At 44.8% G+C, this 131922-nt stretch overlaps 2 protein-coding genes and 1 pseudogene across 2 annotated transcripts; all 3 read left to right on the top strand.

Annotated features, from left to right (window-relative positions):
• Positions 1-10288: 10288 nt before the first annotated feature.
• On the top strand, positions 10289-36416 carry LOC131744444 (ATP-binding cassette sub-family C member 12-like). The gene is given in 11 exon segments (XM_059043901.1): positions 10289-10407; positions 13416-13571; positions 15874-16021; positions 16309-16542; positions 17843-18016; positions 18426-18573; positions 21987-22135; positions 24541-24648; positions 29443-29718; positions 33510-33588; positions 36295-36416. Coding segments are annotated over 11 exon segments (1713 nt in total).
• Positions 36417-42418: 6002 nt separating this feature from the next.
• LOC136792984 (ATP-binding cassette sub-family C member 12-like) lies at positions 42419-59722 on the top strand (annotated as a pseudogene).
• A 4284-nt stretch (positions 59723-64006) lies between these two features.
• On the top strand, positions 64007-68914 carry LOC131744445 (ATP-binding cassette sub-family C member 12). Its single transcript, XM_059043902.2, is given in 7 exon segments — positions 64007-64103; positions 64543-64702; positions 65743-65821; positions 66787-66900; positions 68437-68485; positions 68488-68600; positions 68703-68914. Coding segments are annotated over 7 exon segments (705 nt in total). The 3' UTR covers positions 68796-68914.
• Positions 68915-131922: the final 63008 nt, after the last annotated feature.

The raw sequence follows: 131922 nt of genomic DNA, 5'->3' as shown, positions 1-131922 counted from the left end.
TTTTACGCGGCCCTCTCACTGCTGTGGCCTCTCCTGTTGTGGAGCACAGGCTCCAGACGCACAGGCTCAGCGGCCATGGCTCCCGGGCCCAGCCGCTCCGTGGCATGTGGGATCTTCCCGGACCGGGGCACGAACCCGTGTGCCCTGCATTAGCAGGCGGACTCTCAACCACTGCGCCACCAGGGAAGCCCCTGTTGTCTTTTTTATGATGGCCATTCTGACAGGTGTGAGGTGATATCACACTGTGGTTTGGACTTGCATTTCCCTGATGGTTAGTGATGTTGAGCATCTTTCCATGTGCCTGTTGGCCATCTGTATGTCTTCTTTGGAAAAATGTCTATTCAGGTCCTCTGCCCATTTTTTAATTGAGTTGTTGGATTGTTTGATGTTGAGTTGTAAGAATTCTTTGTTTATTTTAGATATAGACCCCCTTACCAGATATATTGTTTGCAAATATCTTCTTCCATTCAGTAGACGGCCTTTTCATTTTGTTGATAGTTTCTTTTGTTGTGCAAAAGATTTAGTTTGATGTGGTCCCACTTGTTTATTTTTTATTTTGTTTCTCTTGCCTGAGGAGACATAACCAAAAAAAACATTGCTAAGGCCAGTGTCAAAGAGAATACTGCCTTTGTTTTCATCTAGGAGTTTTATGGTTTCAGGTCTTATATTTATGTAAGTCTTTAATCCATTCTGAATTTATTTTTATATATGGTGTGAGAAAGTAGTCCAGTTTGATTCTTTTGCATGTTGCAGGCCAGTTTTCCAACCCTATTTATTGAAGAGACTGTCTTTCCCCCATTGTATGTTCTTGCCTCCTTTGTTGTGGATTAATTGACCATATACGTGTGGGTTTATTTCTAGGCTCTCTATTCTGTTCCACTGATCTATGCATCTGTTTCTGTGCCGGTATCATACTATTTTGATTCCTGTCTCTTTGTGGTATAGCATGAAATCTGAAAGTGTGATGCTTCCAACTTTGTTCTTCTTTCTCAAGATTGTTTTGACTATTTGGGGTGTTTTGTGTTTCCATACAAATTTTATAATTCTTTACTCTAGTTCTGTGAAAAATGTCTTTGGTATTTCGATAAGGATTCTGTTGAATCTGCAGATTGCCTTGGATAGTATGGTCATTTTAATAATGGTAATTCTTCCAATCCATAAGCAGGTATATCTATCCATTTGTTTGTGTCATCTTTCATTTCTTTCATTAATGTCTTCTAGTTTTCTGAGTACAGGTCTTTTAGCTCCTTGGTTAGATTTATTCCTAGGTATTTTATTCTTTTTGATGTAATTGTGAATGGGACTGTTTTCCTAATTTCACTTTCCGATAGTTTGTAGTTAGTGTATAGACGTGCAACAGATTTCTGTATATTAATTTTGTATCCTGCAACTTTACTAAATTCATCGATGAGTTCTAATAGTTTCTTAGTGGCACCTTTAGGAGTCTCTGTATATAGTATCATGTCATCTGCAAAGTGACAGTTTTACTTCTTCCTTTCCAGTTTGGATTCCTTTTATTTCTTTGTCTGATCTGATTACTGTAGCTAGGACTTCCAAGACTATAATGAATAAAAGTGGCAAGAGTGGGCATCCTTGTCTTGCTCCTGTTGTTACTGGAAATGCTTTCAGTTTTACGCCATTGAGTATGATGTTAGCTGTGGGCTTTTCACATATGGCCTTTATTATATTGAGGTATGTTTCCTCACTTTGTTGAAAGTTTTTATCATAAATGAATGTTGAATTTTGTCAAAAGCTTTTTCTGTATCCATTGAGATGATCGTATGATTTTTATTTTTAAATTTGTTAATGTGGTGTATCACATTGATTGATATGTGGATATTGAACCACACTTGCATCCCTGAGATTAAATCCCACTTGATCATGGTGTATGATTCTTTTAATGTATTGTTGAATTCGGTTTGCTAATATGTTGTTGAGGATTTTTGCATCTATATTCATTAGTAATATTGATCTATAATTTTCTTTTTTTATGGTGTTTGTCTTGTTTTGGTATCAAGGTGATCCTGGCCTCATAAAGCATGCCTCCCTCTTCAATTTTTTAGAAGAGATTGAGATAGTTGTTAACTCTTCTTCAAATGTTTGGTAGAATTCACCTGTAAAGTCATCTGGTCCTGGACTTTTGTTTGTTGGGAGTTTTTTGATTACTGATTCAATTTCATTACTGGCAACTGGTCTGTTCATATTGTCTATTTCTTCCTGATTCAGTCTTGGGGGATTATACATTTCTAAGAATTTGTCAATTTCTTCTAGGTTGTCCATTTTATTGGTGGATATTTGCTCATAGTAGTCTCTTATGATTGTTTGTATTTCTGTGTTATCAGTAGTAACTTCTCCCTTTTCATTTCTGATTTTATTTATTTGGGCCCCCTGTTTTTCTTGATGAGTTTGGCTCAAGGTTTATCAATTTGTTTATCTTTTCAAAGAACCAGCTTTTAGTTTCACTGATCTTTTTTTCTGTTCTGATCTTTATTATTTCTTTCCCTTCACTAACTTTGGGTTTGTTTGTTCCTCTTTTTCTAGTTCCTCTGGGTGTAAGGTTAGGTTGTTTATTTGTGATTTTTCTTGTTTCCTGAGGTAGGCTTTTATTGTTATAAACTTCCTTCTTAGAACTGCTTTTGCTGTGTACCATACATTTCGGATCATTTCATTTTCATTTGTTTCCAGGTATTTTTAATTTCCTCTCTGATTTCTTCAGTGGTCCATTGGTTGTTTAGTAGCATATTGTTTAGCCTCCCAGGGTTTGTGTTTTTTGCAGGTTTTTTCTTGTAGTTGATATCTAGTCTCATAACTTGTGGTCAGAAAAGATGCTTGATATGACGTCAATCTTCTAAATTTATTTGGACTTATTTTGAGACCTAGCATGTGATCTATCCAGAGAATGTTCTATATGCACTTCAGAAAAATGTGTTCTGCTGCTTTTGAATGAAATTTTCTGTATGTATACCTATTAAGTCCCTCTGGTGTAATGTATTATTTAAGGCCAGTGTTTCCTTGTTGATTTTCTGTCTGTATGATCTGTCCATTGTAGGTGGAGTGTTAAAGTCCCCTAATGTTATTGTGTTACTGTCAATTTTCCCTTTTATGTTTGTTAAGATTTACTTTATGTATTTAGGTGCTCCTATGTTGCTTGCATATATGTTTACAATTTTTATATCTTCTTGTTGGATTGACCCCTTGATCCCATGTATTGTCTTTCTTTGTCTCTTATTACAGTCTTTGTTTTAAAGTCTATTTTTCTGATATAAGTATTTCTACTCCAGCTTTCTTTTCATTTCTATTTGTGTGGAATACCTTTCCCCCCTCACCTTCAGTCACCTTGCGTGTGTGTAGATCTGAATTAGGCAGCATGCATATAGGCCTTATTTAGGTATCCACACTCTATGTCTCTTGATTGGAGCATTTAGCCCATTTATATTTAAAGTAATTATGGGTAGGTATGTACTTACTGCCATTTTGTTAACTGTTTAGGGGTTGTTTTTGTAGTTCAGTTTTATTCCCTTCTTCTTTTGCTCTCCTCCATTGTGATTTGATGGCTATTTTAGTATTATGTTTGGATTCCTTTCTCTTTTTTTGTGTGTGTATCTATTACAGGTTTTTGTTCTGTGTTCCCATAGGGTTTATATATAACAGTCTGTATATATAGGTGATTATTTTAAGTTGATCATCTCTTAAGTTTGACTACATTTTGACCCTGCATTTTACTCCCCCATCCCTCATGTTTAATGTTTTTGACATCATATTTTACATCCTTTTTTTTTTTTTTTTGCTTATCTCTTAACTACTTCTTATGGATATAGTTGATTTCACCACTTTTGTCTTTTAACCTTCCTATTAGCCTTGTAAGTGATTGATATATTACCTTTACTGTATATTTGCCTTTACCAATAAATTTTTTTGGTAATTTTCATATTTCTAGTAGTAACTTTTTTCTCACCTTAGAAAAGTCCCTTTTACATTTTTTGTAATGCTGGTTTAGTGGTGCTGAACTCTTTTAGCTTTTGCTTGTCTGTAAAACTCTGTCTCTACATCAAATCTGAATGATAGCCTTGCTCAGTAGAGTATTCTTGGCTTTAGGTTTTTTCCTTGCATCACTCTAAATATAGTGTGACACTCTCTTTTGGCCTGCAAAGCTTTTGCTGAAAATTCATCTGACCGTCTTATGGGAATTCCCTTGCATGTAACTCATTGCTTTTACCCTGCTGCTTTTAAGATTCTCTCTTTATCTTATTTTTAGCCATTTTAATGACAATGTTTCTTGCTGTGGGTCTCTTTGGATGGATCTTGTTTGGAACTCTTTGTGGTTCCTGGACCTGGATGTCTGTTTCCTTTCCCAGGTTAGGGAAGTTTTCAGCTATTATGTCTTTAAATATGTTCTCCACAACTTTCTCTCTCTCTCTCCTTCTGGGACCCTTATAATATGAATGTTAATATTCTTGATGTTGTTCCAGAAGTCTCTTAAACTGTCCTCATTATTTAAAACTTTTTTTTGTTGGCGGGGGCAGCTTGGGTGTTTTCACTACTCTGTTTTCCAGTTCACTGATCCATTCCTCTCTATCATCTAAACTATTGTTGATTCTTTCTAGTCTGTTTTTAATTTCAGTTATTGTATTCTTCAGCTCTGTTTGGTTCTTCTTTCTATTTTCTAACTCTTTGTTAAACTTCTCACTGTGTTCATCCATTCTTCTCCACAGTTCATTGAGCATCCCTATAATCATTACCTTGAATTCTTTATTGGGGTAACTTGTTTATCTCCACCTCACTTAGCCCTTTTTCAGGGGTTTTATCTTGTTCCTTCATTTGGAACATATTCTTCTGTCACCTCTTTTTGTCTAATTTTCTGTTTTTATTTCTGTATACTAGGTAGGTGGGTTAGTTTCCTGATCTTGAAGAAGTAGGCTTATGTAGGAGACATCCTATGGGGCCAGCAGCACACTGTCCTCTGGTGACCACATCTATATGCTCTAAGGGTACACCATCTGCAGGCTGCATGCTCCCTTCTGTTGAGGTGGGGCCAACCACTGTGGGTGTGCTGGTGGTGGGGCATGCCCCCAGCCCCATCAGCTTCTAGGCTCTGCCTCGTGTGTGAGCCCACTCCACTGGTGGGCAGGTTCAGGTCTCAAAGCAGCTGGCTGCAGGTCCCAGAAGGTCTTGAGGCTGGTGCTGGCCCACTGGTGGGTGGGGCCCAGAAGGTCCTTGAGCTGGTGCTGGCCTTCTGGTGGGTTAGGCAGGTCCTTGGGTGGCCAGCTGTGGGGCTCAGGTGGGCCTGGGGCTGGAATCTTAATTTTTTTTCAGTTTACATTTTTTAAAAAAATTACATCTTTTGATTAATGACTTGTCGCTGTTGATGTTTACCTTGATCAGTTGGTTGGAGGTAATGCTTATCAGGTTTCTTCATTGTAAAGTGACTCTTTTATTTCCCTTTTCCATATTTACTGTACTCTTGGAAGCACTGTATTCCACTGGATAAAGCTGTTTCTCAAAATGCTATGGGTTGATAATTCTGATACTGTTAGCATGTCTTTTTTTCCATCCTTTTATTTTTCAACCCATTTATGTCTTTATATGGAATGGATCTCTCATAAGCAGCATATCACTGGGTATTGCTTTTATATCCAATCTGATAATCTCTGCTTTTTAATTGAAGTGTTTACTCCATTTAAATTTAATATAATTATTGATTTAATTGTGTTTATGTCTGTCAGCTTGTTATTTGTCTTCTATTTGCTCTTTCTCTATTCCTCTTTGCCTATATTTTTTGGGGGCTAATCTACAATTTATTGCTCCATTTTATTTCCTAGACTGACTTTTTAGCTTTAAGTCTTTATTTGTGTGTGTGTGTGTTTTCTAGGGCTAACACTATGCTATGGCTTTGTATTTTCATGTGTGTTATTGTGTGCTTATTTCTCCCTCTCTGAGGAGAGGAGTTGTCTTAGACTTCTCTCATATCATCATTATTCATTTATTCATTTGACATATTGTTATCAAACATCTACTATGTGCCAGGGACTTCTAAGTGTTAGAAATATAGCTGTGAGTCAGACAGATAGGAAGCTCACAGTTTGCTTGGGGAAATAGATAAGCAAGTAGGAAGGTTTTCCCAAAGGAGTAAATGTCTGAACTGAGCCTTGAAGGCTGAGCAGTGAAGTGCAAGTTTCTTCAAGTGAAGGGAGTAATGTTAGGTCCTTTCAGGTTGTGGCAGTGGTGACTGCAAAGACCTAGAGCCGGGAGCAACTGGCAATTTGCTCAGGGAGCAGTAAGACATGCAGCAAGGCCGGAGTATAGTGTTAGGTGAAGCAAATGGGGGTGGAATGTGGAGTGTGGTGCAGGTTGGCAAGAAGTTTAGGGAGTACCTACCTATTTGATAACTTCTAATTTTTTCAGGAATATAAAGCTGCATCCATGATATTCATGTCTTTAATATTCACTAATCAAATGATTGAAGAGATTTTGAACAGAATTATTGCCTATAAAACATGTGCCTTGTCCAGTTGTCTATAATGCCTCAGTTTCCACTTTGGGGGATTTGTCTTTTTGAGGTGAAGATATTTTGATTTTCAAATTCTATTATAAAAAAGAATATATTATTCCAGAGGAGTGCTTTTTGGAATATAATATAAGCAAGGGATTTTCTAAGGTTATTGGAGAAGAGAGTGTGCATCAGTTTACCTATATTTAGACTGCCTCAGATAAGAAAGTGCTACTCATTTTACATACACTGTCCCCCAAATCCAGCTTTATTGAGATATAATTGATATATAACATTGTGTAATTTTAAGGTATACAATGTGTTAATTTGATACATGTATATATTACAAAGTGATTACCACAGTAGCATTAGTTAACTCCTCTATCTACTCACATAATTACTATTTCTTTTTTTACGGTGAGAACATTTCATATTTACTGTTTTAGCAACTTTCAAGTGTATAATACAGTATTATTAACTATAATCACCAAAATGTACATTAGACCCCCCAGATCTTATTCATCTTATAACTGGAAGTTTGTATCCTTTGACCAATGTTTCCCTATTTCTCCCCCCACCCCCAGCCCCAAGCCCTGACAAACACTATTCTACTCTTTGTTTCTATGAATTAGGCATTTTTAGCTTTTCCATATAAGTGATACCAAACAGTATTTGTCTTTCTCTGTCTGACTTATTTCACTTCGCAAAATGTCCTCAAGGTCTATCCATGTTGTTGCATATGGCAGGATTTTATTCTTTCTCATGGTTGAATAATATTCCATTGTATACACAGTTAACCCTCGAACAAAGCAGGGGTGGGTGGCACTGACACCCAATGCAGTGTAAACTCATGTACAGTTGTCCGTTGGTATCCAAGGGACATTGGTTCCAGGACTTGGCACAAATATCCAAATCTTCAGATGCTCAAATCCCATAGTCAGCCCTCTGTATCTGTGGTTCTGCATCAGTGGATTCAACTAACCCTGGATCATGTAATACTGTAGTTATTGAAAAGAACTGTATATAAGTGGGCCCACACAGTTCAAACTGATGTTGTTCAAGGGTAAACCATATATACACTGCATCTTCTTTATCCATTCATCCATAGATAGATATTTAGGTTGTTTCCATATCTTCATTATTGTAAAGAAAGCGGCCATGAACGTGAGGGTGCGGATATTTCTTTGAGATCCTGATTTCATTTCCTTTGGATATATACCCAGAAGTGGGATTGCTGGATCATACGGTAGTTCTATTTTTAATTTATTGAGGAACCTCCATACTGTTTTTATAGTGGCTGTACAAATTTACATTCCCACTAACCATGCTCAAAGTTCTCTTTTTTGTATATCTTTGCCAACACTTGTTATGTCTTGTCTTTTGGGGTTTTTTTTTTTTTTTTTTTTTTGCGGTACACGGGCCTCTTACTGTTGTGGCCTCTCCCGTTGTGGAGCACAGGCTCCGGATGCGCAGGCTCAGCGGCCATGGATCACGGGCCTAGCCGCTCCATGGCATGTGGGATCTTCCCGAACTGGGGCACGAACCCATGTCCCCTGCATCTGCAGGTGGACTCTCAACCACTGTGCCACCAGGGAAGCCCTTACCTCTTTTTTATATTGTGTATTCATTAACAAATTATTTCAGCTATAGTGTTTTTTTTAATATTCTTGTCCTTTAGCTTTTATGCTAGAATTGAATGGTTAACACATTACCATTTTATATTAGTAGCATATTCTGAATTTGATTATATACTTTTTACCAGTATGCTGTATATTTTCATATGTTTTCAGAATACTAATTGGTATCCTTTAATTTTAGCCTGAAGAACTCCTTTTAACATTTCTTGTAAGATAGGTCTAGTGGTGATGAAGTCCTTCAGCTTTTGTCTGGAAAATATTTATCTCTCCTTTATATGTGAATAGTATCTTTGCCAGATAGAGTATTCTTGGTTGGCATTTTTTTCTTTCAGTGCTTTGAATATACCATCCCACCCTCTCCTGACCTATAAGGTTTCTGCTGAGAAATCTGCTCATACCTTTATGGGGGTTTCCTTGTATGTAACAAGCTTCTTTTCTCTTGCTGCTTTTTAGATTCTCTCCTTATTTGATTTTTGACAGTTTTATTAAAATGTGTCCTGGAGAAGATCGCTTTAAATTCAGTTTGTTTGGTGACCTATTAGCTTCATGAAATGAGATATCAAAATCTCTAGGATTTGAGAAGTTCTCAGTCATTATTTCTTTAAATTAGTTTTCTAGCCCCTTTTCCTTCTCTTCTCCTTCTGGAACTCCAATAATTTGCAAATTGTTTCCTTTGGTGGTATTCCATAGATTATGTGTGCTTTCTTCACTCTTTTTCCTTTGTTCTGCTCTGTCTGCATAATTTCAAAATTCTTGTCTTCTAACATACAGGTTCTTCCTCCTGTTGATACTCTCTATTACAGTTTTCATTTTATTTGTTGTATTCTTCAGATCCAGCATGATTTTTTGGTTCTTTTTAATGATTCCTATCTCTTTTTTAGACTTCTCATATGCATTTGAAGTAGTAGTCACCTCCTCCAGTCTTTACTAACTGCCTTTGGGAGAGAAATACCTTCTGTCAGCCCTGCTAGGGACACTGAAGTTTTCTCAGATGTTCTGTGGGTTCCCCTGCAAAATTGCTCTTGTTGGACAGGGGTCCGGGAAGCACAAATGAGGTATGTCTTAGCCATGAATCTGATGTCACTACTACATATACTCTTGAGTAAGTCCCTTTGCCTCTCTGGGTCTTTGTTTCCTCTTCTGTTCAATGAGGAGTTTATAAAAGATTGCATTTGAGGATACTTCTAATTCTGACATGCCATAGGTTTATCAGCCATTGAAACCTAGATGGAAATTGGTTTATTTTATGTTTATAGCCATGAAAAATTCCAGAGAGAATTAATAAGATTGGGACCCATGTATTTATAATAGTGAGGCTTCTGGTTGCAAGTGACAGAAACCAACTTGGTATATTTCGGTTAAAAAAGAGAATTTATTGATAGGATATGGGGAGCAGAATGTCATAGAACTCTAGGGCAAGAATAGAGCTGTGTATCAGGGAAGAACTGGAACTAGAAATAGAAAACCTTTGGGAATCATTCTCTTTTCTCTTCATTTAGGTGATTGGTGAATGGGGTGGTTGGTTTGTGGACTGGATGGGCACTCCCAAAAGTGTCCTCTCTACTTGGATTGTTGGTTTCCCTTTGGGGCAGTAGTCACAGAAGTGGGGGGAATGTGGGCTTGTTCAGATATGCCTGGTCCTGAGAGGTGGTCTTGTTGAAGTTCTCTGATCCTTGGGTGTGGGGACATGGGAACGTGGATGCACAAGCTTCGGTATCTGAAAGAATCAGAGAGAAAAAAAGGTTTGTGTGTGTGACAAACTTCATTCTGGGTCACAATAAGGCAGAAAATCCACCTTCTTGGGGTTCTTTTGCCAGGCTGGAACTCAGTCTTGGTCATGGGCTGACTCCTGGTAGAAAACCTGTAATAGGCTTTTCTGCTCCCAGTCAACCCAAAATGGTAAAGAAGAGGAACAGAATGTCTTTGCTAATAAGGAAGGCTCTTAGTGGAGTTGAGGGAGTGGTGGGGTCTCTGGCCATGCTCTCCCATGAATGTGGAGGGTTGATTGGTGAAACCAGATCTGAGTGGTCAGAGAAAGGGAGGTGGTCTGGGTGGAGTAGGGGCTGCCTGATCTCACTCCAGAGTATCTTCTCATCTCCTCATCTCTCTGCTACAGAGTGAAGATCCCAAAGTCAGGAGCCCAGGGCTCTAGACTGCCATAAAGATGGTGGGTGATGGCTCCTGCCTTATCTCTGATCTGGACTGGTGAGGCCAGCAGAGATCATTTTCAGAGAGATATGACCCCAGCTTGAAGACCATGATCCCAGTGAGACTCTATGCAAGGTAAGCCAGGAGGAGGATTGGAGGGAGGTCCTGGGCAGAACTTCTAGGAATCATTTCCAGCCCATCAGGAGAGTGGACCCTGACCCTGTTCGCCATGCTGCTGCTCTATATGCTTGTCCTTTTGTCTTTCCACCCACCCATCCATCCATCCATCCATCCATCCATCCATTTTTTTCATTTATTGACCATTCACTCCATGAATCCTCCTGTCCTTTGGTGAAAGGGAGACAATAGCAAATGTTTAAGAGAGCTTTCCATGTGTCAAGACCTGTTCAGGTGCTTTATAAACAACTTCTTATTCACTCTTCACAACCACCCTGGAAGTGTTGTGATTATCTTTATCTGATGGGTGAGTAAGTGAGGCACAGCAAGGTTAAATAACTTGCACAAATTTAATCAAGTAGATTTTGCTTTGTAACAAACTTCCTCTACATTTAGTAGCCTGAAACAATTGCCATTTATTTAGCTTACAATTTTATGGGTGAGTCAGCAACTTGGGCTAAGCCTAGTTGGGTGATTCATCTGGTCTTGGCCAGGCTTTCTTATGCATCTGCTGGTCAACAAGATGGTTGTGCTTCTGGGGGTTGACTGGCTGGGAGAAGGTGGGCCACGTGGGCTATGAACCTCGAGCAAGCTAACCTGCACTCAATCACATAGTAATGCAATAGGTGGCCAAGAGGATGAGTTGAAGCATATAGGCCTTCTTGAGACTCAGGCTCAGAGTCGGTACACCATTTCTTTCACTGCATTCTATTGGCCAAAGCAAGTCACAAGTCAGCACAGATTCAAGGTGTGGAGAAATGTCTTGAAGGAAGGAGCTCCAAGGGTCTGGGATACAGGTGAGGAGAGAGAATTGGGTCAGTTTTGAACCACAGAATAAGAACTCAGGCAGCCTGATTTCCAAGCTCACATGCTTAATTATAATGTCATATTATAATATTATATATGTATTCTTAACATTACATTAACTATAACATTATAGAAAGCTGCCTTTTCTACATGAGAAGTGCCCTATAGCCTGCCCTCTGGGCAGCAAAAGGCCAAGTGGCATCTTTATAATGAGGTGATACAGCACTGCTCTCTCCTAGAATCCATAGACCAAAGATACACCTGTGAGCCCTCTAAGGTGAGAGGTGAAGGTTGAAAGGTGAGGGCATGGTATACCATCCTTAGCCCCATGCAGAAGAGCTCTAACTACCCACCGTTTTGTCTCAATTTACAATTTCTTTGTGGAGAGGAAATGTGGGATAGCGCTTAAGAGAATGATGGGACCCTGGAGTCAGCAAGCATTGGGTTTGAATCCCTACTTCACAACTGACCAGCTATAAGATTTTGGGCAAGTACCCTAACCTCTTTATACCTTGACGTTCTTGTCTATGAAATGGGATCATAATATTTCTCAAATGTGAGGTAATGCATGACTTCATCATTAAAGTTACCCTTTAGGAAACATTTACTATGCACCAGGCACATAGTACCTTATTAATATTATCTTAGCTCGGGTTCTCCCAAAAGCAGAGCCTGAATCAAAAACCTGGATGCAGGTAGCTTATTTGGGAGGTGATTTCAAGAAGCAGGAGGGAAGATTTAGGGAGACTGAGGCAGGGAAGGAGAACATGGGGTGTGTCATCAGCTTCACTGCTGTAGACATAGGGACTGGATTCTTCTAGGTCCCCCCGAGAAGTGAACAATTTTCCACCCATAAGATGGGCGGTGGGGGCATTTGTCCATGGGCTCCTGTACTCCATTAGTTAGATTTTCTTCTTGGGGACATTAGCCCCTTGCAATTCGGGGCTGCATTTATGCTCTGAGAAGACCCCAAACCCAGTAGTGAAAAGAGGCACAGGATAGCTGTGAGATGGAATGCTGTCAGCATGAGCCTGAGCTGCACAGCACTGTCCTCCACGTCTGAGATCGGAGGTGGATGTGACAAAGATTCTTAACCACTGCGCCACCAGGGACTGAGACTCGGGGCATCTTGACAGCATCTGCTACAAATACCAAGCTCTTTCAGGGCCTGGGATATAACAAACACTCAGCAATTAGTAGATAACACTGTGTCTCTGACTCTTATTCCATCTTAGATGGTTAGTTCCTCAAGGGCAGAAACATATCTCTTCCTCCTTCTTCATTGTTTCTTCCTTTTCTTCTTCCTCCTCTACTTCCCGTTCTCCCTTCTCCCTCCTTTTACCTCCCCCGTCCTCCTTATTTATCTGCTAGCTAATATTTATGTAGCACGTTACATGTATTACTCCTCACAATAAACCATGAGTTTGCCTCTAGCTCTTGCCTCCTTGGGCAGCCTCACCTCTACTTTGGCACACTCTGCTCTGACCCTCCCCATCCCCCTGAGAGCAAAAGCCAGGCGTCCAACTCCTCTGATGATCAGCTACTGGGTCTCCATTTCCTCATGCCAAATGGAGCCGGTACCCTCTTTCCCATGGGGTGGTCACTGGTAAATATTCAACAACTGGCTCACTAAAAACTTCCCTGGTTCATAGCATTTATCACTTTTTTGGTGTAAATTCTCCTACCATGGCTGATTTCAACGTGTTGTCACTGAGCGCAAAGTTGGGAACAGATGCACGGTAATAGAGCCCTACGCTGTATGGTATTTCCACCACAGACACCATAGACTTATATAAGCTAAAGAACAAATATGAGTAAAATCTAGTAAAATAATCTTGGAAGCTATGAGTTTTGAGTATTGATTGCCTTCGTCTTTAAGATAATTCACTTACATTTATGTAATTTAATTTTTAATATAGGCTGTGTTTAAGAGCTCACTTGCAGAATTCCTAAAAATCGAACAATCAGCTCTTGCAAGGTGGTAGGAGCTGGCCCAGCACACCGCTGCTCACGGGGCTGCTCATGGGGCTCATGGGGCTGATGATGTGAGTCACAGGTCTGAGCATGGCTGTGGTTATCACTGTAGTTAAGAATTCCAGCCAGGGACTCAACGCAATGACCCCAACAACCTGGAACACCCAGTGTTTCGCTTGTTTTAGGCTGGCACCCAACCCTGTGGATGACGCATGGCTGCTCTCCTTTGCCACATTCTCTTGACTCACGCCAGTGATGGTGAAAGGCTACAAGCACACGCTGACCGTGGACACCCTGCCCCTACTGTCACCGTATGAATCATTCGACACCAATGCCAGAAGGTACCAGGATTTGTCTGGGTCACATCTAGAGAGGAGCCCACTTTGGAAAGTGACCTGTGAGTCTTTGTGTGTGCTCCCATTTCCCTCTGCGGAAATCAACGCCCACTGGTTTGGTGGCTGTTCTCATGGCTTATCTCTGAGATGAGGGCTGGGCTGACTGACCTTCCTGGCCTAGTCTCTGGGGAGGTGAGTATTGGGGAAGGTTTGGTAGGGAGAATGAATTTCTTGAGAGCCTGAGGCTTCAGGACCATTCTGGCAGGGCTGTCAGCTGTTCTGTAGGAGCACCGCATCAGGACAAGAGTGGCCGGAATCTCACTTTGCTCTGCGCTGGCTGGACACCACCTGGGCTGCTTCCAGGCATGGTGTTGTATTTCACTTTAAAAATCGTCATTGGACTTTAAAATAAATTTTTTATTTTATATTGGAGTATAGTTGATTAACAATGTTGTGTTAGTTTCAGGTGTTACAGCAAAGTGATTCAGTTATACATATACATGTATCTATTCTTTTTCAAATTCGTTTCCCATTTAGGTTATTACGGAATATTGTGAGCTTTTATATTACAAAATATGTTTAGGTTGAACCAAATGAAAACTTCCCATATTTGACAATTTTGACTTGCAAAAACATGTATGTCATTGATTCAACCTAATTCAGATTCGTTATAGAAATGTTAAAGTAACAGAAGTTTAAGCAGTGGAAATATCCCCACCGTACTGCAGCCCCACTCCCCGGAGGTCAGCACTGTTAAATGCTGGTGTGCATCTGTCCTGGATTTTTTTTCTACTCAGATTAAACACACGCTGTGCCACCATCTTCTGCAGATCGATACCACTTCTTCTTCCTCCTTACTCACAGGTCATCTTTTTTTCTTTGAAAAAAAAAAATGACGCATACTATCTCACGGTTAACGATTTTGCTATTTTCAGTGAAGAGTTTGTAAAGATTTTTTCCACAGCCCAAAACCTCAACTTCATTCTTTCTAACGGCTGCATTGAACTTCAAGGTTCATGTCTTAAACAATGGGGAAGATCTCATAGCCCTCTCTCTGTGTTTGTTTCTTCTGGACTTCTCCTTCTCTTTGGCCTCATATAGATCCTCTTCCCTTCTGTGCTAATGTTCTCCTCCAAAGGCTGACCCACCAAGCACATGTTGACAACCTTAATAACACGCGATCTTCAGTCCATGCCTCTCTTCCAGACTCTGAGTTCATACACTCGGCATCCGACTGGACTTGGATGCTTCACAAGCATCCTATATCTAAAGCTGCATTCTTTTTTTTTAAACATCTTTATTGGAGTACAATTGCTTTACAATTGTGTGTTAGTTTCTGCTTTATAACAAAGTGAATCAGCTATACATATACTTATGTTCCCATATCCCCTCCCTCTTGCGTCTCCCTCCCACCCTCCCTATCCCCCTCCAGGTGGTCACAGAGCACCGAGCTGATCTCCCTGTTAAAGCTGCATTCTTGAACTTCAGCCCCACCTGACGATGTTCTGTCTTCCCCCTTTCCCCATCTCTGTGAACTCTATTCCCACAGTTGGTCAAGCCAGAAAACTGGGGCCCCTGGTCCCCCTTATCCTTTTCTCCCACATCTAATTCATCAGTAAGTCCTGTTGTCTCCCCTGACCACCTTTCCCTAAATCCAGTGTCAAGCCACTGCCACCTCCCACCTGGATGCCGATGGTCTCCCACTGTGGTCTCCCTGCTTCCGTCTTTGCTTCCCACACCCATAACCCACTACTCTCACAGCAGCCAGATGTTCTATTAGATATGTGAAATGATCTTGTCACGGCGGCTTAAAAGCCTGCAGTGGCTTCCTTTGCAATCTAATCTCTTTCGTGAGGACTGTGAGATCCCGCGAGATCTGGCCCTGCCTTGCCTCCCGGTGGCCCCACATGCCTGTCACACTGCCGGCCTCCTTTCAGATCTTTGAAATGGACAAACTCCTCCCTGCCCTGGAGAAGATTTTTTTCTTGGTTTCTCTGTTGCCTCAATGTTTTCTTCAGTCACAACTGGTATTGTGCCAGAGACAGGCTGGAGGAGGAAATCAAGGCCCAGAAAGAGCCCGAATGCCAGATACCAGCTTGTGCTGTGTCAGGCCTCTGCCCGCTGCCTCGCTCGTGTCCCATCCACCCTCCAAAAGAAGAAGGGAGAACAAATGCTGTTCTTCTGAAGCCACCACTGCCAGGGATGGGGGTTGTGCTAAGAATTCTTGCGAAGTTTTTTCCATCAGAGTAGCTTTGAACAGCAAGTGGGAATGTAAATCCTTTTCCTTCTTCATGTTCTTTCATCACAGATTTCGAATCCTTTGGGATGAAGAGATAGAAAGAATGGGTCCCGAGAAAGCCTCTCTGGGCCGAGTGATCTGGAAATTCCAGAGGACGCATGTTTTGATGGATATCGTGGCCAATATCCTGTGCATTATCACGGCAGCCATAGGGTCGGTGAGCGCACTGGCCCTTCTTCTGCCTTGTCTCCCAGGTCCCCAGACTGGCAAAGAATGTCATTAGTTACTTTCTCTACGATCTGGTGGGTTTAGTACGTTGTTGTTATCTTTTGCTCCTTGGGGGCGAATTTTCATAAAGCTAATCCTTGTAAAGCACAGCAGCAGCCACTGAAATTAATTAAAAAGTTTGCCTCATAAAGTCAGCTTGCTGACATTATCTGAGGCCTCTTGTACCCACCTTGACCCCCAGCAGCACTCTTCTCTCTCCACCGCGCTGTTTTACAGATGGTTCTCATTCACCAAATCCTCCAGCAGACGGAGAGCATCTCCAGGAAGGTCTCGGTTGGCGTCAGCCTGTGCACAGCCCTTTTCACCACCGAGTTTACCAAAGTTCTCTTTTGGGCCCTTGCCTGGGCCATAAATTACTGCATGGCGATCCAGTTGAAGGTGGCCATCTCCACCCTGGTTTTCGAAAACCTGGTGTCATTCAAGACGCTGACACACATCTCTGTTGATGAGGTAAGTTGGTCCAGAAGGAGTTTAACTTTAGGAAACTAAATTCCGAGTTTTCTGAATATGTGTGAGATGTGCTTCCTGGATGGAATATCTGGCCCCCTTTTGGCTGTCAATATCCTGCCCATCATGTCCCATCTCTTTGCTAAGTGAAGTGGTGGAGACTCAAAACACCAGAAGAATTCAGAGCAAGGAGAGCTCCATTCAAGCTGGAGAATGTGGAAAGGCTTCCCTGTTCCAGTTGGAACAGGGCTTAGGGGTGACCTCATCCAATCCCTTTGATCGTCAGTGAGGACACTGAAGCAGCACAGAGAACACCACAGCATTTAATAACATTGATTGACTAATGGATCTGATGATTCCAACTGTGTAGTATTTGGGATGCCAAGTCCCAACAAAGACCATGCCTGTTGGACTTCAGAGTTGACATTTTCTTAAGCCCTTAATCCTTAGCAATAAAATCTTCACCCTTTACACAAGAACATTTCCCTGGCCAAGGGAAACCTGGGTGGTGTGAGGTAAGGGAAAAGACTTGTTTCTTTCTTACACTTGCTCTTTCAGTTTGTTCAAATTATCCTGTATCAATTATGATTAGATTCAGTTGCATATAACAGAAACCCCCCAAAACAGTGGATTAAACAGGATGGATTTACTTCACTCTGTGTAAAAGGAGTCTGGAAGAGGATGATCTGGGGCTGGAGTGGGGACTTCCAGGCTTTTCTATTTTTCTTCATCACTACCTTAGCACATGGCTTCCAAAATGGTTCAGGATGGAAGCTGCAGGTCCAGCCATCCCAACCATGTTTCAGAGAGCTGGTAGGAGGAAGGAGACTTCCAAGCTGAGTTGGCTCCCTATAAGAATTCATCCCCAAAGTTCCATTCAGCACTTTGGCTTATACCTCATTGCCCTTAACATAATCACATGGTCACCATGCTTCCACAAATGAGGCTGGGAAATGTGGTCCTTTTGCTGGGCCCATGGATGCCCTGATTAAGCAGGGTTGTGCTAATAAGGATGAAGGAGATAGGTAGGCAGGTAGGCAGCTGGCAACCTTGCCAGCATGTTCCCAGGTTGTATTTAAGCCTTTCTTCACTGGGATTCTTAGTTCTAAAAGACAGGCCTCTCCAAAGTCATACTAAAATGAGACCCACGAAACTCACCCTGTTGGTCCTCTGACAATTCTCTCCCCCTATAAGTCAGTTTTTCTCTTCCTTCCTCAGACGCCTCAGCCATTCTGAAAGCCTTCAGTTGAGGAAATGTTTATGTGGCCCTTCCAAAGGCTGAACCCATGTGCTTTCTTTCCAGGTGCTCAATATACTATCAAGTGATAGTTATTCTTTGTTTGAAGCTGCCTTGTTTTGTCCCTTGCCAGCCACCATCCTTATCCTAATGGCTGTCTGTGTAGTGTACGCCTTTTTCACTCTGGGGCCCACAGCCCTCATCGGGATATCCGTGTATGTGCTATTCATCCTCATCCAGGTAATGGCAGGTCTTTGCCGTTGTACTTCACACACACTCTCACTGAAGTGGACTTTGTGTCCAGAGCCTGGCCCTGAAGCCTGGGCCCTTACTTTGAGCTCACAAACAGTACAGTTTTTTTTAAACTTGAATTTGAATACCCTGGGGAAGGGGAGCATGCTTCTTCAGTTTGTCAAAGTCCCCAGCACTTTCCTTGTATCCTGGCAATTCATGCATTTGCACCATCTGCCCTGACCCCAGTCGTGTCCCCCAGAGCACATCAGCCACAACTCAAGGGAAGGATTCAGCTGAGAATCTCGGGCCAACTTCCTTTAGAACTTTTCCTGACACTTACACTCCAATCCCTGGATTTTTAGGCCAACTGCAACTCAGCAATTCTCTGAACACACTGTTTGTACCTCGATTTCAGATGTTTATGGCTAAGCTCAGTTCAGCTTTTCGATGATCAGCAATTTCAGTGACAGATAAGCAAGTTCAGACAATGAATGAGTTTCTGACCTGCATCAAGCTGATTAAAATGTACCCCTGGGAGAAATCTTTTACGAACGCCATCCGAGGCAGGATGAGCAGTTGCTGAAAGAACCACTTACCCTGTAGAATGTGCTCTTCTAAGGGGTTCTTAAGGGTCCTGGGGCCGGGCATTATGGAAGTTGGCTGAAGCGACCCCCGAGCTGATCTGTAGGCTTTTCAAAAAGTTACAGAGATTTTAGAATAGACCCAGGCATCTCTTCTGCTGAACCCAAGGGCTCAGCAGGTGAGTGACATATGGTTTAGCTGTACTGAGGTCAGCGAATTCTTGTACTGGCCAGTTACCTTTCACAAAAATAGTCCACTAAAACATTATGAGCAGGAGAAGAGCTGGCTCAGGCTATTTCCTTGACTTGGAAGATGTCCACACGGACACACGCACACACTAACACTTACACACATGTCCCCTCCTCGCCGGCAGCAGCCTCATCAGGGTCGGATGTCTCACTGACTTGACATGCTTTGGGCAGATAAGAGAATGCATATATAGCTGTTTTGTTTTCAAGACGATATGAAGACTATATCAATCAAATAAAAATGCAAATCTAATTGCAGGAATATTTACATAATTGCTGACATAGACTCAGGTGGTTGACCAGTTAATGATTTGAACCACCGTTACAACTAACTCTCTGGATCCACAATTACACTTTTAGACTAGCATGTAATTGGCCCGGAAGCTGTGTATCCACATTTTAGGAAGTGGCTTTAGAAAAATCTGCTTTTGAGACTGCCAGAGGAAGTGCCCCAGGTTGGATGCTGGCAGCCCTCTTGTACCCTCTTTGAAGACACAGAAATACTTCCTCACACATTGAACTCACTTTAATACAATTTATTTGATGTGATTAAATTTGATTCCATTTGACATAATTCAATTTAAAACTCAATTTAATTCAAGTCAGTTTAACTCAATAAATATGTATCAAGTTCCTACTATGTGCAAGGCCATGGGAGTCACACAAAATAATTAGGAAAATGGCCCCTAGTTTTAAAATTGAGGGAGGATGAGTTAACTAAGCTCAAAAATAGCTATGAGTTCGTTGGCTCTACTTCTAGAATATATCTGGAATCTTTCTGCTTCTCTTCATTCTACTGTCACCCTTGTCCAAGCAATATCCTCTCCCTTCTAGACTATGGCAAGAACTTCTAGATGCAACCCCTGCTTTCCTCCTTCCCCCTAAAACCCATGGTGCTCTCAGTAGCCAGAGTGACCTTTTAAAACTGTCAATCAGATCTTGTCTCTCCCCTGCCGAAAAAGCTTTAGTGGCCTCTTATCACACTTAGGTTTTTTCAAATTTAGGTCTTTTGGATGAAGTCCAGATTCCTTCCAATGGGCTACTAGATCCAGCACAGTCTGGCCCCTATTGACCTCCTGACCTCATCACATCTTATCCCAGGCCTTGATACCTCTGCTTGAGCCACACAAACCTTCTGTTTGTAGAACAACATCCACACCCATTCATGCCTCAGGATCTCTGCCGTTGCTGTTCCTTCTGCCTGGAATATCTCCTGCTAGATGTTCATGCTGAATTTGTCTTGACTTTGGGTCTCCTGAAGTCAATGTCACTGACTCAAGAGGCCTTCTTGGCCACAGTCCCAAGCAGGTCCACTCCCCATTCACCTCTTAATCACTTCATCCTGTTCATTTCTCTCATATCATCCAACACAGTTTGTAATTATCTTATTTACTTGTTTGTTTGTTTCTTTATTGTCTATCGCCCCTACTGGAAGAGCCGAGACCCTGTTTGTCCCTATATTCCCCAGCACCCAGCACAGCCCCTGGCATATAGTAGACATCAGATTAAAATGTGCTGAATGAGTGAACATGTGAATTAATTGTGGGATAAAATGGGTAAAAGGCTACAAAAGAAACTGAGAGGAGCTCCATGGGTGTGAGAGATGAGGAAAAGCCTCCTGGCAGAGGTGGCGTTTTAGACAGGCCCTGAAGGATAGCAGGGATGTGGACACAGATGGAACTGGGGAAGCCCCCTGGGCAGGAGCAAAGGCCTAGAGGCTTTGCATGGGGAGAAGGAGGTGGCTGGTGTTCTTGAGGGGAAGGGCGTGTGGACAGCATGTTTTGGATCTCAACCTCTTAAGAGGCAAGTCACTTAACCTGCTAAGCCTTTCCTCTACTGTCAGAAGGGCAAAATGATGGCTTCTGCTGTGTCACACTGTGGTGAGAGCAGCCTAGGGAGAGCGTGCCTGTGCAGGGTTCAGCCCAACACCTGGTCCGTAGGCAGCACTCAGCGAGAAGGGCTGTGACACCATGTTGCTCATGTGAAAGGGTTTTTGCAGAGGATGCTGGAATTGCCATTAAGGACTCTTTAAACAGCAGGGGAGAGAAGCTTAAATTTTATGTGTGAGTGGTGCAGAGTCATGGCCTCATCTGGACTTATGGAAGGGAGATGTGCTCTTGGGTTTTTGTAGCTGTTCCTGAGACAAAGGGCAGGGGCCTCAGTCTGGCAGTCTTCAGGCTGGCATGTGTGTTCTGTTTGACCCCTACAGTACTTTAGCTTTTTCAATTAGTTCCCAACATTTAAGAGTAAGGAGATGTCTCATAAAATTCCAGATCTCAGACTTCAAAACAGTCTGGTGAGCCTGGGACATGCTTGCTCTGGTCTTGCTCTCTGCCCACTCCCTTCATTTACCTTACTTGCCTGACCCCTGTAGGCATCTGAGTGTATGACTCCTGACACACAGAGAGTCAGATCAGAAGGGACCTTGGAAACCATCCAGCAATGGCAGCTGACATGCACTGAACTCCCAGTACATGCTGGCATTGTGCTCCGGGCTGTCTGTGCTTCCTCCCATTTAAACTTCACAACAAGAGTCCTTAACACTCATTTGCAGGAGAATAGGGCAGGAGTAATATGCTTCTTTTTTTAAAAAATTGAAGTATAGTTGGTTTACAATGTTGTATTAGTTTCAGGTGTACAATAAAGAGATTCAGTTATACATATATATATTATATATGTATATATATAATATATATATTATTTTTCAGATTATTTTCCATTACAGGTTGCAAGGTATTGAGAATAGTTCCCTGTGCTCTACAGTAAATCCTTGTTGTTTATCTATTTTATATACAGTAGTGTGTATCTGTTAATCCTAGACTCTTAATTTATCCCTCCTCCTGGCCCTTCCCCTTCGGTATCCATACTCTGTTCTCTATGTCTGTGAGTCTCTTTCTATTTCCTAGATAAGTTCATTTGTATTACTTTTTTAGATTCCACATATAAGTGCTATCATATGATATTTGTCTTTCTCTGTCTGACTTACTTCACTTAATAAGACAATCTCTAAGTCCACCTTTGTTGCTGCAAATGGCAATATTTCATTCATTTTTATGGCTGAGGAGTATTCCATTGAGTAATATGTTTCTTAATGCTGGTGCTTGACAAGCAAAATAAGACCACCGTGGACTGTTTCTATTTCACAGATATAAGGAAGAGGGAAAGGAGATTACTGGAAAAAGCTGGAGTTGTCCAACGTGGAAACTCAGCACTGGCTCCCATTGCATCCACCATAGCCATTGTACTGACATTCACCTGCCACATCCTCCTGAGATGAAAGCTCACTGCCCCAGTGGTAAGCACCTCTTTAGAGCTGGCCTCTTCTGTACCCAACTCTGCAAGTGCCAGGTGGGTAGCTCCTCTGGCACTGGCATTAGAACACCCAATCACGGTGAGCCAGAAAACAGCAGAATTCCACCCTGACTTCTAAAACAAGTATTTGAGCTGACTGGGAGCCGAGGAGAGCTTAGTAGCAATTCTTATTCAGTCTACAGCAGGGCAGGCGTAATAGTTAATGCTGGAACACAATTTTACATTTGGACATTGAAACCAAAGGAGCCCTTGGCTATTTTATTCTTATTTAACCATATATATGCCAAGAGAGTTGGTGAAAGTTCTTCGGGTGGGAGGGGTGTCAGTATTGGGAGAGGCAGTTGTGGTGTCCGGATCAGGGTCCCCCTTGTTTAAAGCCAGACTCCACACTTGCTAGCTATGACTTGCAGCAATTCATGGAACCTCTCTTGTCTCGGTTTTATTACCTGTAAATGGGGTGATGACAGTCCCTATCGTTGTGAGGATGGAAGTTGCCTTACACAAAACACTCAGTCAGCACCTCGAATGCGGTAAATGCTGTATAAGTTGTTGCTGTTCTCATTAGCCTTATGTTCACCCAGACCAGGCATATTCAGGTTGAAAGCCTCAGAAGGAGAATTAGAGTGAACGTGAGGGGCTCAAGACCTGAGCTAGAGAGCAAATGGCCCCTGACTGAAATAAAGAAACAAACATTTCAGATATTAAACCAGCGTCTGAAGGGCAAGTGGTTGGAAGAAAGAACACAAAGGCAAGAAAAAAAGAGAGAGAGAATGAAATAAAAAAGGAAAGGTATGCTCACCAGGGAAGAATTGCACCAAAAATCAGGGATCTGGAGGGGAGGGTGGGGGGACGTTTGAGAAGGCAGGATGCTCTTCTGGGGCATTCGTTGTGGCGCTGTCAATCCAATTGCTGCCCCGTGTTTCTTTGGGAGATACCTTAATTTTCTTAGTTTCTTCACACACATTTTTCTCTCACACACTCTGGGGACTTGAACATAGCCACAAAACGAAAGCTAAAACGAAAAGCAATGGCTGATGTACAGAACGAATGCTACCGGATTATTGTGGCCTCTGTCTACCATCCCAAACCAAAAAAAATTTTTTTTTCCCAGAACACACCAAGCAAATTAATTTGAAACCAAATTGAGTGCACATAGTTCATATTTTTTAAAACGATGATTTAGAAGAAATCTAGACCAAGAACAAATTCCCTGAATGCGAGGCTCATATTTCTTTGGACTAAGAATACCTTTCAGTCTCCTCCTCTGCCAGAGCCACATGAGTAGGCGGTCAGCCCTGAGGAGCTGTCACATCAGACAGCTCCGCCAGGGCTCCCGGGGGCTCCAGCCAGGGCTCCCGGGGGCTCCACCAGCCAGGGCCTGGGTTTCCTGAGACAAGATAGTGCTCTAGGACCTGGGGCAGCTGAATTCTCTTTGGGGATATATTTAGAACCAGATGTGATGAAGGGAGCATCCTTCATCATCCTTTTAATGAACTAACTAGGATTAGTTGAAGGCTGGGGGCCTGTCCATGGGGCCCATTCAACAGCAGGAAGGATCACTCCAGATTTGTCGATGGAAGTTGCGTTTTTAATTTCTTAGATGGGTGGTTAGGGAGAGGCTAATTACAAGTCAGACAGATGAGAAGATGAAAGCTGAGAGATGAGATCATGCCCCCTGTGGGGTACCCACAGAGCAAGGAAACTTGTCTTCATTGAGGCTATATGATATTATCCACCCACCAGGCAGGGCTCAGTGGGGAAGGCCCTAGTGAAAGGGGGTCATTGTTCATTGTTTTGGAAATGACAGTGGAACCAAGGCTCTCAAATTGGTCCCTTATGTGTGTGTGGAAGCAGGGCATGGAGACCAGACCCTGAGGGCAGGAGAACCAGCAACCAGCCTGGGCCAGGCACATCATTCTAGGGAGCTTCCACCTTCAACACTGGTCTCTGTGTGGTATGTAAAAGGATGCTCTATCTCTGAAGGGTCAGATGCCTCTGAAGCAACTGAGAGAAGGGGATAATTTAGGAAAAATCTGCATAGGTTTGTGAGCGAATGGTCTAGGTCAAATAAGGATATGGTATGGATGGAGATTTCCAAAGGCACTCAATTAGAGGCCCTTTTCAGACCTTATCCTCTGGAGTGACAGAGATAAGGGGATACGTTTCCCACCATTTTGGTGAAAATCCAAACACTTAATAGTTTAAGATGTTAATATCTTTAATTTGCCAACCCATGATTTCTGAGCCATGAAATGAGAAAATTTTTCCTCTGAGAATCCCAACTGTGCTACTGTTTCTCATCTCAGGAAGTTTAATCCCCATGGACTTAATGGTTCAAAGCCAAGGCAACATCCCATCCTGAATTCTATATTCTCATTTGTTCTTCAGGCATTTAGTGTGATTGCCATGTTTAATGTAATGAAGTTTTCAATGGCAATCTTACCTTTCTCCATCAAAGCAGTAGCTGAAGCCAATGTCTCTCTAAGGAGAATGAAGGTATAACTAACACTGGGTAAGCAGAGAAGAAAGATCTCATTTTGGGGCAGGAAAATTCCCAGATAAGGGGAGGCTATGTCAACCCATTGGAGGGCTGGGTCACTGGTTTGGTGGGTGTTGGGAGAACACCCTCCATTCAGTGTTGGATACACAAACATGCATCAAGCAGGATACAGGCGGAGTATTATAGGTGGCCTGCCCTTTTAGTAAAAATGAGATGGAGTCTCCACCCAGGGAGATGATGTTCCTGACCCTCTACTCTTTCTCCAAGCCATAAATCTTAACTTGTTCTGGGAGTGGAGTTCAGTTTGCACTGAGCCATCTCCCCTTTGCCTACCTAGTTTGTCCTAGGATGTGTGTGGTGACAGAAGTGATGAAGGCAGTGTGTGTGGGGGGGTGGTACCATATTTATACACTCATTTAGTCATTTTATTTATTAATTTATTCATTCATCAAAGATTTACTGGTGAGTCCCAAACAGGATCAACACAAAGAGAACCACACAAAGACACATTGTAATTAAAATGGAAAAAATTCAAGATAAAGAGAGACTATTAAAAGCAGCAAGGGGAAAGCAACAAGTTACATACAAGGAAACTCTCATAAGGCTATCAGCTGACTTCAGCAGAAACTCTGCAGGTCAGAAGGGAGTGGCACGATATATTTAAAGTGATGAAAGGGGAAAAACTACAACCAAGAATACTCTACACAGCAAGACTCTCATTCAGATTTGATGGAGAGTTCAAAAGTTTACAGACAAGCAAAAGCTAAAAGAGTTCAGAACCATCAAACCAGCTTTACAAGAAATGTTAAAGGGACTTCTCTAAGCTAGAAAGAAAAGACCACAACTAGAAACATGAAAATCACAAAAGGAAAAACTTATCAGTAAGGGCAAATATACAGTAAAGGTAGTTAATCAATTATGTATAAAATTGGTAGGAAGGTTAAAAGACAGAAGTAGTAAAATCATCTAAATCCACAATATATAGTTAAGGGATAACAAAACAAATTGATGTAAAATATGGAAAAACAGTACTTGTGAGGGGAAGAGAGTAAAAATGCAGGGTTGTTAAAATGCATTTGAAATTAGGAGATCAGCAACTTAAAATAATCGTGTATATATATATATATATATATATAGATAGATAGATAGATAGATAGATAGATAGATAGATAGATTGCTATATATAAACCTCATGGTAACCACAAACCATACATTTATAATAGATAAACACACACACAAAAAAGAAAGGAATCCAAACATAACACTAAAGACTGTCATCAGATCACAAAGGAAGAGAGCAAAAGAAGAAAAGAACAAAAAAGAACTACAAAACAACCCCAAGACAATTAACAAAATGACAGTAACTACCCATTATTACTTCAAATGTAAATGGACTAAATGCTCCAACCAAAAGACATAGAGTGGCTGAATGGATATGAAAACAAAACCCATATACATGCTGCCTGCAAGAGACTCACTTCAGATCTAAAGACACACAGATTGAAAGAGAGGGGATGGAAAAGGCATTCCATGCAGATGGAAATCGAAAGAAAGCTGGAGTAGCAATACTTATATCAGAAAAAATAGATTTTAAAACAAAGACTGTTACAAGAAACAAAGGCATTACATAATGATCAAAGGATCAATCCAAGAAGAAAATATAACAATTATAAATACATATGCACTCAACATAAGACCCAGTTAAATACATAAAGCAAATATTAACAGATATAAAGGGAGAAATTGACAGTAGCACAGCAAAGGAAAGCATTGACAAAACGAAAAGACAACCTACTGAATGGGAGAAAATATTTGCAAATGATATGACTGATAAGGGGTTAATATCCAACAGCTCATACAACTCAACATCAAAAACCCAAACAACCCAATTAGAAATGGGCAGAAGAACTGAATAGAAATTTTTCCAAAGAGGAAATGCAGATGCCAACAGGCACATGAAAAGATGCTCAACATCGCTAATCATCAGGAAAATACAAATCAAAACCACAATGAGATATCACCTCACACCTGTCAGAGTGTCTATCAACAAAAACACAAATTACAAATGTCAGGGAGGATGTGGAAAAAAGAGAACCCTCGTGTACTGTTGGTAGAAGGTAAATTTGTGCAGTCACTATGGAAAACAACAGTGTTGAGGTTCCTCAAAAAACTAAAAATAGAACTACCATATGACCCAGCACTTCCACTCTGGGGTATATATCTGAAGAAAACAGAACACTAATTTGAAAAGATACATGCACCACAATGTTCATAGCAGCATTATTTACAAAAGCCAAGATACGGAAGGAACCTAAGTGTCCATTGAGAGATGGATGGATAAGGAGGATAGTGGTACATATACCCAATAGAATATTACTCAGCCATAAAAAGAATGAAATTTTGCCATTTGTTGCAACATGGATGAACTTGGAGGGAATTATGCTAAGTGAAATAAGTCAGACAAAATACTGAATGATATCATGTATATGTGAAGTCTAAAAAAGTAAAGCAAAAAACCCTGAATATAACAAAAAGGAAACAAACTCACAGATGTAGAGAACAAACTAGTGGTTACCAATGGGGAGAGGGAAGGGGAAGGGGCATGATAGGAACAGGGGATTAAGCGGTACAAACTGTTATGTATAAAATAAATAAGCTACAAGGATATATTGTACAGCACAGGAATATAGCCAATATTTTATAATAACTTTAAATGGAGTATAATCTATAAAAACTTTGAATCACTATGTTGTGCACGTGAGACTAATATTGTAAATCAACTATAACTCGATTAAAAAAAAAGATTTACTGTATGCTTCCTATATGCAAGGCACTGTGGAAAATGCAAATACAAGGAAGAGAGTGTTTACTCTTAAGAGCCTCCAGTCTAGTACAGGACCAGGTATCCCAGTAATTGTTATATATAGTAAGGGTGAAAGTGATGTGTAGAAATGGCAGATAAAGTGGTTTTGAAGTTGAGGCAAGGAAAGGAAAAGAAAGAGGCATTTCAGTCAAAAGAGCAATGCGTTCAGACCTCTGTGAATTGACAGGAAGATCTTATTCACTCAAGTCTGAAATGTGGATGTCATTTTAAGCATCCTAGGTGCCTGTATCCCTCTTCTCCCTAACCATCCACATTTAACCAATCAAGAATCCCGTTGGGACTTCCCTGGTGGTGCAGTGGTTAAGAATCCTCCTGCCAATGCAGGGGACAAGGGTTCGAGCCCTGGTCAGGGAAGATCCCATATGCCGCAGAGCAACTAAGCCTGTGCACCACAACTACTGAGCCTGAGCTCTAGAGCCCATGAGCCACAACTTCTGAGCCCATGTGCCACAACTACTGAAGCCCATGCACCTAGAGCCTGTGCTCCGCAACAAGAGAAGCCACTACAGTGAGAAGCCTGCACACTTCAATGAAGAGTGGCCCCCGCTCGACACAACTAGAGAAAGCCTGCACACAGCAATGAAGACCCAACGTGGCCAAAATTAAAAAAAAAAAAAGAATGACACAATAGTTAAAAAAAAAAAGAATCCTGTTGACTCACCTGATCACTGTGTTCCTTCAATTTTAAGAGGCACCATTTATGAGATTGGATTGGAAGGTGCACTGTTGAGTTATTACATTTTGAACAAAACACAGTTAACCTCATCACATTAATTGTATAATGATATCCAATATCTTAGACTAGAGGAACGATGCTGTTTCTTGACTCTGCGACCTCCACTCTGTCCCTAGTGTCATCACCTTCATTCAAGACTTCATAGTCTCTCATCTGAACTATCACAGTGATTGAAGAACCAGTTGTCTTTTTCCAATGTTGTCCTTTTCAAATCCATATTGCACTGTTAACTGAGCTTTAAAATATTTGTCTGATCACTGACATTAACCTGCTTGAAATCCTTGTCCTTTGCTCTCCAGGACTGAGCCTGAGTCCTCCATCAGCAGGTCCTCAGTTATGTCTCCACTTCATTTCTTATCCCCTTCCTACCTTGAGCTCTGGCCCTCCGTTATACTGAATTTCTTGTCTTATACCTCTCATCCCCCCAAACCATGCTATTGCCTGTTTTTGCTCATGCTGTGCCCTTTACTAGAAAGCTCTCCTCCGCTAACCCCTCCCTCATCTTTGCCTGTACAGCACCGTACAGACTCAGCTCAAGCATCAATTACATGGGCCTCAGGACGTGGAGCCAAGTGTCCCATCTCTGGCAGTTACAGGGCTTTGTCCCTGTGACATTTCACTGAAATGATCTGTGCATGTTCCCATCTCCACCTGGACCGCAGTCTCTTCAAGGACAGGAAGCATGCCTTATTATTGATATTTGCATTTCTGCTGTTTACCCCAGAAGCTGGCACAGAGTAGGCACTTGGCAGGTGTTTTGTTGAACTGAGCTGAGTGGGGACTTAGGAAGAAGACACAGCAGAGACTGAGCATGTGACCTTAGTTTCATAAGCATTAGTGTCAAGCAATAAAGCCAACCAACCACCCAAAGACTGGCAAAAGCTGGCCATCCTGGGCATAAGGGTAAATTGTAGCTGGTATCAGCATTCTCCAATGTGGGTGACCCAGATAGGCCTTGTGGTTAAAAAGGCATCCATTCTAGATAGTATGAGCTAATAGACTATTTTTGCTGCAGCTTCTCCTGGGGGAATAGCTTCAGAATACCTTTCCTGGATGTCCCAGGTAGAATTCCCAAGATTATGATTTGGGGTCAGTCATTAGAAGATATACTGGGATGATTCTTGCAAATGGATGATGTCTGCCAAGTTAATTTTGTTTCTTTAATCTTAGAAAATTCTCATAGCTAAAAGCCCCCCATCTTACATCACCCATCCAGAAGACCCAGATACAGTCTTGCTTTTAGCAAATGCCACCTTGACATGGGAGCAAGAAACCAGGGGGAAAAGTGACCTAAAGAAATTGCAGAACCAGAAAAAGCATTTTCTTAAGAAACAGAGGCTAGAGGCATACAGTTTGGGTCCATCAGGTTGGGGAGTCACCAGGGCCAAGGAGCAACGTGGCAGCCCCAAATCAGTTCTGCACAATATAAGCTTTGTGGTGAGAAAGGTGGGTATGTGTTCCAAAGGTGTGGCCTCCATCCTTCTTCCTTGTGTCACATGACCATGGCCTTCTCAAGGCTGAATATAATTCAGTTTGAGCAGGAGGTCATGGTGGGATGTCTCTATTTCTCCCCAAATTTTAAAGCTATGCAAATTAACCCCGGAGACATCTCTTCAAGCTGAGAGAATATGTCTTAGTGGTTGTATTAGAGCCGATCTTCAAATTCCACAGGAGTTGAGAGCCAGTTGCAGTATTTAATGGACAATCCATTTCAGGTGGCTAGACTCAAACTGACTAGCTTTCATAAGTCTTTTCAGATTTGTTCTTAATTTCACGTTGGAGTCCAATAATAGATTATAATAGCTGACAGTTATGAGCAATTTCTATTTACGAGGCACATAATTAACTCATTTAGCTACCCCAATAACCTTATGAGGTGGGTGTATAGCTGCCCCACTTTATGACTGAGGAACCAGAGACACAGCAGGTTAAATAACTTGTCCAAGTCCTACAGCTCGAAAGTGGCAGAAGAGGGCTTCACACCCAGGGTGCCTGGTGCCACCGTCTGCTCTTAACCACCAAGCGACACTGCTCTTGTAAAAAGCAAAATGAGTGCCACAAGCAGCCTAGGAACAGAAGCCAGCCACGTTCTGCTGGCTGCTCCCCTCCCCTCGGGATTGGGGGGTAGAGTCCTTAGAGCAGCTCTGCATTTGGGAAATGTTTGACCTTCTCTTGCATGTGGTTTTCTTGCCCTGGGTACTTGTCAGCCGTGCTTCCCAGATGGCAGTGCTGATTTTGCTGCAAAGGGCTCAGCATTAATCTTGTGCCTAATATTTTAATCTCCCATCTTGTTGACTCACCCTTTCCCCATGTGAGCCCTATAGAGGGAGAGGTTCTTATGTATTATGTGACGCTAGGCTCAATAGCTGGTGTAGAGTGGTACCTCTTGTAGCTAACAAGGCTCTCGGCACATATTCATTGGAAATGATATTCGGTTGGCTGAGTGCAATTTTTTTTTTTTTTTTTTTTTTTTTTCGGTATGCGGGCCTCTCACTGTTGTGGCCTCTCCCGTTGCGGAGCACAGGCTCCGGACGCGCAGGCCTAGCGGCCATGGCTCACGGGCTTAGCTGCTCCGCGGCATGTGGGATCTTCCCGGACCAGGGCACAAACCCGTGTCTCCTGCATCGGCAGGCAGATTCTCAACCACTGCGCCACCAGGGAAGCCCTGGCTGAGTGCAATTGAGCTTGGCTCTCAGTGAAGTCCTGCTGTGTGTAGCCCACTTGCTTTCGCTTCACTTTTCCCTGCCTATGACATGCAGCCCCCAGATTACTTCAACCGTGCCTTCAGCGTTGCTCCAGAGAGGCCTCAGCGAACTGCTCTCGTGTTGTGAAGAAGCCTCCTCTTAGCCCTTGAATTGCTTTCTTCCTTTTCAGTATGTTGGTGGCTCATGACTTGTCATCAAGGACATGGTCAAATATTTTGTGAAATAAGGTGAAGACAAAGGGTGCAGCACAATATCTTGGGGACTGGGGCTATGCCTCTCTAGCCTGGGGGACCCGGGTTCCAGTCCCAGCCACTCGCCAGCTGCATGGCCTTGGGCATATTGTCTAACCTCTTCAAGCCAGTTTCTTTACCTGCTCCATGGGTATTTTAATAATAGTACCCACTTCACAAGGTGGATGTGAGGACGGAAAGACACATCACACACAAATGCTAAGTCCCCACAGACGGGAGCTATTGCTGTTGCCTTTTTCCTCTAACAATCACGTCCAGCTTAAGTGCTGCCCTTAAATGTCCTACACTCAAGGCATCTCTGTTTTCCCAAATTTCGTTCCAAGATTCCATTAGACCGTAGCCTCCTTGAGGTCAGGGCACGTATCTGTGAACTTGTTCACAGTCGTGTGGCCTTACACTGAGCCCAGAGCCTGGCACAGAGTAGGTTTCCAATAATGTTTTCCAGATAATCAGAAACTCAGGGGTGCAGGCCTCATGGATTTCCTGCTGAAAGGCAAGGATGAATCTAGAAGGCTTAGATCTGGCCACAAGTAGTGGACAGGACTCAACAAAGAGCCAAGTGTCTAGGGAAGCTGGATCCATCCCTGTGTCTCTTTGTCCCGAAGTCTTCATAATGCCCCTGTTTCCTGTAATCCTTTTGGTGGAATTAAAATGGATCCGCTTCACTTACCTGCAGCGCCAGTGACAGTAAGGCAGGGACTGCGTCTGCCTTCATCACTGTTTTTTTGCCTGTGCCTAGTGCAGTAGCTGGTGTTCAGTAAAGACTTATCCGAGGGCGGAACGATGACAGGCAACAGCCCTCTTGTGCTGGGGGTAGCAGGCAGGCGAGGGGCCCCCGGGTCTGGCTCCGGTGGGAAAGAAGCCACATTTGGCCCCGTGCTGGGCATCTTTGCTCTGAGGGATCACTGGGAGCAGGTCTCAGTGAGAATGTTCTAGATGTTCCAACTGCTGCATTGCAATATCTGCTTGGACACAAGAGTCATCTCACCTCAGAGTCTCCACATGGACTCCTATTCTGCCAGCAGTGGCTCACCCCCGCCCCCCGCCGCCCCCATAACTACACGGTTCACTCCCTTGCCCCCTCCGGGTCTTACTCAGACATCACCTGTAGCAGGTACTGTCAGTGACCCATGCGTGTGGCCTGGCCATCTTCCAACTGCCAGATCTGCATCTGTGTGCCTGAGGGCCCTCCCCACCACCTCAGTAAGCCAAGACGTCAACAGCCGAGGGAGCGGCTCTCAAGTACTGACTGTTGGCTATTTATCCTGACTCCCTAAGCCATGGGGAGGACAAAGCCACGTTCAGTTTCCGCAGTTCCTTGAGTTTCTCAGCAGGATTGAGCTTCATTTGCTTCCTGTGGGAGCTGACCTAGCAGCACTGTCTTGATGGGCCACCTTCCTGCTCCTGTACCATCCCCCTCCTCCCAGCTGGTGTTGTCTGCACCTCCCCAGCAAGCTACCTTCACTCAATTCCTTGCTTTGGGGTCTCCTTCTGGGAGAACTCAAGCTAAGAGGTCCACATGTCCAGTAAGGCTCCCCGCCCCCGTATCCTCCCTGCTTTTATTTGCTTCCGTGGCACGTATCTGACATACTCCATATTTTACTTACTTATCTTGTTTACTGTCTCCCCAACTAAAACATGAGCTCCGTGCGGGCAGACCCAGCCTTTTGACTGTGATGTTCTTTGCTGTATTGTGCTACTGCTGGTGTTCAGAGCAGCACCTGGCACAAAGCAGGCTTTAGCAATGATTTGTTAGTTGAATTAATCAATCTGCAGCTGTAGAAAAATCCATGAACCCAACATGCTGGAACAGCAGAACTGCTCAGTAATTTCAGACTGAGTTGTGCTGGAGGAAGGATGCTTTAAGAGGACTTTTGAAAAGCACCCAGCCTTCTGTACTTGCAGGCTGTCACTGTCCCTCTGGGTCGTGCAGCCTTTGACGTCCATTAGATTTACTTTCCTGGAGTCGGCACAGGACCTCCCTCATGTTCGGGGCCTGTGTGTCCCAGAGCAGCGCAAGGCTGTTCTGCATCAGCGCTCATACATGATTTCTAGAAACCCTCCGGGTGCTGTGCTGGGTTGTGCAGAGGAGGCTCTTAATTAAGACTGAGGCTCCTGCCTCCTATGAGGCTGTGTATCGGGGTTGGGGGGCGAGGCTGCAACTGCCACCTCACAGAGCCAGCAGTGCCCCACTGGTCCCTGCCTGGCCTGGCCAGTGCAGTTTGCTGGTGACCCTCTAAGAACTCGGAGAATGACTGTCTTTTTTCTGTTTCTCTGGTAGGGGAAGGTCTTGGGCATCTGTGGGAATGTTGGAAGTGGAAAGCGCTCCCTGCTCGCAGCTCTCCTAGGACAGGTAAGCTGTGTGCCGAGCTTTGTGACGATGGAGTGGTTCCCTGATGGCCGCGTTTGGGGCCCTGGGCTTGGCCGCACCGGACTCTGTGCTCATAGTTAATGGTGATGCCCGGGAGGTCAATGCGCTTGGCAGTTCCAGGCCCATGGCAGGCGGGGCCGGGTTTTCCACGCGCTCTCCCCAGTTTGCCTCCTGAGGACATGAGTTAAGCAGCGATAGCTTCCTTGCCTGGAGCTCCATCTTGGTCAAAGGAAGCAATGGGTCATTAAATCCATGGTTTTCTCATGACATGCTTGGCCTGTGCCAAATAGAAAGGCCGGCCAGGCAGGTTGGCGGGGAAAAACCCAGGAACGTGCGAGTCTCGGTGACTTTAGATCCATCTCCATTTCCCCAGCGTCTGCCCCCAGCAGCTGCCCCTCAGCGGAGGAGGGGCTGAACGAATGTGTGAACCAAAGCACACCTCGTGGTAGCAAGGGAGGGCGGGCGCACTCTCATCCTTCGTCTGCTACTTCTAGCTGCTTGACCCCAGGGAAATGGCCAAGCCATGCACTGTATTCACAGTAAATGAATGGTTCACAGTTGCCAAGGCTTCTCATTCCAAATGAATGAGAAACTTTCCGGGGAAAGAAATTAAGTTCTCTTTCTCTCCACTCTGTTCCTAAAGGGAAGGTTGGACTCCTGGCATTGCCTTTGCCTGCAATAGAGACAGGGGGATGCTAGGCTCAGAAGAGCCCCTCCAGACCAGGGTGACTCATTCTGGCCTCAGCTGACCCATTTGTAGAAAGAGTGACAACTCCTTCCCTGCTTGAAGGCGGAGGCAGGGGCTGAGTCAGGTGAGCTGTGGGGGTCCCTCAGGCTCCGAGATTCAGCGTGAGTGCCTTTGATAACCCTAGAGTCGGCAGGGGCATTACAGGTGGCCCAGCCCAATTCTCCACCTAATAACATGAGTCCTTTCCACTGAATCCTGTAAGAGATGAGCCGACCTCTGCTCAGATGCCTCCAGTGATGGGGAACTCATTATCTCTTTAGAGAGATTTGAGGTATATGGGAGTGAAATTTGCCTCCTTTTAACTTCTACCCTATGGTCTGCTCCTGTGGAATGTCCCAGAGAAAACAGAATCCATCTCCCATGTGACGGTGGTGGGATCAGGCCCCTCACGTGGTCACTGGGTTAAGTGAGTGGGCTCTGGACGGCGTGGGTTCACCAGCTACCTCAGTCTCATGAGCATGGATAAGTCACTTAACCTCTCTGAGCCCTGGTTGGCTCGTCTGTAAAATGGGGCTAAGGATGTTGTGATGAGGATTAAATGAGATAACTGATATAATAGTAGTTATAAGCCAATTCCCAGCGCCAGCCACAGTGATTAGCATTTTATATGTACTTAACACAGTGCCTGGCAGACACCCTATTCATTTTAGCTATTATTATTATAGTTGTTGTTGTTATGTTATTATCCTTCTCTCTTCTCCAAGTCTGATGTTCTCTATCCCTTAGACCATTCCTGAGGAGGAATGGAATCACATCCCTCGGCCACTTTGGCTATCGTCCTTGCCTGTCCCCAACACACTGCCACTGGCCCATGAGCACCAGCCCTGAGCGCCACGGCCTGCCCCATACACCCTTTCTTGACAGCTACAAACATGGCACCACCACTAGCCTCTCCTCTTATCTGTTGAGGCTCACTATGAAGGGCCATCTTAAATGCACGTGGGTACTCACGGTCACAGACTGGAGCCCATGCATGTTTTTTATTTTTATTTTTTATTTTTTTAAAAATAAATTTATTTATTTATCTTTGGCTCTGTTGGGTCTTCGTCGTTGGATCTTCGTTGCTGCACGTGGGCTTTCTCTAGTTGCATGAGTGGGGGCTACTCTTCATCGTGGTGCGTGGGCCTCTCACTGCAGTGGCTTCTCTTGTTTCAGAGCACGGGCTCTAGGAACGCGGGCTTCAGTACTTGTGGCTCGCGGGCTCTAGAGGGCAGGCCCAGTAGTTGTGGCGCACGGGCCTAGCTGCTCCGTGGCTCGCGGGATCTTCCCGGACCAGGGATCGAACCCATGTCCCCTGCACTGGCAGTCGGACTCCCGACCACTGCGCCACCAGGGAAGTCCCCATGTTTTTTAATTGGATTCCTCATTGTTTTGAAAGTTCAGAAGTTCCACATGCAACTAGACTTTCCGCTCCTCTTGAAAGATTAGAAACTCGCCACAGCAGGCGTGCATCCTTGCTTGGCACCAACTGTGCAATGGAGTCAAGGTTGCTTCCTTAGGATGGGGCAGGCCAGGGCCACCATCCACAGCAGTGCAGGCTGTGCCCTCTCCCTGGGGGCCTGGCTGAGGAGGGTGGGGTCTAGCCAGTGCACCTGGGGAAAGAGGGAACCTTTGTGATGGGTCTGCTCAGAAAGCATCTCATTCTAGCTGCACAAAGGTGCACGTGTGCCAGCAGCAGCCCTGCAGCCTGTGCTCTCCAGAGCACAGGGCTCACCTCTGCCCCTTCTGGAACATTCCCACCTGGCCTCTCGCAGATGTTTGACTTTGAGACCCTTGGTCTGCACAGCCGGGCTTTGCAGTGTGTGGCAAGACAGCTTGTCACCCTCTTGCACCTTCTGAATTAGTGCTCATACAGTAAATGGGTGGCAAGTATGCCATAGAACCCCAAGGAGAAGGTGGCGAGGCCTGGCTCCTGAAGCTTCTCTGGTGTCGTTGCTCCAGATGCAGTTACAACAAGGGTCATGGCCATCAATGGGACTGTGGCCTACATTTCCCAGCAAGCATGGATCTTTCAGGGAGATGTGAGAGAAAACATATTATTTGGAGAAAAGTATGATCACCAAAGGTAACATAAACTTTGAAAGCATGAGGCATTTTAGTATTTGGTATGATCTGCTACAGATGCTGATGCCATTGGTAATGATTGCTAACTGGGTTTCTTTAATGAGTTCTGATTAAACATTCATCAGATCCAAATGGGTGTTGCTTTTTCTCTTCCTGATCCGAGAGTTCAGGAGAGGTGCCTTCTGCAGACCTGTGATCACACTCTCAGAAACGTACGGAATCGCCACTCAATCCCAGTGCAGAGTAGCATATGTTCTGAGGTTCTGTGTAACAGTGCATATGGTGTCTGACTGGAGAAAGAGGAATCTGGCAATTTTGCTTTAGGCCAAGTAACAAGAACTTTCCTTGAAATTGAGCGCTGCAGGTATGCGATTAGTTGGCCCTGAAACTATTAATTGACACCAGTTATCAGGATATATCACTGTTGATGTCCTCAAAACAATCTAATGGAATGAAAACAAAGTTCAAGTCTTAATTTTTGAATTCACTTTGGACCATTATATTTAAGCTCTGGAAATAGCTTCCTAAGGTTCTTTGCCGAGTTTGGTGTGCTTCCATGTGCATTCTCTCGTTAGAGCCCCATAACCACCCATTTAAGGGCGGTCCTGGCATCATATCCCCATTTTACAGATGAAGAGGTTGAGGCCCAGAGAGGAGAGTTGACCTGCCAAAGGTCAAAGCTATTAAATGTCAGAGGAACTCCAGGCCAGCATCATTTATTCCCACTGGAACTGCCTGAAAGCCCCCTCAAGTGCCACGAAGCTGAAGGAAAGACAAATGGAGTTCGTTTTACAAATCCGGCAGTCAGCTCTTTAACTGTGGTCCGGACTTTCACATCTTATTGCCTGAACCCACAAATTATATCCTTACTGACGACATTGGCCAGCACGTGGGTTCTCAGCAAGAGATCTGTTACTTCCCCTCCTTGTTCCTGGCCATGACCTCCTGTCATCAGGAGGCTCAGTCAGGGAGTCCTTGGCACCAGCCGAACTGCTCTGCTCAGCATCTCCTGGACTGCCTTTGCCCCTGCCTCCTCCCAGCCCCGCCTGGAACGGCTTCTCTTTCACCAGAAGCAGACTAGAGGGAGGGATTCCTGCCTTTTATTATTAGGACATCAGAGAGCAAATATTTACCAAATACCTGCAAGACACAGGACTATGCAGGACCACGTGGGCCACCAGGGTGGCTCAGATGTAACTTTGCCCTTGGGGTGCTCAAGTCTGTAAAGGGTTGTAGGAGATGCACAATGGGCCAAGGAGGAATGTGCCAAGGGCAGGAGACTGTGCTGGACTGTTCAGAGGAGCAGAGATCACAAGAGGGAAGAGAGGGTGGCGCTGGAATTGGGCCTTGAAGGATGGACTGAGCACGCTTCCTATGTGGCACCTCTAGCAGGGGTTCTGCTCCTGGGGTGGTTATTGAGACGCTCAGGACCACAGGAAGCAGGAGGGTGGGAGGAAGTTTAGGATGGGGGTGGAGCTGGCAAGAAGATGAAGATGTGCTGAGCAGTCTGAATCTCATAGTCAAAGACTGGCAAAGGCGATAACATTAACTGTAACTACCGCTGATGGGGAATCTGCGCACCAGACAGTGTGCTCTTGGCCTGATATGTGTGTTCCCACGTCTCACAACCCGGTGAGAGTTATTAGCCTATCGTGTAGAGTGGAGACTGAGGATCAGGGAGGTACAGTCGTTTGTTCAAGGTTACCCAGCCGGATTCACACCCAGGTTGTTCTGATTCCAAAGCTACTGGTCTTAACCACCAGGCACACCAGCCCTAAAGCTGATACATGGGCACAATGCTCAGGGCGTCAAGTGCCGCCAGGACGTAGCGCGCCACCTGCCGGGCAGCTACCTGTGATCTGCCTGCTCACTCTAAGCTGGCACCACCCACACGCTTCTCCTCGTCTACTAGTGGTCTTGCGGCCTCTGGGAGGCCTCCTCCAGCGACCTCAGCCCTCACTGGTGACTCCCTGCTCTGACTCCCACGAGCAATTTTCCCTTCCTTCAGATGTTTCATGTGCACCGATTTCATCTTTCTCGAATGGGGGGAAGCCTGCGAGCAGAGGGGCCCTCCCAAGTCAACTCTGCATCAGGTAAGCGGGGCAGAGGTCAAGGGGAAGCTGCCCTTGGACATCAAAGACCAAGCAATCAGCCACCTCCCCGCCTGCCCATGACACCAGCACACCTTTGCAGCAACCTAGGGCTGCATGGATGTGGGGTCTTTCTCACCGTGCTGACTTCTAGCTTTCCACCCACAGGTATCAGCACACGGTTCGTGTCTGTGCCCTTCAGGAGGACCTGAGCACCCCACCTTACGGAGACTCGACCGAGATGAGTAGAGCCCAGAGCTCAGCCCCACAGCGGCTCATGGCAGATCGAACGCCAGGTCCAATGGGCTGAAGCTCTGCAGGCACCAGCTCCTTCACATCCGTGTGCCCCAGAGGACAGAAAGATCCCAGGAAACGTGAGGAAAGTCAGGTTCTACCATTCTGCGTTCTCCACCTGGGTCCTTTCTGGGGAGATATCACAATGGTTGTGGCACCAGCTCCACTTGTGCTGGGCTCAGCCTGGTCACTCCTGGGGTCACTTCCAATTTGCCTGTCATCTCAGGGAGGGTTTCTGGTGAAAGGCGCTTCCTCACCTCCTGGGCCAGCTCTGTCATCCTAAGACAGAGGTCAAGGGTACAGCATTGTGGCTGGAGGCTCAAGGGCCCCTTCCTGCCTCACTGGCCCTGCCCGCCCAGGAGTATAAGGGTCATCTCCAAACATTGCCCCCCAGGGTTTGGTTTAAAGGGCTGGCTGGGTCCTGGGCTGAGCCTGCCAACTCAGGCGACCCAGGGGAGTCACCAGGCCACCTTCTGTCTTCCCATCCCCAGTGCACCCTCTGCCCAGTCTTCCCACGCTGCCCAGGAGCCCAAAGAATGAGGCATCCTGAAGAAAGCCCAGTTCAGAGCACATTGTCATTCTCTGCTGGTACCTTCGTGTGCCTGCATAAAGGAAATGGCCATCACAGCCACTGCAGCCCTGGCCTCCCTGCCAGGGTTTGCTTCCACCCACCCCTACCTGCCTGCCTAGGTGTGCAATCGCTCTCCAGGCTCTAGACCTCGGCTTTTGCCAGTTACCACCCTTCAAGTTCCCACCCCAAATCCACAGCCTTGAGGAAGACATTCCCCAGACCCAGAGTTTAAAGTAATTGGCCCCAAAGTACTTAGTTTATGCTTCTCAGTTGGCACTTGTTAAATTCTGCTTTGTGCCATTATTATGTTTATAACTAACCACCCCCCCGCCTCCGCACACCGCTAAAATGCTAGTTCCCAGGAGATAGGGGAATTTTCTGGTCCCACTTCGTGTGTCCAGCCCCAGCGCTCAGCACAACACCGGCTGAACTCCTGGAGGCTTACTTTGGGGTCAGTTGGATAGAATCACCCGAAGTAGGCAACCTAAGCTATGCATCTTTTCAACAAATGTTTATCGAGCACCTGCTCTGGGCCAGGTGTGGTGCCAGCCCTTACGGATGTGATGATGAAAAAGGCTGACATGTCTGTTATCTTCACGGAGCTTAGCCTCGCCTAGTGGGGGCAGGGAGTTGATCCACAGGTAAACAAAGAGAGACCCCTTGTCCCTCTTCTCCCAGACAGTTTTCCTTCCTGTTCGCTTGTCCACTTGCCCAGAGCTTCCTGCTCAACAATGCCCTTCGGTGCTAGTGGTGAAGACGTAGCCCCTCCCTGCAGGATTGCGCTGGGATGGGGCTGTTGTGAGCCAGGTACTCCTCACTCAACACTGGAAGGAGCTTCCCCCTATTTGCCACTGCCCGCCAGGCTTCCTGCAGAAGTGGAGCTTTCCACTTTCCGGGGTACCTGGTGTGGCCAGGGAGGTTCCTGTAAAGGGGTGATGAGCAGTCTGCAGAAGAATCTAGAGAAGCTTCGGGAAGTTCCTGGTCCCCAAGGACTGCAGGGTGGGGCATGGGGTCTGGTGATGGACAGTAGCATTGCCCTTGTCTGCAGATCGGGACAGGTTACCCCTGTCCTACAGTGACCCCCCAGAAGTGTGCTCTGTGTGTGTGTGTGTGTACGTGTGCGCACACATGCGTCCCCTGCAGGAGGAGAGAGCCCACAGGACTGGCCTGTCGTGAGAGGTCAATTGGAGCCGAGGCAGCAGAAGTCCTGTCTTCTGCATCTCCTGCCACCTGTGGGGAAATGTTAAACTAGGGGTAAGAGGCAGGACTCTCAGCCTTTGCAAAGGTAAGTCAAGCTGGGATGGGAGCTGGCAGCAAATGAAGTTGCCATGGCTACAGGATGCTGTAGCCAGCATCGTTAGGCTCCTCTGTCAGTGGCCAGAAGGGCCGGCCAAAGAGGGAAAAGTTTACTCAAGACCCAGGAAAAGCAGGCCTTCCTAAACCTGTGGTTTTGCCCCCAGCCTCTGCCTCTGTTTGCTGAGGGCTAGAGACCTCAGAATAAGCTCCAAGCATCTGAATTTTGCCTGTGGGGATTGCTCAGGTTTCCTCAGAGTGGCGTCTGTCACCTCCAGGAAGCATCCAGCTGGGCTGGTGCAGACAAGAGCTCCTTGTTCCTCTGCTGGGCAGGGACCAGGGTGAGGAGAAGGTTAGATTTCTTCTGGGCCCCCATGAGGGAGCTGGGAACGGGCTCTCGCCCATCTAGGGTGCTAAATATGGTGACCACAGCTCTGCACTGCAAGGGTCCAGTCCCTGGAGACCATGTGTAGCAGGGAGAGCTGTCCTCCTGGAGTCCTGGGGGTGCACAGGGAGACTCCCGGCACCTGATGGATGTGGGTCAGAGCTGTCTTTGCAGGCGTCCTCAAGGGGGGAGAATGTGACCTTGGCCCTGGCCCAATCTCTGAACCTCACTCACCAGCGGTATGAACTCAAGCAAGAACCCGGGAGGCCTCAGAGACTCTACTTTTCACCAAGGTCATTTCATCTTACTTTTTGCGTGTTGAAAAATACAGGCAGCCACCAGATGGCACTGGAGTCTCAGTCCGGCCATCCATTGTTGGGGAGGAGGTGCTCAGAGCCCGGACCTGGAGCCCGTGGGCTTTTCCAGAACATTTCTCGGGCTGCTTTTACTCTGGGCCCCGCGGGCAATCTGTATGCTTCTGAGTGCTCAGGCTGGATGATTGCCCTTCTACTACTTGAGGAAACAAATGAAATGAGGCCGCTGGCCTGCCACTGAAATCTAACTCAGGGCCAGATTTTGTGAGTTTGCAGAGCAAAGCTTCTCAGATCACACCTAGTCTCACTGGAGAGAACTGGGAGCTTACTGGCCAGCGGGGCTGTACCAGGAACTTCAGGGACTGGAATGTGTGCCCTTACATCTGTGCCTCAGTTTCCACATCTGAGAAATGGGCTGATAATAATGCTGCCTGCTTTCTTCACTGGGTTGTGGGAGACTGAGAGATAGGAGATGAGATCGGCCTTTGAAAGTTAGAAGATGCTGTGCAAAGGTGAGAGGTGATTTTCAGGAAAATGGCTCTGTCAGAAAGTGTCTCAACTGGACATTAAAAGCCAGACTGTCCCTCCTTGGGCTGTCTGGGAAAGTGGACAGGGCAGTTAGTACAAAGGAAGCAGAAAGGCTAGAGCTGTCTGAAGCCAAGAGAAACTGTTGTCATTTGGCCTTTTGGGCACCACCCTCTTCCCCCTAACCCCAATCAGATGCACAATGACCAAATGTAGCTACTTCTTTGAGGGTTTCAATCAAGAGCATCAAAGGTAGATTTGACCTTGGGTGAACCCCAAAGCACAGGGGAAAGACCTGTATTTCAAGGCCCTGTTTTGGCTGAACCATCTTAGATCTCACAGCATCTTGTCCACCTCTAAGAAGGTCTTCCTGTCCCTAGATGGGCTGATCCTATGGGGAGAGCTTGGTCTCATTCCAAAATGAAAGAAAACTCCTCTTAGCAACTCTTTGATTTCAGGCATGATATGGAAATGAAGGGAACTCAAATTAGAAAAACAGAAGTGCTTTGGGCAAAATGTAGGATGCTATCATTAAATGCGCCTATATTTTTATCGTACAGATAAAGCTGGTGTAAACTCCTCAGGCCAGGTAGTGTGGCCTGGAGGCCGGAGACTGCACGGTAGGCTACATCTCCTGGGCTAGATGAGGATGATGAGGTGGGCTTGTAATGTTACAGCAGAGGGAAGCCATCTCTGAGGTCACATTTCCCCTCTCCACCAAATCTTGGCTGCAGTGACTTTGTCAATTTCATACTCCCAAGTCTCCATGATGAGATTTCTTAGTACAGCAGCTCATGTAGGAAGCAATAGCAAAGGAAGGCTCGATATGCTTCACAGTGGCAACCAAAGGTCTCTTTTATACTCATGAGACCCATGGGCACTAAATCAGTGCTTCTCAAGTGGGGACCATTTTGCCCCCTAGCCAGCACTGGGCAATGTCTGGAAACACTTTTGCTTGTCACACCTTGGGGAGGAGGTGCTCCTGACATCTAGTGGGTAGAAGCCAGGGAGGCTGCTAAATATCCTACAATGCACAGGTCAGTCCCCACCCCACCCCACCCCACCCCCCAACAAAGAATTATATGGCCCTCGATGTCAGTGGTGCCAAGGTTGAGAACCCCTGGACCAAATGAGCCTGGGACACTGCTGAATGGGAATCTGGCATGGCTCTCTTCTCTTTCTTCCAAGGCAGAATCTCATTGTAGATTGCTTTAATATCTCTGCAGTTCTTGGAGTGTTGTGATGAAGTCATCTTGTTGGAAGATGGAGAGATCTGTGAAAAGGGAACAGTTATGGAGGAGAGAGGACTCTACGCAAAACTAATTCACAACCTCTGAGGGTTGCAATTCAAGGTAAAACTCTTTGGCCTTGGGTGCAAAAGATTGGGTGCCTTCCCTCATGATTTCTGGCCTGGAGAAGTTCTGTCATTTCATTTTCAGAGGAATTTCATTTTGTCTCCAGGATCCTGAGCACATTTATGATGCAGCAGTGGTGGAAGCCCTTAAGGAGAGCCCTGCTGAGAGAGATGAAGACACTGGTACAATCAGAGTTCCAATCACGCCTCTCTTATCACCCATGGCTCACGAGTGGACACAGATCTCTCTTTATTTCTCACCCTAGTTTTGGCTCCAGGAGATGAGAAACATGATGGAAAAGAACCTGAAACAGAATCAGAGTTTGTAGACATGAAAGGTATTTACCTTTCATTCCCTCAGTTACATACTCTTAACTATTTGTTGGGCACCTACCCTTTGGGACAGAGAAGTGTAGACACACTGTATGTCCTTTGGGGCAGCTAGAATTATGTGGTTTACTATAGGGTGAGCCTTGGGGCTCAAGTGTCTGAGTCCAAATTCTGGCTCAACCACTTACTAGTTTTATGACTTTGAAGCAAGGTACTCGACACTATGAAACTTAGTTCCTTAATCCATAAAATGGGGGAAATAAGAGTACCAACTTCATAGGTTCTTGCAAAGATTATAGTAGAAACTGTGCATAGAATGCATAACACAGTGCCTGACATATAGTAACCGTCAGTAGTTGTTGTTATGATGATGATGATGATGATGATGATGATTAGTTGTAAAGATCAAAGCAATGCACAGAGATTAATTACATGCAAAAGCGCACACAGGAGATGTTTCCCAGTCTTTATGGGGAGAATTGAGAAAGAATTGTGCAGCCATGAAGAGATTGAGGTGGGATAAGGTTATTCATTCTTTCCACAAAAGCACTCAGCATTCTACTATGTGCCGGGCACTAAGCTAGGCTGGGGAGAGAAAGAAAATATGCCCCTGTCCTCGGAATCTTTTGGTCTGGTGGGAGCCACCAGCAAGAGGATAATCATGGGAAACTGTGATAAGAGTAATGGCGAGCTGGGGTGGGAGTGAGAAGTCAGGGAGGGCTTCACAGAGGAGGTGACCTTTGGACTGGTCCTTTAAGCATATGTAGGAGTTTGCCAGGGACACTCTGGTGACAAGGAGGGGAAAGCAGAGGACTTGGGCTCGAGGGCATCAGGCAGTTCCAGGAAGGCAGAGAGGAGAGATGTGGGAGATAAACTTGGTGAGCTGTCTCTCCTCCTTAGACTCTGTTGCCTTCCATCCCTTTATCCATTCAACATTTGTTGAGCACCTACTCTGTGCCCTGCCCCTCACTGGGCACTGAAAGGGCAGAGATCAAAATACCCCTAGCTCAAAGTGCCCACGCCAAGGTCCCTCAAAAATGTGTACCTGAAAAAAACCCTTCGTATATTTCATCAAATTTAAGATGCCATCCATTTTGAGAGCACCAACATTTTATGTAGCACTCAGAAAAGTCTCTGCCAATTAGATGATATGGCATACTACCGAATGGGACACATCCTGATTTCAGAGATGCTAAAATGCGGGAAAAAAATGTGAGTCTTCTTATCGATGAAAGTTGGCACCATTAGTGGTGCTTGTGACAAATGCGTGCCCATTTGGAAAAACAATATATTTTTATCGCTCTGGAGGCGGCCAAGGCTGAAGTGTGTGGGGGGGCTATAGTCTCTTCCATGCTTTCCCAGGAAAGCTCCAGGCTGCTCAGGGTTTGGGGTCCTGTGGGGAGAGTAAATCCTGCCCCTCTTCTCCTCCTCATGTCCCTTCTCTGGAGAGGAAAGGGAAAGTGTGAAATTAAATGCTCTGTGAGCTATAGGAAGGGAAGGGTTGCCGGTGACAGCCCACTGGGCTGGCATGAGGGCATTTTCCAAGGGCAGCGAAGGTAAGCAGAGCATCAGCAGCACAGCAAGGGGATCTGACAGCTCCTTTTACGCTCTAGGGTGCCATTCGTTAGGCTCTGCTGACCCATCGAGGTGACCCCCTCAGGCTGCAGCCCCAGAGGGAGACACAATGAGTGAAATGCAGGCTGAACATTTCAAAGAAGCGCGAGGGTTCCCAGGCAGAGAGGATAATGGCAGCTCTATTCACGGAGGCGCCTTTGAGATGGGACAGTTTTCCTTGCCAGGGCAGGATGCAGAGAGCCCTGCGAAGGGGGGGCGGGGCTTGTCTGGCTCTATTTATCTCTGTTTACAAGAGCCAGGTATAACTACAGCATGCTGCTTTGGAGCGGATATTTTCATGCTCCTCTGTGTAGGAGAGAGAAGAGACATGCATTCAATCCTGGCTGCTGGGAGCTCTTAGGCAGCCTCCCTGCACGTCTGAAAGCTGTTTCAATGAGAGCTTGATGGTCATTTGCCCTCACCCTTTGGAAAATGGAGAGGACTTGAGACAGCCATGTGGAGGGAATCAGGAATCCACCTGGGAGGATGCCCCAGGTTTCTTCTCATGGTGCGAGCTCCATGGTAGATGCCTTCTTGTTGGCCCTGTAGTAGATGGTGTGGGTGCCCATAGCACTTCTGTGCGCACAGCCCAACACCCAGCTGCCATGCCTGCATCCCTTTGCCTGGGGCTCTCTTGTAGCTGCCAGCTGCAAGTCAAGGTAGAAGTGCTGGGGAATTAGCCCCTGGGGAGAGCCCTCACCCAATGGCCAACGGGAGTTGGTGTAGAAACATCCTAGACCCTGCTGATCACAAGAAAGACCTCTGCGTTGTAGTTCTGCCTCAGCCTGAGATTTCTCTATGCTGGGTGAAGCCCCCATCGCCCATGGGTGCTGCTGCCTTGATGAGACACCTTTTATTGTTGCCTTCCTTTCCCTGTACGCTTTAGCTCTGGAGTAAACTGCATGCATTCACATCCTCTTCTTAGGATCTGCTTCTGCAGAACTAGATCAAGACAACCCCTGCCTCCCCAGGGCTGAGCACATAGTAGGTGCTTAATAAATATATTTCTCAAAACACTGAAAACCACCTGCCTCGCAGGGCTGCAATGAGGACCAAATAAAACAAAATGAGCAAAAGGATGTTGGAAATTTCAAAGCATAGGGCTAGTGGAAGAAAGGATGGCAGTTGGCCCTAGTGGTGGCCGGGAGTGGGTGGGAGGGGGCCTGCCCCGCCGGGGGTCGCCGCAGGACTTGTGTTTGTCCCCACCGTTGCTCTGCACCAGCTCATCCAGACTGAGTCCCCGCGGGGAGGAACCGTGACCTGGAAAACTTACCACACGTACATTAAGGCTTCTAGAGGTTCGGTAGAAAACAACGGGTTTCTTGATTTAATTTGCATTACAAAATTCTTTCTTAAACTGTTGGGTTCATATTTGACGGTTTCTTTAACAATTACTCTCTTTATGCTAGGGTCATTTATCAGTGCTTTTATTCTTTTCCCCCTAAAAATCTAAAGTCTGATAAAACGGCCTTTTAAATGAAATCATCCTCTATCTCCATTAAAGCTGCCAGACTCTATTTATTGAAACCGAGTGCACAGCAGCATGACCCGGCTATGGTTCTCGTGTAACCTCGCTCTCGAATCTCTGAGAACAGCAGCCACCCGCTCGTTGCCTGCCTTCAGTGCAAGAGTCATCTCCATGAGCAAAACATACCTTATAGTTTCATTCCTTGTCTCCCCTCAGCAAGACTGGGTTTTTATTTGTTTGTTTTAAAATACTGAGTCACTTCTATTAAAGTGAATAGTGGTAGTTTTGTCTTTTTTTTTTTTTTTTTTTTTTAATATGTTGACAATTTGGACCCATGTTACCATTGTGGGTCCAGGGACCTAACACTCAGACTTGTCACATCAGCCGAGAAAGTGGTTCCCCGGGGTAGAGGTCATTTCCCTACAGGCTTTGAGTTTCCCACCAGGGTTGGACCCGAGGAAGAGGAGCCCACCACAGCCCCCTGGCCTCTGTAACCCTTGGCCCTCTACCCTCCCCTGCAGGATACTTCCTCTGTCTCTTCGTGGTGTCTCTCTTCCTCCTGATGATCGGCAGCTCCGCCTTCAGCAACTTGTGGCTGGGTGTCAGGTTAAACAAGGTTAAACAAGAACTCACAAAGGTGAGTTCCCTTTTGGCTTTGGGAAATGCTGAGTCAGTTGCTGATGGAGAGTCCGAACGCCATACAAAGAGCCTTCCACAGCCCTCTCCACAAGGCTGAGGTCAGCTGCTTCCACTACACAACTCAACTCCTGAAATCCCCTTTGACTTTTCAAATCAAGCAGGGCATCCAGATTTGTATGTGCCACCTTCAAATTTTAAAGGATTGGCTAAAAAGCTTGTGCCAGGCAAATGCAGCATGGCTGGAGTCGTGCACATGCAGGATAGGGTCAGTTCTGCAGCCTCTGTTGTAAGGCACCTCTGAGGAGTGTCTGGGAAGGACTGGGGAAGCCTAAAACGGATTTCTGTCTTCTTGCCTCTGAAGAGAAACTGGCATCTCGTCATGGACACTGTCTGGTGTCAGAGAGTTCCACCTGGCTCTGCTCCCCTACAGGAATGGGACATGCAAAAGTCAGACTGGGCCCCTGGATGTGCTGTAGGGACATTGGGGGGGCCTCTCTCTGCCTCCCAAGCTCTCATCTAGGTCCGGCCCCTCCTGGGAAGGACGGATAAATCTGCTCTCCCTCAAGCTTGCTGGAAACTCTCCCAGCTTTCGGCCTATGGTTTCAAAGCTTTCCTGGAGCCCCGGGAAATGCTGTGAGGTTGCCGGCCCATCCTCCAAGATTACATTTTGGTACAGTTCTGTTGCTATGACAACCAAAGTGAGGAGGCCCTGGGAAGACATGGGCAGGGGAGAGGATACGATTGCCCTCCTGGAGTTTGGCATAGCTCCCTGAGACCAGTCCCGAGGGGAGAAGCCAAGGGGTGGCCGTCTCTGTGCAAAAAGAGAGCCACCTCTGGCATGTCCCCCAGATCCCTGCTTGCTCATGAGGAGCCCTTTCCTTGGAGAACCCAAGGGGTGAGTCAGAGTGGAGCCTCTCCCTATACGTGGTGCTTCCCATTCTAATTGGGCAGCAGCAATGATGGCTGACCCACGCATTGGTGCCACCACCAGACACTGTGGGCATAGCCCACAGCGCAGCAAACCCTCCTCCTCAAGCTGGTCCCTTGGTCAATGAGCTCCCCGGGGATGCTTTTGCTTTTATGGATGTCCATCAGCCACCACGTCTGGTTTACATTTCCGCTATTGCTGTAATCAGCAAAATGGCATTTAGAAGGAAGATGCTTGTTTGCTCCCCAAAGGCAGTCTTGACTTTTAGCACATGGCTCAGAGCAAAGCAAAACTGCCAGTTTTTTAGGAGGACGAGATGGCCTCCCTCCAGAAATGCAGGCAAAAACACGTGTTCTCCTCGTGCAGGATGGAGCCAAGTGTGGTCTCCTTGAATCCTCCCAGAGTCCTTGGTTCATCAGGCTCCCTCCTCCCCACCGCCGACTCCAGGGCAGTGGACCAGCGCCCTCCTACGTGCACCCTGAGAAAAGGAAAGGCAGAGGGCCCTGGGAGGGCTGGCCCATCATACAGAGAAGCTCCTGAGTCTCCCTGAAGGCCTGGTGGTTTCTGCTATCAGGTCTCTGATTCCCTGGCCTGTCTGGGCTGCCTGAGTGTTGCTCAACCAGCCTATGGAATCCACATCTTGTTGCTTCTGTGATTTTCCTGGCCCAGCATCACCTCCGGTCTCCTGAGGTGCACTTGGTTTCTGAGATGACTGCCCTATACAAGTCTGGTTTGTCTGCTTTGCTTTTCTCACTGACTGTGCTGAGCCTCGTCAGCCAGCGGCCCTTGGGGGCCCAGCGGTCCAGCAGGAGGACCCATGCAAAGCTCAGGAGTCCTCACAGGGAACTGACTTGATTTTACCACCTGACTCTTTCTTTTTTTTTTGGCGATACACGGCCTCTCCCTACTGTGGCCTCTCCCGTTGCGGAGCACAGGCTCCGGATGTGCAGGCCCAGTGGCCATGGCTCACGGGCCCAGCCTCTCCACGTCATGTGGGATCTTCCCAGACTGGGGCACGAACCCGTGGTGTCCCCTGCATCGGCAGGCGGACTCTCAACCACTGCGCCACCAGGGAAGACCTACCTGACTCATTCTTAACAATTATGCACCCCTTTTTAGTTTCTTCTCCCTGGAAAGATTCTCTGAAAAATTCCCATTCTTTTGACAGTTGATTAATTCTTGGTGCCTCTTGTTTTCCTCCCAAGATGACGCGTGGGCCTCACAGCAACATGAGCACGTGCGAGGTGGGCCCAGTGCCAGCAGACACCGGGCCGACCCGTGGGCGTACGCAGGGAGCATGGTGTCCGTGCTGGTGTTTGGTATCACCCAAGGCTTCGCTTTCACCAGGACCACACTGATGGCTTCCTCCTCACTGCACGACCGAGTGCTTGACAAGGTACAGGCTCCCCATCTCCCCCCGCCGCCAGGGGCTGCATGTGCATCGGTACCTCAGTCAGCGGGGTATATCGATCACCTGCGATGTTCCAGACACTGTGCTCAGCTCTGGGGTGGACACTGCTCACGGAGCTTACAGTCGAGTCTGGCAAGAGTCTCCCAGTATCTAATTATCAACTGCAAAGGCAAACTTCAGGGAGCTGTGGGTGTGTCATGGGCCCAGGAAGGGCTGGGAGTGACGGTGTGAGTGGTCAGGAAGGTCTCCCTGGGACACTGCCCCGGAGCAGACGTGTGCGGGTCCAGAGGGCATCTTCTGCTCCAAAGAGCTCTGAGGACATCAGGCCCCCTCTTCATTCCGCTGCTGCCGTGGAGGGCCCTGGCCGGAGCGCACAGGTGTGGCCTCCCCCCGCACCCCACACACAGGGGAACTTGACCTTTCATTGCCCTGGGCAAAAAATCCCGTCCTCCTCCAAGTAGGCTAAATCCCTCCACGGTGGTGGCAAGAAAGGGCCGCATTCTCGCTTTCCCAGGACGGCCTGGCACATCGTGTTGGCCCCCAGAAAAAACCTCAGGCCTGCCTCGCGATCCTGGCCCCAGGTAGCGCCGGACGGGGCAGGGGTGGGGGTCACCAAACAGGCACCTAGCCCCTGACCCTCCATCGTCGCCCACAGATCCTGGAGAGCCCGATGAGCTTCTTTGACAGGACTCCCTCCGGCAGGCTAATGAACTGTTTTTCCGAGGACACGGACGAGCTGGATGTGAGGCTGCCGTTTCATGCCGAGAACTTTCTGCAGCAGTTTTTTATGGTGCTGTTTATTCTCGTGATATTGGCTGCTGTGTTTCCTGCTGTCCTTTTAGTTCTGGCCGGCCTGGCTGTAGGCTTCTTCATTCTTTTACCGTAGGTCGATGCATGACTTAAAAAGGAGCACACGAAACCAATGCATATTTGGTTAACCCTATGCAGTGAGCCGGTAGCATCCGGTGGCACTGAGCCCTTGCTGTCTTCTCTGAATGGTGGAGCACGTTGACGTTTGGTGATGTGCTAAGTGCTCGGCATACATCTGGCATTTGAGCCTCAGAGCAATGCTGAGGGGTGGATATGGCTGGGAGATTAAGTCACTGGTCCCAGGCCAGGAAATGAGTGAGCGTGGTTGCTGTCTACCTGCTGTTATGTTCTTAACCACTGGGCTTCGCCATTCCTGCTGCTGGAGGATAGAGGAGACCAGTCTCTCCGAGCTTTGAGAAATAGCCCCACCTGACCACTGACGTGGTGAGAGAAAGGCCTTGGCTGCTTGGCACTGAGGGGCCCGTGCCCACCTTCACACCCACCCTGGGGGAAGCAGGAGGGCAGCATCGGTCCCAGCTTTCCAGGAAACCCAGCTCCTCAGGCCTTCTCTCGCCCTGGGCGAGCTGGAGTTCTCAGCAGGCAGCCTGGTGGTATCGCGTGAGGGCTAAGGATTGGAAATCAGATGAAATTTGCATCAGAGTTCCAGCTCTGCTGCAAAACTAGCTGGAGGACCTTGGAGAAGTCAGAGGAACGCTGCAGACCTCAGTCTCCTTATCTCTAAAACGGTAATCATTAATCATGGAAACATGAGTCTCGCCTGTTCTGGAAGGGTTCTCAAGAGGATCAATAAGTGTCTTGTAAATTAGAAATGGGACACAATATTATACAGACTTTGAGTTTCTATAAAACTCAACGAAATATTTATTATGTTCCTAAATGTGCCCAGCCCTGGTCTGGACACGGAGGGTCTTAAAGAGGGTGCCCCAGATTGCAAGGATTCAGCCCACAGATCGTGGACCCACGTCCACCTGTAAGCAGGAACATCACACTCAGAGCTGAGTTTTAGAAATATTGCTGTGGCCATTGCACAATGTGGAGGGTGGATGAAGCTACAGAAAGATTGAGACAAGGCTATAGGATTGGAGACTCTTGCAATGTAGAATCTGAGTGAGAAGGGAGACATAGGCAGCAGCAGTCAGGACAGAAAAGAGGTGGATTCGGGAGCCATGTTGGAGATAGTCCGCTGGGGTTGGGGGAGGGGAGAGGCCAAGGATGAGTCCAAGACAGGGAGTGCTCTGAAGACAGATATGAGTGATACAGGAGGAGACGCAGTTGGGGGTGATCAAGATTACCGGTTTGACTTTGGATGTTTCAAGGTTGTGGATCAAGTCCACAGATGATGCCACAGACAGTGGGGAATGTGCGTGTAGCTATGCATGAGCAGAGAGGCCGACTCCACATCCTTGGCTGAAGCTGGCGTCGCCATGGGAACTAGCACATGTGCCCTGGGAGTTGGGGGAGCCGGGTTCTCGCTTCAGTCTCCCGCTGCCTCCTTCGTGACTCTGAGAAAGGACACACGGGGCTCAGTGTCCAGCCTCAAGAGTTTAGTGCAGTGACCAAATACAAGTAATTTCTGCAAGTCCTTTACAAACCATAACATGTCCTGGGTGCCACTTCTTAAAATGGATTCCTTGGGCTGGTGTTTGTTTTTTGTAATCTGTGTGTTTGTCTGACGATTGTTCCTGTCCGTTCTCCCCTCTGCGCTGTTGACTTACTTAGCAAAAGGTTTTCCTCTGCCCTGCACCCCTACTTCTTGCTACAAGACAGGCCAGATCAGGCTGATCCAGACTGAGTTACCCAATGTTTCCAACTAACTCACTTGAGCTCTGAATGAAGGTTTCCCTTCCTCTCCCCTGGGTGAGTGTCAGCTGAGTCTGGAGGCCACATCAGATTCGCTGTCATGGGCCAGCTGCCAACGTGTGTGCCCAGGGCAGCGGTCTCTCACTCACCGGGGCCCTGGGGGGAGTTACATCCCATGGAGCATTTGGTTTTAAAATCAGCTCCTGAGGTGACAATGTTCAAATGTTGCTCAAAATTACCTTTGAAAATGTCTTTAGAAGATCACATATTGGCAGTTGACACACCAGATCCAGATTTTCCTCCACAATTGGAACAGATCCCTTTTTCTTTGGTTGGGTACCCAGAAGTGGTTGGCTTGTATTTAGGGGCTGCACTGTGTGAAAAACTCTAGTCTTTAAAGACTAGAGTCACAGCTGGTGCAGCGAGACACTCACGCTGCAAGAAGCCTTCAGAACTGAGAGCACAGGAAGGAGTGGCTCAAATTTCTGAGACCCCACCCTCAGGGGCCCCCACGAGGAGAATGGTGGGCCAGCCCCTCCTCCCCGGTTAGATGGCACCGTCCGTCTTAAATTTGTCTTGAGTGCCCAGTTGGATTTGTGTGAGCTGAGGGGAGCACTGGGAGACCCCATTTGGGGCCCTCTGGGCCACTCTTGGTTTGCCCGCAGCATTTTTCACAGAGGAGCCCAGGAGCTCAAGAAGTTTCGACAGCGTCAGCCAGTCCCCCTGGTTCTCCCACGTAGCCTCGTCCATGCAGGGCCTGGGACCCATCCACGCCTATGACAAGAGGGACGACTGCGTCAGCAAGTAAGTCCTGGGCAGGGCCTGCCCCAGGGCTTCCGCTCCCTGTCAGCCCCAGCGGGAGGCCCAGAAATGCTGCTCTGGCTCTGAGGAGGGAAGTCTGGGTGGTGCGGGCTGACTGTGGACGGAGAGCCGGTAGAACGGAGGAGGAGCTCCTCACACACTAGGCCTTTCTCCCCAGTGTCTGAGGCCCCCAAAGGCTCGAGCTCATCCAATGACAACCTCAGTACAGGGTTTTACATGTTTTATTTTTGTCTCCCTAAAAGTAAAATGTGTTCAGTTCAGGAAAATAGGAGAAAACAGAAAAAAAGAAAAATCACCCATGGGCCCCCAACCCAAATCCTATTAATATTTTTGTGTATTTTCTTCCAGTCTTTTCTTTTTTTTCTATTTCTGAAGTATTTATAATTATTTTTGTCTTGTTTTATTTTTAAATTGCATTTTTCTTGTTATTACATATTCCTTGTAAAAGTCATTTTTAAAGACCACATTACATCTCACTTCGTAGATGGACCAGTTTTCTTCTTTTTAAAATGTCAGGACTAGATTAATAAATTTCTCTGGAGTCCTCCAGCTCCAAACTTCTAAAACACCGTATAATCACATATAATCAGTGTGTATCAATCACAGTAGGCTCACTGTGGTAACAAACAACTACAAATTTTAGGGGCTTAACACAATACATATTTATTCTTCCTCAAGCCACACCTGAATGAGGGTCCATGGGGCAGGGGTAGGGGATTTTGCTCCACACTCAGGTACACAGTCTCTTTCCATCTGGGGCTTTTCCATCCTTACGGCCTTGGGGACCTTTCCAGGATCCTCTGGTCTAACTGGAAGATAAGAGGACAGATGTGGGTGGAGGACCCCAATGAAGGCATTCATCATTTCTGCTCACTCATTGGCCAGGTGTCAGTCACATGGGTGCACCTAACTGCAAAGGAGGCTGGGAAATGTAGTCCAGCTGTGGCCATAGGAGGAAAAGAAAATGGAGTTTGGTGAATCTATAGCGTCTCTGCCACATAGATAGTCTTTTTCCACCCCCATCCTTTCCCTCCTTAAAATCCTAACACACACTTCAAAGTTTGTGTCTCTCTCTCCCCACCACCCATGATCTCACTGTGGACCTGGCACCCCGGCCTGTCTTTAGTTCAGTCAGCATCTAGCCCTGTTACTCGCGTGACCATCTGTCAAGAGTCCTGCATCACACATCTACCCTTCCAGTGTCCTGGTCATGGGCCATTCATCAACTCACAACAAACTGAACAGATTCAATCCTTGTCTTCCTGCAGATTCACCCCCAAGGTTTCCAAAACAATCCTATAGGAGAGCTGAGCCCTACGCCATTGATGGGCTCTCCCCTCTTTTAATCCTTTCTTTCCTTTCATGGACTCTCCAGAGGGCTTGGGCTTCTGACTTGTACTGCTTCTGTGAACAGAAAAAAATGCTACAGCACTGAAAAAAGGTTCAAGGTCAAATTCCAATTTGATCCCCGCCAGTGATTCTGTTTCTGCACAACCTAACCAACCACACACGTAAGACCGCAGATGACTCCTAAGTCACTAAGCTGTCAGTTGAATTTGTAGGCTTTATAGAGACATGGTAGAAAGACCAAAGTGTTTGGAAGAATATTTTAACTAACCTCTGGGAAAAATTAGTTGGAGTGGAAACAGAGAGGAGGGTGGTACAGGGCCCAGCCTGGGTAGTCAGAGGGGCTTCCAGGCAGAATCCTTTGAGGAGGTTTAGAACAGGATGGAGCAACAATGCCCAAGGACGTCATGACTGTACCAATGGAGGAATCTCAACTCTTTAAGGGTTTAAGCATGGAAAGTTTTAATTTTTTTTCTAATAATTTCTACCAGTTGTTCTGATGAAGCCCCTTTCCCAGTAAGTCAGGGGAACCTTCAGTGGCCATTGTGATTACTGTCCCTTCTGGTCAATGGTTAGCTCAGTCCAGTTAAAACTTCAATCTTGAAGGTACTCAGGTCACAGCCCCCCACCCTCCATCTGTTCGGAGGCTTGGAGTGGGCATGCTGTGCTGCTCTATGTGTCGGGCAAGGGGTCAGGGTCACTGATGGGAAGCACCCAGTCTTTTCTTTTAAACACTCTCTCCCTTTTCTCCCAGCCTGGTTCTCTGAGCCTGGTGCAGGGGGATGGAGGTGGGGAAGGACACATCCTCAGGTGACCGCCCTGTCCGGGTCATTCTCCTTTCTGCTGCTGATTTCTTCTGGTCCAGCTCCCCGTGTAGATGAGGTGTGGCAGGGGAGAGCCCCCAACAGGACCCAGGTCCCCAGCCGCTCTGCTGGGCGCTGCCGATGGGCAGGCTCTGGCAGGTCCCCCCATGAGCTCCTCCTGGCAGCCTCACACTGTTTTCCTTTTATGTGGGGCCTCTTGCCTCATGCTGATTAGTGTGGCATCAAGACTGCAGCCTCACATGCCATCTGCCCTCTGCACCCCAACTCTAGGAACTGCAGGAATGGGCAGGACCCACCTTCCATACGTCTGGGGACTGAGCAACTCCGGGGCTGGGTCTTGCCTTCATCCCTCGGCTGTGTCATCTCTCTGTCGCTCTACCCTGTGCTCCTTCTCCTCTTTGGCTCAGGGGACACGCAGCAGGAGTACAAGATGTCAGCCTTCTTTTTCTTCCTCCACCTTTATAAACAATTGCCTTGACTCTTCTTTCCCTGAACTGGGGAGAAGAACCAATCCAGCACCCTCTTTTCCTTCCTCTGCCATCACAAACATTGAGATCTCCTCACCTCCCACCCTGTATAGGTCAAAGGGGTCAATGGTCATTTCCACAGGGCCTTTGGGGGGTGGCTGCCTCCAAGACAGCGGTCCTTTGGAGGTAGAGTGTGAGGTTCTCAGCCCCTTTTGTTCTCAGCTGTGGGTTCCAGTTGCCAGTTCTGGGAAAGACAGAAAGAGCCCACTCAGCACCATATGCTACTGCCGTGTAGGATTTCTCAAAATACGTGCAAATCAAAGATGCCCGTGGCAGCAGATTCTAAAGAGTATGAATATATGCTCATCTTTGTAAGAGATTCCTATATAAGAATGCATTGGCCCTGGAGTAAAAATTCCTCTCGCCCTATTTCTCCAGTAGCCCTCACACTAAGTCTATGGAAGCACAAGCTGAACTCCTGTTTTGTCTGATTTCTTAATTTTAGGTCTAAGATGCTAAATGATGAAAACTGCAGCCATCTCTTATACTTTAACTGTGCTCTCAGGTGGTTTGCTCAAAGGATGGATGTCCTCATGAACATCGTCACCTTCATTGTGGCCTTGTTGGTGACCCTGAGTTTCTCCTCAATCAGTGCTTCATCCAAAGGCTTGTCGTTGTCTTACATCATCCAGGCAACACCTAGTGTAAGGCTGGGCTTGGCCTGGAGGCTCTGGCATAGAGTGTATCAGGGAAGATGGACATAACAGAAAACCCAACTCAACGGGTTTAAATAATAAAGAGAGCTCAGTGGTTCACATCATTAAAAGGTCTGGTGGCTGTATGGGCTTCAGGCACAGTTGGATCATGGCCCCTGGGTTTGTCCTCCTCCTGTGATGACTTTCTTCATTGTTGTGCAATGTTGACTGGCAGCCTCTGGGGGCTCTAGCAGGAAGCAAGCAGGAGAAAAGCATTTCCTGGCCCAGCCACTGAACAAAAGCCCTGTGTTTTACTTTTACTGGATTAATTGAGGCATCCCCGAACTAATTTGTAGCTCGATGGGATTCGGATGACTGGCTTAGGCCAAAGGATGGAGTCATACCCCGTGCTGCTCTCATGTCACACACTGCTGCCCCACAATGGGGAGAGGGAAAGGAATGCTGGGGGGCAACCATGATGTCCATGACAAATAATCACCAACTTCTCTTTTTGGTTGCTTTGGTGTTTTTCTTTTGAAAAATAAGAATAACAGGGAAATAATAATAATAGGGAATAGTAATGATAATAGGGAAACACATGTCATTTTAGGCACTGTTGTAAGTCCTTTACATAAATTAACTCATTCATCCCCACAATAACGCATGAGGTAGGGATGCCATAATCCCGGTTTTACAGGTGAGGAGACTGAGGTCCAGAAAGACTTGTCAGGATCGCACACCGGCATGTGTGAGAGCCAGGATTTGAACCCACGTCATCTGGGTCTGATACCAATCTGAGTCTGCGTCTGCTCCTTGTTACATACCTCACACTTCTATCTTTGGAAGCTATTCCGATGCGGCCCTTATCCTCGGTGCTCTGACATTCCAGGACAGTGAGTCTGAGAGGGGGTCTGTTTCCACTTATTCTGTTCAAGGCTGGGAACAGAATAAAGTCAAATCTCTCTTCAAGTGGAAAAATTTCTCCTTTTCCTCCTTTATTCCTTTTTCTCCTCTTGATAATTTCCTTGTCTCCTTTGCCTTTGTGTTCGTTTTCTGTGACTCATATTGGTTGAATATTGGATTTCTTGCATCAGTCCTCTATGTTTCCTTTCTTCCATCTCAAAGTTTCCATGTTCTTGTTTTTTTATCTTTATTCTAGGAATTTTCCTTTGCTTTGTCATTCGGCCATTTTCTTGAATTTGAAGTTTGGTGATCATATGTTTGTATACTTAATTTCCACAAACTCTTTCTTAGTCTCTGAGTTTTTAAGCAAATCATTTTAAAATGGGTGCAACGTATTTTTAATCTCTCTGAGAATATTAATTAGAACTCCTCACCTTTCTTAAACTCTCCTTCCTTCTTTGACTGATACCTGTTTTTTCCAGGATCAGGTTTTTTGTTTGTTTGTTTGTTCATCTGGTTCTTGCTCTTTTATGCCATTGGTTTTGTTCATATGTCCCTTGATCCATTTGTGGTTAAGACTGAGAAACTTGGTTGGATTTTCACGGTTTCATCTGCCTTTGTGTATGCCTTGGTAGGTCTCTCCTGATGGGAGGTTTTATAACTATGCATAGGTGGGTTGGACTTTTCCACAGTCTGGCTTCACTTCAGGAAAGCAGCCAGAGAGCTGGCCTTCAGACACCCAAAGGCTAAATTTAAAGAGATTTTATCTAGGATACTATTCTGGGAGCCCCATTTATCCCCAAGTCATTTATTCACTTTTTTTAGGGAAGTGTGTGTGTGTGTGTGTGTGTGTTTTGGCCTAGGGATAAATTGTCCAGCTACCTCTGGTTGAGAGGAAGATGAGGAGGGGGAAGAAATGGGCCCAACAGGAGTAGCTGCCTATACACCACCTCAGTCTGTCTCTTTGTGGACCCCTTCTCTTACCTGGAGCCTCTCTGACTTCTGCTGGACAGAAGGTTCTGGAAGCCCCTGCAGCACACTCTGCCTCCATCCTATCAAAAGGCTTTCATCCTCTTTCCATCTTCCAGAAATGTGTAACTCTCTCCTTCAATGATATCTCTTCCCAAGCCCCTTGCTGTTAATGGTCTATTCTTTTTTGCAATCTCTGTATTATCATTTTAATAATATTTTGGAAAGGAAGAGGAACAAATATATGCTCAGGACTCTATGTTAAGTGAGGGAAGTGAATTTTCCTTGTGTAGGCATTTTCCCTCATTGATGGATGATTTTATTTGTTGTTACGTAGTAAAATATTAAACAGATGATGTTGAATAGATTCCCTTACTTGGTCCAAGTGAAACCACTTTCCTCAACTGAGGTTATGCTCTTGGGATATATCACCAGCTTTCTATGAGATTGTTTTCAAACATTCCTGTGAGGCTGGAGAATTGGCACACCTCAAGATCTAGGGGGTGTTTCCCCTCCAGCTGGCTTTGGAGCTTTATTGAGCGTTAGCCCCCCTTTGGAGCATACAGAAAATCCAGCTGACAGAGCTTCCCTTGAGAACAGAGGAGACTCCCTAGTGGATGAGAAATCGGTGTGAAGTCCCACAGAGCAGAAAGTGAGTGCAAAGTAACATCACATATCATCACAGAGGAGGGTGAGCACTTCCTGGGGCCAGCACTGTGCTGATAAGGGAATTCTAACCCCATGGAGGGCTGCCTGGGTCCCTGAGGAGCTGATACCCTTGAACTTAACAAAATATTTTTATTCCCTTCTCAAGAGTAGAGCTCATTCATTCACTCACCAGACGTGTCCACTGAGCACCTGCCGGCAGCTGGAACCATGCCAGCTGCTGTGGGTTCAGCAGTGAACAAGCTGGACAGGTCTCTGCACTCATGGAGCTTACATGCTAGTGGGATATAAAGGGATATAAAGTGGGATGGAATAAATAAGTGCGCAAGTAAATAAATAAGGAGACTTCAGAAACTGTTGAACTGTTATAAAGATAATGCAGCAGAGTAATTGACTGTCAGTGGGGAAGCAGCGTTAGACCCGATATAGTCAGGGAAGGCCTCTGCCGGGAGATGACTTGCAAGCTGACACCTGAATTTGATAAAGAAGGAGCCAGGGAAGTGCTTCAGTCTGAGGGCGCCAGGGAAGGCTGAGGACAGGCAGGAGACTGGTGCCTTGGGGGAACTCAGAAGCTCCTGTGGCCTGAGCAGGGTGGTGGAGAATACGGTATGAGGGGTTGGCGGGGCTCAGTCAGCCGTGGGCAGGGGTGTCACCTGTCTTCTAAGAAAGGCTTGCTCGCCTGCAGCACTGTGGACATGTGGGCCGGATAATCCTTTCTGACAGGGGCTGTTCTGTGTGTTGCAGGATGTCAGCAGTCTTCCTGATCTCTAACCAGGGGATGCCAGTAGAATCTCCTGCCTCCAAGGTCGTGACAACCTAAAATGTCTCTAGACATTGTCAAATGTCCCGGGGACGGGGTGCCTAATCACCCTGGCTGAGAGCCAGTGCCCTAAGAGAAATGGAAAGCCAGTGGCATGTGTAAAGCTGGGAGGCAGCAAGGGAGGCCCACTGAGATGAGCTCTCGGAGGGTCTGGACCCACACTGCTCTCACCTCATGTGCCTGCTCAGGCCACACTGCCTCCTTCCTGTTAAGGCCACTTGCTGCTACCCAGAGTTTGCCTGGCAGACTTCTTATCATGAATGCTTCAGCACACACCGTCTTCTTAATCACCCCAACTAAGGTAACCCCCCAGCCCAGCCCTAGCCCCTCTTTCACATCTTACCATATAACTGACATTCTTAGGGTTCCTTGAAATTGCCTGTGTCTCATCCCGCCGGCCCACTAGAATGCAAGCCCTGGGGCTGCAGGGGTCTTGTCTATCGCGTTCACCCCTGGGAAACCAGCCCCGACTGTGCCGGCACCCAGTCACTACTCACCTAGTGAGGAAGACCTGGTCCTTCCTCCAGCCCACTAGCCCACCCTGCGACCGAGGCAGGTGCTGTTGGTGGCCCCCTTTCCAGGGCAGGCCAGCTGGCCTCCCACTGCTGCGGGAAGGTGCTCAGTTCAAGGCTGAGGCAGGTCGCACCTGTGGTATGGGGAGTCCTCCCAGCGCCACAGCAATGCCTGCAGGGAGTTAGTGGAGATGGAACAGTATCCTCGGGACAAGTCAGGTGTGTTCCGTGAGGACTCCCAGGACTCCCAGGGGCGTCAAGCTTCAGTTGCTTCCAGTGAAGCCAATCCACACTCTCCTCCTCTGTGCCTCAGTTCTCCCAGCTCCTAGTGGGACTTTTTGGGTCCACCTCCTGGAGGTGTTTCCTAGAGCTGCTGTAACAAATTCTAAACTAGTGGCTTAAAACCAGAGAAATGTATTCTCTTGCGGTCCTGGAAGTTGGAAGTCTAGAATCAAGGTGTCTGCAGGGCCATGTTCCCTTGGAAGGCTCTAGGGGAGAATCTGTTCCTTGTCCCTCCCGGCATCTGGTGGCTGTTGGCTTCCTGGGCTTGTAGCTGCATCCCTCCAATCTCTGTCCCGCCTTCATGTCTCCTCCTCCTCTGTCTCTTATATGGACACTCGTTGGGTTTAGGGTCCACCCAGGTAACCCAGCTTGATCTCAAGGTCCTTCATTACACCTGCAAAAACCCTCTTCCTAATGAGGTAACATTCAAGGGTCCCAGGGATTTGGATGTGGAATATCTTTGTGGGGGACCTCCACTCAACCTGCTTGCCCTCAAACCTCAGGGTTGGCTTCTGGGGGATCCTGGCCTAAGGTGGGTGACCTTAGCAGGCCACCGTCTAAGCCTAGAGTTTCTCATGTCCGAAGCAAGCAGATGGGCTTGATGGTTTTCTTCCACTTCTGATATCTGTGGTGATTGGGTTTCAGGTGCTTCCAGGATGCAGGTGGGGTAATCGGGGAGGGCACAGAGGTGCAGGACCCTACCAGGTGGCCGCAAGTGCTGGGTTTCCAGCAGTGCGGAGGCCCTGGGAGAATTCCTGCTCACAGCAGTTCCCGCACTGCTCCAACCAAGAAGCTTGTGCCTGAGTGGTGCTGTGGTGGGATGATTCTGACCATCTGGAGTGCCAGGGAGAATATAATTACCGTTTGTTTCTAAATACAAAGGAAGTGTTTAAAGACAAAACACCCCAACAGGAGTGTCTTTACATCTGGGCACTTGGCTGGGAATGCAGGCCTGCTTTTTTTTTTTTTTTTTTTTTGCAGTTCGCGGGCCTCTCACTGTTGTGGCCTCTCCCGTTGCGGAGCACAGGCTCCGGACGCGCAGGCCTAGCGGCCATGGCTCACGGGCTTAGTTGCTCCGCGGCATGTGGGATCTTCCTGGACCAGGGCACGAACCCGTGTCCCCTGCATCGGCAGGCGGACTCTCAACCACTGCACCACTAGGGAAGCCCAGGCCTGCTTTTGGTGTGGTCCTGAGTAAGATGGGAGGGGTGACTCACAAGCCAGCCCTGAAGGCAGAGAGGGCTCTGACTGTGGCTGCTTGTCGCCCCCTCCACAACTGAATGAGCTGTTCCAAGTGTACGTGCGGACAGGGACGGAGACCCAGGCCAAGTTCACCTCCGTGGAGCTGCTCAGGGAGTACATTTTGGTTAAGAAATCAGTGCAAGAGGAGGAGCCAGTTAACTCTGGCAGAATTTAGGTATTTGATCTTTTTCATGTGAAAGGGATCTCTTTAAAAACTGAAATCAGACCACAACCCCTTTTCTTAACACCCATATTGACAATATAGTCTAAAGTCTTTGATGATGAGGGGGAACTTGATTTTAAAAAATTTCCTCGTAAGCTGTGACAAAGTGAGAGAGTGGCATGGACTTATACACACTACCAAATGTAAATTAGGTAGCTAGTGGGAAGCTGCTGCATAGCACAGGGACATCACCTCTGTGCTTTGTGACCACCTAGAGGGGTGGGATAGGGAGGGTGGGAGAGAGGGTGACGCAAGAGGGAAGAGATATAGGAACATATGTGTAACTGATTCACTTTGTTGTAAAGGAGAAACTAACACACTATTGTAAAACAGTTATACTCCAATAAAGATGTTAAAAAAATAACTTCCTCAAGGGCAGTTTCTGTACACAGAAGAGAGAATTCAGTGGCTTACTTTAGTTTCTAAAAATTAATATTTACTTGACTAAAATTGTAAATTGAAAAAACCAGTCTTCCTCTTCTTTAAAAGGTTTTATGTTCCCCTTACAAATCCTGCTATTCTTTTAAAAGCAGTCTTGCCAATTCAAGCAATCACTTTTAAGGGCCTTTGAACAGCATTTGGCCCCTTTTACAAACTTAATTAAATGCTTTAAAACATTTTAAACTGCATTTTAAAATTTAATGCATTCCATTTCCTTTTTAAGTACCTCGATAATATGATTTAACAAACAAACCTTCCTGAGGTTATATAAATCTAATAAATTAAACTTATAAATATGGTGAGCTTTAAGTTCTCATGACAATCCCAATGCTGTATATAAACAGTAAGTTTTTAAACTTAAAACCATGTTAAAATAAGTTATTCAATTTTACATTTTAAATTAGAATCACAAGCCTGAATGTTATTAACATTATGAATACTTAAAGCACCAAATATGCAGATTCCATAAACTAAAAATACTACTATTACAATTTTGCTTCTCTTAAATATTATTATTACAAATTCTAAATCTTCTAGGGATTAAAAATACTCACTGCCTAGGAATACAATTACTTTCTCAGCTAATTGTGGTTGCCTTTCGACCAGCGATGTGGGCTGGTCAGCCACCTTAATGGGGAACACGGGAGCTCTATTTCTCCTGGTTAACGGGGACTTTATAAGTCAGAGGAGGGCTTAGTCTTATAATGCAGTCAAGTTGCTCTCCTTAATTAGAGGAGATTTGCATTTCGTGGGCTCTTATAAAACTTTAATTCCTTTTCCATGTAACTCTGAACTTGACACCCGGTGCTACTGTCATCTTTCTGCTTCTAGCACCACAGTGACTCTTGCAGATAACGAAATTGTATCTGATCAAATTCTGCAAATCTCAAGGCTTGGTCTGGATTTGTCACACAGCTTCAAGGTCACACTGCTGACACGTGCCCAGGCTCAGAAGGCCCAGTATGAGTTGCCCCTTATAGTCATCCAGTCTATTCACTAAGCTCTAGCCACACGACTTTTCTTTCTGTTCCTCAAAGTGCCCACACTCATTCTGGCCTCAGGGCTTTTGCAGTAGCTGTCTACTCTGCCTGGAATGAATCTTCCTGTAGCTGACATCTTCTCAGCATTCCAGGTCTCAGCTTGAATGTCACATCCTCACAGATGCCTTTCTCCACACTTAAGTAACTTTTACTCCTCCTACCCCTTCCACCCCACACAGTGTGTGTTCTATTACAATACCCTGTTTTCTTGTCTTCATTTCTCATCTCTTTTCTTGTTTATTATCTGACTTCCTCACTGCAATGTGAGTTTCTGTAGTGCAGTGTCCTTATTGGTCTAGGTCACCAGCATGAATACCAGTACCTAGAATTGTGTGAATGAATGAATGAAATGAATGGAAAAGCAAATGACTATTAACCCATCATTTGTTATTCTGCTTTTCAGACCTGTGTTCCTGAATGCACTCACCCCCTCAAAGTAGGGACCTGTCCCCACGACTGGCCCAGCCGCGGGAGACAACATTCAGAGACTATCAGATGAGATACAGAGGCAACACTCCCCTTGTTCTCAACGGGCTGAACTTGAACATCCAGAGCCGGCAGACAGTTGGGATTGTTGAAAGAACAGGTTCTGGTGAGGACAAGCTCTGATTGTGTTTCTTTCATGTTGTTTTCTTTGCATTTCCACTGGGCATGCTAGTTAAATCACAACAGAGGGTGATGTGCATGTATGGTGGGTTGGTTGTTTTTTCCCTGGCATCTCTTTATTGTAAATTAGGATTTCAGGTTGGATGGATGTGTGGAGTTAGAAGTAAACACACATCAGTTTTCGAATTAATTAAATGAGAATCATTCTGGTGAGATGAGGCCCAGAGGATGTGTCATGTGTTAATAGCCCCTGCAGGGATGGACAGGTTAACTGTATTAGGGTAGATGAGTGCCCCTGCAGAGTGGGATTTCTGTCTGCACAATGCCATTTTCATTGCATTAATTCCCTTGATTAGATAGATACTCAGGTATGACGGAATACAAACTGATGTCTGATTTGCTGCTGTTGCATTTATCGTTCCCAGGCAAGTCGTCCTTAGGAACGGCCTTGTTTCGTCTGGTGGAGCCCGCCAGTGGCACAATCCTCAATGATGGCATGGATATCTGTACTGTAGGTTTGGAAGACCTCAGAACCAAGCTGACTGGGATCCCCCAGGATCCTGTCCTGTTTGTAGGTACAGTAAGGTAGCTGTTTTGGATCATTGTGCATCCCTATTTTTGGATAGTGAAATCAGACCAACAAGAGCTTTGTGAAGCGCCCACACCGTGGCTGGCCTGGGGCTGTCCTATCCTGAGATGCTCACGAGCCTTGAGAGGAGCTGAGGACTCGGGGCCTGAACGTTACTTGTGTTTTATTAACTACATTACAAATTAGCAAGATGCTTATGTGCAGGGTGAGCAGACATCCCAGTTGGCCCTGGAGAGCACTGATTTATGCCTGTTTCAGCATCCTATCAGGTTTAGCAGTGGCCACTCCCTAAATTACCCCAGTTTGCACAATAAAATAAATGGTTATTCTACGTATGTAGCTATCCTTTCCGAAGTACGTCAATTCATTCCCATTAAGAAGTGAACAGAAACTGCTCAAGTCCAAGAACAGTAGGGTTGCAACTTCTACAGGGCTCAAGATCTGTTGTCAAGGCACAAGGAGAAAACCACAATTACTCACTTACCCCAGTGTAGTGGCTGCCCCTCTAACAAGAGGGACATTTCCCCCATTGAGCAGCAAATGAAGTAGGAGGCTGTATTGAGAGTTGAATGAAAAGGACACCTTCCGTGTCTTGAAATGCTAGACTCACACCCTACATGTAAGGTGCTCACCCTCTGCAAGGTCCCGGAGCTGCAGATAAAGCTCCACCGGAAGGTGGAATTGCTTGCTGCCTCTCTCTCTGCCAAGAATTTGCATAAGGTCAGATCCACTCTGCTGCACACGGCCATGGAGAGGACCAAATGTGTCTCCCCAGTGCCTCACTCAGGGCTATCTCTTGGCAGGGTTGGTGTTCTGCCCGCCTTGGTGGTTTCTGCTCCATCCCAGAGTCATGGGTCCTCGGTCTCTTGGCCTGAAGTTGGTATTTCATGAACCACTGCCCTGGACTAAGCACTGCTCTTGTTGCTGTGGCGTCATCACACACCACCTCCCGCTCTCCCCCTCATGCTGTGGAAAACATGCTCTCCCATCCTCTCGTCCTCAGAAATTCGGCTTCCTCTCCTTTCCTCCATTGCAGGTACAACTTGGATCCCTTTGAGAGTCACAGCGATGAGATGCTCTGGCAGGTTCTGGAGAGAACATTCGTGAGAGACACAGTAGGTCTCTGGGGCTGTCCGGGATGAGTCCATTTCCCAGGACCAGTGCCCCAGACACTTGGCTCGGGTTTAGATCTGGCCAGTTGTTTGTTGGCATCACATATGTCAATCCTTATTACTCCTTGTTAAAAGCAACAATAGATAGTATTTATTAGGCCACTGCAATGCTTCAGTCAAGAGCTCTACATGCATTATCTCAGTGGGTCCTGACTACAGCCCTCTGAGTTTGGTACTCCTACCTCTACTTTTAGAGATGCAGAAATTAAGACTCAGGGTAGTCAGGTGTGAGTAACAGAATGGAGACTTGACCCCAAGCCCATCTGACTCTAGACCAGAGGAAGTGCCCTACTGCTCTGCCAGTAGCCTCATTTGCTTATTGAAGCAGATAAATGCTGGGAAGGTGAGAGGGCATGGCATGGAATGAACCATCTGTGAGATGGAACACTGGCCTATAAGAGCTGCAGCTGGGGTCAGCAGGTCAGCGTGGCCACCTCTGCAGCCCAGAGGGAATTTATTTCTCCCAGGACTTGGTACCAAGGTGAGCATCACCCAAAGCCACTTTGACTTGGCATGCTAGATAAATCAGACCCTGTCTTTACCTTTCCTTGATGACCAGAAAACTCCATCCCATCTCCATTTTATGCATAGAAATAAGGATCCTGAAAGCCATTTACACTTGTTTGTGTTTCTCTGGAGCCATATGTGCATTATTTGTACTCTTTTGGCAAGGTGTCTATGGGGTTCTATGAATCACACTGTGATTTTAAATTATTAATGGCTGCCTACTCCTTGGTCTTTCCCTGGGGCCTGTTCGCAATATTGAAATGATTGTTGTTTTGCACTTTCTTTTCCGCAGTAACATAAAGCCAGCTGATAAATGCAAGAGAAGGGGACAATCAATATAGAGGATACAGGACAATTTTATAGATCATCAGCACAAATATGGCATTCTCTGTGTTCTATAGATAATGAAACTCCCAGAGAAATTACAGGCAGAAGTCACAGAAAATGGAGACAACTTCTCAGTAGGGGAACGTCAGCTGCTTTGTATGGCCCGAGTGCTTCTCCGTAATTCAAAAGTAAGGAAACAACGTGGAAAATGGACTCGTCCAATTTTGGATATTTCCTGCAGCGCCACTCAATCCAAGAAGTAGAGCCAGGTGTTTGTCTTTCAATAAAGAGAGAGCAGTTGGGCCATTTAAAAACCAATCACTTTTTCTTAAGACAAATTTGTGAGGGGAAAAATTTGAAAAATAACAGCCATTTACAGCAATAGCACCTGCCTCCCCTGGGCCTTTCCCCGGGAGGTCTTGCTTCGGTATTCTGTCTGTCCTCCTAAGTGGTTTGGGTTTGAGAAATCTGCCTCTCAACTTTTTCCCTTTGTCCCTGAATGATTCTGAGGCCTGATAAACAGTACTCGATACTAAAGAAGGTCTTCAGAATGCCAGGATATAAGGACTGTAAAATTCATACTCATTTTTCTTAGTGACTTAGCTATCTTTGCTTACTGATTTCGGAGAAGGGATTGCTGTTGCTTTAGAAATCCCATTCTCTGAACCCTGATCAAAGTGTAACCCATCGTGTGTGCTCTCTACATGTGTTAACGACAGGGAAGGGAGCAAGCACACATTCAGTCCTGACTGTGGCACTACACAGTACTGAGTGGTTGATGTGTGGTCCTTGCATTTCGTGTTCATGATAAGGTGTAACCCCCTTTTACAGACAAAGAAATGGAGCCCTGGGGAAGTCAAGTAATTTAGCCAAAGTCAAGCAGAGTTAGAGCTGAACTCAAGCCCTCTGACTGGCAAACCAGCACTGTGGCAGGCAGAATAATGGCCCCCCAAAGGTGCCCATGTCCTGATACCCGGAATCTGTGAACATGTTACCTTACCTGGGAAAAGGGGGCTTTGCAGATGTGATTAAGTCAAGGATCTTGAGATGGGGCGATTATCCTGGATTACCTTGGTGGGCCCAGTGTAATTACACAAGTCTTTATAAGGGGAGGAAAGAGAGTCAGAAAGAAAGAAGAAATGCAACGATGGAAGTAAAGGTTAGAGTGATGCCAGAAAGAGGCCACGAGCCAAGGAATGCAGGCAGTCTCCAGAAGCTGGAAAAGGCAAGAAAACCATTTCTTCTCTTGAGCCTGCAAAAGAAATGCAGTCCTGACAATACCTTGGCTTTAGGACTTCTGACCTCCAGAACTGTAAGATAATAAATTTGTGTTGTTTTGAGCTCCTAATTTGTGCTAATTTGTTATAGCAGCAGTAGGAAACGTAACAAGTACTGTTATTATATCTCATGCTAACTCATGTAGTACAGTAGATAAAGACCATGGGGTATTTCTTCTTACTGGTTTGTAGGATTAGAATAAACCATTCACAAAAAGGGGAGCAAAGAATATACAACCTTGTTTCTCCAGCAAGTCCCTCTGAGGAAGATGAAGGTGGTGTGATACGACTTTTATTCTCTTGTTCTTTTTCTAACTTTCTGAGATGGATACTTAGCTCATTACTTTTCAGCCCTTCTTTTTTTAATAAATTGAGCTAAGACTATAAGTTCCCCTCTAGGTATAGCTTTGGCTTGGTGTGACTTTCACAATGCTCCTTCCTCAACAGATCATTCTCCTTGATGAAGCCTCTGCCTCCATGGACTCTCAGACCGACACCTTGTTCAGAGCACCATCAGAGATGCCTTCAAAGACTGCACTGTGTTGACCTTTGCCCACCGCCTCAACACGGTCCTCAACTGTGACCGCATCCTGGTCCTGGAAAACGGGAAGGTGCGGGAAGTTGGCGTCACCTCTCCAGAGGCTTCAGTGGTTTGGGCTCTGGGGTGGGTGGATATTTTCTGACAATTTCCGCTCCTCTTCTCTGACTTTCAGGTGGTCGAGTTTGATAAGCCTGAAGTCCTTGCTGAGAAGCCAGATTCTGTGTTTGCGATGTTACTAGCAGCAGAAAACAAAGTCCGACTATAAAGGTCCCCATAGGGGCCACATCAGCTGATTTTAGAGGAAGAGGAGGCTGTGCGAGATGAGTCAGATGTGCCTGCAGGGGGAGGGGCCGTTCTCTCAGGGGGCAGCTCTGGTCCACCGTTCCTCCCACGCCTGGAGCACAGGCAGAGCTGGGGTGGAGGTTGTTTCCTTGCCTCTCCCAGCACATGCCTCCTGACCTCACTTGGAGCGCGTGGGTCTGGTCCTAGGTGATGAACAGAGGCAGAAGAAGCTTGTGGGTTAAAAACTGCCCCTCACCTTCTAAAACCCCAACCATCCCTCATGTATCCTTATCATTACCACCTCAGTGCCTGAGAATGGAACCACTGTAACTTTCAGTTAAAAACTGGTCAAACAGAATGGAAAAAGGCCTATGGACTTTGTAAAGGTTTCCTGCCCTGTTATCAGAAAGGAAAAGAACAGTTTTCTTCCTGCTTAACTCCTATTCACATCTGTTTGGAGTGTGTGACAAGCAGTAACTACAAAGATCTGTAGCATGCAAGATTGATTACAGTGTTTCGTGAAAAAAAATTTTTTTTAATCATATTGTATGTCCCATTTGCTCTATTAGAAAAACCAGGGAAACAAAATGTTAGAGTTTTTCTGTAAATTACAATTTTATATCTTCTATATTGGTCATTAAAATGCAGGAGGAAATTAAAGTACCCTGAAATGTTGCCTTGCAATTATTTTGCTGAAGATATTCCAGTTTCTGTACTATTTACTCTCACAGACCCTCTTTGCTTTCTCCATTGACTCAGTAACCAACCTTCACAGCATTTCCCAAATAAAACCTTTCTTTCTAGCCTCAAAGTTTGCTATGGCAGAGGCAGTAAAGACATAGTCCAGCAGCCTAGGAGTGAGTGGCATGGGGCAGCCATGGCCAGTGAAGCCCCCACCCCACCCCTTCTTAGTCTTGGTCCCATTCTTCGCCCTATCCTTCCAAACATGGAGGAAGGCAAGCCTGGCACATAGTACTCAAGAATGAGTGACATGAGTGCATGACACCAGGATGAACTCATCCTGGCAGGTACCTGCCATCTCCCTACTCCCAGGGTGTATTTGCATGTTAAGGGTTTAATCTGGAGAGGCTGAGATTCAGGGCAGACAAGCCATCCACTAGCATCTCAAAGGCTGGGCTTGTGGCGTGTGCTTCCAACAAATCAGTCTCCAGCTCTCCTCTGGCCAGGCCTGGGCAGGTGTCTGCAGGACCAGAGGTGAAGCAGGCACAGCTGGCTGCAAGTAGAGCTCCCCGTCTGGTGACCATTAAGGCCCTGGCTAAGGTAGTTGGGCACCAATTCTGCCATCAGCAGAGGGCACAGAGCAAGAAGGATGTGGTTGAAAAGGCCACGAGTGAGGGGGCTCCGTTCACGGCAGCTCCATGCCAAGTTCAGATCTCCCTGTGCAGGGACACAGTGCATCTTAGAACCGTTCACTGTCCTGACCTGCTTCTCGCCTTATCACAGTATGTGAGGCTTATCTGAGGTCTTCAAACCCACATCCACTGGGCTCTGGAGCAGCTGCTCCAGGCTGAGTGTGGTCTTCACTTTGATGGATGGATGTCCAGTGACTCCCCCATGTGGCAAGCAGACCAGGCAGTCTGTGCTGCTCGTGGAAATCCATGCCAGCTGTGCGATGGAAGAGGATGCTTTGTTTTCTACCAACTCAGCACCCGCCAGATAATCAGTCTATAATTTCAGGAAGGTGTTTCCAGGAGGGCAGGAGGGCACCAAGGCTACAAAGATCCCTGGGGCTCCTTCAGATGAACTAAAATATGAATCATGTCCTGCTACTTCTTTCTGCCCATGCTCCCCTTGGCTTGTACTGTCCAGAAGAGAATACCAATCCTGACTCACCCCTGTGATGTGCCAGGCACCGTGATAAGCATTTTTACATGAGTAATTTCATTGACTCTTCACCCCACACCATGAGATGGACGGTTTTATTATTCCCATCTTCCAGAGGTAGAAACTAAGGCTCACTGAGGTTAGTAACTTAGCTATAGATGTACAAAAGGGAAAAACAGAGGCAGGATTTGAACCCTAACCAGTCGGACTCTGGCATCCTGCTCCTAACCCCTCCACAAGAGCCCCTCACGCCCATCGCCCTCATCCCGTAGCAGGGACAGTGGTAGTTGTCAGTATGGCACGCAGCAAAGAGTGACTTCCGGAGGGATGACTTGCTTGCATGTGCAATGACGTGGATTGGTCTCAGGGAGCCCTCTCCTCCCACCCCTATTGTCACTGAAATGTGGGCCAGGGAGAAAGTATGTTGAATAATAATAACCAATGTTTAGCCAGTACAGGCAGACCTCTGAGATTCTGCAGGTTTGGTTCCAGACCATGGCAATAAAGTGAGTCACACATTGTTTTTGGTTTCCCAGCGCACATTAGATCTATACTTGCACTATACTGTAGTCCACCAAGTGTGCAAGAGCATTCCGTCTAAAAAAAAGTACATGTCTTAATGAAAAAATATTTTATTACTAAAAAATGCTAACCGTCATACAAGCCTTCAGTGAATCACAGTAACAGTAAAGGTCACTGATCACAGATCACCATAACAAAGACAGTAATAATGAAAAATTTGAAATATTGTGAGAATTACCAAAGTGTGACAAAGAGACAAGCAGTGAGCAAATGCCGTTGGACAAATGGCACTGAGAGACTTGCTCGATGCAGGGTTGCCACAGACCTTTGATTTGTAAAAAACGCAGTATCGGGCTTCCCTGGTGGCGCAGTGGTTGGGAGTCCGCCTGCCGATGCAGGGGACACGGGTTCGTGCCCCGGTCTGGGAAGATCCCACATGCCGCTGAGCGGCTGGGCCCGTGAGCCATGGCCGCTGAGCCTGCGCGTCCGGAGCCTGTGCTCCGCAATGGGAGAGGCCACAGCAGTGAGAGGCCCGCATACCGGAAAAAACAAAAAACAAAAAAACGCAGAATCTGTCAAGTACAATAAAGCAAAGAGCAATCAAGTGAGGTGTGCCTGTAGTCCTCAAAACACAGACTGAGTTCATTGAATCCTCACCATATTGCTGTGGGGAAGGTACCAGTGTTACCTTCATATTACTGATGATGACACTGAGGCACTGAGAGCCCCTGGACCAACGTCACACAGCTAGTGAAATCTGAATCCAGGCAGGCTGGTGCTGGAATGTGTGATCCTCAGTCCCATGTAGCACTGCTGGACACCTGAGACTCTCCAGGTGAGAAAGAACCCAGTGTTCAGCGTTGTAAAGCCTGTGTCAGGATTAGGCTCAGTTATGCTGTGGTAACAAACAGCCTCACATCTCAGTGGTTTATTTCCCTTTCACATGACACGTCCACCATGGGTCATCAGTGCCTGTGCTGTTTATCTTCTTCATTCTGCAGCCCAGGCTGGCAGAGCAACCAGAAGTGCCACGTGCCACTTCACCACATTTCATGGGCAACAAGTCACAGGGCCATTCCTGAGTTCAACAGGGAGGTAAGGCATGTACTCCACCTGTGGGCGGGAGTTGTGGGGGGCATGTCAAGGCACGTGGTCGAGCTTGTCCCTGTAGGGAGTTGTGTAATCCACCCCTTGGAAGGGACAGCAGATATTTTGAACATTACAACCTACCACAGCCTGGGTTTGGGTGTTAATTTTGGTACTGAGTGGCTGTGTGATCTGGGGAAAGTAGCTTGCTCTCTCTGAGACTCCATTCCCTCATCTGTAAAGTTTGGGGGTTTGGACTGAGTTCTCTTCAGTCTTGACTTTCAATACAGGAGGGATAAAAAGGAGATATGAAAATAGTTTCTAGAGACTGGAATTTGGACTTCCAAGGGGATTATAGTGAACCCTAAATGCAATTAAACATTTTTGTAAATGTTAAATTTGTAAAGTAACTTGAACAAGGTTTAACTGAGTTCTGACTCTTCCTTTAGTGTCTACTTTGATGCTCATTAGGACATTAGAAGGACTTTGAAATTTTTATTCTCACTTTATTTGGTGCCCCAGTTTTGCTGTCTTCTCTTAATCTGCCTGTCTATTAGGTGATCATACTTTCAATGTTATGACTTACAACTTCTCAAATATCCTTTATTAGATGCCAGCAAAGAATAGAATAAGCCACCAATAAGCATTGTTATTATAAATTAATAACAAATTGCCTGTGACATGCTTCAGAAGGGCTCATCTAGAGTGGGGATGGGCAAACTATAGCCCATATGCCAAATCCAGCCTGCCTGTTTTTATAAATAAAGTTTTATTGGAACACAGCCATACTCGTTTGTTAATGTATTGCCTCTGGCTACTTTTTGGCAGAGCTGAGTAGTTGCAACCAAACGCATGTCCTCAAAGCCAGAAATATTTACTCTCCTTTTTACAGAAAAAGTTTAGGCATTGGTGTGTAATGCAATTCAGGTCAATGAGACATAAGAGGGAAGTCAGCTGAGGGTTGGAGGGTGGCTTCTGGAAAGTATTCTCTCCCGTGGCCTGGTGTGTGTGTGTGGTGTCTGAAGCTGCAGCAGCCACCTTGTGCCCACGGAGGAAGTGGAGAGATGGATGGAGCACAAGTTCTTGCTTATGACATTGAGCTGCTGTTTTGCCAACCCTGGAGTCACCCCACCTCTTGTCACGTGAGAGGCTGCATTATCTTTATGGTTTAGACCAGCTGGAGTTGACTTACTATTACTTGTGGCCCAAAACATCATAAACGATGCAGAAGACAGTGACATCCTCCTTCCTGGGAAGATGCTGAGCCTGACCCAAGGAAAAGCCAACCTGGGTCTCTGCTCTGGAGTCACACCCATTTTCCTCTACCTTAGAAGCGGCCCAAATGGGCACTAGTTCACATCCAAGCAAGAAGGACTTTCTAATTCTCATCTGCTGCCAAAGCTTCATGCCACATATGAATATTTCCCTCACCTTCCCTCCCTGCTGCCTGAGATCAGAAGGACCCGGAAAGAACTCACAGATTTTATTCTTGCTATTCCAGTGAACAGATCTGAAATCAGCCAAGAATTGTTGGTCAAAATGTGAAATATTCTTTGCTAGGAGCTGGAGTCACTTTGGCCAGAACAGCATGATTTAAAATGAATTAAAAAGCGCAGGAGGTCAGTTTGGGGTCAGACGGACGATCAAAGAAATCACTTTTCTTTTGGCGCTTTGTAGAAGGTCACCTCCAAGTGAGGCTAAATCGGGCACTAAAACCTTCAAATACATGCTGATTTCCATGGAGAGGGTCTGCCTCTCTGACTTCCCGATGTGCATGTTCATGGCTTTTGCTGAAAGGCTTTCCCTCTGGTGGGACTGGCATTAAAGGGCCAGACCCAGGCTGTTTCTACAGTTTCAGCAAGAAACACGGAGGCGGCCAGGCTGATCTTTACCCTCAGCTCCAGGAGTCTCTGCCAAAACTCACACCCAAAGGAACCTAAATTTGGTTTGTAGCAATTGTTTTATATTTCTTTAAAACATTTTTTATTATGTTAAAAGATATATAACATAAAATTGACCACTTTAACCATTTTCAAGTGTACAATTCAGTGGCATTAAGTACATTTACATTGTTGTGCAACCATCGCCATCACCCATCTCCAGATTTTTTTCATCATTCCAAACTGAAACTCCATACCCATTGAAAAATAACTCTCAGTTCCACCCTCCCCCCAGCCCCTGGTAATCAGCATTCCACTTTCTGTCTCTGTGAATATGACTACTCTTGGCAACTCATATAAGTAGATTTATACAGTGTTTGTCTTTTCGTGACTGGATGATTTCTCTTAGCATAATGTCTTCAAGGCGTGCATCAGAATTTCATTCCTTTTTAAGGCCGTCCAAACAAGTGTGAAGTGGTATCTCACTGCGGTTTTGATTTGTCCCTGATGTTTAGTGACACAGAGCATCTTTTCATGTGTTTATTGACCTTGCATTTCTTTTAAAGAGAAATTTGCACAGCATTTAAGAATCTTAACAGAAGAAACAGTCTTCCACCACCTTGCAAATTCCTTCTCTGATACAGTGTCATGAACGAATATTCTCATTGTGTCAGAATATGGACGGGAATTTAGAGACTATAATTATCAGCTGTGGGCTAAACACCTAACACGCAGCATATCATCAAGTATTTAAGGCAACTCATTAAGTCTTCCTGTTTGTTCAAGGTGGTTACAGAATCTGTCCAGACGGTAGAGACAGAGGAAACATGATTTGTACTCAAGAGCCCACTCAGCTCAATCCCTCCACTCTAAAGACTAGGGAGCTAAAGCCCAGAAAGTCTAAAACTGGTCTGAGTCCATCTGAAGAGTAGTTGGGGGAGGCCTAGGATCCTGAATTCCAACTTGGTGTTGTGTCCATGATGCCACACTGATTGGTGCACAGACTGTTCTCAAAAAGATCGACAGTGGCGCAGTTCTGTGACCTGAGCCATAAAAGAAATAAAATGGGGCTTCCCTGGTGGCACAGTGGTTGAGAATCCGCCTGCCGATGCAGGGGACACGGGTTCATGCCCCAGTCCGGGAGGATCCCACATGCCACGGAGCGGCTGGGCCCGTGAGCCATGGCCACTGAGCCTGCGTGTCCGGAGCCTGTGCTCCGCAACGGGAGAGACCACAACAGTGAGAGGCCCGCGTACCGCAAAAAAAAAAAAAAAAAAGGAGAAAAAAGAAATAAAACATAATAGTTCTTTCCTCCAGGAAGCTTATAGTATTACCAGGGAAGTGACTTAAAAGTGCCAAAGAGTGAACAGTAAAATGCAGGAGGATGGAGTGTAACGTTAGATGTGAGCTCATTCGTTCATTCTTTCATTTATTTATTTATTCATTCTTTAAGTATTTTATGTGATCATTCACTCTTTTGATCCTTCCTTCCATTTAAAAACGGGGAAAGTGAATGAAGTTTGGAAGCGGTGAGAACGATTCTGAAAACAACCGACAGTCCCTGTAGGACAAGTAGGGGCCACTAAGGCGGGAGACTGGGAAGGGCGTTTCTGGTTGGGGAAATCATCCAAAGACCTGAGGTGAGGATGAGGCCTGAGTGAGGGAGATGGCAGGTGACTGCCTAACTAGCACTGAGAACTGTTTGGAAAATTGTCAGGTGCTTCAATGTCTGCATCTCCAAACACAGGTGGAGACCACCAATGGCTTGGATGTAATTGGATATAGTTTGTTGTGGAACCAATTAGGGCAGGTGCTGGGAAGAGCCCATTAGCAATCCAGGGAATCTGGCCAAGGAAAGCAGGGCCTCGATGGGAGGACAGAGATGGGTTGGTTCCACCACATCACCCCCCATCCCCAGGGCAGGATGCATGTCCTGAGGACAAACTGCCAGGGACATGCAAGGGTCACATTCAGCAGCCTGTATCGTGCATGCTGCCCGCCCGCGGAAAGCTCTCTCCCGGGCGCTCGGTGGAAGGGAAGCCAAGTTCCCTCTGGCGCATCCGTTTCCACGGCATGTCTCTTTGTTTCTGGAATAGGTAAGTCTGAGATGATCTGCACAGCAGGACCATTTAGGAAATGATGAGGCCCCTCTGTGCAGAAAGCACATGTGGCTTGGCAACCAAAGGGCTTCTTTGGTAAGTGGTGATAACGGTGCTACAGCACTAATCAAATTCCTCAGTTTCTTCTGACGTGGGGATTTTAGGGCCAGGTATCCTCACTCTAAGTGGAGGCAACATGTTAATATCAGGATAGACAAACTGAAGGACAGGGCATGCAAGCCTGGGCCCTGGTCTTCTAGGGAACACTGTTGGTGCTCTACCCGGATCCCTGGGGTCCGTGGGATGTTTCAGCCTGCTCTTGCTTCCAGAGGGCTCGACTTTTACCTCTTCTTCCCAGGACCACCTTGGGCTACTGGAGCCACTCAGCTCACGCAAGGAAAGGCAGAAGAGCCTAGAAGTTTACATTCTTCCAGGGCAGCTCTGAGCTGATAGGCCAGCTCCCTAGTCTCAGGGCGGGACCCTTCAGAAGTGTAACACACACTTGCAAGCTCCCCTGTGGGATTAGGTTGAAGGGAGTCTGTACAGGACTTGGCCAGAATCTGGACCTCTCCCCTTCCTTGTCCTGCTTTCCCTCAGCCTTTCCAGATTTTCCCTGGGAGCACTTCCTCGATAAATTACTAGCATATAAATCCTTATCTCTGGGTCTATTTCTGGGAAAGCCTACCTAAGACAGAAGGTCAAAGAAATCTCAGCTCAAACCCGAACCCATCATTTTCAAGATCTCAGCACCTCTTGGGGATCATTACCCACTCTATTCTTAGGCCAGGACCTAGGCAGTTCAGATGATGCTGACTCACCAGCTATCTCCTGGGGTGGGCCTGGGATAAGAAGAGGCCAATCGGAGAGTCACACCTCTGTGGTGCTGTGAGAGGTGTGTGGTGGGCACGTGATCCAGGCCGGGTCAGTCAGAGTCAAACCCAGGACTTTAGCTGGAACTAAGGGGGAAAAGGGGAATTCTCCTTCCTGGATGGGCGGAGGGAACCACAGACCTCTTTAGCTTCCAGCTTCCAGATGCCATTTTTGATATCTCAAGGAGAGCGTCTGCCTGAGAAAGAAGCCAACACAGAAGAAAGCAGAACTGAGAGATGGGGAAGTTGTTACCATGTGCCCTGGGCATTCCTCATCTCTTTTGGGTAGCTTGGTCTCTGTTGGGGATTTGTTGCTGATGGGGTACTGACTCCTGGTGCCCCTGGAGCTTCCCAGCCCCCAAAGTACCTGTCATGCCAGAGCTATACTGTGTTGTGCCCTGAATGGGGAGAAGGCCTCTCACCAGAAGGCTAGGCTAGGAGCCAGATGCTCTTTCAGGCCCAGGCCTCCCCTGCACAAAGCCTCCTCCTACAAGTCAGTCCCAGGGGGTCTCCTGCTCTGTTATACTCTCCAACCAGCATCCTGAAGTACAGAAATAAGAACACATTTATTTAGTGCTTGCCACGTGCCAGACATTGTTTCATGAGTTTTGCAGGATGGCCTCACTCACTTCTCACAAGAGCACAGCTGGGATCCATGTTTCACTGAGGCCCAGGCAAGTAAAGTCACTTGCTGAAGGACCCTGCATTTTAAAAGTATCACTGAGTTTTTTTCAATGATTTTACATATTTAATCTCCTTTTATTGTCACAACAGTTTCCTGAATTTAAAAAAAAAAAACTCAAAGCATAAAAAGTTGAAATAAATTGCCTACAGTCAGACAAGGACTATCAAGTCAGAGTTCACTCACAAAAACATGGAAGCTCAGATTTGGAAGGAATTTCGGAAACCATGCAATTCCAGTTGCTCATCTAACTGTGCGGGAGACGGAGAGCCAAAGGAGAGAGAGGTCTGTCTGCAAGCAAGTTGGGGTCTGGAGTCTTAATCTTCTCAGCTCTTTTATTCTACCGTGCTCTTCAGAGGGGTGTGCCCCTCTCTCTCTCTCTCTCTCTCTCTCTCTCTCTCTCTCACACACACACACACACACACACACACACACACACACACACACTGCGCCTGCCCACTGTCTCAGAAACTGCTCATCTCCACCCTCACCCTCCAACCTCCTAACTTGGACGACCTCCCTCTAAGTTCAAAAGGAGCAGGTGGTCTGTGCTAGCCACGGTCCCTCTGATAAGCTAGGTAGAGTTTCAGCTCAAACCCAGATGACTTTATTTCCCCCCAGAAAGTGTCCTCAGTGTCCAAGGGAGTTTAAGGTTTAATTTTTTTCTGAGCTGAGGTGGGAGGCAAGTATATGACAGAGGGACCAGCATCCCAGGGGATGATCCGAGCTCCTGTATGCGACAGGGCAGCTGTGAGGACTCCGGTCTTCCTCTGCCCCAGGCCGTGAGCATCTGGGAGAGCGAATGGGAGGAAGATGGGAGTGGAGTGCTTGACCAGCCAGCCAACCAGGCCCATGGGCTGTCACTAATGCAGAAAAACATGGAAGGAGGCCACAGCCGAGGGGAGTTCATAGTCAGAAAGAGAAACCCATGCAAATGAAAACTATCACCTGAACTAGGGAGGTAATGAAGAAAGCAAATCAGCAGAAGCAATGCAAACTCTGACCACTAAGCCAAGCCTCTCCCCTCTCTCTTCGGAAAAGCTACCACGTGTGGATTGATGAATATCTCCTGAGTGGAAGTTGGCAGCACACATAAGATTAATGAGGGCAATAGCATGGAAATGCATTGTATTAATAGACTCAAGCAGGAAACAAATGAAAGTGACTCTCATGAGTGAGTCCAAGCTAGGAACAAAAAGAAGATGCAGAGGACAATAGGAGGTGTTGGGGGGCAGGGGTGTAGGGGAGGGGAGGGAAGACATGGAAAATGATTGCCAAAAGTTATTTCTTTGAAGCCATTAGAGACAGCAGCCCCAGAGATGAGCTATCTGATTAAACTGAAACATTAAAACATAGTAGGATTCAAGGGATTGGCACCAGAAAGGAGAATGAGGGTGAGAGCAAAGGAAAAGTTGAAAATCAAGAAAGTGAAGAGCACGATGCTACAAAATTGGGTTTTGCAACTGTGTGCAAAGTAGAGTACCTGGGGACAGAGTTCCACTGGAGGAAGGCGGGGATGTTGGTGGATGCAGTGGAGAAGCACTGCTCCGTGGGCTCCAGGCACCTGCCTGAAGATGGAGATCTCCTGTATGTTGGTAACCACACTGCAGAAGAAGGCCAGGGACCAGTGAGATCTGGGCAGTGAGTAGCATTTCCAAGGAAAGATGGACATAACAAGAGTGTTTGGAAGGCTTCATGCTTCACAATTTCCTGTGTGTTACTGGGAGCCAGGGCATGGGATCTCAGGCCGGGCAGTGTGAGTTGGTGACTTCACCCCAGTGGTGCCCATCTTCCTCATCTGGTGAAGAAAAGCCAGTGGCAACTTTAGCTCCTCCCTGTAGCAGAGTCAGTGGTCTCACCAAACATTCCATTGGCTCTTTCCCCACCCCCACCATTCCCTTGCTATTACAAGAGGAGTTTTGCAATTCTCTTGTAATGTTGGCTAACAGGCTTAAATGGAAAGGATACAAGTCAACATGGACTCATGCATGGAAAAACCAGTGCAAAACCCTCCGGTTGTCTCTTCCACTGTTTTGGCCACAGTCCAGTTGCCATTCCATATGGTGGAGGCTCCATCATCCTGGATTCCTAAATAACTATGTGAAGAAGAATCCTCCTTCTCTCCCTACTCCTATCACCAGCTGACCTGAATGGAACACGTGATATGAGCAGTATGAGAAAGAAATAAGTTTCTGGCATGTTAAATAAGAAGATGCAGTAGAAGAAGACTTATTGCATTGGGTTCAAAAGAACCATGAGAAAAGCAAACAGCTGAATCCCAGAAGCTGAGGTGTGTGTGTGTGGTGGGGGGTGAGTGATCAGGAAGACCCTACAAAGGTGGTGTCCTTTGAACGGGGCTTTGGAGGAAGTGTACAGATGTATCAGGTAAAAAAGGCTTCAAGAGCATGCAAGTCAAAGACTTGAAGAAGATTAGAATAACTTCTGTTGGCTTCTCTATTGGACTAACTTATCTGCTACAAATCCTTTAAAGTTTTCTCAGGCATTGCCCCTTCCTGAAAGCCTTTCTCACCTCTACTCCCCTCCATCATCACCCCACACAGAGGCACACAGAGAGGAGAGGCAGGCCCTCCTCTCTGCCTCTGCAACATGTCAGCCCCATCACAACAGCATTTTAAAATTTCTTGCCTGTCTTCCCCATTGTGTTGGAACCTCTTAATGTTGGGACTACACCGTATTCCCAGAGCTCTGCAGAGGGCTTGACCCATAGCAGATACTCAAAATAGTTTGAAAAAAGTAAACAAAAACAGGAAAAATAAGCAATCATCTAATCAGAAATAACTCACAGACCTACAGAAATCTGGGTTCTATCTGGTTCCAGATTCTAGAACCAGAGGAGGAGGAGGGAGGGGAGGACTACACAAGGCAGGAGTCTAGGGGCCTAGGAAAAGAGCAGTCCAGCCGGGAAAAATCAGCTGAACCAGGACAGGACTGATCTTTAAAAGCAAAAGGAGGGCAATGATTCAATGTGGGAAAGTCATGGAGGAGCCGTGAGCTACTGACTTTGTTAAATCATTAATGATTGGTATTGGCCAGAAAATAGCATCTCTCTTTCCTGTGATTTCTAATTTATCCAGGAGCCTCTGTGGCATTCTAAAATTTCTGTTAACTCATGTGTCTTCATGGTAAATTCCAAGTGTCACCGTTCTTATTGATGTTTCTCCCAGGCTAAGACCTAATGCTGATTCCGTGACTGGGAATCAGTGAATACTTGCTGATCCCTTGCTCTGGACAAGATGCAGGGTTAGGAGTGGGAAGGACGCCATGTAAATAGGACATAACTGGGCTCTGGAGTAGTTACAGTCTAGGGGAAAACAAACATGTTCTACACCATCAAATGACCCCTCAAGGTGGCAGTGGGCTGCAGAGCAAGCCCAGCTAACATGAGGCATCAAGGTGGTCCAGGGACTGGAGGCAGGTTGGGCTGGTGCTCATGCTAGGGGTTTAGGACAGGAGAGAGCCAGGATGAGAAAAAAGCTGTTTCCTAAAGAAAACAAGGATCCATACCAGGGACATCAACTTCTACACTCAAGTTCAAGGAGGAAGCACAGAGCCAAAATGGGAGAACTATTGAAGAGTCGGAAGTCAAGAAGAGACTGGAGTAAACAGTGAGGAACAAGATGGGAAGAGAGAGAAGATCCCAGATACATTGCTGTGAACTGGGCTGGAGGTCCCAATGCTTATTTTCATTGGTCATTAGCCATACCTTTTTTTTTTTTTTTTTTTTTTTTTTTTTTGCAGTACGCGGACCTCTCACTGCTGTGGCCTCTCCCGTTGCGGGGCACAGGCTCCGGACACGCAGGCTCAGTGGCCATGGCTCACGGGCCCAGCCGCTCCGCGGCATGTGGGATCTTCCCGGACCGGGGCACGAACCCGTGTCCCTTGCATCGGCAGGCGGACTCTCAACCACTGCGCCACCAGGGAAGCCCTGGCCATACCTTTTGTAGGTGGGTGGATTTGTTTAAAAGCTCAGGAACTGGATATACATCTATGTAGTGCTTTAAGCCATGACCCACAAAGCCCAGTCCCAAGGTGGTTTTGAGGTCAAGACTCAACAATCAAGTTTAATTTCAAAACAGGCACTCCAGGGCTTCCCTGGTGGCGCAGTGGTTGAGAATCCGCCTGCCGATGCAGGGGACACGGGTTCGTGCCCTGGTCCGGGAAGATCCCACATGCTGCGGAGCAACTAAGCCCGTGAGCCATGGCCGCTAGGCCTGCGCGTCCGGAGCCTGTGCTCCGCAACGGGAGAGGCCACAACAGTGAGAGGCCCGCATACCGAAAAAAAAAAAAAAAAAAAAAAAACAGGCACTCCTAAGCTTGGTTTATATTTTTCAGACACCAAGGAGGGCACATATAGACCTCAACCATTCTTAACACATTCCTGTTTTCTCTCTCATCCTCTTTGCTCATGTATTACAGCAGCTCTGAACTTATTTTTCCCAAACCACACTGAAGAACTTTCTCCTCTAAGCCCCGCCTCCCAGACCTCTTGTATTTCTCTCCCACTTCCTTTCTCCAGATTCTCTGCTACCAAGTCTGAATAGCTGTTCTGCTGAGCAGTGCCCTTCGCAGAGGGTGGGGAGCAGGCCCAGCCAGAATGTTCATGAGTGGGTAGGGGATCAGGAATGACTGGGACCATTCATCTTCTAAAATTATATCCCATCACATGTATAACAGATCACAAAATGCTGAACGTGAAGCAAGTCCAAGCAGAGGCCTAAGGATCTGTGTGCAGGCTCAGACAGAATTTCCTGTCATGGAACATCACAGAGATTTCCTGGACCCGTGCTGTGGGGTGTCCCAGAGAGAACATTCCATGTCCTTTCAGGGCAAGATAAAGTTTCCCAGTCCATGTCGAAACTTGGAGGATGTCTCCCTGTACCTTTGTGATGCTCTGGACTCCAGACATAGGTTTGACCCAGCATTTCATGGTTGATTTCCCCCCTCACTGCTTCTGCATCTTCAACCAACATCATTAAATGCCTGTGCTTTGATGGTAGGGCATACCTTAGATTTTCCAACTATAAAATGATCCTATTTTATAACACTGCAGGCTCTGTGTCACTTGAGTGCCTCTCAGTCCCGGAATCAATCCTGCTCAAGCCAAGTTGTTGGGAAATATCCTCCCCAGCCATTTTCCATTCATCTCAAATGTTGAGTTTCCTGACATAATTGCCTGGTCCTGGGGTGTCGCTGACGCTCCATCTCACAGCTGGAAGAGATTGGTAGCATTTCCTTACAGGTAGGAGCAGGGCAGGACGTTTTGTTCCCTCACAGGTGGCAAAATATTCTTTGTTTGTGAAGTGTGAATCCTCTAGGACTTAGCCTAATCCACACACTGCCCTTGAAATGGGAGAACAGGAATTCAAAGTAGGCCCCATAACAGCAAATGAACCAGTTTAACGCCCACTTCAGCCCTTCCGGGCAGCCTGGGCCTTTGGGAGGGCTCTGTCCCTGAGGAGTCCTAACCACAGATATTTCTAGGTGGCCGAATATTCCCTCTCCAGCATCCTTCCTGCCTCACATCCTGGTCATCCATCCCATCCCTGACTTCTTCCCTGGACACAACTCTGTGACAGGTGTGCACCCTGCCCAGGAGTTAGAGCAGTGCTTCCCAAAGAGTGTTCTCTGGAACCCTAGCCCTTCGAGATGAAGTGTGAGAAGAGAGTTCCTCAGTCAAATATATTTGGGAAGGCCTCAGACTATGGCCCTTGGCTGGAGATTTACAGTGTAAGTTGGCTGTGTCTTCATTTGGGTTTTCCAAGAGCATTGACTGAGATAAAGTTTCCTGATTCCTGAAAGATGGAGAATGAAGGTGGGGAAGTGAGACAGGAAAGGATGAGTAATAGGGCCAGTGGCCCTGAACTGAAGCTTGATTCCACTGGGGAATTTTGCAGCAGTGAGAATGCTGGCCTGCTGTCTGCCCGAAAGGGCAGGGTGGGAGAGCTGGGTGGACACACACCACCTCTGTGGATCTTTGGCTGAGGGCTGCTCCTAAAGAGCGCTCGTGCCTTGGCACTTCTTGCAGGTCCTGTGTTGTCAGGGTAGGCTCCAAGGGTCCAACAAAGACTTCAAGAACAGAAATGCAGGATCTGACCATGGAACTAGGGTCGGTCGCCTGCGCTGAAGAGTCAAGGGTGTCGCTGACAGCGACTGCCAAAGTTTATTAACCCAGAATATTTAAAACTTATTTGACCACAGAACTTTTTTTTTTCCTCCAAGGAATATCAATTCCTACACTGTGACACATTTTGGATGAACTTAGCTCAGATAGTTAGCAGGCAGACGTATAAAACTAAAAGCTGAATGTGGCGCTTCTGTTATAAGAACGACAGGCTCTCCATCTAGGACAGAGGATGCCTGAGAGGTGGGGGAGGCCTGAGGTGTTGTTAAGTGGGGCCCTCTTCCCTTGGGTGCAAGGAAGAAGTGGAGATCTCAGGTCAGCGGCTAAAGGGATGGAGGGACAGCGAGCTTCCCGCGCCGTGCACATCCTAACAGCATCAGGGTTCTGTGTGTGTGTTGTGGGGTGGGGGGTATTAAGGGAGGAGACATTTGTCAGAAGGCTGACGTTCTAGCTCTGAGACTGTATAATTTTCATATCTTCACCTTGATGCTAGCTCCAGGATTGGAGGGCAGGAAGAGGGGAAAGCCGGGGTACTCCTTCCCAATCTCTCTGCTTATTTGGTATCTCTGGGTCTCTCAGCGGCCCCTGGGCAGCCTCTGCCATGATTTAGTTCCTGCCAGAAGCCCCAGCTTGTGAACTTTGGATCAAAGAGGGAAGACTCACTTCTGCTCACAGCAGAAGCCTCTCCCCCATTATGCATTTACTCATGGGCTGAGGGGAAACCTGCCCTTTGCACACAACTGGGGTGGAAGGAGGATAAGGGAGGGCAGCGCGCAGGGTCCTAAAGTCTTTGCCTGGTGTGGCAAAAGCAATCCTCTTTCTTCCTTCCTTTCCCACTATGTTAAAAATCCCACAAGAAACTCAGCCTGTGCTGAGATTGTCAACCAAGTCTCAAGCCTCCAGATTGCCAAGGAGGCAGGGAACTTCTTGGGCTTTTAACTCAAAGAGCTATGCTTTTCTGTTGATAAGAAATAATAATTGTCCTTTTGTTCAAAGAGTCAGAAAAATGGATTAGCCCTACAGATTTGGTTTAAATTAATCTTTTCAAAGATGTATGGAGAACATGAAAGAAAAATCCCAGATTAATAATAAAAAGAACTAAAGCACTTGCCAGAAAAAATTTAAAGAAAACAAGCAAATGTAATTCCTTCAATCCCAGCAGCATTTCCCTTCCTGCTATCTATAGTATTCCTTATCCTAACAGAGCAGCCCTGGGTATGTAGTGTGGTTCGAGGACCTTTCTAATCAGTTTACCCAGTGCCTTCTGATACTTAACAGATGAGAAATGCTTCTTAGCATTTTAATTCACTCAAGAGACAAAATTCTGTGCCAGCTCCAGGAGAGACAAGTGTATTAGGAACTGGGAAAGGAGGCTATGCCTGTCAACTAACTACTCGTCTCTCTCAGATCCATTGCCTGCATTCTCTATCCCACTTGGTGTCGTAGGAAACTACATTTCCCAGACTCCCTTGCTCACTGGATGGGATGAGAGGAGGAGAAAAGCCAGGGTGTTTCTTCCCATCTCCCTCTGCTTTCTATGCTGTCTCTGGCAGCGGCTCTGTCTCCTCCATGGCTTTAGCTTCCACCAAACAGTCCCTCCCTCCAATGTCCTAGGTACTTCCTCTCAGCCCCTTATGGCCTTAGCTCCTACCTCGAAGCGTGGCTTTTGGACACCTGCAAACCCATATTTTCTCATTGTCCTTCCAGCCCTCAGATGGTAATGACTTCTTGCCATTGCTAATTTCTGGCTCACCTCACTGTCCTTTGCTTGGCTTCTTGGCTCTTGCCTTACCTGTGTCACCAATTCCCCAAATTAAACTGCTTCTGTTTGGAAGACCTGGAGTGATTTCTGTGCTTTTGATTGGATCCTGTTAAAATAGTGGTCTTTCTAATGGGGTGGAGACCAGAAAGACCTCTATTGGCCTATGCTTTGAGAAGCTGATTCCCTTAATTGAGGACTGTGCTAAACAGAAGCCAGGCTGCAAGGAGCAAGGATTTGGGTCAATGTCACTATTGCACAGCAGCCACAGGGGCCCCTCAATACCATAGTTCCCACAATTTCCCTCTACCCTCACCCAGAACATTCCAGGATTGTTACCATTACTTACTATTATTATCCTATTTTACAAATATGGAAATTAAAGCCTAGAGTGGTGAAGTCAATTGCCTAAGGTCAGTGTGGGGTTTGAACACAGGTAGTCTGACTCCAGAGCTTGTGTTCCTGACTGCTATACTACTCTGATCCCCTGACCTGTTCTCCATATGGTCCTCCAAATAAGCATTGCCCAAGGCCCCCTGTTTCGGATCTGCTCAGATCTGCCTTGGTTTCTTTTGACTTTAAATGGAAGTTGGACTGAAGAGAAAGAAAACATATGCCTGGTTTTTGCATCTGAGATGTCATTTGACTTCTAACCAAGGTAAGTCCTTAATCAATTATCCTATAAAATAGCAGAAACAGCCCCCAGGTCCTGAATGCTTAGCTATAACTGTGGGCCTGCCTCATAGATAAAGATGCTCCCTCTAATCCAGCAGTAATGAACCATCCTCCATGCCCTCTCACCATCTATATGAATGCCCTGAGGACATTTGCAAGATGCTGGGTGATGTTAGGAGTGGACTCCACTCACAGAACAAGCAAAGCTTGTTATTCCATGTGGGGATGGAGCCCTGACACTAGCCTCACTAGCAAATAATCTCTAAACAGCTGGTGACCACCACTGATGCAAACTCATTTTCTTTCAAGAACATTTTAGGTATAGACAAAAGTCTGTGGCCCTGTCTGTTCCCTGGGAACCACGGTGTATTAAGAAAAGAGCTAGTTGTGCCCCAAATTTCCTCAGACGACAAATTAACTAAGCTTTTTATAAACTGTGGCCTTGGGGATAAGGAAGAACTGGGTTATTCCCAGTGAGTCTGCTCCACTAATGTTGTCTTGCAAAGAGTCCTGTGTGGAGTGACCAGTAAGGCACAAGGCACCTATTAGAGAAGAAAAGAATTTTCAGAGATCAAACTGGGCTGACCTGCTTTCTTACTGGGGAACTGTTGCCTGGTGCCGAGACTAGAAAGACAAGAGTGAATATGTTTCAGGTTTTTATTACCGCCGCCACCATCATCATCATCATCAACATCAATGACATTATCATCCTCAGCCCCAGACAATATTTATTAAGTCGGCTGGGTTAGGTACGTCATGATGGTAGCCAGATAAACTTGGAACAATTAATTATGAAATTTCGTCCCACATCTGAACTCTTCAATCAATCAAATATCTATTGACCATTTTCTGAGTATCTGTGAGGTGCTGAACCACTAGTTCTCAAGCCTGGCTGTGCAGTAGAATCACCTGGAAAGCTTTATAATAGAACCTGGGCCTGGGCCTCACATCAGACCAGTTAAATCCAAATCTCTGGTCGTGGGACCTGGCATTTATTTATATTTTTTGCAAAGTTCTACTGGAGACTTTAAAGTATAGCCAAGGTTGAGAAGAGGTGTAATAAGAAATGTGCTAGAAACTGTGGCAAGATTAAAAAAAAACCCTGACCTCTAAGTACTTACTGCCTAGTTAGAGAAATAAGATGCAGTTAAAAAATAATGAATGTGGGGACTTTCCTGGTGCCACAGTGGTTAAGAATCCACCTGCCAACGCAGGGGACATGGGTTCGATCCCTGATCCGGGAAGATCCCACATGCAGCAGAGCAACTAAGCCCGTGCGCCACAACTACTGAGCCTGCATTCTGGAGCCTGTGAGCCACAAATACTGAAGCCCACATGCCACAACTACTGAAGCCCGTTTGCCTGGAGTCCGTGCTCTGTAACAAGAGAAGCCACTGCAATGAGAAGCCTGTGCACTTCAATGAAGAGTAGCCCCCACTCGCCACAACTAGAGAAAGCCCACGTGCAGCAACGAAGACCCAATGCAGCCATAAATAAATAAATAAATTTATTTATTTATTTATTAAAAAAATAATGAATGTGTTAACTAATGAACTAAGACAAGACTCAAAAGGAAAGATGTTTCAAACTAGCACAAAACTGAGAGAGAGAGAACTTTCCAGATGAGTGGAAAGAAAAAAAATTTCAGGAGGTGTGGAGATAAGAGTAATTTCAAGTATTCAGGAGTGCTTTGTGGGAGAATTGGAGCCTGAGAAGGGATTTAAGGAGAGTTAGCTAGCTGATGGATCATTTCAACATGAAGTGGTCTCAACAGTTCTAGAAAAGCAGGTTAAAATTGCTATTTTCTGGAAGTAGTCACTAGATCAAGACTATATTAAATGGTGGGCCAGAGAGAAGATTAAAAAGGTAGGTCATGGGTTGGATTGAAATGGTCTTGATTATGTTACACAGCAGATATCTAGAACTTATTTGTTGTGTATAACTGAAACTTTTTACCAATTGAACATAGTGGCTATAGTTAACAGTACTGTATTGTGCACTTAAAAGTTTTACCTTAATCGTGGTGATGGTTTCATGTGTATATGCATATACCCAAACTCATCAAATTGTGTCTATTAAATGTGTATGTTTTTTGTATACAAGTTATATCTCAATAAAACTGCTTTAAAAAAATGAAAGGAAAGAAAATGGCCTTGACTGCAAGCTAAGGTGCTTGGCTTTTATCCCGTAGATAATGGAGTAATTGTTGATTTCTGAGCAGAGTATCAAGATGCAGAGATTTTTTAATTTTTGTTCTTTGAGGTTTGGCTTTATATTTTATGTAATGTAATATAGTATGGACTGGAGTGGAAGGGAAAGAGAGGGCATTTAGAAGACTGTGTTTCCTCAGGAATGAGAACTTGGACCAAGACAAAGACTGTTTAGAGAGAGGAAATAGAAGAGATGCCTAGAAGAAGACTCAGCAGGCCCTAGTGACTGAAAGGATATTGGAGTTGCTGACTTGCATGACTGATTGGATGGTGGTGCTCTTAACCAAATAGGAGGGCAGCCAGCCTGGCATAGTGGAGTCAAAGGCAACCAGCAAGGATTGGGAACAGTTGGCCTGAAGTTAAACTGTGGCTCAGTTACTTACAAATCAAATAAGCTTAGACGCTTTGAGCTTTAGTTTCCTCATCTGTATAGTTGGACTTATACTATCTGCGTTGCATGTTACTTGGGAAGATTACAAATAATACATATATATACTGCCTACTATAGGGCTTTGCACAGAGTAATAACTTATTTGTTGTTATTATTTTCAGTAGTATTATGAGACATAGAAGAAGATATCTGGAGAGGTGAGGCTGCATAATGAGTTGAGTTTTAGATGTTATACTTGCAGGATCTCTTGGTAGAAACGTTTCAGTAGTCAGTAGGTAATATGAGCCCAGTGTTAAAGCTAGGGCCTGAAATAAAGATAGGAAGGTCATCTACATAGAGGTGACAGCAGAAACTCATGAAGGTAGATGAGATTGCCCAGAGAAATATGTAGAATAAAGAGAAAGGGTGTTCAAGAATGGGTTTGGGTTTTGTATCAGTCAGGACTCTGGTTACAAATGACAGAACCCCAACTCAACCGGATTAGGGGAAAAAATGGAGACAGGAGGAATGTTTATTGACTCCAGTAATCAAAGGCACAAGGAGAGGTACATATGGCTTTACACTTGGTTGCATGGTTGATTCTCGGTGCTCAAGGATGTCATGAGGATTCTTCCTTCTACCTTCCTTCTGGATAGCTTCATTCTCAGGCATGTTGTCCCTGTGTTGTGTCAAAGGTGACCCTGAGGACTTACTCTGTTTGCTTAGTAATCCCAACAGAAAGGGAGTATGTCTTTCTCAACACTTACAGAAAAAGGAGCAAGGCTGCTTCTCATCAGTTCACTGGCCTTGCGCCCATCCCTGAGGCAATCACTATGACTTTGTCCGAGCCTGGGTCACACGACCACCCTTAGGTCTGAGGAGTGGGCTCAGACATGAACTGAAAGTAGAGAAGGGTGTCTGCCCAAAGAAAAATAGGAGGTGTTGTTAATCCACTAAAACTGAGGTCAATGGGCAAAATCCCTCCCCTTACAACCCATTTTGTAAATAAAGTTTTATTGGAACCCAGCCACGTGTGTTTATGCATTGCCTAAGGCTGCTTTTGAGCTACAGCAACACAGCTGAGTCGTCCAGAGACCTCCAGAGACCATCTGGCCTGCAAAACCTGAAATACTGTCTTGTCCCTTCCAGAAATAGTTGACCAACCCCTGCACGAGAATCCAAGTCCCAGGGACTTTTGTCTGTTATATCCACCTGTTGCATCCCCTGGGTTGGAGGAGTGCCTGACAGATGGTAGGCACTTAATGAATATGGTGGAAAGAATGGATAAAGGGGAAGCAAGAACTGGGTTGGTATAAACACTGGATGCCCACTACCAAACCATAGAGAGCATCATCAACAAGAGAGCATCACCAAGGTTGGCTTGAAGCATGAGGAAGAACAGAGGAGAGGAGACCTCCTTGTCAGCCTGTCTCAGGAGCTCCATGAAGAGAACGGCTCAGAGAAGCAGGTCACCTGCAGTAAGGCCTGGGAAGAGGCCCGTGGATCTGGATGAGGAGAGGGAGCTCAACATGGTGCCCTTCCCCAAAGTTGTTTTATTTATTTATTTATTTATTTATTTATTAAACATCTTTATTGGAGTATAACTGTTTTACAAAGGTGTGTTAGTTTCTGCTTTACAACAAAGTGAATCAGTTATACATATACATATGTTCCCATATCTCTTCCCTCTTGTGTCACCCTCCCTCCCACCCTCCCTGTCCCACCCCTCTAGGTGGTCACAAAGCACAGAGGTGATCTCCCTGTGCTATGCAGCAGCTTCCCACTAGCTATCTAATTTATATTTGGTAGTGTATATATGTCCATGCCACTCTCTCACTTCGTCACAGCTTACCCTTCCCCCTCCCCATATCCTCAAGTCCATACTCTAGTAGGTCTGTGTTTTATTCCCGTCCTGCCACTAATCTCTTCATGACATTTTTTTCTTAGATTCCATATATATGTGTTAGCATACAGTATTTGTTTTTCTCCTTCTGACTTACTTCACTCTGTATGACAGACTCCAGGTCTATCCACCTCATTACAAATAACTCAGTTTCATTTCTTTTTATGGCTGAGTAATATTCCATTGTATATATGTGCCACATCTTTATCCATTCATCTGTTGATGGACACTTAGGTTGCTTCCATGTCCTGGTTATCGTAAATAGAGCTGCAATGAACATTTTGGTACATGACTCTTTTTGAATTATGGTTTTCTCAAGGTATATGTCCAGTAGTGGGATTGTGGGGTCATATGGTAGTTCTATTTGTAGTTTTTTAAGGAACCTCCATACTGTTCTCCATAGTGGCTGTATCAGTTTACATTCCCACCAGCAGTGCAAGAGTGTTCCCTTTTCTCCACACCCTCTCCAGCATTTATTCACAATTTGTATGGAAACACAAAAGACCCCAAATAGCCAAAGCAATCTTGAGAACGAAAAATGGAGCTGGAGGAATCAGGCTTCCTGACTTCAGACTATACTACAAGGCTACAGTAATCAAGACAGTATGGTACTGGCACAAAAACAGAAATATAGATCAATGGAACAGGATAGAAAGCCCAGAGATAAACCCACACACATATGGTCACCTTATCTTTGATAAAGGAGGGAAGGATATACAGTGGAGAAAAGACAGCCTCTTCAATAAGTGGTGCTGGGAAAACTGGACAGCTACATGTAAAAGTATGAAATTAGAACACTCCCTAACACCATACACAAAAATAAACTCAAAATGGGTTAAAGACCTAAATGTAAGGCCAGACACTATCAAACTCTTAGAGGAAAACATAGGCAGAACACTTTATGACATAAATCACAGCAAGATCCTTTTTGACCCATCTCCTAGAGAAATGGAAATAAAAACAAAAATAAACAAATGGGACCTAATGAAGCTTAAAAGCTTTTGCAGGGCAAAGGAAACCATAAACAAGACAAAAAGGCAACCCTCAGAATGGGAGGAAATATTTGCAAATGAAGCAACTGACAAAGGATTAATCTCCAAAATTTATAAGCAGCTCATGCAGCTCAATAACAAAAAAACAAACAACCCAATCCACAAATGGGCAGAAGAACTAAATAGACACTTCTCCAAAGAAGATATACAGATTGCCAACAAACACATGAAAGAATGCTCAACATCATTAATCATTAGAGAAATGCAAATCAAAACTACAATGAGATATCATCTCACACCAGTCAGAATGGCCATCACCCAAAGTTGTTTTAGTGATGCAGCCAATTGAAGGTGGATGGACAGGTGGAAACAGTTCATGTGTAACACATTTTGAGATTTGGGAGGAGAAAATAAATGCTCAGCAACCCCGAATCACCCACAGAAGGGTGAGGACAGGTCTTGACAGGGAGGAGGCTCAGGTTCTTAAATGGCCTGCAGCCCTTGGGAGGGTCTCCTTCTCTCCTGGTCTTGGCTTGGAAGTTAACCCCTGAGTGCCCAGCCTGCCTGCTCTGACATCCATCTTTCAAGCTGTTGAGAAGCCGGCCACACCAGGTCCAAGATCACACATGGCTGGAAGGATCTGCTGTCCCCTTACTGACTAACTCACATTCCTCTCCAAGATCCAGAGCTCCAGGCTTTTCCTCATGGGTTAAACATCTTCTGAGACTTTGAAATAAGCCCTGAGGGAATTGCCCTGTATGCGCTGTTTTAATTTCAAGCATAAAGTATAAGAGCTGTTTATTCTTCTCTTTTTTTCTTGAGCTTAATTCAAAGACCCCTTCTACTAACTTTATTGGAGTATATTAACTGATGTCAAAATCACCCAACTCAGTTTCAGTTGTATTTGAATCCATTTTAACATGTACAGGGTCCATTGAAGGTAGGAACAAGAGTTCCATTCCCCCAAGTGTCAGTTCCCTCCCAGAGGAATTCTTCCCATGCTGGCTTCTCTGTGCAGAGTCTGAAGTGAGCTAAGGTTAGTGAAGGAAGCATCCAGTGGAGTCTCACCCTTCAGTAGGTGTCCACAAATCCAATTCCCCTCCCTTCCCAGCCCTTCCAAAATGGGCCTGGGAGGACCCTGATGCTTCCACCGGCCTTTGTTTCCAAGAAGGGAGATTGTGAAGGGGCTTGACTATTAGATTCCCTTAAGGGAAAGTAGTCTTTGCATCAATTCCTCACCTGGGTTAGGGATCCAAGGACACCCTTGGGACGCTGTTTGAAATAAGCTTTTGCATTTAGACTTTCTTTAAGAAAAGTTGTTTAGGCTGTCATCCAAGGTAGGAGTCTGAGGTTTTATGAAGTCACTCCCTGGGAAGAGAGAAGACATTCTGCTGCTTAATGAAGGGCTCTCTCTCTCAAGGGTGCCATTATGCTTTTCTCACCTTGGCTGCTGGCAGCTGCTTGTGGGGCTGTGAGGATAAAAGCAGGGATTGTCAGTCCCTGTGTGAGGCCTGGCTTGTCCACCCCTCACTCTCTGACAGCTGATTCTTCTGGACAAAAATCAAGTCAGAGCCAGGCCCCAGTTTCCCGGGCCACACTGGACCAGTAAACATGGGAATTTGCTGGGACACCCTCCCTCTCCTCACCAGTCTCCAGCCCTGCACCCCCTTCCACCTGAAAGGCTCCTTGACCCAGCTGGTCCCACCCCACAGAGAGTCAGTGTGAACATTCATTCATCTGTGAACATTCATTTGTGTGCATTTGTACGTATTGAAAAATCAAAAGGTTAACCTGAGCCCACAAGAAATAAAAAGTAGCTCAATGAAGGTGAGCAGGAAGGATGGGGTCTGGAGACCTCTCTGGAGCAGTCTCAACTCCTAGGATCCTTCTGCAGGCCTGCGTGCCTCGCTTGCTGCCACTAGGGGCTGCTGTGGGCAGGGAGTAGATGGAGAACAGAGCGCTATTTAAAAGCAGGGAGAAAGAAAGACAAAGCGGGATTATTTCAGCTCCTGAATATTCTTGCAATTTCCGAGGATATGGGTAGTATGCTTGCCCCCCCCGCCCCCATTTAGCAAGTACGTGACTCCTTTCTCACAGAGTGGCCCTACCGGGGCAGCCCCATCAGAAGGTCCCTTCTGGCTGATCCGGGGTCCGGGGGGCCTTGTGTTGATAGGCACAGGCTGCGGTGGCTGACATGGGCTGGGCTGTGCTGGGCTCAGGGCTTCATCTCCAACACACTTGCTTAGGGAGTAAGAGCTTCTCTGAGGGGGCAAACCTCGAGTAATGAACACGGAAGAGAGCAGGCTAGATTGGGGAGGCAAGGTGTCTTTTCCTTGGATTCCGTAATTCTCCACTGGGCTGAGGCCAAGATAAGGAACTGTCGGTGCTTCAGTTTAATCCAGGGCAACATTTATTAAGTACCTACTACATGCAGGATACCTTACTCTAGTTTAACAATATTTATATAAACTCTTCTCAGAAGAGCCAAGTTAGATATTTGGAGGGAGGGGTAGGGGAAGAGTTGAGAGGCTTTTGAAAACAGAGTTCACAGGAGCAAGGAAAGTAGGAAAAGTCCGTAAATTGCACCTATTTAATTTACTAAGAAATAGACACTAGATGGGAGAAACAGTGAATTAAAGGGTAATGTCCAATGCTTGCTTTATTTCCTGTGGCTAAAAGCTGGAGAAATGATTCCTTGCTGAAGAGAGATTTCCTCCATGTGCTAAAAGGGCATGGTGGCATTGTTATTATTGTTGTTATTATTATTATTGTCGTTCTTACCTGGGATATATTTTACCAGTGTGAACAACTGTCCATAAAGATACCCACTGTTGCTTATTAATTTAGCCCCTTTCAACTGGAAAAAAAAAAAAAAGACAAACCCATTCCTCCTCTATTGGAAATGGACCTGAAATCAACAGCATTGATAACGAGGCATTTGTACCGCAGCATTTTGGTCCGGGCTCTGGCACTCTATGGTTTGGCATTTCAGGCTCCAGGAGAGGATCTGTAATTTTTGCGAGCGCAGAATCTGGGCAGGACTTCTGCATTTGCTGTCTGCAGCCTCCCCTGGGAGCAGACAACACTGGGAGAAAATAATGACTTGGAGCCATCATCACTAGATTCTCCCTGTGCAGCCAGGCAGCCTTGATCTGGGAATACTTTGGTGTCTGTCCCGGGCCCCCAGAGACAGTGGGAGAGTTCTGGACATGGTCAAAGTTGGGACATGTGTGTAGAGGGACAGGAAAGCAGTCTGGGAACTCTTGACTCACCTCTGATGCCCATACATCATCAGGAAACTTCTTTTTCTGTCTGTACCTTCCATTGCCCTCTAACGATAGTGCAATGAGCGTGAAGGAAAATGTGTGGAATAAGCCTGGTCCATTGTCTGGCATGTAGTCGGTGCACAGCAGTGTGAGTCCTCCTCCTCTTCTTCCTTCCCTATCAACTTGCCACCCCCGCTCCAAACAGAAGCTGTCAATTCCGTGATCTCTGCTGAGGAAGGAGGCCAGTGGTTCACGAATGGCTGGTGTGGTAAGGTCAAGGGCCTGCAGGGCAATTTCCCACGCTCTTCAGAGCCAAGTGAAGGAGCAGCATTAGGGTGAAAATCTGTATGAAAAGCTGGTAACTCAGAGAAACAGACCCAATGGAGACACTGGGTGTACGAGGGACCTCATTTTGCTGAGGGTAACAGCACGGAGCTTTAACCGCCGCGTGGGTTCTGCATGAGTTATGTATTTTCTGTTTGTAAAGCATTTGACAGGTTTTTAATGCATCAAACTGAGCAGATTTGTGGTGAAGTGCAGTACATATGCTGAGTATTTTAGTAGAATCATAGCCACCAGGAATGCTTTTCTTCTGGTGTGAAAATACAAATACAAAGACATCCTTTGATCACAGTTCCCAGCATAGAGATCTCTGGATTTACATAAATATAAAGATGAATTTGTATGTCTGGAAATCACATCCTACCAGATTTCTCAACTTCGTCTTTTTTGCGAAAGGCTCCACACTCAGGGACTCTTAGAGAAGGAAGTGACCTAAAATGATGATTAACCCTAACCTCGCTGAAGAGTTTCATCTATATCTTCCCTGCCCAAAAGGTGGTCCATGAACAGCAGCATCACCTGGAAGCTGGTTGACAATGCAGAATCTCAGCTCCACCCAGACCTAACGAATCAGGATCTGCTCTGTAATAAGAGCTCCATGTGATTCAGGAGCACACTGAAATTTGAGAAGCACTGTTCTTCAGCTCTGACAGATGCCACCCACTTCCCCCAAAAGCTCTTTGAAACTTTTTTACTCATTAGCTATCATCAAGCTCTCTGAAGCAGCGTGCAGCAAGTCATCCCCTTCTTTTCCAGGGAAAGCAATGAAATCACTCACCCAACAAATATTTATGGTGAGCCCACTCTGTGCTGAGTGTTTGCAGGAGAAGAAAGATGCATACGTGAAGATAGCAGCTCTCCATCCCATTGCTCTTCCTGCTCCACACCCCCAGGGTATTTGGCTTGTTCTCAAACGATATGGCTCTCAGACCCCTTCGCCATCCTTCTTCAGCTCAATCCAAGTTGTCAAAGTAATTCTTTCAAAAGAATGATCCCCCTTAAAATCTGGCACTTAACCAAGACCATATATATATACTTTTCTTCTCTTCCTTTTAAACCATTTGATCCAGGAATCTCAATTTGGGGTATTCATGTATGAACCACTTGTTAAGATGAAATGAAGATGAGACACGGTAATCTCTATCTTATTAATTCAATCGACTATTCTATATTTAGGCTTAGAGAAGTATGTTCCCACAATTGGAAGCAGATTTTAAAAAAATGAAACCCCCCCCCCCCGCAAATTTATTTACCCAAAAGAACTGAAATCAGGATCTTGAAGAGATACTATCACTCTAATGTTCATTACAGTACCATTCACAACAGCCAAGGTGTAGAAACAACCTAAGTATCCATTAGTGGGTGAATGGATTAAAAATATGTAGTCTATACATAAAATAGAATATTGTTCAACCTTAAAAAGAAGGGAAGTTCTACAACATGCAAAGTTCTATACCATGTCTCCGGCAAATACTGCATGATTCCACTTACAAGAAGTATCTAAAATAGTCAAACTCATAGAATCAAGGAGTGGAATGGTAGTTTCCAGGGGCTGGGGAGAGAGAGGACTGGGCAGTTACTAATCAACAGGCATAAAGTTTCAGTTAAGCAAGATGAATAAGTCCTAGAAATCTGCTGTACAACTCTGTAACTATCGTGAACAATATTGCATTGTACACTTAATCTTTGAGGGTAGATCTCATGTTAAATGTTCTTACCACAATACAATTAGATTTTTAAAATCCTGTATTTCTAATGTAGCCTGAAAAAATAGTAATGTAGGGGGACTTCTACCTCTGTGGTCTGGATACAATTGTCTAATTTGAGTCCCATCCCTACCACTAACCAGCTGTGTGATTTGGTGGGTGGGGAGGGGCAAAATCCTTTTATTTCTTTGGGCATCTTCATCTAAAATAACGCCATTAGAGTCCATTACTGTATGTTCTACATACAGTATGTTAAGGTCCCTGTATGTTCTACATTATTATTCCAGGCTATGAGAGGAAGGGAACAGACAGCCTGCCACATGGCATCACTGGTGCTCCCCACCCCCCAGTCGCAAGCATGTTCCTAGGCCCTGGAGATGCAGCAGAGAGAGAGCACACAGCCTCTGCCTTCATGGAGCTTCCATTCTAGGAAGGAAACACTGAAACGGAGGAGTTTCATGAAGGGGCACGCTCTCCAGCCCTGCAGCTCAGATGGGGAAGCCAGGCGAGAAGGATTTGCTGCTTCTGCCACTGTAGGCATATCAGTTATTCCTCAACTCTATTCTGTAAGCAGACTTCTTAAGAATGACGGAATGAATAAGGTAAAATAAACACTTTGGGGGGAGTTTAACAAATCTTTCATTTAACAGCTACTCCCACAAGGAGCGAACATGTCACTTTTCCTGGGCAGCAAGAGGAGGAATCAGGAGAGAAGCAGAGGACCCGCAGCACCAGGGAAGCAGCATTTTCCACCCCGAGGGCAGCAGGAAAGAGCCCGAAGGAAGTGCGCTCCGAGATGTGAGAGATGTGACTTACAGAGGCTCTCGCGCCCGTCCACACCCTGAGCACTCTGCAAACAAAGCTCTGTTGTAAAATGGAAAATATATGTTTAAGGGTAGCCGAGGGAGTGGACGCCTCCCCGGTGCAAGGTCAGGGGTGAGCTCTCCAGACTTGACTCACTGACATTTCCTGGGCAGGCTCTTCCAAGCATCTCTGCTACAAACAGCAGCCAGAATAGAGGATAGTCTTTCTATAGGATGCCTGCCAGTTCCGCTGATGCAGGGAACCAGTTGCAGGAGGAAATGAAACTTTGAGCAGGCTTTGTGATGGAGAGGCACCCCTGGGATGTTCCTGTACAAAGCCTGTGCACAGGCAGCCCCAGCTTGGTTCAACGTTTAGTCCCAGGGTCCCCCTTGGGACACGAACTCCTCTGTTTGGCCAGGAATCCACCATCCAGGAGGCTCCAGGAGTTTCTCACTGTGACTCAGGAATGCTGCTGATACTCCACCAAACTCAGGATCTGCTCACCTGTAGCCATGTGGCCTAAAGAGGACCTAGCCCTCTCTGCTCCCTTCCCAGTTCCTGGCTGTCCACCGAGGGCCTCAGTGACCGAGGAGGGGGCTGGAACTTTGGAAAGATTTTAAGCCCTGCCAACACTTTGTGTCAGTTAGGGGTCAGGGCTGCCAGCAACAGCAAGCAATTGGCGTCTTTGTACAAACGGAGATTTATGGGACAGCTTTAACAGGCAGGAGCCGTTCCATCCGAAGCGTGGATGCCATGGCCTCCGCCATGGCCACGATGAATGACTTCCAACCATTTACACTTTTCAGCATTTTTCAAGATTCAAGGTGTGGGGAGAGAACACATGCCCTCACTATCCTGGGGTGGGATTGGCTCCCTTAGTTTTTGTAGTGAAAGGTAGTCACCTGGTATTATTTTTCACCAAGACCATCTCCAATGGGAAGGGGCAGAAGATGATTTCCCAACAGGAAAGTTGTGGGTCATCAGGGAAGGGATGTTGGCGGGTAGCCAAAGCTGATGGAAGTCTATTACATAGTTGGTCCAGCCTCCATCTTGCAAAAGACAATGAAAAACTTACAATGGAAAGCCTCTAAAACTCCCAGTTTAATCCTCTTTGTCTTTTTGTTTCATTGTCTTTTGAATATACCAGCACATAGGAACCTCCACCTGGATTAGCATGTAAGGACCTAGTCTCAGCCCCACCATCTCCCAGTTTGGTGTCCTTGCTGTAAAATGGGGCTAGAACTGTCAACCTTGCAGGAGCACTGAATGAGAAAATGAGCAGGAATATTATCGAAGAGCAGAGCTCATCCTGTAATTGAGAGATATTCAGCTTGCTCTGAATAAGCCAGCTGTGCCTGATCACCAGCTTTTCATTCCCTCCTATTCTCACTTCCCTTTCATTTGCTTTTGCTCTGATTGAATTTGTTAGTTTCACTCTGCTTTTTCCTTAGAGGGTTCGGCTGTCAGGTGGCAGAATTCCTCCTTCGTTGCCTGGCAGGCTCACATCCAGTCCTCTGAGATTTCATGGGGGCTTCTGCCCTCCTCCCTTGGATTCCATGTGCAGCTGAAGGGAGAGCTGGAACAAGGGTGGGGGTCACGCTCTGATGGACAGCCTTTCCGCGACACCCACAGGGGACCAGGGGACCTTCCCCTCATGCAGGCTCAACCAGAATCTAATCACTCCAACCCCTGCCCCTCTAGCGCATTTTCCTCTTCCTCCTCCTCACCCCCCTTTTCCTTCTTCTTCTTCTAAGTATGACTGCGTTGGCTCCACTGAAACCCAACAGGCTGAGTGCGACATTGCCTGCATCTCTGTCCAAGGCTCTGGATGGAACACACCTTCCTAATCTATTCTATTCCAACAAGATGTCATTTGGCTGTAACAGAGGCAGACCAAGATTCTCAGTGGAAAGAACTATGTAAAAAACAGCACCCTGAGTCCTCTTGAAAAGAACAATCAACAACACAATAAAGAAGCCATGGAAAAAGCAGGTTCTGAACAATAGAGTCACTTCAATATAAACCAGGACTAAATAAATTCGGAATCATACTTATAGACTAGCCTGCAAACGTCATATACCTTGAAAAATCTTTTTAAAAAGCCAACAAAAGTAGGGGGAGGGTAGTGCTGATTTCCATATTTTGCATAGAATGGAGTAGATAAATATTATTTAAAATGGATGTAGAAAGGTAAAAATGACTTAAACATTTTCAAGCTTTAGTTACTATTATTATCTTAATCTAAGAAGGCTTTTGTAGGAACTAATACCTCTTGTGGTGAACCTATTCTCAGGGCAGGATAGAGACATAGACATAGAGAATGGACATGTGGACACAGGGTGGGAAGGGGAGGGTGGGACGAATTGGGAGATCAGGATTGACCTATATACACTACCATGTGTAAAACAGATAGCTAGTGGGAACATACTATAAAGCACAGAAAGCTCAGCTCAGTGCTGTGTCATGACCTAGATGGGTGGGATGGTGGGGGAGAGATCCAAGAGGGAGAGGATATAGGTATGCATATAGCTGATTCACTTCATTGTACAGCAGAAACTAATACAACATTGTAAGGCAATTATACTCCAGTAAAAAATTAAATAAAATAAAAAATAATAAAAATTTAAGCAGAAAAAAATACCTCTTGTGGTAGTATTTTTTGCTTCAAATTCATAAATTCTTTTAGTTTAATGTTATTTTTTCCTACTACATTTAAGTAAAATTAAATTAATTTTTTAAAAGTAGCACGTATAGGGCTTCCCTGGTGGTGCAGTGGTTAAGAATCTGCCTGCCAATGCAGGGGACACGGGTTCGAGCCCTGGCCGGGGAAGATCTCACATGCCGTGGAGCAACTAAGCCCGTGCACCACAACTACTGAAGCCCACACGCCTAGAGTCCGAGCTCTACAACAAGAGAAGCCACTGCAATGAGAAGCCTGCACACCACAATGAAGAGTAGCCCCCACTAGCCACAACCAGAGAAAGCCCGCACACAGCAACAAAGACCCAATTCACCCAAAAATAAAAATAAATAAAGTAAATAAATTTATTTTAAAAATAAATAAATAAAAATAGCATGTATAGTATCATCCAATTTATAGAAATAGAGTTTACTTGATTTATCTGGCCTTCTATCTGTATATATGCAAAAGAGAAAGACATTTGGAATAATATTTTTGCAATTTAAAAAATATTCACATTGTTTTAATGATATTTCTGGGGGTTAGATTTGGGATAATTCTTTTACTTTCTTCTCTATAGATTTGTCATTGCTTAAATTCTTTATAATAAACACAAACTGTTAAAAACAAAACAGCCCAATACAATCATTACTCTCAAAAAAAAGCATCTTGAGAAAAAGGACCCTGGGTTAGTTGGAAAATCCACTGTAGAGATGAATAATTTAATGTGGACTCTTAGGATAACATATGTGATTATTCATATTTACCTGGACTATTTGAATATGTCTATAAATCCTGGTGATTTATAACTCAGATACATATTTTTTAAACTTAAAGCCTTCCAATTTAGGAATTTCTCTGTATGTTAATGTATGGCTATGCCATTGTTGAAGTATGACAGCATGCTTTCTTAATCCACGTGGGAGTGCAGAGCTGGTCATAAGGTTGGGGCAGAGGGTGAGGAATGAGCTCTTGTGTAAAAGGCAAATGAATTTATTCTGTTCAGTCCTACCAGATCGAAGCAAAAAGAGAATATATAAAAAAATAATGATGTGAAGGAAGAGCTGAAAGATTCCTGTCAATGATAGCAAGCTTAGCCTTGGGACTTAAGGCCCTGTTTTTATGCCTCCACCACCTCCAGTTTGGCCTTGATATCATGACAGCCCCACGCTTTTAGACTCTCTCTTCTTCAAGTTATTTTTTAGGGGGTGGCAACTTTTCTGCTCTCAATTCAGGGAGAGTGAACTGAGAGCAAGTGTGTTGATGGGAGAGGGCTGGCCTGAGCAAAGAGGGTGCCGATAGGCTGCTCTTCCTAATCCTCAGCCTCTCCTGAGGAAACGCCTTGGGCAAAGTTGGTAAGGTAGTGAGTGCCCTCTGTACAACTGGGTGGTTTTGAATTTTAATTGATCTGGGCAAATTACATTTCTCCAAATTTATGCTAGCCTTCTGACCCAAGCCCAGACGTTGCTGCCATGCAAAGCACTGATGTTTAACCAGGGTCTTCCAAATTTATGCTAAAAAACAAGGAATAAATGATGTAGGTCCATTTCTACTGAAACTGTGGGAACTCTTTGAAATTGCTTGCGATAAAGAAATCAGGAAATGCATGTATTTTTATTTATCCATGGAGAAAAATGTGGCATTATTTTGTGTGTATTTTAATATAAATATATATTAGATATAATAAAGTATATATTAAATGTACAGTATGATACGGTATAAATTGTATCATAATGTATAGTTATATAAATGCATCTAAAAATGTCTGCAACTCTCATAACAATGGTGGCCTTTAGGGAGAAGGGAAGGGACCAAGGTTGGGGAAGGGGAGCAAAGAGACCTTAGCAAAGGGACATCTGTAATGTTCTCTCCTCTTTTCCTCTCCCAACTTTCCTTCCTCTTGTTTTTCTTTTTAAGAAACCGGGTCATACTTTACTTCCACAACTAAAAATTACTTTTAAGGATTTAGGAACAATACTCTCCAGAAAAGTCCAGTTATACACTTACTGATTGCCTAGTCAAAGTGCTTCTTTGGTTGTTTTAAAAACTGATGTCTGCATAGTACCTATGCTTTTTTTTTTGGCTGTGTTGGGTCTTCGTTGCTGCGCGTGGGCCTTCTCTAGTTGCGGTGAGCGGGGGCTACTCTTCCTTGCCGTGCGTAGGCTTCTCATTGCTGTGGCTTCTGTTGTTGCAGAGTACAGGCTCTAGGCGCGTGGTCTTCAGTAGTTGCAGCACACAGGCCTAGAGCATGCAGCCTTCAGTAGCTGAGGCGCATGGGCTCTAGGGCACGTGAGCTTCAGTAGATGTGGCGCGTGGGCTTTAGAGCGCAGGCGCAGTAGTTAGCTGTGGCCCACAGGCTTAGTTGCTCTGCAGCTTGTGGGATCCTCCTGGACCAGGGATTGAACCAATGTCCCCTGCATTGGCAGGCAGATTCTTAACCACTGAGCCACCAGGGAAGTCCAGTACCTATGATTCTTGATGTAGCTGATTCCATAACATCATTGGGATAAATTAAAATATAAAAAAGATGGTTTTTTGATCTCGTGTTTATATCTGAATAAATATTATTTGCAACTGCTAATAGCAAAGAACCTGTTCATGAGTGGCACACAGTATTCACTCAACAAAATGCTTGTTAAATGGCTGGGCTGATGGATGGATGGATGGATGGATGGATGGATGGATGGATGGATGACTAACCTGGTGTGAGAGATAATCACTTGTTAGATTAAGGATGAACTTGAGCACAGGTTATAAGTTCAAAAAAATGAAGTTAAAAACATTCTTATTTACTTTTGGCCAAGAGCTGAGTTTGATAAAGGCAGTATTTCTTGGCTTAAAAACAATCAACACAATGGGAAGTTGGACAAGATAATTTAAGTCTAATAGTAAAGCTGAAGCTGAGACTTACTGGTGTGCAACTAGGGAGCAATAAACTGTTTCTTCTCTGTCTGTGAAAAGAGAGGAAAACATACGAATAAACACCAAAATCATTTAGGAATGTAACAGGGTGATTACACAAGTTACAGGGAGGACAACAGTGCCCAGAGGTACTGCAAAGCAGTCAGGAAAACCTAATCCACTGCACAAATATGGGTTTTATTCCAAAAGGGACAAGAGAAGGAGACAGTCACTGGTGGCCAAGTTTACTCTCCACTCCAAATATGATAATGGAACCAATAATTCCATCTAAGGAAGCAGGAGATGCATCTTCTTACAGGCACTGAGAGGGGACTAGGAAGAGTGCTTGACCAGTGTGATGTCATGTCTTTTCCAAAATGATCATCTCCTTCTCCCTCGTTTTCCACTTCCCAGCTCAGGGTCACTGCCCTCCCCTCCCAATATTTGTGCAGCTCCAGATGTGGAGAAAAATGAACACTGAATGTGAAGCATGAAACTTTCATTCTATGTTTCCACTACCAGCCCAGTCTGTCCCAGCCCATCAGGGAAAACAAAATCTTTTCTCTAAGCTCTAGAAGGCTTTCAAGCAGGCATCTTGCCAAAAAACACCTCTTGGTTTACGCAGTGAAGAATCTCCTGAAACACAGTTTGAAAAGCTTGACGTTGTATGATGCCCTGGGGTTCCATGGCTTTCCAGGAGCTGCTAGGCATCATCACAAAGGGAATGCCATAGCAGACAGTACCTTGAAAATTAGTGGGAACAAGAGGGAAATGGGTTTCCCTATTCACAGAAGCATCTAAAGAGAGCAGACTGAGGCACTGGGCGGAAAGAAGAAAGGAGAGAGAAAAGAAGTCCCCCTCCCTCCTGCCTCCCACCCCACACACAGGCTGGCAGTGATTGACTTTGGAAGTGCCATATATGAATCTCTGCTTAAAACACATGCTGTCAAACTTGTTTTTCTGAGCCTTGAATAATTCTGTCAAATGCCATAAGCCATTCTGTCAAGAAAACTCTTGTTTTTAACTGCCAGATGCTTTGCCTTTCCTCTTTCTTCTTCAAAGCATTAGCCTTCTTCATGGGCTGTTGGCCAAATATAATGGAGGAAATGGATGCTCTCATTGGTCATCCCAATGAATGAATGTGCTATTTGGTGATACACTAAGCCACCTGCCCCCAACTCAAATGTGTACAGGGTCCAGGCAGGCCACATAAATGAGCAAAACAGACCTGATGGCAGCTTTGGCAAAGTGGACTGTCCTCATCCCACCTGAGGACCTGGTCCTCAGCTCCAGCTGACTGTACACCTGCAAGTCTAGTGTTGCCAGATCTGTTGATCTGTTCCATCCACTTCAGGAGCAACAATAAAACTCAGGAACATAAAGGTTAAGATAAATTGTTTTTCCTGAAGCTGTTCAGTTTGCAGTAATTATTCCAGTGGCAAAGCTGTGCTTTCTCCATCCTTTAGGGATTTGTTTCATTTTTCTCCTATTCCATGACTCTAAGATATGATTTACCAGAGGCTACTTCATCTCTCCCTCTGCAATAACTTCTCCAAGGATAGGTGCCTAGCCCAGACTGAATGATCCTGGTACCTCACCCTACTGGCCACAGTGATTGGGTCCCAGTCATGAGCATGTGACTCAAGTTGGCCAATCAGTATCCTTTCCTGTGTATTCTCTCTCTCTCTTTTTTCTTTTTTAAACAATTGGAGCTTGGGGGCAAGAGCCTTCTTTTCATTGTGAAGCTAGGGGGGTGTCAGCTAAGAAATAAGACTCCAGCTTTGTGGAAGAAGCCAGCCTGAAGGAACTATGGAAACACCTGGAGATCAGAGATAGAGAGTCCTGAGGGCAGTCAAATTCCCAGTCTCACTTGTCTCAGTGAGCAGCTCCCTTCCTGTTCTTTTCAGGGATTGGTCTTGTGAGTTTCCTCACAAGAAGACCTCACAAGACCTCACAACTTTCCCTTTTTGCCTAGTTAATTTGAGTTGCGCTTCTGTCACTTATAACTCAAAAAACTCTGATGGATATGTGGACTCTGGGGTTAGACCACTTGCGTTCAATCTGTATCTGACACTTGCTAGCTGTGTGATCTTGAGAAAGTTCGTTAACCTCTTTGCCTTAGTTTCCTCATCTGTAAAATGGGAACATAAGGTTATTGGAAGGATTAAAATAGTCAGTACACATAAAGCACCCAGAACACAAGTGTTGTGATCAAGGGGCACCCAGAGGGAGGGACCCAGTCTGTCTACAGTTGGACCCAACCTGTAGGTCTTCTCAAAGAAAAACTTGAAAGCTGAAAGGTGATTCTTCTTCTAGCAGCTTCTCACTCTTTAAAGAATGGTAACTGCATAAGAAAGATGTTTCTCTTTTCCTTTCCCAAAGAGAAGGAAAAAAGAACTTTATGAAATCAAATGCATGTTACATCAAGAAATTAGAAGACAAACTAGACAGGAACTCTAGAACAAGGTGAAATTCATTACTATTCTGAGAGGGATGGAAAGTTGAAGAGGTAGTAGAGTCATTATAAGACATTTCAACACCCACCACAAAGAGAAGTTACTAATGGGAGAGTATAGGTAAAACTTAATGCTTGCATTTATGAGAGAATCCAGGAAATGACAGGCTTGTAATTTTGACTTCACTTGTAGAGGTAATGGACATGCTATTCAGGCTTAGAGCAGCAGAATGCTGTGAATGCTGTGAAAGTTATTATTTAATGAGAAACCGTAAGCACAGATTCAAACAAGGGAAGAACTCTCATTTTGCAGGCAGTAGGTTCATTGGCATCCTGAAGAAATTGAAGAGACAGCAGAGAAGTGAGCTACCACCTTCTCCAAGAGGACCTATCTGAAATGCATCCCAGAGTGAGAATCTGGGGTCGTGGGTCCAAGGAAACCTTCCCTGCAAGCTGCCTTTACCCTTGAGAGCCCTCGGTGCCATTCCCAACAGAAGCGGTGTCATCTGCAAGAACACGAAGGGGAAGAACAAAGTCAAGAGGTAATTTCCATGTTTTAGGCATCAAACTGAGAAAGGAAGAGATTAAATGGATGTGAAAGGGATTGCACTTTTGATCAGAGAATCAGTTTTGTGCAAGTCTAATGGTAAAACATCAGGTTCAGCCTACGGAGTCAGGGCACGGGGGTGTCCCTTCTTGGAGATTTTTCAGGAAGGGTTGTGATAACTCTCTGAAGACAGTGCCAGAGAGGGAGTGAGACAGGTCTTTTTCGGGTGATTTCATGGCTATTTTGCTCACCTCCACTGCCTCCACAACACAACCTATCACCATGAGTTATATTGACATTTACAGACTGTCGTGGAAAGTTCCAGCACCAAATCTCCTTTAAAGACAAATGAAGATTTCATGAGTTCACGATGCCTGGGAAGCCCTCTCTGAAAAACTGGTGGGGGAAGGCAGATTAGATGACTAAGGAAGCTCATGGCTATGCTTGACATCACTATTTTTCCAAGGGTAGACAGTGGCCTTAAAAATAAAAAGGAGGATCAGAAAAAGGGTGACTGATCAATCCCAACATTTATTTCATTCACTCTTATTTGAAAAGGTTAAAAAAGGAAGGAAATCAGAGACTGACTTGAAGAATCCATGGAGAGTGTATTCCAAGGTCAGTATAATTGACCCCAAGACAACATTGTCTGGTCACAAACCCCAAGGACCCATGACCAAAAGTATTTCTAGATTGTCTCAGAGGACACCAATCTCAATTCAGGGAGCGTTGTGTCTCTTCTTAGTATCTGAAAGCTTACACTTTGTCAGTTTAATCTCCAGGTTACACCCACAGGAGGTGGCCAGGTACAGAGAACCTACCTTATTTGAACCAGATGACACAGATCCTTGTCCCAACTCCAACTCTCATTCTAGTGATGTTAGGTAAGTAAATTTGAGGCAATGAAGAGTGATTGGCTTCTCATGTCCCTTTCAGCATTAAAGTTCTATAAATAAGTTCATTCTGTGGTAGAAAAAGAAGCTATAATGTGAATTATTGGGAAATGTGTTTTGGGAGAGGAAAATGTAATAACCAATGAAGTGTTGACTGAGAAGGCCAGACAGAGCAGGGATAGCTGCTAGAAACCAGGAAGGAGAAGTAAAATACATTCTAGGGAACATCGTGGCTGAGAAGGGAAGTGAGGAGGCTTGAAAAGCAATGTGATAAGAAGGAATTAAGAAAAACAAGGAGCACAGTCAGTGCAGAAAGCAAGTGCGTTCTACATCAAGCTCTGCTCTGAGGTTCATTCATCAAAGTCAGGTTTTAGATTCACCTCCTTGGAGCTTTCCAAGGCTGGTGCCTCCTACAGTCCTCTGGACAGGTCATACTTCTCTCAGAACCATCAGTGGCTCTTCATGGCCTAAAAAGTCTAGTCTCCAAAATTTCTTTCCTACCTATCTTTCCAGACCTCTCTCTAAACTGCCTCTGTCAAGGGCTGAATACTTCATCCTTTCCAGAATGTTCCTGAACATTCTCCCACTGTTTCCTCTTTCTGGAAAGCCCTTCAGCTCCCTCTTTGCTGGCGGAAATACTCTCTTCTTTCAAGATCTATACCATCATTCTTGACCCCCGGAGTATTTTATCCATCAGGCCCCAAACGGTTTTCAGGAGCCTGTGACAGTGTTGGATACCTGCAGTGGAGGTTCATCTCAGAAAGAAAGAATGAACTCCCAAATACAAAAACTGCAAAATCAAAATAATATTTTAAAGATAAATTTTGACAACAAAATATTAAATTTAATATGAGAACTGGGTGCATTTTAATATGATTACCATGTCTTGGGTGGGGTCTTCAAAGGAAGGAATGCCTGAGTCTTACAGATGTCTCACAGGGAAGACTCCTGCTGAAACCCATGCTTGGAGGGCTCTCCCCTTCCTTCTTGCTTCTCTAGCACTTTGGGGATACATCTATCCCATCACTAATCTCACTCTGCTCTGTAGCAAATGACCTGTGTCCACTGCTGCCTCCTGTTCTTGAGGACAGGAATCCTGTCTCCAACTGGGGATCCCAATTAGCAGCCATAGGCCAATAGACAGCGTTTTCAAATCAGGACATTTCACTAAATGCCCAGGTTCTTTTAAAAATTTAGATGATCTGGCCACTCCTCCTCCTCTTACTTTCGCATAAGGTGATGGGTGACTGGAGCTGAGTAGGCGGGGCATGTGGCCTCCTATTTGCTGATTCCCCCTATGCCCACTTGGGCCATTCATGTCAGCAGTGTGGCAACTGCAGGCACTGAGACTGGGGCCCTCCTGTCTTACTTTTTTGTATTACTATTCCTCCTCCTCTTCATACCCAGCACAATGTCTTGCATAGTATGTATTTGTTAAGCAAATATGGGATCACAAGGCTTGGGGTTTGATGTCCCCAAAATTCACTGTTAACATCAGACTTTGAGTTGCACAAAACAAACTTTATCCATTTACTAATAAAGTGACACTATTTTCCCTTTTCCAGCTGGTTGAGGGAAGGAAGCTAATAATAAGCTATGCAGAGTATAATTGGATCATTTTACTGAAAATGATCACAGCAGTAGCAAATTATATCTGTATGATGGATCTCTAGCATTACTGAATTTTTTTGTCAAATTTGCAGGCAAATTATTGTCTTAACTCCAAGATGATACATCCAAGGATTTGTTAACACAGGAGTGTGTCAGATGCAATGCAAATTCATAATGAAACATGAACTGAAAATGAAATGAATGCTTACCATCTAGTGCTTCTATTTTTCTTTTATCAAATAAAATTAGTCTTCTCCCATAAACTGATAAAAATACCCTTGACGAGACAAGAAATTAAGCTGAAAGGAATGCCAGAGAAACCTAAGTATTGCTGATCAGAGATTTGAAACCATCATTTCAGAAAACTGAACTTTTTTCAAAATTTCATGTTTGCTTTTGAGATCCAAACTACAGAAGTCAGATTTCAGAACATGTTAAAAAACATGTGATCCCATGGCCTCAACTGGGGAATTTAAGGTGACATTTTCAGTGACGGTTTGACCTGAACCACACACACACTGCAGTACTGACGTGGCTGGCTTGTGTCACTACGGAGAGTATATCATCTTCCCAACAAGACTCTACGCTCCTTGAGGGTAGGGACTCTCTTCCACTCAGTTTGTCTTTACTTACATAGATATACCTACATATCTATGATTACTTGGCTGATAAACACACCCAACCCATTTGCCATTAAACACAGCAAACCTTCATGCAATGCTCTTAGAAAAGTAGCAAGCTCTAAAATCGGGGAAGGCCATGGAAAAGTGAGTAGATTTATAAGGGAGCTTTGGTCATTAATAATTCATACACACAGAAAACTGCAACTGGAGAGCAGTGCTCACTCTCAATGCTAGGGGTAAGTTTCTATGTTATTGTAGTGGAAATGTTACCACCTTGGTAATGGAAAATGGGATTTGTATATTGGCCGATTACATAAAATCAGATGTAGTTCAGTTTCAGAGATGGGATTTGACCTGTGAAATGTTAAAATCAAGGAAATGATGAACCAGAATGTAATAGAAATCTGTTGTAGCATTATTTTACAAATCAAGAATACGCCCAGTATTATTCTTGAAGCACATTGTGTGTTTCTATTCCTTGACCAAATAGTCATTGAAACCCAACTCTCTCTCTCTCTCTTTTTCCCTCTCTCTCTCTCCCTCTCTTTCAGTTTAGAGATGGAGGCAGTGTGGTGCAGTTGACAGTACACTGGATAAAGAGGCAAGAAAACTACATTCTGGCACTGACTCTGCCACTGCATCTCTGAGACTTTGGCTAAGTGACTTCACTTCTTGGAGCTTCATTTTCCTCATCAGTAAAACAGAGCTGGTAATACTACCTGCCTCACAGAGGCATTGAAAGGATTTATGAAATATCAGTTCTCAAGTGCTTACAACAGCGTCTGGCTTAAGCTCTGCCTCTAGGGAGAGGCAGATAGCTCTTCCTTTTACAACTTCCTGCAGCAGAAAAGGTTACATATTTCTCTGCTCTGTCAGGTGAAAATGTGCAGAGCTAGCACAAGCAAGCAACCTCCTGTCAAGAAAACTTGCACATGGCAACCTCCCTAGCCTGAGCAAAACCGGTCTCCAGGGTCCTGAGCTATTTCTGTAAGAGTCCTGTGTTCTCTAGAACCCTCAAGTGAGTTATTCTTAGTAGAATGGTAACACCACATATTCTCCAATCTGGTTTTTTGCATTTACTTCCTTTATCACACATCAGGCCCCACCAGGTTTGGTTCCTGTAGCTGCAGTCAGCTTTGAACCTCCCTACTCACCTTCATTCAGCAAACATGGGCCATAGGCCACTCTCAGTCTATTTGAGATTTGGGTACACTCCTTACCTGCGAGGCAGACAGAGGGGCCCTGCCTTGTCCTCCAGCAGTTCATGATCCCTTTGGGGAAGACTTCCCGTGGGGAATGTTCCTTTGTCCAACAGGTATTTATTTATTTTTTCTCTCTTTCTTTTTTATTGAAGTATAGTTGATTTACAATGTTGTGTTACTTTCAAGTGTACAGCAAAGTAATTGTTATACACACACACACACACACAAATACACATATATATTCTTTCTCAGATTCTTTTCCATTATAGGTTATTACAAGATATTGAATATAATTCCCTGTGCTATACAGTAAGACCTTGTTGTTTATTTTATATATAGTAGTGTGTATGTGTTAATCCCAAACTCCTCCCCCCTTTCCCCTTTGGTAAACATAAGTTTGTTTTCTATGTCCCAACAAGTATTTATTGAGCATCTACTACTTGCCATGCTCTGTGCCAGGCCCTGGAAACGCTGCAGCAAATGAAATGGTGCTCATGGAGACATTTCGTCTGGAGTAGCTCTGTCCAACAGAAATAGAATGTGAGCCACATATGTAAGTTCAAATTTTCTAGTAGCTAGATTAAAAAAACTGAAAATAGGTGACGTTAATTTTCATAACCCAATATACCCAATATGTTATCATTTACATGTAATCGAGATTTTTACATCCTCTTATTTATACTAACTCTTTGAAATCTGGTGTGTACTTTAACTCAGCACATCTCAGTTTGACTGCCATGTTCAAGTGCTAGGTAGCCACATGTGGCTAGTGGCTGCTACATAGGACAGTGCAGGTCTAGAGAAACTGGTGAGCAGTGGAAGGCGATGGGCATATGCCTTCAAATAGGAATGGTGATGGTAGGAGGGCTGCAGACATCAAGCAGCCTTTGGGAGGAGGCAGGTGGAGCTAGGCCTCAGGGGTGGGAGGGTGAGAAAGGCAGCACATCACTGCTGCACTGGAAGTCAGCTCAGCCGTTCTGATGAGGAGTATTTGATGTGAAGGTGGATCAGAGGTGCTGGAGAAATTCTAACACAAATCATCCCAGCCACAGAACAATTCTAAAGGGAGAAAAACCAGCTGGGAGTACCATGGGCCCAAACATGTGTTTTGGCCTTTGAATATGGATTCACTTTTTGTTTATGCACAAATATTTATGGAACACCTACTATGTGCCAGGGACTATGAATGTAGTGGTGAACAAGATGGTCCCTTCTCCAATGAGATCACATTATATCACTGGGTGGAGAGGTAGACTGTAAACAAGCAGTAAATAATAAGACTGTTTCAGATAATGATTAATGTATGATGGAGTGGAAAAGGAACAAAATGAAATGATGGACACAGTTTGGTTGGGGTTATATTCTCCACTGGTCCTTGCAGACCCATTCTCCGCCCTGTCCTGTGTGCCATGAGGCTAACCTCTGCTGGGTGCAGCAGCATATGTGTCCTCTGGCTCCATATTGGGTCTGGCCAATGGAGAATACTGACAGGAGATTGGAGGTTGGGAGGGAAAGGTAAATACACCCCGGGACCCATCCCTGACTCAGCTGGGACCACAGCTTGGGCAGTGATTGAGTTCCTGTACCTGTGGCCCCAGCTCTTGCCAAGCACTGTTAACACTGTTTCCTCCTCTTGCCCCTCCAAGCTGGGGATTGGTAATGTTCCCCATCTGGCTTGTCCCCAATGCTTTACTCTTCCTTCTTGGTTCCTGTAAGCCCATACATACCTCTGTAAACTGTGCCATCATTAAACTCTCTTCAGTTGCTCCTCTGAGTGTTTCTACCAATTCACTTGTGGTCAGGGAGGCCACTTTGAGCTTTGGTTTGAATGACAAGAAGCTAGCCAAGGTGACATCTGGGCAAGGATACTCCAGGCAGAGGGGACCTAGGAGCAAAGGGCTTGCAGATAACAAACTAGGTATAAGAAGAAAGCCAGAGGGATCCAAGGTCAGCAAGAGACAAGAAAGCAGGAAAAGTGAGATCAGCTCACACAGGGACTTGTGTGCTGTGGGAGAACTCTAAGTTTATTCTAAGTCCAATGGGAACCATTAGAAGGTTTGGAGCTGAAGACTAACATGTCTAAGTGATGCTTTAAATATATGCAACTAAAAAAAATATAATAAGGTAAACAGTAAAGAGATTTCTGTTTGGGAGGGGAAAATTACATGGCCTGTACCAAAAAAAGAGAAACAAAACAGCAAAACCAATCCAAAACCAAATGACAAAAGGATGGAGACATATTAAAAAGTCACAGAAATCAACCTGAAAGAGCTCCCAATGGCCAAACTAAACCATTTTCAGCAACAAAATATATAATAATAGTGTTGAATTTTAACCCAAAGAGTATAATACAGGTTCATGAGTCCATACTGATATAAATAAATGATTGAATAAATAAATAAATGGAGGGGAAAGCCTAACTCTTCCTTACAGAAGAATTCCAATTAATAAATGGAGAAGGAATGAGGGAAATAGAAAATCACCACTAGAGCATCACAATAATAATTGCTGCAGGCAAAATCCACTCATGAATGCTAAAATTCGTTGGGAAAGTTTAAGAAGAAATAGGATATTTGCATACCCTCAAAGTATCTCCCTTCAAATATTAATTACTGTGGTGGCTTTAACATACACCTGCAAATTCTTTGACAGGCCTTCCTCCAGGATGGTGGGCTTATCTCCTGTCCTCTTGAGTGTGGCTGGATTCTGTGAGTCAATTCTAATGCATAGAGTATGGAAAGGGGAAAATAGTGACTTTATATAGGGAGAAAAACAATCGACACCACTTTTGCCAAGCAATGAAAGTTAGAATCACCAGCAATAAGACATGTTGGTCTCACCTACCCCCTGACAAGATAGGATAAGAAGGGCTCCTCATCTTTGTGGTTCACTTCCCCTAATCTACCACCTCAGTCTAATCATAAGAAATCACCAACCAAATTCATACAGCCTACAAAATACCCAACTGGTATTCTTCAAAAGTGTCAAGGTCAGCAGGACAAGAAAAGACTGAGGAGCTGTCACAGATTAGAGAAGATTAAGGAGACGATGACTAGATTGGTTCAAGATGGTGGAGTGGAAGGACGTGCTCTCACTCCCTCTGTGAGAGCACTGGAATCTCAACTAACTGCTGAAAAATCATCAAAAGGAAGACACTGGAACTCACCAAAAAAGATACCCCACATCCAAAGATAAAGGAGAAGCCACAATGAGATGGTAGGAGGGGCGCAATCACAATAAAATCAAATCCCATAACTGCTGGGTGGGTGACTCACTAACTGGAGAACACTTATACTACAGAAGTCCACACACTGGAATGAAGGTTCGGAGCCCCATGTCAGGCTTCGCAACCTGGGGGTCTGGCAATGGGAGGAGGAATTCCTAGAGAATCAGGCTTTGAAGCCTAGCGGAATTTGATTGAAAGACTTTGACAGGCCTGGGGGAAACAGAGACTCCACTCTTGGAGACACACACAAAGTAGTGTGCACATCGGGACCCAGGGGAAGGAGCAGTGACCCCATAGGAGACTGAACCAGACCTAACTGCTAGTGTTGGAGGGTCTCCTGCAGAGGTGGGGTGTGGCTATGTCTCACCATGAGGACAATGATGCTGCTAACACAAGTTCTGGGAACTTGGCGTGAGCCTTCCCAGAGTCTGCCATTTACCTCACCAAAGAGCCCAGGTAGGCTCCAGTGTTGGGTCGCCTCAGGCCAAACAACCAACAGGGAGGGAACCCAGGGCTACCCCTCAGCAGAGAAGCAGATTAAAGTTTTACTGAGCTCTGCCCACCAGAGCAACAGCCAGCTCTACCCACCACCAGTCCCTCCCATCAGGAAACTTGCACAAGTCTCTTAGATAGCCTCATCCACCAGAGGGCAGACAGCAGAAGCAAGAAGAACTACAATCCTTCAGCCTTTGGAACAAAAACCACATTCACAGAAAGATAGACAAGATAAAAAGGCAGAGGGCTATGTACCAGATGAAGGAACAAGATAAAACCCAAGAAAAACAGCTAAATGAAGTGGAGATAGGCAACTTTCCAGAAAAGGAATTCAGAATAATGATAGTGAAAATGATCCAGGACCTCAGAAAAATAATGGAGGCAAAGATCGAGAAGATGCAAGAAATGTTTAACAAAGACTGCTTAGAAGAATTAAAGAACAAACAAACAGAGATGAACAATACAATAACTGAAATGAAAACTACACTAGAAGGAATCAATAGCAGAATAACTGAGGCAGAAGAACGGATAAGTGACCTGGAAGACAGAATGGTGAAATTCACTGCTGTGGAACAGAATAAAGAAAAAAGAATGAAAAGAAATGAAGACAGCCTAAGAGACCTCTGGGACAACATTAATCGCAACAACATTTGCATTATAGGGTCCCAGAAGGAGAAGAGAGAGAGAAACGACCCAAGAAAATATTTGAAGAGATTATAGTTGAAAACTTCCCTAACATGGGAAAGGAAATAGCCACCCAAGTCCAGGAAGTTCAGAGAGTCCCAGGTAGGATAAACCCAAGGAGAAACATGCCGAGTCACATAGTAATCAAACTGGCAAAAATTAAAGACAAAGAAAAATTATTGAAAGCAGCAAGGGAAAAACAACAAATAACATACAAGAGAACTCCCATAAGGTTAACAGCTGATTTCTCAGGAAACTCTACAAGCCAGAAAGGAGTGGCATGACATATTTATTTGTTTGTTTTTTGTGGTTTTTTTTTTTGCGGTATGCGGGCCTCTCACTGTTGTGGCCTCTCCCGTCGCGGAGCACAGGCTCTGGACGCACAGGCTCAGCGGCCATGGCTCACGGGCCTAGTCGCTCCGCGGCATGTGGGATCTTCCTGGACCAGGGCACGAACCCGTGTCTCCTGCATCGGCAGGTGGATTCTCAACCACTGTGCCACCAGGGAAGCCCGGCATGACATATTTAAAGTGATGAAAGGGAAGAACCTACAACCCAGATTAATCTACCCAGCAAGGATCTCATGCAGATTTGATGGAGAAATCAAAACTTTTACAGACAAGCAAAAGCTAAAGGAATTCAGCACCACCAAACCAGCTCTACAACAAATGCTAAAGGAACTTCTCTAAGTGGGAAACACAAGAGAAGAAAAGGACCTACAAAAACAAACCCAAAACAATTAGGAAAATGGTAATAGGAAGATACATATTGATAATTACCTTAAACGTGAATGGATTAAATGCTCCAACCAAAAGATACATGTTTGCTGAATGGATACAAAGATAAGACCCATATAGATGCTGTCTACAAGAGACCCACTTTAGACCTAGGGACACATACAGACTGAAAGTGAGGGGATGGAAAAAGATATCCCATGCAAATGGAAATCACAAGAAAGCTGGAGTAGCAATACTCATATCAGAAAAAATAGACTTTAAAATAAAGAATGTTACAAGAGACAAGGAAGTACACTACATAATGATCAAGGGATCAATCCAGGAAGAAGATATAAAAATTATAAATATATATGCACCCAACATAGGGGCATCTCAATACATAAGGCAAATGCTAACAGCTGTAAAATGGGAAATCAACAATAACACAAAAATAGTGTGGCACTTTAATGCCTCACTTATGCCAGTGGACAGATCATCCAAACAGAAAATTAATAAGGAAACAGAAGTTTTAAATGACACAGTAGACAGATAGATTTAATTTATATTTATAGGACATTCCATTCCCAAACAGCAGATTACACGTTCTTCTCAAGTGCACATGGAACATTCTCCAGGATAGATCACACCTTGGGTCACAAACCAAGTCTCAGTAAATTTATGAAAATTGAAATCATATCAAACATCTTTTCTGACCACAACGCTATGAGATTAGAAATGAATTATAAGGAAAAAAACGTAAAAAACACAAACACATGGAGGCTAAACAATACACTACTAAATAACCAAGAGATCACTGAAGAAATCAAAGAGGAAATCAAAAAATACCTGGAGACAAATGACAATGAAAACACGATGATCCAAAACCTATGGGATATAGCAAAAGCAGTTCTAAGAGGGAAGTTTATAGCAATACAAGCCTACCTCAAGAAACAAGAAAAATCTCAAGTAAACAATCTAACCTTACACCTAAAGGAACTAGAGAAAGAAGAACAAACAAAACCCAAAGTTAGTACAAGGAAAGAAATCATAAAAATCAGAGCAGAAATAAATGTAATAGAAACAAAGAAAACAATAGCAAAGTTCAATAAAACTAAAAGCTGTTTCTTTGAGAAGATAAACGAAATTGATTAACCATTAGCCAGACTCACCAAGAAAAGAGGGAGAAGACTCAAATCAATAAAATTAGAAATAAAAAGAAGTTACAACTGACACCACAGAAATACAAAGCATCCTAAAAGACTACTACAAGCAACTTTATGCCAAAAAATGGACAACCTGGAAGAAGTGGACAAATTCTTAGAAAGGTATAACCTTCCAAGACTGAACCAGGAAGAAATAGAAAGTATGAACAGACCAATCACAAGGAATGAAATTGAAACTGTGATTGAAAATCTTCCAACAAACAAAAGTCCAGGACCAGATGGCTTCACAGCTGAATTCTATCAAACATTTAGAGAAGAGCTAACACCCATTCTCCTCAAACTCTTCCAAAAAATTGCAGATGAAGGAACACTCCCAAACTCACTCCATGAGGCCACCATCACCCTTATACAAAAACCAGATAATGATACTACAAAAAATAAAAATTACAGACCAATATCAGTCATGAATATAGATGCAAAAATCCTCAACAAAATACTAACAAACAGAATGCAACAACACATTAAAAGGATCATACAGCAAGATCAAGTGGGATTTATCTCAGGGATGCAAGTATTCTTCCATATACACAAATCAATCAATGTGATACACCATATTAACAAATTGAAGGAGAAAACCCATATGATCATCTCAAGAGATGCAGAAATAGCTTTTGACAAAATTCAACACCCATTTATGATAAAAACTCTCCAGAAAGTGGGCATAGAGGGAACCTACCTTAACATAATAAAGCCATATATGACAAATCCACAGCCAACATCATTCTCAATGGTGAAGAACTGAAAGCATTTCCTCTAAGATCAGGAACAAGACAAGGATGTCCACTCTCACCACCATTATTCAACATAGTTTTAGAAGTACTAGTCATGGCAATCAGAGAAGAAAAAGAAATAAAAGAAATACAAATTGGAAAAGAAGAAATAAAACTGTCACTGTTTGCAGATGTCATAATACTATACATAGAGAATCGTAAAGATGTCACCAGAAAACTACTAGAACTAATCGATGAATCTGGTAAAGTTGTAGGATACAAAATTAATGCACAGAAATCTCTTGCATTCCTATACACTAATGATGGAAAAGCTGAAAGAGAAATTAAGGAAACACTCCCATTTACCACTGCAACAAAAAGAATAAAATACCTAGAAATAAACCTACCTAGGGAGACAATAGACCTGCATGCAGAAAACTATAAGACACTGATGAAAGAAATTAGAGATGATACAAACAAATGGAGAAATATACCATGTTCTTAGATTGGAAGAATCAATATTGTGAAAATGACTATACTACCCAAAGCAATCTACAGATTCAGTGCAATCCTTATCAAATTACCAATGTTATTTTTTACAGAACTAAAACAAAAAATCTTAAAATTTGTATGGAGACACAAAAGTCCCTGAATAGCCAAAGTGGTATTGAGGGGAAAAAAACGGAGCTGGAGGAATCAGACTCCCTGACTTTAGACTATACTACAAAGCTATAGTAATCAAGACAATATGGTACTGGCACAAAAACAGAAATATAGATCAACGGAGCAGGATAGAAAGCCCAGAAATAAACCCACGTACCTATGGTCAACTAATCTATGACAAAGGAGGCAAGGATATACAATGGAGAAAAGACAGTCTCTTCAATAAGTGGTGCTGGGAAAACTGGACAGCTACATGTGAAAGAATGACATTAGAACACTCCCTAACACCATACACAAAAATAAACTGAAAATGGATTTGAGACCTAAATGTAAGAGTGGACACTATAAAACTTTCAGAGGAAAACATAGGAAGAACACTCTTTTACAAAAATCACAGCAAGATCTTTTTTGATCCACCTCCTAGAGTAATGGAAATAAAAACAAAGGTAAACAAATGGGACCTAATGAAACTTCAAAGTTTTTGCACAGCAAAGGAAACTACAAATGATATGAAAAGACAGCCCTCATAATGGGAGAAAATATTTGTAAATGAATCAACGGACAAAGGATTAACCTCCAAAATATATAAACAGCTCATGCACCTCAATATTTAAAAAAAAAAAAAAAAAAAAAACCCAATCCAAAAATGGGCAGAAGACTTAAATAGACATTTCTCCAAAAAAGACATACAGATTGCCAAGAAGCACATGAAAAGCTGCTCAACATCATTAATTATTAGAGAAATGCAAATCGAAACTACAATGAGGTATCACCTCACACCAGTTAGAATGGGCATCATCAGAAAATCTACAAACGACAAATGCTGGAGAGGGTGTGGAGAAAAAGGAACCCTCTTACACTGTTGGTGGGAAAGTAAATTGATACAGCCTCTATGGAGAACAGTATGGAGGTTCCTTAAAAAACTAAAAATAGAATTACCATATGACCCAGCAATCCCACTATTGGGCATATACACAGAGAAAACTATAATTCAAAAAGACACATGCACCCCAATGTTCATTGCAGCACTAGTTTTTACAATAGCCAGGACATGGAAGCAACCTAAATGCCCATTGACAGATGAATGGATAAAGAAGATGTGGTACAATATATATACAATGTATTACTCAGCCATAAAAAGGAACAAAATTAGGTCATTTGTAGAGACATGCATGGATCTAGAGATTGTCACACAGAGTGAAGTAAGTCTGAAAGAGAAAAACAAATATCATATATTAATGCATATATGTGGAACCTATAAAAATGGTACAGATGAAACGGTTTGCAGGGCAGTAATTGAGACACAGATGTAGAGAAGAAACGGATGGACAGCAATGGGGGGAAAGTGGCAGGGGGGTGTGATGGTGTGATGAATTGGGAGATTGGGATTGACATATATACACTAATATGTATAAAATGGATAGCTAATAAGACCCTGCTGTATAAAAAAATAAATTAAATTAAATTTTTTAAAAAAGGAAACAATGACTAAATACCATGCGATGGCCTGGATTGATTTCTGGAACAGAAAAAGGGCATTCAAATAGAGTCTGTAGTTTCGTTAATAGTGCTGCATCAATATTAATTTCTTAGTTTTGATAACTGTGCTATGATTATATAAGACATTATCATTGGGGGAAGCTGGATGACAAGTATATGGAAACATTGTGCTACCTTTGCAATTCTTCTATAAGTCTAAAATTATTTCAAAATAAAAAGTTAAAAGATACATGGTTGTATAAATATATACATAAACACACAGATATAGATTGGCTACATATGGCTCACACAGTTATGAGGCTGAACCATCCCATGATCTGCTGTTTGTAAACCGGAAACCTAGGAAAGTTGTTGGTGTAATTCAGTTTGAGTCAGAAGGCTTGAGAACCAAGGTAGCTGTATAATTCTCAGTCCAAAGGCATGAGAAGACAAAAGTCTCAGCTTAGGCAGTCAGGCAGAGAAGGGAAAGATTCTCCTTTTCTCCTCCTTTTGTTCTGCTCAAGCCCTCAATGGATGGGTTGTCACCCACCCACATTGGGAAGGGCCATCTACTTTACTGAGACCACCAATTCAAATGCTAGTCTCCTCTGGAAACACTCTAACAAAAGTATTCAGAAATAATAGTTAGCCAAATATCCGGGTACCCTGCGATCTGCTCAAGTTGGCACATAAAATTAACCGTGACAGTGGTCCAAGATGAAAATACACATAACAGCAAGAAATTTAAATTTAGTCATATCCACAAGAGAATCCAGGGAAATTTAAGTAGCATCATTTTTAAAAATATCTTTATTGGAGTATAATTGCTTTACAATGGTGTTTTAGTTTCTGCTGTACAACAAAGTGAATCAGCTATATGTATACATATATCCCCATATCCCCTCCCTCTTGAGCCTCCCTCCCACCCTCTCTATCGCACCCCTCTAGGTGGTCACAAAGCACCGAGCTGATCTCCCTGTGTTATGCAGCAGCTTCCCACTAGCTATCTATTTTACATTTGGTAGTGTATATATGTCCATGCCGCTCTCTAACTTCGTCCCAGCTTACCCTTCCCCCTGTGTGTCCTCAAGTCCTTTCTCTACATCTGTGTCTTTATTTCTGCCCTGCCACTAGGTTCATCAGTACCGTTTTGTAGAGTCCATATATATGTGTTAGCATACGGTATTTGTTTTTCTCTTTCTGACTTGCTTCACTCTGTATGACAGACTCTAGGTCCATCCACCTCACTACAAATAACTCAATTTCATTCCTTTTTATAAGTAGCATCATTTTTATACTACAAGTCATGGTAGAAATTAAATTAGCACACCCTCAGAGCTTTCCTTTCTGCGACACACTCTTACCACAGGGACAGAGGGAGGAATCCACACTCCCAGTGAGTTGCAGGAACTGGGGTTTGGCCTCTCTGGGCCTCAGTGGCTCCATCTGTAAACTAGGAGGTTGGGTTGTGGATTTCTAAGGCCTTCTGAGTTTGAGATATTCAACTCTGAGGGTAGTTGAACTGGATGATAATCATATCTCAAGCCACTGGGACCAAGTAAAAACTTGTTCTACTTGTTGCACCATGGTAGAAGGCAATCATAACAACAACTATAAAATAACTAACACTGAACTCTTACTGTGTGCTGGGCGCTATTCTAAGCACTTGACATGTATTAACTTACTAAACCCTCAGCATATTCATTATCAGAACCTCAGAATACTATCATTATCATCATCTCCCCTTTATAGATGAGAAAGCTGAATCAGAGAGAGGTGAAAGGAGTTGCCTGGGGTTACAATTCTCAGGAGTGTTACAGCTAGCACTTGAACTCTGTATGATTATATGAGGGGCCTGGGTTGTCCTGGGCTGGAAGGAGTAGGATGGGGACCCTGGAGAAGATGATGAAGTCCTGGTGAAGGCAGGGACAGACCTGCCTCCTCTCCCGAAAAGGGAACAGCACATGCTGGCTGGCATCTGCCCCTTCTGTACCCAGGACCACGAGGGGCCATATTGTCAGGCCAGGCCTTGGTCCTGGCACAGGAGCACTGGGATAGGAAACACTTAGAGCAATTTGCTAACTCCAAAAGCAATTTCCTTTCAGCTGCCTCCCTGGGGACAGGGGAAGATCTCTCTCTCTCTCTCTCTCTCACATGGATTCTCCCTACTCCCCTCTATCTCCTCCCAGCCTAGCTCTTTATGGATGGTGTGGGCTCACGTGTGCATGCAGCTCATTTATTTTGTTTTAACATCTTTATTGGAGTATAACTGCTTTACAATGGTGTTTTAGTTTCTGCTGTATAACAAAGTGAATCAGCTATACATATACATATATCCCCATATCCCCTCCCTCTTGCATCTCCCTCCCACCCTCCCTATCCCACCCATCTAGGTGGTCACAAAGCACTGAGCTAATCTCCCTGTGCTATGCGGCTGCTTCCCACTAGCTATCAGTTTTATAATTGGTAGTGTATATATGTCCATGCCACTCTCTGACTTCGTCCCAGCTTCCCCTTCCCCTTCCCTGTGTCCTCAAGTTCATTCTCTACATCTGTGTCTTTATTCTTGTCCTTCCCCTAGGTTCTTCAGAACCCTATTTTTTTTAGATTCCATATATATATGTTAGCATACGGTATTTGTTTTTCTCTTTTTGACTTACTTCACTCTGTATGACCAACTCTAGGTCCATCTACCTCACTACAAAAAACTCAATTTCATTTCTTTTCATGGCTGAGTAATATTCCATTGTATAAATGTGCCACATCTTCTTTATCCATTCATCTGTTGATGGACACTTATGTTGCTTCCATGTCCTGGCTATTGTAAATAGTGCTGCAATGAATATTGTGGCACATGACTTTCTGAATTATGGTTTTCTCAGGGTATATGCCCAATAGTGGGATTCCTGGGTCATAGTTTACAGTTTTTTAAGGAACCTCCATACTGTTCTCCACAGTGGTTGTATCAATTTACATTCCCACCAAGAGTGCAAGAGGGTTCCCTTTTCTCCACACCCTCTCCAGCATTTATCGTTTCTAGATTTTTTGATGATGGCCATTCTGACTGGTGTGAGGTGATACCTCATTGTGGTTTTGATTTCCATTTCTCTAATGATTAGTGATGTGGAACATCCTTTCTTGTGTTTGTTGGCAATCTGTATGTCTTCTTGTGAGAAATGTCTATTTAGGTCTTCTGCCCATTTTTGGATTGTGTTGTTTGTTGTTTTTATATTGAGCTTCATGAGCTGCTTGTATATTTTGGAGACTAATCCTTTGTCAGTTGGTTTGTTGGCAAATATTTTCTCCCATTCTGAGGGTTGTCTTTTTGTCTTGCTTATGGTTTCCTTTGCTGTGCAAAAGCTTTTAAGTTTCTTTAGGTCCCATTTGTTTATTTTCATTTTTATTTCCATTTCTCTAGGAGGTGGGTCAAAAAGGATCTTGCTATGATTTATGTCATAGAGTGTTCTGCCTATGTTTTCCTCTAAGAGTTGTATAGTGTCTGGCCTTACATTTAGGTTTTTGATCCATTTTGAGTTTATTTTTCTGTGTGGTGTTAGGGAGTGTTGTAATTTCATTCTTTTACATGTAGCTGTACAGTTTTCCCAGCACCACTTATTGGAGAGGCTGTCTTTTCTCCATTGTATATTCTTGCCTCCTTTATCAAAGGTAAGGTGACCATATGTGCATGGGTTTATCTCTCGGCTTTCTATCCTGTTCCATTGATCTATATTTCTGTTTTTGTGCCAGTACCATACAGTCTTGGTTACTGTAGCTTTGTAGTATAGTCTGAAGTCGGGGAGCCTGATTTCTCCAGCTCCAGTTTTCTTTCTCAAGATTGCTTTGGCTATTCTGGGTCTTTTGTGTTTCCATATAAATTGTGAAGTTTTTTGTACTAGTTTTGTGAAAAATGCCATTGATAGTTTGATAGGGATTGCATTGAATCTGTAGATTACTTTGGGTAGTATAGTCATTTTCACAATGTTGATTCTTCCAATCCAAGAACATAGTATATCTCTCCATCTGTTTGCATCATCTTTAATTTCTTTCATCAGTGTCTTATAATTTTCTGCATACAGGTCTTTTGTCTCCTTAGGTAGGTTTATTCCTAGGTATTGTATTCTTTTTGTTGCAGTGGTAAATGGGAGTGTTTCCTTAATTTCTCTTTCAGATTTTTCATCATTAGTGTATAGGAACGTAAGAGATTTATGTGCAAGAATTTTATATCCTGCTACTTTACCAGATTCATTGATTACTTCTAATAGTTTTCTGGTAGCCTCTTAGGATTCTCTATCACACAAACAGTGACAGTTTTACTTCTTTTTTTCTGATTTGGATTCCATTTATTTTTTTTCTTCTCTGATTACTGTGGCTAAAACTTCCAAAACTATGTTGAATAATAGTTGTGGAAGTTGGCAACCTTTTTTTGTTCCTGATCTTAGTGGAAATGTTTTCAGTTTTTCACCATTGAGAACAATGTTGACTGTGGGTTTGTCATATATGGTCTTTATTATGTTGAGGTAAGTTCCCTCTATACCTACTTTCTGGAGAGGTTTTATCATAAATGAGTATTGAATTTTGTTGAAAGCTTTTTCTGCATCTATTGAGATTATCATATGTTTTTTACCCTTCAGTTTGTTAATATGGTGTATCACATTGACTGATTTGTGCATATTTAAGAATCCTTGCATTCCTGGGATAAACCCTACTTGATCGTGATGTATGATCCTTTTAATGTGCTGCTGGATTCTGTTTGCTAGTATTGTGTTGAGGATTTTAGCATCTATATTCATCAGTGATACTGGCCTGTAGTTTTCTTTATTTTGCGACATCTTTGGTTTGGGTATCAGGGTGATGGTGGCCTCATAGAGTGAGTTTGGGAGTTTTCCTCCCTCTGTTATACTTTGGAACAGTTTGAGAAGGATAGGTGTTAGCTCTTGCTGAATGTTTGATAGAATTCTCCTGTGAATCCATCTGGTCCTGGGCTTTTCTTTGTTGGAAGATTTTTAATCACAGTTTCAATTTCAGTGCTTGTGGTTGGTCTGTTTATATTTTCTATTTCTTTCTGGTTCAGTCTCAGAAGGTTGTGCTTTTCTAAGAATTTGTCCATTTCTTCCAGGTTGTCCATTTTATTGGCAAATAGTTGCTTGTCATAATCTCTTGTGATCCTTGTTTTTCTGCAGTGTCAGTTGTTACTTCTCCTTTTTCATTTCTAATTCTGTTGATTTGAGTCTTCTCCCTTTTTTTCTTAATTAGTCTGGCTAATGGTGTATCAATATTGTTTATTTTCTCAAAGAAGAAGCTTTTGGTTTTATTTACCTTTGCTATCACTCCTTCATTTCTTTTTCATGTGTTTCTGATGTGATCTTTATGATTTCTTTCCTTCTGCTAACTTTGGTGTTTTTATTTTTGTTTTTTCTCTAATTGCTTTAGGTTTAAGGTTAGGTTGTTTATTTGAGATTTTTCTTGTTTCTTGAGGTAGGATTGTATTTCTATAAACTTCCCTCTTAGAACTGCTTTTACTGCATCCCACAGGTTTTGGCTGTCGTGTTTTCATTGTCATTTGCTTCTAGGTATTTTTTGATTTCCTCTTTGATTCTTCAGTGATCTCTTGGTTATTTTAGCAGGGTGTTTTGTAGCATCCATGTGTTTGCATTTTTTACAGTTTTTTTCCTGTAATTGATATCTAGTCTCATAGCATTGTGGTCGGAAAAGATATTTAATACAAATTCAATTTTCTGAAATTTACCAAGGCTTGATTAGTGATCCAAGATATGATCTATACTAGAGAATGTTCCATGAGCACTTGAGAAGTGTATTCTGTTGTTTTGGGATGGAATGTCCTATAAATATCAATTAAGTCCATCTTGTTTAATATATTATCGAAAGCTTGCGTTTCCTTATTTATTTTCATTTTTGTTGATCTGTCCATTGGTGAAAGTGGGGTGTTAAAGTCTCCTACTATTGTTGTGTTACTGTCAATTTCCCCTTTTATGGCTGTTAGCATTTGCCTTATGTATTGAGGTGCTCCTATGTTGGGTGCATAAATATTTACAATTGTTATATCTTCTTCTTGGATTGATCCCTTGATCATTATGTGGTGTCCTTCTTTGTCTTTTGTAATAGTCTTGATTTTAAAGTCTATTTTGTCTGATATGAGAATTGTTACTTCAGCTTTCTTTTGATTTCCATTTGCATGGACTATCTTTTTCCATCCCATCACTTTCAGTCTGTATGTGTCTCTAGGTCTGAAGTGGGTTTCTTGTAGACAGCATATATATGGGTCTTGTTTTTGTATCCATTTAGCCAGTCTATGTCTTTTGTTTGGAGCATTTAATCCATTTACATTTAAGGTAATTATCAATAGATATCTCCTATTACCATTTTCTTAATTGTTTTGGGTTTGCTATTGTAGATCTTGTCTTTCTCTTGTGTTTCCTGTCTAGAGAAGTTCCTTTAGCATTTCTTGTAAAGCTGGCTTGGTTGCTGAATTTTCTTAGCTTTTGTTTGTCTGTAAAGGTTTTAATTTCTTCAACAAATCTGAATGAGATCCTTGCTGGATATAGTAATCTTGGTTGTAGTTTTTTCCCTTTCATCACTTCAAATATGTCCTGCCACTACCTTCTGGCTTGTGGAGTTTCTGCTGAAAGTTCAGCTGTTAACCTTATGGGGATTCCCTCTTATATTATTTGTTGCTTTTCCCTTGCTGCTTTTAATACTTCTTCTTTGTATTAAATTTTTGATAGTTTGATTTATATGTGTTGGTGTGTTTCTCCTTGGATTTTTCCTGTATGGGACTCTCTGTGCTTCCTGTACTTGATTGACTATTTCCTTTCCCATTTTAGGGAAGTTTTTGACTATAATCTCTTCAAATATTTTTTCAGACACTTTCTTTTTCTCTTCTTCTTCTGGGACCCCTATAATTTGAATGTTGGTGCATTTAATGTTGTCCCAGAGGTCTCTGAGACTGTCCTCAATTCTTTTCATTCTTTTGTCTTTATTCTGCTCTGCAGTAGTTATTTCGAGTATTTTATCTTCCAGGTCACTTATCTGTTCTTCTGCTTCAGCTTTTCTGTCATTGAATCCTTCTAGAGAATTTTAATTTCATTTATAGTGTTGTTCATCATTGTTTGTTTGCTCTTTAGTTCTTCTAGGTCCTTGTTAAACATTTCTTGTATTTTCTCCATTCTATTTCCAAGATGTTGGATCACCTTTACTATCATTACTCTGAATTCTTTTTCAGGTAGACGGCCTATTTCCTCTTCATTCGTTTGGACTGGTGGGTTTTTACCTTGCTCTTTCATCTGCTGCATATTTCTCTGTCTTCTCATTTTTCTTGACTTACTGTGTTTGGGGTCTCCTTTTTGCAGGCTGCTGGTTTGGAGTTCCCGTTGTTTTTGGTGTCTGCCTCCAATGGGTAACGTTGGTTCAGTGGGTTGTGTAGGCTACCTGGTGGACGGGACTTGTGTCTGTGTTCTGGTGGATGAGGCTGGATCTTGTCTTTCCGGTGGGCAGGACTGTGTCTGGTGGTGTGTTTTGGGGTGTCTGTGAACTTGTGATTTTAAGCAGCCTCTCTGCTAATGGGTGGGGTTGTGTTCCTGTCTTACTAGTTGTTTGGCATGGGGTGTCCAGCACTGGAGCTTGCTGGTTGTTGAGTAGAGCTGGCTCTTATTGTTAAGATGGAGATCTCTGGAAGAGCTTTCACCTATTGATGGGGCCGAGATGTCTCTGGTGGTCTAATGTCCCAAACTCAGCAGTCCCACCTCAGAGGCTCAGGCCTGACACCTGGCCTGAGCTCCAAGACTCTATTAGCCACGCAGCTCTTAATGAAGTAGGTTCAAGAGACAGAACAGTTGGTTTCTATTTATTTCTCTCTTGCTAGCATACATCTTTTTTTCCTTTGTGTGTTGTCTAGCTTCACTTGCTCACAGAGTGCCACATTCAGAGGCCTCACAACAGCCCTTCAGACCAGAGTTCCTCTCCTCTATTGATTTTACATAAATTACAAAATGATAAATACTCATTGTAAAAATATTCAAATAGCATAAACATATATAATGGAAGAAGTGAAAACACCATCCTTCCCCCAGGCATCTGTGGCTTCCCCAGATCCCACACCCTGGGAACAGTGGCCTTGAGCAGGCATTTTCTGAGGTTGTGGCACCAACATTTTTATACCAAAAATAGGCCCATGAGAACCAGGACTGTGTCCATCTTGCTCCTTGTTGTTCTGTTGACCTAAAACAAATAGACGGCCATGTATTTCTCCAGTAAAGACAGGTTTATTCAGGATCAACAGAGAACTGCCATTCTGGGTCTGCAACCATGGTGAGCCACAGACAAGTCCCCACAGAGCAAGGGAAGGGGAGTGCTTTTATAGAGGGGAAAGGAAAGTGGGAGGGATCTAGTAAACAAAGAGTCCATAGCTTTCCACTGGCCAAGTCCTTGCCAGGAAAGAAGAGAAGTCTTTCTTCTTCCTGTTGGGCTCTGCTATGGTTGCAGAGTGTGCAAACTCCCCTATTTGGTCTCCCAACTCTATTTAATTGGGATTTCTGCTTATTAATTTTTATTACAGTTCCCAGAAGAGAGCCTTGGTAGGCAGCCAATCATATTTGCTGAATGCTGGATGAATAAATGATTTCTTCCTCAACTTTTTTTTTTCAAGAAACAGATCTATTGACCTACTTCATTCTTTTTAGAGACCACCAAGCATTCCATAATCCAGATGTACCTTAATGTGTTTAACCATCTCTTTATTAATAAACCCTTGGGTATTTTTGTAGTGTTTCTATCACAAACATGTTGCAATGATCCCTCCTTTACTGGTGTCTTAGTGTGTGTGGATTACCACGTCATAAGGGAGATTCTCTCACGTGGAAGTGCATCAAAGGGTATGTTTAAATTCTGCCCTAGAGATGTTAAAGAACCCCATGGGAGCCAGACAGAAGGCATAGGGTTGTGGTGGAGGGGTCACAAGTGCTTCCCAATGGGGTTAAGTCAGCATCCCCTGCTCAGGCTTGGGTTGGGGCTTATAAGGAGCCTCCTTTGGGGCCCTGGCCAACGAAACTCACTCTGACAACCTACAAGTGGCTAAGGTGACAGACAAGGGTCTCTCTATAGGGCGCTTAGTACTCTTTCTTGGAACTCTTACTGAAAGTGCTTGTGATTTTCAAAATACCTTCACTGGATCAGCTTCTCTGGATCTTCTGATCACCGTGATGCTGCTGATCACCGTGATGCAGGCTGGAAAGCTAATGACATCCTCATTTTACAGGAGATGTGAATGACATAGCCCTTGAAACCAGCTGTTCCTGAAGCCAAACTATCCTGGACTTCCCAACTAAGAGAGTCAATAAATCCCCCTTTTCGTTTAATCTAGTTTGGTCTCCATCTCTGAAGGACTCCTCATTAATACTGATCTTAGGGCACAAAATGTTAAACACAAGTAGAATAATAATAATAATGATTTTACTGGTAATTTTTAATGAGGGTATAATTTATATACGGTAAAATTCAGGTCTTAAGTCTTCAGTTCAATGAGTTCTGAGAATTGCATGCACACCCCTATTAAAACATAGAACAATTCCATTACCCTTGGAAGACCCTTTGCATCCCTTCCTGGTCTACCTGTCCCCACCTCCCACCTCAGAGACAACTGTTGTTCTAATGTCTTTCACCATAGATTTGTCCTGCCTATTTTAGAACTTCCTCTCAAGGAAACCAAACAGTATGTGCCCTTTTGTGTCTGGCTTCTCTCACTCAACATGATGTTTTAAGGTTCATCTACATTCGTGAAAATAACACCCAACATATTTGAACCCTCCTGGTGTGCCAGGCACTGTATTCAACGTTTTCTGTTCTTTATGTCTTTATAATAATCCGATGGCGTGTGGTTATCATCCCTATTTTGTAGCTGAGGAAACTGAGACTTAGCGAGGTTAAGTAACTTGCTCAGATCACATTGCCAGTCAGCAGATCAGTCAGGATTTGAGCTTGGGGGTCTGACTCCAGAGCCGGAAGCCCAGAGAACCTGGCACAGGTCACATGCCACTGGAAACCCCCTCACCCTGTTGCCCCTTGGCCTCCTAACTGCTCCTTCCCGTTCTATGTTCACTCTCCTTGGACCAGGCTGAGATCTCATCTCCTATTCCCCTGGGGTGGGATGGGTCACCTTCACTATCCCCTCCAAGTGAGTCAGCTTGGGGAGGGAGAGCCTAGCTTGTGAAGGTGCCTCGGCTACTCCAGGGAGTCACTGCTCCATCTATATCCTCTGAGTGACGATCATCAGCAAAGCCTGACCCATAAATGCAGTTACATTTGTGGGCCTGTCTATAGAGAGAAAGATTATCTATGGCTATGAAAAGGGTATGGTGAAGGTGAAAAATACAACTGCCACCCAGATAACTCAAATTAAACAAAAGCCTTTCTGTCTAAAGTGACACCTGATTCAAAGTGGAATTTGTGAGAATGGTGAAGAGCTATTAGTCACCACTCACAGATAAGCCCCAGAGCTGTGCCCACTGTGCACAGAGCCCAGCAGCCCAGGTCCCGCCTCCCACATGGCCAATCAGCCACTGAGGAGTGAGCACTGCTGCACTGTTCAGAAAGCTCTCTGTTCAGAAGAGCAGAACCCCTGCTCCAGATCCTGCCGGCTTCCTGCCACACACCCCCAGACCCTTCAGTCTAGACTCCTTGAGATCAAGGGAGAGAAAGGACCATTTGTGTTCTCTGGAGGAGGGTGGGGTAAAGAGGAGAGTAGGCAGCTGAGGGCACGTGGAATTGGGGGGAAACTGGGCCAAATAAATTGAGCAAAGGAAACAGGGAAGGACGGCAACTCCTCTGGCTTTGATGGACACCTATCATTTCCTGGCTGTGTGATCTTAAGCAAGTTGCTTAACCTCTCTGTGTCACTGTTTTTTCATGGGGGATAATAATAGAACAGACCTTATCAGGTTGTTGTGAGGTATATCTGAGTTAATACATATAACATACCTAACATGGTTTCTGGTGGATAATAGGCACTCAATAAATGTTTATTATATTGCTATTACCTTCACTGTGCTCATTGGGACTGTGGAAAAAGCATTCTGGACTGAGTCTTTCAGTGTAGATTCTCATCTTGTCTCTGCCACTAACTTGCTGTGTGGATTTGAGCAAGTGACTTCCACTTTCTGGGTCTCAATGTCCCTATCCTCAAAGCCAAAAGGCCATTCCAATTGATGTATTTTAGTCTGTACTTCTTGGAAAGACAATATTCAAGCAAAGCCTTCCAACTCTCCTACCTGCTCCTTCCCATTTGTCCTCAGCACCCCAAATTGTCTGAAGATGTCAGCAACCCCCCTGCATCTCAACCTGGAAAAGCTGGGACAGCTCTGCACCCAACTCGGAAGACCACCTTCCCCCCAAAGAAAGACGCACCTGTTGGCTGCCTCCCTCAGGATATGCTTTAAGTCAAACCATCCAAGTCCTTGCTCAGCCACTAGCCGGCTAGTTGACCTTGGGCTGGTTGCTTGATGTCTCTGAGCCCAGACTCCTCTTGCGTAAAGTGGGGGTAATAGTAACAGCTATGTCACACAGTTATCATGAAGAGTAAATGTGACTTTACAGTTAAAGAGCTCAGCACCATGCCTGGTGTAAAATAAATGCTCAATAAATATTAGTCATTTTTATATTATTGTCATCATCAACATCATCATCATGATCATGATTATCTCTTCCTTTCCAATCCTGGGTCTCAGGGACAAGCTGTAATCAGTTTCAGAAGACAGCTTCCTCCTTTACCACTCCTGGGAGCCATCTGTTTTTGCTGCCCTCCACGTGGACACGTGTGCACAGCCCCCCACCTTGACCACC

Source organism: Kogia breviceps, chromosome 18 (genome assembly GCF_026419965.1).
Source record: "Kogia breviceps isolate mKogBre1 chromosome 18, mKogBre1 haplotype 1, whole genome shotgun sequence".
Taxonomy (NCBI): Eukaryota; Metazoa; Chordata; class Mammalia; order Artiodactyla; family Physeteridae; genus Kogia; species Kogia breviceps.
The sequence above is the reverse complement of the archived record's forward strand: the minus strand, read 5'-3'. Positions and strand labels throughout refer to the sequence as shown.